Source organism: Mercurialis annua, linkage group LG4, assembly GCF_937616625.2.
Source record: "Mercurialis annua linkage group LG4, ddMerAnnu1.2, whole genome shotgun sequence".
Lineage (NCBI taxonomy): Eukaryota > Viridiplantae > Streptophyta > Magnoliopsida > Malpighiales > Euphorbiaceae > Mercurialis > Mercurialis annua.
Genome location: NC_065573.1, coordinates 32,456,499 through 32,595,603, shown reverse-complemented (window position 1 = coordinate 32,595,603; position 139,105 = coordinate 32,456,499). Strand labels below are relative to the sequence as shown.

At 32.4% G+C, this 139,105-nt stretch overlaps 17 protein-coding genes across 29 annotated transcripts; 12 read left to right on the top strand and 5 right to left on the bottom strand.

The window, feature by feature from the left end:
- Window positions 1–25,597: 25,597 nt before the first annotated feature.
- LOC126679274 (proline-rich receptor-like protein kinase PERK7) lies at window positions 25,598–27,129 on the bottom strand. Its single transcript, XM_050374268.2, has 3 exons — window positions 26,132–27,129; window positions 25,983–26,054; window positions 25,598–25,890 (listed from the first exon to the last, which is right to left on the bottom strand). The coding sequence occupies exons 1-3, from the start codon at window positions 26,921–26,923 to the stop codon at window positions 25,885–25,887; spliced, it is 870 nt and encodes a 289-aa protein (XP_050230225.1). The 5' UTR covers window positions 26,924–27,129; the 3' UTR covers window positions 25,598–25,884.
- A 1,977-nt stretch (window positions 27,130–29,106) lies between these two features.
- On the top strand, window positions 29,107–35,756 carry LOC126677539 (E3 ubiquitin-protein ligase HOS1). Of its 2 annotated transcripts, none has more exons than XM_050372213.2 (10): window positions 29,107–29,389; window positions 29,716–30,106; window positions 30,410–30,544; window positions 30,637–30,812; window positions 31,262–31,663; window positions 31,788–31,946; window positions 32,446–32,940; window positions 33,832–33,969; window positions 34,402–35,099; window positions 35,204–35,756. In XM_050372213.2, exons 1-10 carry the CDS (start codon window positions 29,273–29,275, stop codon window positions 35,367–35,369), a joined length of 2,877 nt encoding a protein of 958 aa, XP_050228170.1. In that variant the 5' UTR covers window positions 29,107–29,272; the 3' UTR covers window positions 35,370–35,756. The 2 variants fall into 2 exon arrangements, with proteins under 2 accessions (XP_050228170.1, XP_050228169.1); XM_050372212.2 differs by having other exon boundaries at window positions 29,108–29,389; window positions 35,198–35,756.
- A 261-nt stretch (window positions 35,757–36,017) lies between these two features.
- On the top strand, window positions 36,018–40,355 carry LOC126676766 (2-oxoglutarate-Fe(II) type oxidoreductase hxnY-like). Its single transcript, XM_050371046.2, has 11 exons — window positions 36,018–36,131; window positions 36,233–36,428; window positions 36,536–36,604; window positions 36,760–36,811; window positions 37,065–37,186; window positions 38,230–38,330; window positions 38,460–38,518; window positions 38,799–38,855; window positions 39,029–39,074; window positions 39,322–39,401; window positions 39,980–40,355. The coding sequence occupies exons 1-11, from the start codon at window positions 36,054–36,056 to the stop codon at window positions 40,041–40,043; spliced, it is 924 nt and encodes a 307-aa protein (XP_050227003.1). The 5' UTR covers window positions 36,018–36,053; the 3' UTR covers window positions 40,044–40,355.
- Window positions 40,356–44,298: 3,943 nt separating this feature from the next.
- LOC130014561 (2-oxoglutarate-Fe(II) type oxidoreductase hxnY-like) lies at window positions 44,299–48,504 on the top strand. The gene is made up of 11 exons (XM_050371051.2): window positions 44,299–44,694; window positions 44,784–44,976; window positions 45,084–45,152; window positions 45,243–45,294; window positions 45,817–45,938; window positions 46,495–46,595; window positions 46,729–46,787; window positions 47,227–47,283; window positions 47,441–47,486; window positions 48,018–48,097; window positions 48,250–48,504. Exons 1-11 carry the CDS (start codon window positions 44,617–44,619, stop codon window positions 48,311–48,313), a joined length of 921 nt encoding a protein of 306 aa, XP_050227008.1. The 5' UTR covers window positions 44,299–44,616; the 3' UTR covers window positions 48,314–48,504.
- A 3,024-nt stretch (window positions 48,505–51,528) lies between these two features.
- Window positions 51,529–54,173, top strand: LOC126676768 (2-oxoglutarate-Fe(II) type oxidoreductase hxnY-like). The gene is made up of 11 exons (XM_050371047.2): window positions 51,529–51,930; window positions 52,010–52,205; window positions 52,336–52,404; window positions 52,516–52,567; window positions 52,723–52,844; window positions 52,942–53,042; window positions 53,123–53,181; window positions 53,368–53,424; window positions 53,582–53,627; window positions 53,765–53,844; window positions 53,994–54,173. Exons 1-11 carry the CDS (start codon window positions 51,853–51,855, stop codon window positions 54,055–54,057), a joined length of 924 nt encoding a protein of 307 aa, XP_050227004.1. The 5' UTR covers window positions 51,529–51,852; the 3' UTR covers window positions 54,058–54,173.
- A 3,128-nt stretch (window positions 54,174–57,301) lies between these two features.
- On the top strand, window positions 57,302–60,540 carry LOC126676770 (2-oxoglutarate-Fe(II) type oxidoreductase hxnY-like). The gene is made up of 11 exons (XM_056105351.1): window positions 57,302–57,622; window positions 58,083–58,278; window positions 58,378–58,446; window positions 58,553–58,604; window positions 58,700–58,812; window positions 58,901–59,001; window positions 59,103–59,161; window positions 59,837–59,893; window positions 60,021–60,066; window positions 60,152–60,231; window positions 60,389–60,540. Exons 1-11 carry the CDS (start codon window positions 57,545–57,547, stop codon window positions 60,450–60,452), a joined length of 915 nt encoding a protein of 304 aa, XP_055961326.1. The 5' UTR covers window positions 57,302–57,544; the 3' UTR covers window positions 60,453–60,540.
- A 2,424-nt stretch (window positions 60,541–62,964) lies between these two features.
- On the top strand, window positions 62,965–66,682 carry LOC126676771 (2-oxoglutarate-Fe(II) type oxidoreductase hxnY-like). 2 transcript variants are annotated; one of them, XM_050371055.1, is made up of 11 exons: window positions 62,965–63,116; window positions 63,644–63,839; window positions 63,915–63,983; window positions 64,073–64,124; window positions 64,226–64,347; window positions 65,383–65,483; window positions 65,607–65,665; window positions 65,975–66,031; window positions 66,120–66,165; window positions 66,247–66,326; window positions 66,405–66,682. In XM_050371055.1, the coding sequence occupies exons 1-11, from the start codon at window positions 63,042–63,044 to the stop codon at window positions 66,466–66,468; spliced, it is 921 nt and encodes a 306-aa protein (XP_050227012.1). In that variant the 5' UTR covers window positions 62,965–63,041; the 3' UTR covers window positions 66,469–66,682. The 2 variants fall into 2 exon arrangements, 1 of the variants encoding a protein (XP_050227012.1); XR_008790517.1 differs by lacking the exon at window positions 66,120–66,165.
- Window positions 66,683–70,508: 3,826 nt separating this feature from the next.
- Window positions 70,509–73,829, top strand: LOC126676769 (2-oxoglutarate-Fe(II) type oxidoreductase hxnY-like). Of its 3 annotated transcripts, XM_050371048.2 has the most exons (11): window positions 70,510–70,687; window positions 70,772–70,964; window positions 71,057–71,125; window positions 71,202–71,253; window positions 71,740–71,861; window positions 71,933–72,033; window positions 72,367–72,425; window positions 72,503–72,559; window positions 72,973–73,015; window positions 73,558–73,637; window positions 73,716–73,829. In XM_050371048.2, exons 1-11 carry the CDS (start codon window positions 70,610–70,612, stop codon window positions 73,780–73,782), a joined length of 921 nt encoding a protein of 306 aa, XP_050227005.1. In that variant the 5' UTR covers window positions 70,510–70,609; the 3' UTR covers window positions 73,783–73,829. The 3 variants fall into 3 exon arrangements, 2 of the variants coding, with proteins under 2 accessions (XP_050227006.1, XP_050227005.1); XR_007640405.2 differs by lacking the exon at window positions 72,973–73,015 and having other exon boundaries at window positions 70,509–70,687; window positions 73,716–73,808; XM_050371049.2 differs by lacking the exon at window positions 72,503–72,559 and having other exon boundaries at window positions 70,509–70,687.
- Window positions 73,830–78,152: 4,323 nt separating this feature from the next.
- LOC126677059 (uncharacterized) lies at window positions 78,153–81,972 on the top strand. Its single transcript, XM_050371496.2, has 4 exons — window positions 78,153–79,873; window positions 80,444–80,590; window positions 80,851–80,967; window positions 81,070–81,972. Exons 1-4 carry the CDS (start codon window positions 78,299–78,301, stop codon window positions 81,745–81,747), a joined length of 2,517 nt encoding a protein of 838 aa, XP_050227453.1. The 5' UTR covers window positions 78,153–78,298; the 3' UTR covers window positions 81,748–81,972.
- A 131-nt stretch (window positions 81,973–82,103) lies between these two features.
- On the bottom strand, window positions 82,104–85,881 carry LOC126677060 (probable glycosyltransferase At3g07620). Its single transcript, XM_050371497.2, has 4 exons — window positions 85,067–85,881; window positions 84,834–84,964; window positions 83,528–83,876; window positions 82,104–83,366 (listed from the first exon to the last, which is right to left on the bottom strand). The coding sequence occupies exons 1-4, from the start codon at window positions 85,556–85,558 to the stop codon at window positions 82,674–82,676; spliced, it is 1,665 nt and encodes a 554-aa protein (XP_050227454.1). The 5' UTR covers window positions 85,559–85,881; the 3' UTR covers window positions 82,104–82,673.
- Window positions 85,882–88,354: 2,473 nt separating this feature from the next.
- Window positions 88,355–93,101, top strand: LOC126679467 (uncharacterized). The gene is made up of 10 exons (XM_050374505.2): window positions 88,355–88,606; window positions 90,722–90,781; window positions 90,876–90,915; window positions 91,042–91,220; window positions 91,362–91,400; window positions 91,589–91,675; window positions 91,867–91,927; window positions 92,250–92,374; window positions 92,680–92,771; window positions 92,862–93,101. The coding sequence occupies exons 1-10, from the start codon at window positions 88,559–88,561 to the stop codon at window positions 92,977–92,979; spliced, it is 849 nt and encodes a 282-aa protein (XP_050230462.1). The 5' UTR covers window positions 88,355–88,558; the 3' UTR covers window positions 92,980–93,101.
- A 1,291-nt stretch (window positions 93,102–94,392) lies between these two features.
- On the top strand, window positions 94,393–101,949 carry LOC126679456 (E3 ubiquitin ligase PQT3-like). Of its 5 annotated transcripts, none has more exons than XM_050374490.2 (15): window positions 94,393–95,296; window positions 95,817–95,913; window positions 96,200–96,281; window positions 96,402–96,568; window positions 96,663–96,739; window positions 96,983–97,039; window positions 97,137–97,293; window positions 97,392–97,540; window positions 97,732–97,896; window positions 97,972–98,280; window positions 98,436–98,477; window positions 98,679–98,922; window positions 99,017–99,136; window positions 99,564–99,636; window positions 100,879–101,949. In XM_050374490.2, exons 1-15 carry the CDS (start codon window positions 95,131–95,133, stop codon window positions 101,707–101,709), a joined length of 2,736 nt encoding a protein of 911 aa, XP_050230447.1. In that variant the 5' UTR covers window positions 94,393–95,130; the 3' UTR covers window positions 101,710–101,949. The 5 variants fall into 5 exon arrangements, with proteins under 5 accessions (XP_050230447.1, XP_055961542.1, XP_055961541.1 ...); XM_056105567.1 differs by having other exon boundaries at window positions 97,972–98,283; XM_056105566.1 differs by having other exon boundaries at window positions 97,972–98,283; window positions 99,561–99,636.
- Window positions 101,950–103,529: 1,580 nt separating this feature from the next.
- Window positions 103,530–105,435, bottom strand: LOC126679466 (3-isopropylmalate dehydratase small subunit 1-like). The gene is made up of 2 exons (XM_050374504.2): window positions 104,550–105,435; window positions 103,530–103,773 (listed from the first exon to the last, which is right to left on the bottom strand). The coding sequence occupies exon 1, from the start codon at window positions 105,418–105,420 to the stop codon at window positions 104,560–104,562; it is 861 nt and encodes a 286-aa protein (XP_050230461.2). The 5' UTR covers window positions 105,421–105,435; the 3' UTR covers window positions 103,530–103,773; window positions 104,550–104,559.
- Window positions 105,436–105,542: 107 nt separating this feature from the next.
- LOC126679468 (60S ribosomal protein L15-1) lies at window positions 105,543–107,614 on the top strand. The gene is made up of 4 exons (XM_050374506.2): window positions 105,543–105,657; window positions 105,879–106,045; window positions 106,949–107,146; window positions 107,234–107,614. Exons 1-4 carry the CDS (start codon window positions 105,654–105,656, stop codon window positions 107,477–107,479), a joined length of 615 nt encoding a protein of 204 aa, XP_050230463.1. The 5' UTR covers window positions 105,543–105,653; the 3' UTR covers window positions 107,480–107,614.
- A 491-nt stretch (window positions 107,615–108,105) lies between these two features.
- Window positions 108,106–118,680, bottom strand: LOC126679458 (DNA mismatch repair protein MSH4). Of its 5 annotated transcripts, none has more exons than XM_050374493.2 (24): window positions 118,452–118,669; window positions 117,906–118,109; window positions 117,791–117,826; window positions 117,605–117,717; window positions 117,001–117,046; window positions 116,544–116,590; window positions 116,245–116,352; window positions 116,013–116,166; window positions 115,301–115,373; window positions 115,022–115,167; window positions 114,852–114,937; window positions 114,326–114,465; window positions 114,077–114,216; window positions 113,942–113,992; window positions 113,126–113,189; window positions 112,072–112,215; window positions 111,919–111,986; window positions 111,728–111,786; window positions 110,633–110,789; window positions 110,032–110,084; window positions 109,851–109,949; window positions 108,871–108,985; window positions 108,670–108,792; window positions 108,106–108,523 (listed from the first exon to the last, which is right to left on the bottom strand). In XM_050374493.2, the coding sequence occupies exons 1-24, from the start codon at window positions 118,515–118,517 to the stop codon at window positions 108,359–108,361; spliced, it is 2,457 nt and encodes an 818-aa protein (XP_050230450.1). In that variant the 5' UTR covers window positions 118,518–118,669; the 3' UTR covers window positions 108,106–108,358. The 5 variants fall into 5 exon arrangements, 4 of the variants coding, with proteins under 4 accessions (XP_050230450.1, XP_050230451.1, XP_050230453.1 ...); XM_050374494.2 differs by having other exon boundaries at window positions 116,013–116,088; window positions 118,452–118,667; XR_008790615.1 differs by lacking the exon at window positions 108,106–108,523 and having other exon boundaries at window positions 108,703–108,792; window positions 109,876–109,949; window positions 118,452–118,679.
- Window positions 118,681–126,630: 7,950 nt separating this feature from the next.
- Window positions 126,631–133,130, top strand: LOC126679459 (cell division control protein 48 homolog B-like). Its single transcript, XM_050374497.2, has 12 exons — window positions 126,631–126,910; window positions 126,997–127,041; window positions 127,115–127,170; window positions 127,277–127,426; window positions 127,588–127,695; window positions 128,210–128,309; window positions 128,964–129,233; window positions 129,336–129,505; window positions 130,439–130,567; window positions 131,028–131,115; window positions 131,225–131,302; window positions 132,599–133,130. The coding sequence occupies exons 1-12, from the start codon at window positions 126,719–126,721 to the stop codon at window positions 133,064–133,066; spliced, it is 1,854 nt and encodes a 617-aa protein (XP_050230454.1). The 5' UTR covers window positions 126,631–126,718; the 3' UTR covers window positions 133,067–133,130.
- Window positions 133,131–134,451: 1,321 nt separating this feature from the next.
- Window positions 134,452–137,534, bottom strand: LOC126679464 (uncharacterized). Its single transcript, XM_050374501.1, has 7 exons — window positions 137,265–137,534; window positions 136,976–137,146; window positions 136,592–136,756; window positions 136,352–136,516; window positions 135,527–135,661; window positions 135,118–135,215; window positions 134,452–135,012 (listed from the first exon to the last, which is right to left on the bottom strand). Exons 1-7 carry the CDS (start codon window positions 137,439–137,441, stop codon window positions 134,814–134,816), a joined length of 1,110 nt encoding a protein of 369 aa, XP_050230458.1. The 5' UTR covers window positions 137,442–137,534; the 3' UTR covers window positions 134,452–134,813.
- Between the last annotated feature and the right edge of the window lie 1,571 nt (window positions 137,535–139,105).

Here is a 139,105-nt window from a genome sequence, read left to right as displayed (position 1 = left end):
GAGAGGGACTGTTGCAACTGACAGAGGACAGGTCACGTGGGTCGACAGGTGGCGAGGAAAACGCATGCAAACGATTAAATCGTTGGCGGCGCCGCGATTTTGTGTTTTTTTTTTTTCAGAAGGGCCATGAATGGCGCCGCCATAAAGGTCAGGGGGTTTAGTGTAGCTTTTGAAAGGTGAGGGGGTTTAGGGAAGCTTAGTGCAAAGGTCGAGGACCGTCCATGATTATTAGCCCTTTGTTTCAGAAGTTAACATATGCAATTAAGTAACTTTGTAATTATTTATACCTATATAATTAAAATTATCAGCAACATACATAAATATATCGCAAGCATGCAACAAGATTTTAGCTTCTTTACAAGTAGCATATTTTATAACCATCCAAAACCATCCTTGAAAAGGGGGAAATGTACAAGAAAACTCTTACAATTATAGTATAGATTTCATTTGAGAAGATTACAGCATTGTTTATTTTGAGCATGATTATAGTGCTATAGTTGGCTCAATCATACAATCAAAATGACACACAAATATGCAATTCCGGAATTCCTTGAAACCTAATTGACACACTTCTAAAACAAATCAGTTACAACAAAATAATACTCAATTTATACATTTTATTATAACTTAAAAAAATTCAAAATTAATTTTTGGTTTCATATTTATTAATTATTTTAAATTCTGTTTATGAATTACTTATTAGGCGAATTGAGTTAAATATTGAAATACAAAGATAATAAAAAAAAATTAACTAAAATATAAAAAATCAATAAGTTGGTGTTTGAACGAGACATTTTAAAAGTGATAACAAATATCTTTTAAATATAGCGTAGGGAATACATAACGCATCAGTAGAGGTATGATTCAGTCTAAATTTAACAAAACGTAATTGAAATTTTCATTTTATCAAAATCGAATTGAACTAATTTAAAAAAAATCAAATTAAATCAAACTAGTCAGTTTGATCAATTTTTAGTTTAATTTAATTATTTAATTTGATTTATATTGAAATTTAATTAAATTAATAATGTTCAAAGCCGAAGTGGAAATTAAATTTAAACCAAATCAATTTTTTTTATTCGGTTTATTTCAGTTTTGCATTTCTCTTAGGCTTAATACATCCGCGTATCCCTGCACTTTTCTGTTTTTGCATATAAGGTCCCTGCACTAAAGTATCCCATTGTTACATCCCTACACTTTAACTTCCATCATCTCAAGGTCCCTCTGTTAACGTTCTGTTAGCGCGTGCAGTACACGCGCCGTTAATGAGACTAGTATTCAGTTTTGTAGTTTAATATATACAAATAAGGTCCCTGCACTTTTAGTTTATACAAATAAGGTCCCTACACTTTAATTTTATATAAACAAAGTCCTTGTAATTATTTTCATATAAAAATTTATTTTAATATATATATTTTAAAAAATATATAATTTTAATTAATAATATAAGATGTTAATGCAATTTAGTTAACTTTTTATAATCTTTAAATTAACAATAAAGATATTTTTAAATTAATAAAAATATTATTATTTTCTTATTTTTTTTATTAGAAATGGAGCAGTCAGTTTTGTCTTCTAAGTTTATATAACATACTCAAATTCGAAATTGACATTTATAAGGATCGACATCTGTTTACTTTTTTTTTTTTCAAAATACGTCAGTTTACTTCTGTAAATGCGATGTTGTTATGTATTATTTTAAAAAAAATCATTGGTATAAAATATCATTTTAATAATTTAATAAAAAATATTAAAATTAGTTTTATTTATGTTAGTTAATATTTACTTTTAAAAATAAAAAATCTAATTCACTTTTATTTTTTAATATAATTAAAAATTAATTAATTTTATTTTTTATTTAAAGCTAAGTAATTTATAATTTAAAGATTATTAAAATTATATTAACGATCATTTTATCAAAATAAATATGATTTAAGTATTAGAGTACATTTCGTGAATGAGGCCCTTACTCAAGAAATATTCAAAGTTAGTTTAAAAAAAATTAAAAGTAACATAAAAAATTATTAAGAAATTAGAAATTCATTCAGACTTTCGCTTGATATATCTACTTTAAAAATGGAAGTAGACAGCTCGAACTTGTAAGCTTATATAACATACTCAATTATGAAATTGACATATATCAAGATCAACGTCCGTTTACACCTTTAAGTGCAATGTTATCATATTATTTAAAAAATAAAATTTATCGGTATAGAATATTATTTTAATTATTTAATAAAAAATATTAAAATTCGTTTTATTTCTCTAAGTTAATGTTTATTTGTTAAAATAAAAATTAAATTCACTTTTATTTTCAACGTAATAAAATAAATAAATAAATTATATTTTTTTTTATTTATAGATGAATAATAATACATTAAACATTCAGTAAGAATGAATAAAATTTTCAATAAAATAATAGCTAAAAGATATAATTTTTGACATTATTATTATTTAAATATGTTAAATTCATACCCTTTAAAAAATATTAGTTTTAATATTTTATACTTAAATTTAGTTTTATTAAACTAAAAATTAATGCATATTTATACATAATCTCAACATTTAAAAGTGCAGGGGCGTAACATTAAAAAATTAAAAGTGCAGGGATCTAAAATTAAGAAAACTGAAAATGCATTAACGGCGTTAACACTCGCGTTAACAGAGGGACCACGGGATGATGAAAGTTAAAGTGCAGGGATTTAATGATGGATATTTTAGTGCAGGGACCTTATATGCAAAAATAGAAAAATGCAGGGACACGTAGATGTATTAAGCCTTTCTCTTATGCATCGCTAACCATTGGTGTAAAACACGCGCAGCGATGAGCAAGTAGAGTTTGAAAGCAGGAATGATAATTGAAAATGATATGATATGATGATGACTATCATGATAAGAGACAAAATGTCGGGTGATGATTGTAGTGCCCCCACATATGAGTGATAGCTGTCCCACGTGTTTCCTTTCTTTTCTTCATCTGCTAGTAGATTTTATTTTAGCATAATTAATAAAATCGGAAAATCAAATCAAACTTTCATCAATAAAAATTTTAGTGTTTGATAAAAAAAAGAAAAATCTTTTCATGCCGTTTAAAAGGAATGTGCGCATCCATTCTATACAAATAAAAAAAATTACACTTTTTCAAATATTAAAAAATTTATTAACACCAACAGTCAATTTATTAAAATATTTTAAAATATCCTTTTAATATTTTAAAAATGAATCATTATAAAGTTATTAAATTTAATGCTCTTATAATAAAAAAAATGAGCGTAAATTAAATGTATCAACATTTTCTATATTTATAGGACAAAAAAAGTATTACTAATATCTTTTTGTTTTATTTTTATTTATGGTGATTGTTTAACCTGCACTTAGAGTAATAATTATTAATTCAAAAAATTATATAAAATAAAATTAAAAATATAACTTTTTAGCTGCAACATATAAAAATATTTTTTTTTCTTTTTAAATAAAATGATACAAATTGATTTTAAAATAAATTATTCAAAGCTCAAGGTAAGAGGTGGTGAATTACCCATTTTTATTTCTAATTAGTAAATAGTTTGTATTATTTTAAAATTAATTAATTAACTCTTATCTATTAACATGTTACCCACTTTATTTTATAATATAAATATATATTGTTATTGCTAGTTAAAGTAATTTTCAATTCTGCCAGTGGTTTTAAATTTGATTCTTTATTTTATTTTAATAAACAATTTTATTTTGACCACAAATAATATCTGTCAAAATGATCAATCGAAATTGAGTCTTATATTTAATAAAATTTGTAATACTATTATTTAATTTTCAATTGTCAAAATTACATAGATTTCAATTAATAAAATTGATTAATTAGTGATGTCACACATACTTCTTTTTGACAATAAGCAGAATTTTATTAAGCATCTAAAGCAGTTACACAAGTGAGAAACTCATAAAAGTAACAGAACCACTCCTAATAACCTGTAATGGAATAGGCTTTTTGTGCTAACACATATGTAGCCTGATTTACAGATCGCCTCACAAACAAAAACAAAACATTATCTAACTGCTTAGCTTGATTAATACAGTCCTCGACGATGAAATCCGCATTAACAAAGTTCGGGTTCCAAATCTCCAACACCACTTTTATCGCATCTGATTTAATAATAAGCTTACAGGTCCCCTTGATGTCACACATACTCAAATATTACCTATTTAGTAGAAAGAAAATTAAACGAGTTTAAATATTCGATGTCTTATTATAAAATAGAAAAGGACAATAATAATAAATGGAAAAGGGTAAAAACAAAAATGAGGTTGGCCGTACGAGGGTTAATCAGCATGTGAAATACACGTGAAGTTGGCCCCTTGACAAATGAAAACGGTTGTTTGTTAGGTTAGGGTTCTATTCCATTTAACTTCTTCTTCTTATCCCTTAATTGTCATCCATCTTTTCTTGTTTCTTTGTTTCTTCCTCTTTCTCTTCATATTCATTTTTATCAATCCCATTATTAATTTGTTATGGTTCAAATTCATCCTCTATTTTGAACCTGATATCTCGGATAATTTAACTTTAGGCATAATTTATGACTGAATTTTTAATTAATATGTGATAAATCAGATATTCACTAGGAGGATAATCCGAACTATAAAGATATGAGAATATGCCAGAAGAAACACCGGTAGAGTTCACCGGCTGCTCCTTTTGGCGCTCAAATAAGTTTTGGTGGAAAAAAAAGAGACTAGAAAATAATTAATGATGAAATACATAAATATCTTTATGGTTATATTTAAAGTGGTTTATATATATATATGCCCATGTAACTATTTTATATTTTTTTTTGTCACAATTTTCTGTTAGCCTAGTTGACACATTCAGTCGTGTCTTGAGTTGTGTATCATGTGCATGCCACGCTGTAGATATTCTTGTGTGTTACAAATTCTTTTGCGGTCCCAATAGTTGTTAGGCACGCGTGCTATCATAGATATGATGATCTCTTGGTAGAAAGTCCGAGTTGCATCTTCCGTATCTCAGATAAACAGATCTGTGTATACTGAGATACTATAATGTGCTATATTGTTTGAGTTAGTGACATTACATGTCAGCGAGGTTGCTCCGCTTTTATAATTTGTTATCACTACATTATTAATATGTAAAACTTAAATGTTTCTTAATTATATATATATATTCATTTTGCCTACTAAATAAAATGTTATTTTTAATTTCAAAATAATTATAAATCAGTTAATTGTTTCTAATTATACATTTAGGGACTAGATTGACCTTAAAAAATAGATAAAAGATCATTTTATCCCTTCAACTTGACACGAAATACTCCTTCCGTCCCATTTAAGAATGGACATATCCCATTTTTATTTGTCCCACTTAAGAAGGCCATATCGTGTTTTTTGTGCCAATTTATATGAATTTTCCTTTTTTACCCCCTTTTCTCTTTCCATAATTAATGACTATAAGCTTAAACACAAACTACAACACTATCATAAAATAGGGATAAAATAAGAAAACACTATAGTAATTAATGCTTTCTTACTATATGTGAAAAAGTCATTTGTCTCTTCTTAAACGGGACGGAGTGAGTATCAAAAGAGTTCAAAATTAAAAACTCGTATCACTTATATCTGAACTTATCCAAACTGATTTAAAAATTCTCCTTTGCTAATGTGACATTTTAATTGAAGAGTGAAATTTTAATCAATCATAATTTATGCTCCTCATGTTTGTTCTTCTCCTTCGGTTTGTTCTTCACGAATAAACCTCAGTTTGTTCTTCTTGTGAGGCTCATATTTGCTCCTCACCGAAGCAGGAACTTCTCTTCTCATGCAAGAAGCAGCTCTGGTCTCTTGAGATCGAAAAAAATTAAAAAAAATATTTCTTTTGCAAAAAATATAAATTATGAGGGTTAATTTGATGTATAAAGCTTTAAATTAAAGGATTAAATTGTTTTTTTAATTATTATATATTAATTTAAAATGTTAAAAAATATTAGGATCATTTTAAATTTTTATTATCAAAATTGGATAGTGCGTCTGACTTTTTTGAGTGAGAGTAGGAAGCGAGATTTTGAATTTCTTTTATAAATTTAGAATATAAGTGATTCAGATTTTTTACTTTAAATTTTTGTGAAATTTTATGATAAGTTGAGGGGGTAAACTGATCCTTTGTTCAATAAATAATGTTGGAAAAGGAAATGAAATGATTGGAAAAGAAGTGATAATCCGACAATCCCATCAAGGGACCGATGTCCTTAATTTCACTCAAAAGAAACTCCAAATTATGATAACTATTCTTCATGTGATTCTCACGTGAATCCGGACCCTCCTTTTCCCATGCCTGTTCCCATCACACAATGACCATTTTGTCCCTTTCTTCAATATAATTATGTACTTCAATCATTTGTGTTTTATGTGGTCTTTTATTTATATTTACATTTTCTTACATCATATTATTAGCATCATTATTATAAGAGTTTGGTTCACTCATTTGTAGGTCCATCTTTTTGTTTGAAAGATTTAATTTAATTTGATTTAGACTAGTCACTGCGTTGGTCATGTCCATTGATGATTATAAGAAAAAAAAGAAGTGAGAATCTTTTATTTATTTTCTCTTGATCTTCTTTTGCAACTTGCTTGTTGCTACCCACCAGCCATATCGTGATTCAATGGCCCTTTATGTCTTATACATTTATTTTATGGTACCTTTTTATGAGCACATTAACGATTTTTTTTATTAGGGCTCAACCTAATTTTTAATGAGCGATTTGATATTCAACTCGATAAGAGTTCGAATCGAACACGTTCATATAAGTTGAATCCAAACTCTATTAAATTCATTTAAACCATATGAACCTGAATAGCTTACGAGTGACGAATATATAAATTTGTTTATAAATTTTACAAGTTGCATTGTATATAAACTTGATTAATAATTTATGAACTTATTTGTTAATTAGGACGAGTATATAAATAAACTCATTATTTTTTTGGTATATGGATCCCATTCAATTCTGTTGGATCTTTCATTCACATTTTTTTCCCATCAAGAACGTCTTATAAAATTCTTGACTCCCGAATTTGGGAGCTCCTCTCAGTGTTTCAGTCGGCAGAAACAAAAATAAGGAGTCATATAATTTAATTTTCAAACAGGAAGGATTAAAATATAAATTATATAAAATATGAAAAGCTTTATAGTAATTTGCTCAAAAAATAACATTCTTTTTTTTTGGTAAGCCCATCTGGTTTCCAAGGCTTCGCCCTGACTAATCCGGATCCGACCTGTGTCGCGCACCTGGCATGGTGGGTGAGTTTTCCAGTGGGAATTTTCTGCATTCACAAGGACTCGAACCCGAGACCTTATTTAAGCGATACCAAACCGCTTACCATTTGGACCAACTCCCATTGATCAAAAAAAAAAAAACTATTCTCAATTAGTTTAGATTAGATTTAACGCAACTAAGACACTAGGCTAGAAAAATTGAAAAATAATATCGATCTGATGACACCAATAATATTGATCTGATGGGAGAGAGGATCTTTGATCACACATTACACAAAAGACAACAAAAACAACAAAACAACTTTTATCCATTACAAATTTACAACATTACTTTGATGTGGGATGTGACTGTATTTTATGTATGATTGATGCCCATAATCACCACATTTAACAAAATCATTATAATAATTGAAATTTTTTTTCTTGTCCCCTGGTTAACAATGGCCAAACTCTTCAATTTCTATCGTTCATTCATTTATTTATGAGTTGACAATTATCCACCCGCGTCTATGAAATTCTAAGTGCAACGAAGAGACGATGGTGAATTGATGAAGAAAGTCAATTGATAATGAAGAAATTGTTTTTTTTTTTTCAAAATAAAAACTTCATTAATCGAAAACTGATTAATCAACAAATATATAAATTTTGATATTTACAGAGACATACTCCATTATCCATTTAGATAAATAAAAAGATACTAAAAATATATGTTGTATTAGAGCATGAGTTATTATACAAGTTTGCCTATTTTTATAAAGAATATTTTATACACATGTTGCTCGATCTAAAACCGTTTTAAGCTATGAAACCGATATTATTACAAGACAAATAAATATTGTTTAAGGTATCTAATGCAAACTTTAAACTAAAGAGAATTAGAGTATCTTCAATTATAATGATAATATCATTTCTGATAACACAATTATTACAATTAGCAGCTCTACGTTCATTATATCAGTCTCTAACCACCGTTCTTGTGTTATGTATATTCTCTTTAACATTAAACTATCGATATTAATACAAACACACCAATATTTGGTTGAATTTATTGTAAAATGATGATTTTAATTGTTGCAACGATCCAACTTGTTTGAAAAGCAAAATTCAACATTTCTATCTTGAAAATTGAAAAATAAACTATTCTCAATTAGATTAGATTAGATTTAACGCAACTAAGACACTAGGCTAGAAAAACTTCTAGATCTAGATCAAAATTGGTCAAGAGAAATACTTTATTCAAATTAGAGCAAAAAAAATATATTTTGATAAATTTAAATTTGAGGAGACGGGAAGGTAATTTTTAGTCAATAATGGCTAAAAATCACCTTTCAAATAAACAATGATGAAAAGTTTGTTAGGATTTTAAAAGAATTTATCTCAAAAGAGCAGTTCAGATTTTTTCCTTTCAAATTTCTTGATACGAAATAGAAATTTAAAAGTTAAAAACATGAATACAAGACTTTTATAATGGTTGAGCTCAAATTTAAACTTTGGTTTACTTTTCAACAATGATTGAGCATTTTAATCAACAATTGAAATTGCAATAACATTTTCAAACTTACATCTAATTTAGGGCATGTTTGGACAGATGTATATTATAGCAAATGATTGTTAACTATTATTAACCGGGATATTCTTATCTAGATCCGATTTATAAAAAACTCATAAACCTATTTAATTAGGTGTTTGAAAAATGAGAAGAAAGAGAAAATAATGTGAAAAATGAATTTTTTTTTAAAATTTCTAACATCTTACTGGATAAGTGCATAAAAAATTTATAAACAAGTTTAGGTTAGAACTTCTCTTGGTAATTGTTAGATTTTGCTGAAAATTGATCAATATATACATGTAAAGTATTTTTTTTTTTTACAGAAATAGATTTATTTTACTTGTTAGTGAAAATTAATAAAAGTTATTTATATTTTTTTTAATTCAGCCTAGTGGTTGTAGAGGTTTGAGTCAAACCCAGGACCTCTGAAGGATGCCATAAAAATTTTGCTAACCAGACTAAAGCCTCTAACTATATAAAGTTATTTTGTCAATTATATAAAATTTTAATAATTTTTTTAATATGTAATGTTAAATGAACAATTAAAATAGAATAGAGAGTTCTATTTCTATTCTATTAATTAAATTAAAAAATTATAATGAAATTTTTTTAATGCGCCACTAAATTTTTTTAATGAATAAATATTTTAGAACAGTTTTTATTTGAAAATTGACATTTAAGAGATAAAAAGTAAAAATATGTTATCATAGAACTTATTAAAAATTCAGTAATTCCTACTTTTCAATCACATTTGTAAAATAAGTTAAATAAAAATAACAAGACTAAATTTATTTAGAAACTCTTGTACTATACTATTTTTATTCAAAAAACTCTTATGCTATTTTTTTTATTTTTTCGGTCCTTCTATTTACATAATTTTTTATTTTCTGGTTTTTTTTAGTTTTTTTCAGTCCCTTTATTTACAAATTTTTATTCCTCCAATCCTTAAAAGGACTCTAAAATCAGAATTTTGTCAAGTATAGGGATCCAAACAATTTTGAGATAGGAGTCTCTTGGACGAAACTGATAAAATAGAGAGGCCTCCGTATGAATTTTGCCAAATAATAAAGACAAATCAATGTGGGTCCTCGGAGCAACTTGAGCCTCCATTATTACTACTCATGTGGATCCGACGTGGCTCACCATTTCCTATACACCACAAAGACAGCAAAGCGCACGTGCACCCTTGAAACCCGCACGTGCACTTTCGGTCAAATTTAGCTTGTCTTTGCTGGATTAGGTCAACGGTCAAACCTCCTAATCATTTCCCTAATGTTTTTAAATCCCAATTACACCCTCCTGAAGACCTTCCCTCTCACCTTCTTAACCGGAACATTCGGTGATCTGGCATGTACGGACTCTTCCTACAGCACCGTCGGATGATCAATGAAACAACACTGGCCGTTGATCGTGAGATTTGCCACACGTGCATGTGCAACCGTTACCAAGAAAAGCCAGCTTTGCTTTGATTGGGAATTGGGAAATGGGTCCCACATTTACACCGCATCATGTGACCGGCTGAGCTGGTGACCATGTGATTTAACGGTTAATCAATGTTTGTTAAGCACTAATACTTGGATTCCACGTGCATTTACATTGTATCAATGTTAAATAAGCATCTCAAGGAGTACTAATTTATTTGACAATTGACATTCATACCCATGCTTAATTAAATCTCAAATAATGTATTCACGTGCGGTTGAGAAGGCTAATGCCGGAATCATTGTTTTTTACCGGTTTAACCTACGAATCAGACTCAGCTGGGAAGGGTTCCTCTTAATATAAAAATTGAAAAAAATAATCTAATCATTTTGAATAAAGATAATAATACAAGTCGCTAAATATTGAAACTGTTGAATTGAAAAGCTGATTTATTTTTTTAATCTTTTTATAAACCCATCCAAAATCCCGAAATATTTATAAAAAAAGGGACTAATTTGATTTGATTTTCTCTAACAATATGAACTTGACTAATTTTTGTTGTAAAAATACCATACTAAGTACAAAATGTTGCGCAAAAAATGATTTTTGCGCTTTTGTGATGTAAAAAATTCTATCAAATAGTTGTTTTTCATGCTTCACTACGAAGTGGCACATGCCATACCAAAGCAATGGCACACACCACAATCGGAATGCAAAATTATAATGGAAATGGAATTACTTTATAATTTACTTTCAGTTGATTTAATTTTAATGCATTTTTAGTATTATGAGTTCGATTGTAATATATTGTTAGTTTATTCTATTTTTACTTTAACTGCAATAAACACGTTGCTTTAATTTTATTATACATATAAGTAAATTAAATTTAGGATTGATGTAGATATTAAAGAACAAGAGCAACAATGATAAAAGTTATAGAGACGACAATAATTTTTTTAGTTGTCTGATGCGGGAAGGTGAGTGAAAAAAAAATCAAAAAAATTATCAAAAATGAGACGCACAATTTTATAATATTTAATGCCAATAAGGCACCAATGAGATGGTACATATAGCACCACACCTTGAACATTACTTTTGTAAAATTTAAACCTTTTCTTTGCAAAAAATTAAAATCTATTTTTCCAAAAAAACTACATCTAAATTTATAAGAAAAATAATTATAAATGATGTTATTTCCTCATAGTTCATTTAGTTTTTTTTTTCAATTACAAAAGTTGATTGTATATAAAGTTTAACTAAATATTTTGTTGTTCTAAAATTGTCTCCAAAACCGGTTGAACCATTAACCAACGGCCAATACCAATTCGGTTAGTTTTGGCCGGAATAGGGAATGGGTATTGTATGTGTTTGAAGATTTTGTTGGGAGAGCATGTTTGGTTGGTAGACTTTTTTGTTATATAAAAGATATAAGGAATTAAACATAACATGATGGCATATCATAATTTAATCATTTAGAATGATAACCTTATAATAATATAATTAACCTTAATCATGGCGTTGCTTCAAAATGATGAAAAGTTGCAACCATATAAACTAATGATACTATGATTGCATTTTTTATTACATAGGAAGCCACTTGAAGATGTTTTTAAAATGTTAATCTAAGGGAATCCACACCCTAAAATTTAATGACATTACATTAAATTCTCAGATTTTATGACAAGTATTTCCTTTCATTTAAAATTTGTTAATTTGTGCACAAAAATCACTTTTACTTAATGAAACTGAATTATAGTTCAAAACGTGAAATGATGAAAACCTTAATATATTTTTATATATAACATGTTACATTGAGATGTTTATAGAATTATAATATCCAAATTTTAATATTTTAGTGAAAAGCTATTTATTATATCATAATCTAATTGAGAAATGGTCTACATACTTTATTTAAATTTTGTAATGTTATATTCTCATACTATTTTGAATATGTTTTTTTTTTAAATAATTATTGCATCATACAATAATGGAAAAGAATAAAAGAAATTATAAAATAGGATGCATAAATAATGGCACCACTAATGATAGTTGATATGGGTATATGACAAATTATTTGCTTGGCTGGAAGCATGAGGGTGACCATGTTGATTAAAATATATATACTATACTTTTGTAGCTTCCTAGTAAGTGTATGTATGTTCCCTATAGCTTAGGAATAAATTAATTATTAATTTATTTAAAATTGAGTATTAAAAATGAGTTTAGGTATGAAAGTGGTCAACTTGAATTAGAAAATTAGGAGACAATCTTAAGCTGGCATGAAGCCTTTTTGTTCATTTTTCTATTAAAACTTTAAAAGACAATATCATAAATATACTTGAAATATATTTAATTTAAAGTAAAGAAAACAAATAAAAATTGAATTATATTTGATTGAATGAGTAATTTTTTTACTTTTATTTTCATATAATCTATTTAATTGAATATAAGTAAATTCTTATTTTTATTTAAAAAATAATAATAAATAAGATATAGACAAAATAATTCACACTTTCGTCTCTCTTCTGTTTGAAAACAAACTATATGATCTCTCACTTTCATTTTTGTTAACAAATTAATCATTCCATATAATTTTAATGTTAGTCTACCGAGTTAACGGATTAAAAAGTCTAAAGAACGATGTAGTCCTCCATTTTAGTTTCTGTCAACGAGTTCGTCTCTCGTATTTGAAATTTAATTTACCTCTAAGTCTGTTAACTCAATTGACTAACACTAAAAATGAACGGAGGGACTATTTGTTAATGAAAGTTAAAATAAGAGATCAAAAAATTAAAATGTGAATTATATATATGTAAGAGTCAGAGTAATTTACTTTTTAATATAATATGAGAATATAAAAATATAGTAATAACTTTTCATAAAAATGTGCAATGAAATTGTTTTCCATTAGAATGTGGTAGAGGAAATATGTTATTACTTTATTTTCAAATTTTTATTTATGTATAATTAAATTAACAATGTTTAGTTAATCTCTATTAGTCCAAGTTGTCGAAAAAATCTAACATGCACATGTATTGTAAAGCGTGTGCATATCTCTAATCATGATATTTTTTAGGTAAAACCCATGTTATAACATTGTCTTACAAATCTTTTGGTTTTCCCAAGCGATATTCTCAATCAAAAGCAATAATTTCTTATGATCCGATTTTCTGTTAGTATCATACTAAGTTAGGGTTTGTCTAATCTCCTTATGGAAAAATTCTTAGGTAGACTCAGTCCACCACGTCATTCGTGGACCAAGCCAATCATATCATAACACCTCATTAAAATGAGGGTATTCTTGTAATATCATTATTCAAAAGTGTATGTAAATAACAAACGAAATTACAAGAATACCCTCATTTTAATGAGGTGTTATGATATGATTGCCTTGGTCCACGGATGACGTGGTAGACTGAGTCTACGTAAGAATTTCTCCATCTTATGATTAAGTTACATATAGCAATAATCATATAGTATTTTATTGTTATTATGAAGAATCAAATCTTGAAAATCTCACGTTGTCGAATTATAATATCCATGTCACTAGATTACTTATATATTGAGAATTACATAAATAATGAAAGTTATAATTTGTATACTCCCTCTATTTTTATTTAGTGGTCTATTTAATTAAAATTGTACATATTAAGATAGTGGATGTTTTGTCTTAAATTATATAAATAAATACAAGTATAACTTTATTAGTTAATAAATTTATTGTAACTTGACTCATAAGTCATTTATTAAGAAAGATAAATTTGGAAGATAATAGCTAAATTTATATTGAAATTCTAAATGGACAACTAATTAGAAATAAATATATTTTACTAAATAAACAGCTAAAAAACGGAGGGAGTATCTGTAATTGATTCGACTTACAACCATATTTTGTTAATTGGACAAATTAAAGCTATTATAATATCCATGTCACTAGATTAACATTGTCTTACAACCATATTTTTGTTAATGGGACAAATTAAATTTATTTCTTATATGCTTCGCCGGTCCACTTGCAACACTAAGCATGAATTTAAGATTTGATTTTTATTGATGATAAAAAAAGATCTGATTTTTATTCACTTACTCAAATGATATAGCAGTATAGTTTATGATTAATTCTTGTTATTTATATTTTCATTATTAATTGGCTCCTTTACAATTATAATTCTAGTAATTAATTTGGACTGGTGCACTTATAAAATCATTCTGATATGTAGTAATTGTATATTTCAGCTCAATAAAGCAAAATCTCAAGTTTACGTCCCTCATCAGTACATTTATAAAGAAAATTTGTGAAATAAACAAGTTATCGATATCTTAATTATCTAAAGGTGTGCACTGAACCGATTGTAAAACTGAATCGAATAAATTAAACCAACAATAGTCGGTCTACTTTAATTGTTTTTCCTCTCGTCCATTATTTTGGCTACTATTGTGTGTATAGTAAATATAAATATAAATAATCAAAAGATAGTAAAAGAAGAAAGAAATAAATGTAAAATTAATATAATAAATTGCACATGAGGAAGCATGTTTTCTTGCTTTTTATGGACTTAAAAAGTATCTTTTAATTCTTTAAAATCTTTTAATTCAAAGATGATGCTCATGTTTTAGAGCTTCAAAAGGCTACTTTTTTTTATAAATTATTTATATGGAATTACACCCAAAAAGAAACTGTTAATCATGCTCTTTTTTTATTATTAATACACAAAGCTGCATCCATTAAAAAAGGTGCAAAGTATAAAAAGAGCAAACAAATGGAAATGAAAAAGGAAAAGTAAACTAAATTATTGTTTGAAATACTTGTTGCCTGCTCTGATATCATCAAGAATAAAATTTATTTGAAATCTTTTAGTTTATAGAATAATGCTTGATGTTGCTCAAATTATTCTTTTAAGGATCATGAACCATGCACAAAATAATACTCAACAATAACCACTAGATCGTGAACCATGCACGAAATACTTGATTGAAATTTAACTATTATTTAATTGAGATTTGTATACTCAAATGTTATTTAATTAAAATTTACTCAAATGTTATTTAATTGAAATTTACTCAAATTTAATTATCAGTTGATTAGGGTTTACTGAATATTGATGGACACTGAATTGAAATTTAACTACCTTTTGATTGAAATTTACGAAGACTTAATTGAAATTTAACTGATAAACTTAACTCATACCATACTTATATTTGATTGAAACTTATTGAAATTTAACTAGTACTTGACTGAAACTTACTGAAAGATAACTAATATTCGATTAAAACATACACAAATCGTATTTAAACCATATAAAAAAATGCAAAACTTTTAAGGCATTTTAAGATCTACATAAACTTTATTAATACCCCGTTGAAACCTACTTAATTTAATTTATGATATACGCTATACTATACCTCGTCAAACTCACTGATACCTTATCTAGACCGATAAATTTTTAGGTAGACTCAGTCCATCACGTCATCCGTGAACTAAATCTATCACATTATGACACGTCATTAAAATAATGACACTATCGTAATATTACTATTCAAAAGTGTAAAACGGTAATAAACAAAATTACGATAGTGCCACTATTTTAATAACGTGTCATAATGTGATATGCTAGTTCACGGATGACGTGTTAGACTGATTCTACCTAAGAATCTCCCTATCTACATCTTATGAAACTATATAAAAATTATGTACAAATCAATTAGCCATATCATCAAACATGTAGTGTGCACATTTTTAGATTAAAAAAATAGAGTAAAATTATATAATAACCTATTACTTCAAAATTATTAACAAAAAACCCTTCAGTATAATCATTTTCATCATTAGTTAATGATTTTTATTATTAAAAATAAAAAATATCAATATCAGTTTCCATCATTAGTTTATAGTTCTATTTACATATCGTCACCATTAATATAGGAGAAAACTTATTACGGTTAGCATGTTAAAAAATTAAAACAAATTGTTATGGGCTACAAATTTGTTCTGCAACGCATAGCCCAAATCATTTTGACTTCTGGAAACATAACGAGAAAATTAGGTAAAACACTCTATTTTTTAAAATAATAGTAAATTATACCTCAATAAGGAAAACATATAAAAAATACCTCACCTTTTTAGCACTTTTATTTTTTTACTCTATAGTTTTTTTTTATTATAATAATACTTATTTCTTATTGTTTTTTACTCTAAATATTTTATTTGTACTCTAATATATATCTTCTTCTTTTTTTCTCAGATTTACTCTCTCTCTCTCTCTCTCTCTTTCTCTTCATCTTCTTCTTCTCCATCTTTTTCTTCTTCATTGTTTTCTTCTTCTTCATTTTTTTTTCTTTATCACGCCGTCATCGTTCCTTCAACGATCCGCCATCACTCCGTCGTCACTCCGCCGTTGCTCCGCCTTCGCTTCGCCGTTGATTCATCGTTCTTTCATATTTTAGCGATTTTTTCTTAACTCGTGGTGATTATTACGATTTATTTTAACTCTCAGATCTAAAAAAATTGTTCTTGAATTTTTTCCAGTTTGAGATCTGAAAATCTACATTAAAAACGATTTTCTGTTGAAAAAAACGATTTTCTGCAGAAAAACGATTTTTTTTGCAGAAAACAGCGCTTGATTATCATATCGTTATCACTATGACGTTATCATATCATTATCATAACACCGTAGAGAAAAACGGTTTTCTGTCAAGAAAAGTATTTGATTATCATATCGGTATCATTAACGTTAGCATGTCTGTATCATAACACTATCATATCAGTATCATAATATTATACGATTATGATAATAGTATGATAAGTTTATGATATAGTTATGATAAAGTACGTTATGATAATGTTATGATAATATTTTATGATATTCTTATGATAAAGTTTATTATGATAATGCTATGATAATAGTATGATAAGGTTAGTGATAAAAGGTTACGATACAACAATGATAAAGTACGTCATGATAATATATTTATGATACTGTTATGATAAAGTATATTATGATAATGTTATGATAATTTTTATAAAAGCAGATGATAATAGTATGACAAAGTTAACGACAATAGTATGATAACATACGAAAAATAATTTTTTTTACAGAAAAATTATGATACCGAGATGATAATGTCACTGCTGCTTTTATGATAATATTATGAAAAAATTTGTGATACCTATATGATAATATCACTGCTGCTTTTTTAGATATAGATCTGAAAGATCAAATTGCGAGATAAAATATAATGATACGTAAATAATTAAAAATTTTGAAATAAAATTACAAGATTGAAGATGACGGAAAATTAAAAAAAAAGTGAAAGTGAAAAATGCAGGGAAAAAAAGGAAGAAAGAAAAAGAAGAAAAGTGGAAGAAGAGAGAGAAAAAGAAAAGAAGTGAAAAGAGAAAGAAAGATAGAAAAAAAGGAAAGTGTCAGGTCATGCATTTTTTATGTTGGAGTAAAATCATTAATCTTTTATCATGTAGAGTAAAAATATGATATCTAAAAAATTGCGATGTATTTTTTCTAACTTTTCTGTGTTGATGTATATTATTCTATTATTTTTGTTTTTGAGGTAAATTTGTAAGGAGCCCAAACATAACTACCCCTCGGATTATAAATTGAGAGATTTAGGAATTTACCTCAAATATAAAAATAATAGGACTTTATTCCTCAATAAGGAAAAGTTAATGCAAATACATCACTGTTTAAATATATTTATAATTTTACTCTCCTTATTTAAATGTTTGTGATTTTACTCTGACACATTTCCCACATGATGCACATGCTCTCTCTCTCTCTCTCACTCTCTCTCTCCCTCTCTCTCGTGACATGACGCATCTTATTTGTTGTGCCCACTATAAATTATTTCCAGATTTAAACTTCCTTTTGTTTGTTCTTTTTTTGTTCTTCAGCTTTTTTTATTCCTTCTTTTTTCTTTATTAATTAAAATATTACACATTACTAAATAAATTAAACGTTTTCTTTTCATTTATTTCAGTATTATCAAATATTTTCTAATTTAAAAATATATACTACTATTTAAATTTTTATTATATTAATAGCATATTCAAAAAAAAAAAATTTGATGAATAGCATATTCAAAAATTATATGAACTAAATAAAAAATCACAGTATCACATTATCATATGATTATCACAGCTTCACCTTAGCATTTAATCATTAGTGTATGATATTGCATTGTCATCTTATTATCATGTCATTACTAATATCATATATTGCTGATTATTATATGATAATGTGATGATACTGCTGGATAATATAAGACAAAATCACATTAGCACCTTATCATATGATTATCACGGTATCACCTTATCATATGATTATTACAACTTCATCTTAGCATGTAATTATCTTGTATTATATTGCATTAGCATCTTATTATCATATCATATCAGTACAATATGTAGCAAATTATTATATGATAATGTGATGATACTGCTGGATAATATTAGACAAAATCACAGTATCATATTATCATATGATTATCATAGTATTACATTATCATATAATTATCATAGTTTCAACTTATCATATAATTATTGTCATGCCATTATTAGTATCGTATGTAGCAGATTATAATCATCTCGTTATAAAAAAATTTCCATAATTTTTTTTCATGCAGGTATCATATATATTATCATAGTATTATCATTTTATTATCAATAAGAACCTTATCATATTATTATCTTCACATTATCTCTCGTTATCATAATTTTTATGTATTTTTTTCATATAGCTATCATATTATCATACTATTATCATAATTGTATTATTTAATTATCATCTGGTTATCACTGATATCATTAATTTTTTTATAATTATATTTTCACGTACGTTATCATCCAATTATCACAACCTTATCATATTTCAATATCATTTAGTATCATATTATCATATGATTATCACAGTGTTATATTATCATATGATTATCAAAGTTTCAACTTATCATATAATTATCAATATATCATATTACATTGTCATTTTATTATCATGCCATTATTAGTATCGTATGTGGCAGATTATTATCATCTCATTATCATAATTTTTTTATAATTTTTTTCCATGCATGTATCATATTATCATACTATTATCATTTTATTATTAATAAGAACCTTATCATACTATTATCTTCACATTATCATCTCGTTATCATAATTTTTATATATTTTTTTCCATATAAGTATCATATTATCATACTATTATCATAACTACACTATTTAATTATCATTTGGTTATCACTGGTATCATGAATTTTTTTTGTAATTTTATTTTCACGTACGTTATCATCCATGATAATGTAGTGATAGTCATATGATAATCAGACGTTTTTTTTATAAAAAAAATAATTTTCTCTTCAGTTTTATGATAATGATATGATAATGCCGTGATAATTATATGATAATCAGATGCTGTTTTTTTTGCAGAAAATCGTTTTTTTTTTTGCAGAAAATCATTTTTTTCATCATAACATCGTTTCTTATGCAGATTTTTAGATTTAAAGTTGAAAAAAATTAAAGAGTAATTTATTTACATCTGAAAGTTAAAATAAATCGTATTTATCACCACAAATTAAGGAAAAATTGCTAAAATCAAACATGAAAGGACGGCGGAGCGATGGCGGAGCGACAGAGGAGCGATGAAGAAAAAAAAATAGAGAAGAAAAAAAGAAATAAAATTGAAGAAGAAGAAAAAAATGACGAAAAAAAAGAACCAGTAAAGAAGAAGAAGAAGAAAGGGAGAAGAAAGAGAGGAAGAGAAAGAAAGAGAGAGGAAAAAAATGACAGATGTCACTTAGAGTAGAATAAGTATAATTAGAGTAAAATAATAATAATAAATAGGTATAATTATAATATAAACATGTCTTAGAGTAAAAAAATAAATATATTAAAAAGGTGAGGTATTTTCTCTATCTTTTTCTTATTGAGGTAGAAAATCATATTATTTTCAAAAAGAGAGTATTTTTCCTAATTTTCTCTTATAAATTAGCCCACAAGATCTCAAGACCTCTAAGAAAATGAAGACTTAAAAGCAGTGTGTCAAGAATTGAAATGTTGTGTGAATTGAAAACTGGGCTTACCACAAAACTACCCTAAAACACAAATGTTTTTATAAAAATACCAATTACGCCCATTTATTATTGCTACTAAAAATTAAAAAAAATCCATTCACTTTAAAACAACTCAAACCAACCACCGATCACTTTCGGCCAGCCACCACCTCCGGCCACCGCCCTATCGACGGTTACCGGCGGAAACTGCCGCTGGCCGGTGGCGGCAAGTTAAACCCTAAAAACTAGAACCTAAATAGCAATTTAGAAATCTTAAATGTGATTTTATACCCTAAAAGCCAACTTATAAATATTTTCATAAGATGCCAATTTTTAAAAAATCTTTTCATAAATTACACACATCTCAAAAAACGGATAGATAGTGAAAAGTTTTTAAAAGTTGGTATTTGAAAAAAGCTAAATCTATTTTGAGGTCCCTAAACTATATATTTTTGGTTCATTAGGTCTCTTAACTTCTATTTGATTTTTTCGGGTCTTTAAATTTTCATTTTTTGGTTCATCAGGTCCTTCAACATTTATTTGCCTTTCTCAAGTCCCTAATTGTTTATTTTTTGGTTCATTGGGTCCTTAAATGGATTTTCGTCTAAGGACCTAATGAACCAAAAAACAAAATTTTAAGGACCTGAGAAAGTCAAATAGAAGTTGAGGGACCTGATGAACCAAAAAAATGACAGTTTAAATTTGAAAAAGTCAAATAAAAATTGAAGAACTTAATGAAAGTTTAAGAAACTTAAAATAGATTTAACCTTAAAAAAAGATGTGGAGTGTTTGTAATAATTGTGTAATTTTATCTTGAAAATTTGAAACAACACTACCCATTTCGGGTTATTGGAGCCAAATTTCAAATCACATCCACTCATCGTTTATGTTTCACTGAACCCACCAACTTGATGTCTATAAACATCATGGTCTGAATCTTATAAGAGTGAGCGTGTATATTTAGGAGTCAGTATGGTTGGATTTTATTTCTGTTTGATTTAGTAAAATTTAGTATTAAATTATTCCATAAAGAATAAAAATAAATTTATTCTAAATATTAATTTAAAATTTTAGCTCGATCAACTAAAATTTATCAGTACTTCGACTTGGTTTGATTGATATATATATTTAGATAAAATCATACATGATAGGCAAATTAATATAATTAACTTCTACTATATATAGTTATATAATTAAATATTTATACAGACACATATTAAATGAAATTGATATTTTAAGATGTTTTTTTTCCAAATGGTTTGGTTAACTGACAATAAAAACCAAACCAAAACTAAAAGTCATACATCTTTTTCTCATTTGCATTGAAACTAATTCTTTTTTACCATATTATTTAAATCATAATAAATTTTAATTTTTTGATTCATATTAACAATGCAATTCCTTATTTACTCAGCCTTATTAATTTAGTTTTTACCTAATTTTATATATACCTGCTTAGATGACTTTACTTTATGCGAGCAAAAATGAGATGGGAACTTTTCAATCACAAGATAAAAAAGTTTATAAAACTATCCATAAAATATCTATAATTTTAAAAAGCGCTCCCAAAATTCAATTTGGTCTACCTCTTTGCTAGTTTTGCTTGAAGATACGTTGTTGTTTTTTTTGCGAGAAAACAAAACTCCCGGAGCTGGCAAATAAGCCATTACAAAATTTGAAATGTCCGAAGGGACATTGCCCTCTCCGGACTTGATAATTGCTAGAGATTAGAAGAGAAGATGAGGCAGGAAACCTTCATAAAAACTATCCCTCATTTGCTCCCTGCAGTCTTGGACAATTAAGCTAATTTCATTGCAAGGTAATTTGGTTATGTTGGAATTATTACTACGACATTTATGTATAGCTTTTTGTGAGAATCTTATAGATGGAACAATCACAATTAAAACTGAAAAATCCCAATTAGCCAGTGACATTAGATAGCTTCTTTGGTTGTTAATCTTCTCGTAAAAACACGTATATGACTAATATAAAATAAGAATAAATAATTTTTATTTTTGCCTACAAAAGATATACTCCCTCCATTCCAAAAATAATGATGTTTTAAAAACTTTTAGGTATAAAATAAAATTCTTAAAAATACAAAGTGAGAAGTTTTTTGAAAGGCGTATTTGAAATTTTCTTTTGACTAATTTTAAACTATTTTCTATCATTTTCCCTATAATGTGTAATTATAAAATAAAATAATATTCTACAGCCATTCAAAATCATGTCATCTACCTTCCAGAAGATATTATTTCTCTTTCTAAAATTAGTTTTCTTGTTCTTGCATTTTATAAGGATAATTTTCTTAGATAAACTTCCACCCTCCCAAAAATAATAATATCGTCGTATTGACCGGTCACAAATAGACTTTTAAGAATCACAGAAGATGCAAAGAAGCCAGGGTCAATTATTGACTACGAATTTATAATGTCAAGAGGACAAAACAAAAGAGGAATGTAATAATAGATAGCTCGAATGATTCCTATCTTATTACCTGAGGTGGCGTTTGATAAACTTAATGACTACAATTAAAATTTTAATTAAGTACCGTTAATACAATTTAATTTTAACTTAACTTAATCAACTAAGTTAAAAACCATTAAAAAAATCGTAATTAATAAATTCAGCATTTACTTTTCAATTTTATCAAACTCCATAACATAAAATGAAAAGCACAAACTCACTTGCTTAGTCTCAAATCATGCACAAATTCAGGCTCATGAAGAGCTAAATAAAGATGCAGAACATCACTAAACCAAATCAGAAGACAGTAGAAAGTAATATATGTACCATATTTTGAAACCCAAAATTATGTTGAATAATTAATCTGAGTGGATACCAAGGAAGTAAAACCAAATCAATTTATCAGATAAGCATGTAATATAAAAATTGTGGCAAACGTACTTTTAAGAGAATTCTGAAGACCTTCATATAATCTTTGAAGAAAACCCGGATGACAAGCCCCGACAATCAGTATACAAGGGCACCTCAAGAATTGCTGCAGCCACATTGATCAGTAACTTGATACCTCGGAATTATTTAAAGGCGAAGGCAACATTTTATACGAAGAATTCAGAGGTCTTCCAAACCAAACGGTATAAATTGTCCGATTTGAGCTAGGAAAAAATATTAGCAACCTCTAACTCAATTGCAGTAAACTAATTCCACATAATGAGGCACAGATATTCTGGTGCTCCGATAGGTTCTGGGCGCATAATAAAGGAGAACTCTTAAGCAGATCTTCTTTAGGACATGGGAGGGCCATGGTCCCCCCATTTTTTTTAAATTACTAAATACTAGTTTGATCTCCTAAAATATTTAAAAAATACTATTAATAATTAATTTGATCTCCCCAAAAAGTGTTTGTATTTGTATTATATTTTTGAATTTTTTATTGTTTAATTTAAACTTTTTTTTTAAATAACTTATGTATTTTTATTTTGGCCTCCCTTTTTTCGGTCAAGATCGGCCACTAGTCTTAACACTACATCTTCTAACAGACTAAGACACATTCTGTGATAGGGATAACTTTAGGCCAAACCCATATAGAGGTCCCTGTACTTTACACTTTTTTTTCGGTAGGTCCTTATACTTCATTTTTGTATTATTTGGTCCCTCTATTTACCTATTTTTGATTTTCAGGTCCTTTGTGAGGTTTTTCCAGTCCCTTTACTTACAATTTTTGTTTCCTCCAGTCCCTTTACTTACAATTTTTGTTTCCTCCAGTCCCTTTACTTACAATTTTTGTTTCCTCCAGCCACACAAAAGGACCGAAAAAAACTCATAAAGGACCTGAAAATCAAAAATAGGTAAGTAGAGGGACCAAATAATACAAAAATGGAGTATAAGGACCTACGGAAAAAAATGTATAAAGCAGGGACCTCTATATGGGTTAAGCCATAACTTTATAAGGGTAATTAGAACAGCAAGGCACCTAAATCCTAAGCAAAATCATGTGCAGTTGAATCAATACGAGGAGCACTCTGATGTTCTCATGAAATAATAACAATAAGAATGCACTAAATAATTATCTTTCCAAGGTAAACACGACTACAAAAATAAAAATCACTTCTGCACTTCTTGTAGTGAAATCACAAAATGACCTATTCCATTAAATATAGCAGGGGTAGTAACTAAACTGCATATATTCATTCAGAAAACATTTGAAAGAAACAAGATTCGGCTAGTGATTCAAACTGCAAGCTCATTTACCATCTCATCAAAACTACAAAAGACATAAGTCAACTAGATGCAATATTGAGAAAAAGAGCACTAATTCAACTACTAACAGTGACGAAATTGACTCAATTAGATGAGGATGAAGAGGGCATAAAAATTCATTAGGAGAACTACAAGATACTCTTCTATTTATATATATTCCAACAAAATAAGACCATTTATATACTTTCAAAATTTTAAACTAATGCCAGCTTGTCCAAGTTTGTAACCATGTTCGCAATACCAAAAATGCCGAGAATATATACCACCAAACAATTTCCATAAAAATGCAACTTGAAGATGGTCCCGACTCCCGACTTCCGACTATGGCCTAGCTTCCATAGTACTGAAAAGCAAACTTCCAGAACAACAAAGGAATTGGTTTTTTAAAAGTAAATTGCCAATATTGGAATTCATCTTTAGCTAACCACTTTTGCACATTTTGAGCCCTCATTCGAAGTGCAAATGATTTTAACAACAGATAGAATAAGGCTCTGATACGTAAAAACATATATTCCCTAAGAAATTGAAACTGTGACAGTAGGAGGAATCAGTTGAACATTGCAACCCCACTCTAAAGCCTTAGAAAATCCTTAATGTGCTTGAATTCTTTGTTATATAGACCACATGCATCAGGAGTACACGCTTGTGATCCTTGGAAAGCAATGCTACTCAATTCTTCTAAATAGCACTAGAAGTGCTTAAATCAATAGATTTAACTACAACCTTGAAAAAAGTCCACATAAGAATATCAATAACTAGATTTAAGCACTATAAATTATACTTATGATGGTGTCCCTAATATTGCTCTATACTTACTATTATAGCTATGATTTAATGATAGTGTAGCAGAAAACTCATCAGAAAGTAAACATGCAACCGCATCAACAATTTGACTTGACAAAGCTCAATTGCATGGAGAGGTCTTCCAAAACGAAGATCCTCCATTAAGGGATAAAAAAGAAGAAGACTACTGCTACTCTGCCTCCCATATGATGTAGGGAGGGAAGCCTGTCAAATATATCCAGTAATCATCATCTAGCTATAGTTATAGCAGCAAATAAATCACAAAACTTCTCCACCCAAATTTTAAACTCCGCTCATGATGTAATCGCCTATTAAATTTGTCTTTCTGATGATGTTTACACATTAAAAACTACTACTGAAAATGAAAAATAAAACATACTAACTTACGCCTCCTGCATAAAACCACAAGAAGCAGTAACATGTAAATTTCAATATCAATTTTTGTCACTTTTTACTTTTTTGTTTACCTCTTCCATTTCTCCATCTTTACAAATTTCAGTGATTATAACCCAAGAGTATATAGCAATCGCCCCCCTTTTTTTCACCTCTGCATAAAATTTATCAAAAACACAGTTAAACCAATTCAATTCCAGTTTTCGAATAATTCATAACTCGAACAAACCACGAAAATTTAGTTACCTTAACCGGAGGATCAATTAGTCTGTAAGAATCAGCAGTAGTACCCACCAACCACATTCCAGGAAACGTATTCTGCAGCATCACATGAAGATTATTAAAAACCTAATTCAAAACGAGGTTAAGAGTTCAAGAACACGAAACCAACTCACATCAAGAGCTTTCTGTACGTTCTTAGGACGTTTCTTAGGTCTTCTAGAAGGTCTAGAGCCTGTCATAATGAAAATATCTTCTTCAATCTCTTCACGCGATAAAGATATCCAGAATTTCAATTTCTCCTTCTTCTCAACAGTAACACCGCCGCTTCCTAACCCTAATCCTACTCCTAATACTCCTGATGCTGTTGATGATGACTCTACTAATCCTCTTAATCTCGCGGATTTTGGCGGCTGAAAGTGAGTTGAGTTTTCCTTCTGTTGTTGATGATCATTCACTTGAAACGTCGTCGTTTCTTTGAATCCGCTCAGTATTCCTTTCCTTGGCCTTAATTTCCATGGCCTTGAATTCTCTCCTTCCTCCTCTTCTTCTACAACTTCCTTCTTCTTGTTGTTGTTTCCTTCGTCCAAAACGGTGGCGTTTCCACCTTCCGATTTCTGCGGGCTTGCAGTTGGAGAGTTTTTCACTTGATTAGGTAGGAGTGTAGCGCATGGGCTGAATGAAAACCGCTGTACACGGGCTGAACGGGATCCGACCCGAGGAGGAGGAGGAGGATGTTGTTGTCGTTGATATCGGATGTCTGATTGCGATGGTTCAGGGTCGGATTCGGTTTCGGAGTCGGGTGCAAGTGTTGATGTTGTTGTTGGTGGTGGTGGTGGCGGTGGTGTTAGACACTGACTGTTGCGGTGATTGTTAGTGGAGGCGGTGGCGAGAGTGGTGGTTTGGCCCCATTTGAGCGAGAGAGGGAAGTTATGAAGCTGTTGAGGTTTAACAGGTGCTGTAGCCATTGAAAAAAAGGGAACAAAACAGTTATATAATATATTTCATGTATATATATATAATGCGTAAGATGAAGAAAAGGATGGAGAAAAACCCTAAAATGGGGTGAATGAGAAGGAGAGAAATGGAAGGAGGAGGTGGCGGTGGTGGTGCTGCTGTAAAAAAAAATCTGGGGGCTAAATGGAAGAGAAAGAAGAGAATGCGTCTTGTACTGTGTGCGTGCGTGTGTATATTTGCGTGTAACAGTTATATATGGGCTTTGTTTTGGACAATTATATATGGGCCTTTTTGGTTTAGAGACTGGGCCTCTTACAGTTACTGACTAGATTTAGAGAGCTGATGAATCCATTAATCTCTAAAAAAATAATTTTTAGAAAATCTACAAAACTATCCAAAATGTTAGTATAGTTTAAAAAAAATGCTAATTAGAGTCATTTATTACGCTAATATCTGAAATTTTAAAAAAATTACATTTTGTACATTTCCATTAAAAACGCAGCACATCAGCCCGTGTCAGTCAACGCGCGCAGACGCGTTTGTCAATGCACAGATGTGTCAGCACGACAATTAACTAGTATTAATGTCTCAAATGCATTACAAATACATCTCCAGTACATATCCGATACCTCTGAAATGCATCTTAAATATACCCATAAGAAGCATTAAAGAAAAATTATTGGTATCTTTTATGTATATGGAAGGTATTTCTAACATATACTTCTCCCATATATCCATCAAAATATATGACGTGTTTTTAAATATATCTATAACATATATCATATCAAAAAGATATGTGTTAAATGTTATAAAAATATATAAATTTTGTATTAAGGAAATATATATTTTGTATTATATATTAAAGAATATATACATTATATATCAAGATGAATCTGTCAAATACAGCTTGAACATATCTCCCACACATCTCATAAAATGAAATTATATTTGAACGAGAATGTGTTTGAGCTATTTCGAATATGTATAAAAGATGGTACATGTATAAAATATATATGTGCGAATGTTATATGTATAACTTACGGATAGTTGAAATATATTTATAACATATATTCAGATAATATAGTGGTCACATGTTTTGAAAATTATATAAAATTATATATCAATAATACGTATTAAAGATATAGATATATATATATATATATATATATATATATATATATATATATATATATATATATATCATGCATAAATTAGATATCAAAAATGTATATCAAAAGCATTGAGGTACCACCATTTAAACAATGGCGCATATTATATATAAATTATATATTAAAGATTTATCTAATAAGTACAACTAAAAAACATGTCAAACACATCTAATATATTAATATATATTTTAAAATAAATATATTTGAGCTATTTTTAATATGTATCGGAGATGTATCTCGAAGGCATTGAGATATTACAGTTGACGAGATGGTGTACTGACGGGTTTATGCGTTATCTGACGCGTTTGACCCTTTTTCTGGCGCACTTGACACGCGTGACACATTTTCTAACGCGAACGTACTAACACATGTGACACGTGTCAGTTTTTGAGTGGAAAGGTATAAAATGTAAAAAAAAGTAAAAAAGTACAACATGTAAAATAAAAAAGGCAGCCAATAAGACACTTAGCATTTTTGTAAAAAAATATCTGGTTTTAGCCTTTTTTTTGTAACAAAGGGTCAACGCGTTTCCTGAACTTGTGACACGGGATCATCTAACCTAATTTATACTTTTTGAGCAACGAACCCCAAAATTCTTAATTTTTGGGTCAAACTACCCCATAATTTATATTTTTATTTCAAAAAATAGATTTACGATAATTATATCGCAACAATTAGGGAAGCATTTAAGTACTTTTTTATATTTCTCACCTCCGATTTGTATTTTACGCGTTTTAAAAATATAATTATGGGGTTATTTGACCAAAAAATGAAAAGTTTTGAGGTTAATTGCTTAAAAAATTATAAATTAGGTTAGATGACACTGTGTCACAAGTTCAGGGGGCGCGTTGACCCTTTGTTTTTTTTTATTTTTTTTATAATATTCTCCTTAATAGGAGCATAAGCCCGTTGATACAAGTTCCTGAACTGTAGCCCAGAGCCCATGTCAGAAACCCAAATCCATAACCCGACCCCGACCCATAAACATTCGAACCCGGGAATTGTAACCGCAAAATCGATCTCCAGAAATGCTAATTTGAATTCTCTTTATTCTGGCTCCCCTGCGCCTATGGCACCGTCACCGTTTTCTTTAACTTCTCTTTAAAATGCCATATTTCTTCCATTTTTTGTTCTTAATCTAATATATTATTTTGAAAGAATTCGTTTTCAAGTTTAAAAAGTCGAAAACCAATGGAGCAAAACCTTATGAACGGTCGGATTTCACCTCCCACCTCCGTAAATCGCGGCAGAACCGCTAGACCAACGAGTACGCCTCTCCAGCCTAACTACAGTAGCCGAGCTGTTCAAGTACGTATATCACGACTCTATACCCTTGATTAAACAAAACGAACTTATTTGTTAAACCCTAATAGTTCTGCTATTCTTTTAGGGTTTTAGGCTCAGTATTGTATCTTGTTCAGCTGCTGATTCTATGTTATGTTTCTTTGAGTATGAGTAAATTTGGAACTGTGGAGTCTTGATTTTTGGGATTATTCAAGTTTTAGTGAGTGGTTTTGAAAGCTCTCATGAATGCCTTGGGTTTTAGCCAATGATTATTGTCCCTTAAAGTGGCAGTTTAGTTCGACAGTCACTCGTGTTATGAAAATAATATGTGTGTCTGATATCTCTTTCAGGAAGCATTGGAACACTTAGCATGTGTTAATTTAATCGAGTTATGCAGCGAAGCGAAAGTCGAGCATTGTCGTGCAACTAGAGATTTACGAAGTTGTGGACGCTATGTACATTCTGCATTGATCTCATGTGGGCATGCCTCGTTATGTTCAGAATGCAGTCAACGGTGTGATCTTTGTCCAATATGTAGAATCCCTCTTCCAAAGAATGGCAATAGGCTCCGACTTCGCCTATACTACGAGTGTATAGAGGCTGGCCTTCTTTCTAAAACGTGTGATGAAAGGTTTCAGGAGAAAGAAGACGGAGAGGATCAATTGGCTGCTGATGTTCAACGGCTTTACTCTTTATTTGATGTTGCTCTGGATAGTAACTTGGTTTCTATGATCTGTCACTGTATCCTTTTTATTGCATCTATTTTTCTCTAGTATTCTTCTTGCAAAGGTGGTTCCCTCGAATTTAGTATGACCTTTTCTTTGCAGTGATATTCTGTACATGAATATTTGAATAAACTAAAGTAACAACACCAAAGATATGCTTAAGAAGAATGCAGTCCGGTACCTTTGTTCATGTTTTACGTGTTCATACTTTCATGTTTCCAGAAAAATGGAGAAAAAGGGAAATTTGTTGGAGTATTTACTTCATAAAGCTATATTTTCATTTATCACAGAATAATATTTCTTAACAGAAATCTAACAGATGTAACAGATGTTTGTATGGATGAAAGTGCCGTGTCCAGCGACCCTGTTGTTGCTTTCTTGTTGGACGAAGTTGTTGTGAAGGATTGGTGCAAGCGAACATTCAGAAGCATTTTATTGGAACTCCAAGAGCTATGTATCCTTTTACCATAATCTGATATTAGCATGAAACTACTATTTTTTGCTTCAGTAATTAGGAAATTGCATTCTTCTTAACGCTCTTATAAGATAACCTTGAAGGAGAAGAAATAAAGTCTCAGTCGAATGTTCTTGTTAAGTTTTCAGGACATCTGGCTGGATTGTCTAATGTTCTAGAAGTTTTGGAGTCATCATTTAAGGGTAATCTTTCAGCACAGCTTCATGACTTGCAGATCCTTCAAGAGAGCATTTTGAAGACAAAGCAGGTTTGGTTGCTTGAATCATCAAATTCTTATTACTTGTAGAATGTGGTGTTTTTGTTTATATGTTCAAATTTCTCTTTTAAATTCTTGACTTTTTCCTTTTAGATATATTTCTTGTTCTTTCTTAGGTTATTTATTACATGAGGTCATTTACTACCACTATTTTGTTTTCCTACTGAATAAGTGTGTAATATCTCCTTTATTGTCTTGGAATCCTCAAAAGATTATGGTTTTATCAGGTAAACATATCCATAACGGTCAATTGTAGAACGTAACTTATAGTAATTGCAATGGATGAGTATAATAAAGATTTTAGCTGATCTTGAATTTTGATTGAACTTATATACATTGTTGAGTTCTGCGAGTCTGAATGAACCATCCATCAGTTTGTAATGTAATTTTCTTCGACTTGTAATTAATGGCTGCTTTGTGTGATTGATTCTTTATTTCAGCATATGGAGATTATGAAATGGTGTATAAGGCACCAATTTTTGGAGAATGTCGAGTCTCGTCATGATAACTTTACGTCATGGCGTTCTATTGTTCGTCAGAGAAAATCAGCTGCAACTTCACGTTCTTGGCCAGATGTAGTAAATCAATCTGCGGACTCTAGTATGCAATCTGGTTCCTTGTTCATTGAAGATGCTTTGTCAAATTTTGAGATAGAACAGGGATATATACAAAATATAGGAGAGGAAATGGAACTTGCATCTTTGCAGAAGGATCGGGGGTCATTTTTTAGGTCCAAGATAGAGGGGGTGGCAGGATGCTATCCATTTGAAAGTCTTCGAGCTGCAGTTGATGTGCTCTTTCTGCATGGGAGTTCTGATATGGTGGTTGCAAAGCAAGCAATTGTATCCTTTCTGCGTTGAATCACCTTATATCTTTATTTGTCATGTTTAGGCACACATATTCTTGATGATTGCATCCATTTTCAATCAAAACCGTTTTACTCATTTTTCCTTAACGCAGGATTAGTTACTTTATTACTTTTTTGATCGTCATTGGACAATGCCTGATGAAACTTTGAGGGACATCATAGAAGACTTTGCAGCTACATTTGGTATAACCAGGCATGCATTATTTGAATCGCTGGTCTTTTATCTTCTAGATGACCACAAAGATGAAGCTCTTAAGGTAACTAAACTAAACAAAATTGTGCGTATAACTAATAGCTAGTTTGATTCAATTTTGATTTTTCTCAAGGCAAAACAAATTATACGAGTTCTGTGCGAGGCTATTATTTCAGAGTTGTTAAGCCTAATAAGAAATGTCATTGTCAGTGACATGGTGGACTTTCTATGCTCAGAATTTGACATTGTATGATTTCCATTGCTTTCCCTTTTCCAATTTTTTTGGATTTGTATTTATCTACCTGGTAAAACTCCTTAGAAAGAAAGTAATAGTTTCTGTTTTTGAAAACATAAGGAAAAGAATCTAAAGAGACCAACTGATTAGATTAACACATATGCTTAAGAAAAGAAAGTAATTTCATTCAATGTGGTGGACTACTTTAACCTTTATGCTGAGAATCCCAGTATATTTGTCTACATTGTAAGCATGATTTCTTAAACTGTTTTGATGATTATGTCTCAATTCTAGTATGCTGATTATTCTACAAATTTATATTGTTTAGAAAGCATGTGAACTTCTTCCTGAGATCTCAAGCCCATCAACTCATCCTAAGATCGTTCAAGTGTTGTTAGAGAGGGAAGCACCTGAAGCAGCTTTAATGGTCTTACGGTGCTCTGGACGTGATGGCTCTCAAATGGTTACACTTAGGGAGGCTGTTACAGCAATTCGGGTGAGGGTTGAGTGTGGACTTCTGACTGAAGCATACATGCATCAGAGAATGCTTTGTGCCAAAGTCAAGGAAAAAAAGCGGAAGGATGGACTGCCTGAAGACTCTACCACTAAGTTAAAAGGTGATTACAAGACTTGGGAGGACTGGGTGGAGGTGTTAGTAAGTGAGATTTGTTGTCTTTGCATCAAGATCAAATTGGTTGACCGCATGATAGAGTTGCCCTGGAGCTTAGATGAGGAAAAACATATTCATAAATGTCTTCTAGAATGTGCAATCGATGATCCTTCGTCAACCACCGGAAATCTTCTTGTTGTATTTTATCTTCAGGTAATTTCTTACTACAGTTTTAGCTAATATTTTGGTGTTTGCTTTAATTAACGAGTCTTAATTTCTGAGAAAAGCAACGGTGGTTGCCATGGATCCCCATCCCATGCATATTGACTGATCTGGAAGAATTTAATTATAAGTTGCAAGTAGCATATGCTATATCTACTTAACAAAAGGTGTTCAAATTAATCCACGATGTCTCAAAAGTATGATATAAGACAGGCTGTTATTTTGTAATCTACTTGTGCTCTTGAATTTGAAGTTCAAATGTTCACAAGCTTCATTTGCAACTCAAAATAAGGCATCACTTTTGGAATTTTAAGCCCTTTTTATAGGGCTTATAGTGGCAATAGCAAGTGTGTTTGTTTGTTATTTTGTTTTTCCTAATTGGATTTATGTGATTGTTTTGAAGACCTAAACAGCTTCTAAGAATCTGACAAATGCCTGCCTATACTCCCCAACCATGTAAAATTCTTAATCAAAGGGCTTCACATCAATCAGACTATAGCAAAATGGGAACACGAGATAGATAATTATCAAATCATTGGTCATTTTGACATGGATAAATGGTGTTTTAGATTTCTGTGCTGAAATGAACTCGAGACCTAATAATTGAAGGCTAGATGAACATGGATGGAGGTTGTTATGCTACATTTTATCTATTTTTTTCTTACATCTCTATGAAGCTAGATATGCTAGTGTGATGCATGCCTCTAGCTAGCAGGATAAAATATAAAGAATGAGATTCCATGATGTTTTAATTTTTTGAGCGATGATATTGCTTGTGCATAGTGGCATCCAGCTAGTTAGAGCCGTTCTCCATATTGCTGTTCTTTTCAAGCTATGCCACTTGGATTACCTGATTTACTGTTTGTTATATTACTATTCTAGCGTTACAGATATGGTGAAGCATACCAAGTTGACCTGGAACTTCAGAATGTAGAGCGAGATTTTATTTCAAAGCATTCTGTCGATAAAGAAATTCTTTCAAGAATGAGATCCGCTAGTAACTGGAGAGCAGGACTTGTTGTAAGTGCTTACCTTGTTAAAACCTTTGGTTTTAAATTTTTTAGCTGATTAAATTTTTTTACACGTCAAACTTTAAACATAAAAAGATCCATCGGCTTAAGTTTGATTTGCATGAGTTCTTACCCTGGTCACATTCAATTACAACGATAAACAAGTCAGGGTATATAAACAGGACCAACTCTTCTACAAGCACACACTACATGCAACTTTAGAATCTCATGTTGGCCTGCAGTTCTGTTGGTATACTTTTAACTCTTGCTAAGAAGACAGCTAACCAATGAACTTCTGTCTTTAATTTGGTATTTTTATCTTTACTACTTTGTGTGTGACACATGTTAGTTGTTTATTTTTAGGCATGCCACATGCGTACAATTTGTGACTATTATTTAGGACCAAAATAATTTATATATGAAATTTACGTTCTGTAACCAGGCTAAATCCATTGAGTTGCTACCACAATCCCAACAGCAACTAGCAAAAGCTGGAAAACTATCACCCGACTCCTATAATATATCTGGCGAACAAGTTGAAATGCCAACAAAGTCTGATCTTCCCACAGTACAACTGCCAAATTCAAGCAGCATACTGATTCCCCCATACGATGGTTCCTCTCCTCTTCTGCAGACAAATAATACAACACCATTTATATCATCAGTTCTGGAAACACCAATACCCAGCAAGTCTGTTAACAAGCCTCATTTTGAAGTTGGTAATATTGAACTTTCATCGCGTCCGCATGAAAGGTCGTCTACACAAGTTAGGTTTCACAGGAGTGCGAGATATGATGGAACCCCAACTCATGGTTTCCCTCGTGGTAGTCCAATGAGCTCCACACCATTAAAGGATATTAACCGAACTTCTTCCAAAGTGCTACCAGACAATCGCCTGTTTCATGGTCAAATGGATAAATTGTCTCCAGCAATGGAACAAAATGGGTTCAGTTACATGTCACCGCAAGCACCCAGATCTTCTCACAGGATCACGACCAATCCAATTGCTATGTCTCATGGTAGCCGTGGCTTCCCTAAGGATTCTGCACGCTCTTCTAGTAAAGAGATTCATTCTCTTAGACCAGATGACGGGTCTTGGAACATAATATCTGGAGATGATTTAATGGACACCGGTGCAAGGTAAATGTACAAACTCTTGCAGTTCTATTTTCATGCCAATTTACTGGCAGTATGTATCTTATTTATTTATTTTATTCTCTGTTTTCCTGACATTTAAGTGGCAGAGAGAGGAGTTTCACCAATGAAGGAAATGTAAATGGTGGGCCACGATGGAGGTCTGATGAATCCAGCGACGAGGAAGGGGAGTATAATTTAGAGAAGGCTGTCGGAGGAGCTTCTATTACAACAGCTAGAAGAGGAATCAGAAGAAGTAGATTTGCTAAAAGATGAAAATCAATGTCGGCCATTCTGAATACAAATGATCCCCGTGTTTATGTGTGATTGTTCTTCAAATTAATCCATGATTTTTGTGGGGTTAAGAGGGCTGCACTGCTGAAGCAACATGAATGAACGGTGAAGCAAAGCCATAATTTTGTTTGGTTAAAGACGGTGGCACTGCTAAAAAGCAAGTTTCCCTGTGAGGTATACAAGCATATAGTTAGTATTTATAGGTTGGTGGGTTGAAAGATCCAAGCCCGTGAGATTCAGGGTCAACCTATTTTTTTTTTGTTCTCAATTGTGGGTGGATACTTGATATTTTTGTATCATGGCCAGTAATTAAAATCCTGTATCAAATTTCCCGTTTTCCTATTTTGCAGTTCCCAGAAGTTTTTGCAACTTTTATTCTGTTAACTGTATTTTTTAAGTATGCTGTTGTATTATATTCCAGTTCTTTTTATTTAATTGTGTTCACGTTTATATGCCATTCTCAAATTAAGAACTTGCTCTAGAGACAGAATTTTAGAAGAAAACCAGATAAATAAAATTTTAAAAATACAGGGACCTAATAATAGGTTTGGCCATAAAAACATAATAAACTACAATGACTAAAGTACCCCTACAAGCCAACCTCCGAGTCACTACTTCGTCACCAGAAATCATCAGATTCTAATTCACAAAATCAGTAGCAGAGAGATGAAAGAAGCTGCAAAGCTCCCAGTCATCGACCTCTCTTCCCCTGATCACAACTCTACCGCCAATTCAATCCGTCAGGTTCTAATTACCAAAATTGCAAACTATAAAAAATAATTTTTCATGAGCTTTTGAATTCTGAATTATTGATTTAGACTATCTCTCTTATATAAATTTCTCAGGCATGCGTAGAGTATGGCTTCTTTTACCTTATCAATCATGGAGTAGAGACAGACTTGATCGCTAAAGCTTTTGATGAGAGCTACAAATTTTTCTCGCTCCCATTGAATGAGAAAATGAAACTGTTGCGCAAAGAACACAGAGGCTACACGCCTCTGTTCGCTGAGAATCTTGACGTGTCTTCTCTTAATTCCAAAGGTTCATTCAATTCAATTCAACTGTACTGTTATATCTTTATTTATCAATTATTATCAATATATTGTTTTGCTAGCTTTAGTTGTATGATTGGGATATAATGTAAGCAGGTGATTCTAAAGAAAGCTTCTACATTGGTCGTTTGGTTAATGATGACGTTAACCAGTGGCCTTCGAAAGGTATTGTGCATGACGAGTGATTTGGTTTTTTTTTTTTAAATAAAAAAATGATGATATTTTTTGTTGGAGATGTTAGTTATTGTGAATGTTTTTCGGTATAAACATGGCGATGATGATTACTTAGGTTATTTTGCTTTTGGCTAGGAAATTTTCAGAAATTCTCCCTTCTTGGAGACTTATAATGGAGGCTTATTATAACAGCGTTATGTAAGTTTTTCTGTGTCTCATCTAATACAATTCATTGATTTTTTTTTAGTTAGGAGTTTAAAATTAATTGTTCATTAAACAAGAGGGAATTTTTTATTGGTTGAGTTCTGGGAAGGATAACACTGTGCAGCATAACCAGCTTTTATTGGATACTTGGATGATTATTTTGTGACATAGCCAAGTATGCTCAAAGCCTGATATTAATGTACGGATATAAATAGTGCATTTTATTTGTTGTTTGATGATGCCCTAGATCTTCTGGGAAAAGACTAATCTCGTTGATTGCTCTGGCTCTGAACTTGGATGAAGATTACTTTGACAAAGTAGGAGCTTTATATGAACCAGAAGGCTATCTTCGTCTGTTACATTATCCAGGTGAGGCCCCTTTTGCATTATTGTCTATGAAGCACCGATACAGGTACGGGTACGGGTACGGGGAACGGCATTTTAGAAAAAAATAGGATACGGGTACGGCGGGGACACGGCAATTTTTTTATTTTTTTTAAAATATATATTTAGTCATATATAAGCTTTCAAGATGCAAAAACAATGAATCTTATGTTATAAGATGCATAATTAATATGTAAATTAGTTGAATAATTAAAAGGAGGTTACCGCTGTGTTTTTTTTTTAAATTAAAAATAGGGTTTAGTTTCACTTACTATCTAATTGTATTTGGGTTTGGGCCCATTTAGTTAAATTTCTTATTAAAAACTCATACTAAAAAAAGACTTAAAATCAACTAAATACCACTAGAAGTGTCCCCCCGAAGTGTCCCCGAAGTGTCCCCGGCGTGTCCCCGGCGTGTCCCCCTCTTTGACCAGTCAAAGGTACGGGGACATGCCACGTGGCGTGTCGGGTACGTATCCCCGGCGTGTCCCCCTAAATACGGCACTCCGGAGGAGTGTCGGTGCTTCATAGATTATTGTTTCTTTTTCTCTTTCTTGATGTAATAACTGAACAGCACTGCTGGGATCAGATGCTGTAGCAGGCGTTTAAGGCTGTAAATTATTGTTAGATGGTGATCTAGTTTTCTCTGCGGTATTTTCGATTTTATGAAAATGCACTTATTTGTAGAAGAATACTAGTCAATTATATGCCCATCTTTTCATGCCAGTTTTCTAATAAAATTATCCTTGTAGTTTTTCATTTAAGATGGTCACTTTTAGCAAAAGAAATCTGGAATCATAGGAAGCCATCTGTCTCATTCCGGTATCCCTATCATTTTCTAAGGTAGTTTCACGACCTAGTAGATTTCAAGGTTTTGATCCGAACAAGCCTTTTTTTTTTGTCGGAATCTGAACAAGGCTTAATTGTTGTGGTTTGAGGAAATTAGGATCTTAAATTAGCCCCAATTGATCTAGCAGTTAACGTTGTAGGCTATGAACTTGTTAAATCAGTACTCTCTCTAACTTCAGGTGAACTTGGGTATTCTGAGGAAGAAATATTTGGTGCTTCAGCACATTCAGACTATGGAATGATCACTCTTCTGGTGACTGATGGTGTGCCAGGACTTCAGGCATGTGTACTTTTAGTTTATTCTCTCTTTTTCCCTTTTTAATTTCCTGATACTTACTGCTATAGTTGCTCTTCATAACTGCAAGCTCTAACTTTATGGCCATCTGATTTGGTTTCTCAATGACGATAGGTTTGTCGAGAAAAATTCAGCGAAACACAAACCTGGGAAGATGTGCTACATATGGATGGGTAAGTCCATGATTGCACTATTTTTAATATTTTGGGAAGTATAATAAACCTGAAAAAAGATTAAATCATTAAGCCAGCTCCACTGGTTTTTTCCTGTCAAATAAGTGAGGTCGGTGCCATAGATGAATCTTATAAAGTGGAATGCTTCATACATGTTGAGTGTGTTAGTAAAATTTTCTGTCATAATTAGTTGTACTAATTCATTTCTCTCCTTGCATATTCACTAAATAGTTGGATTGCTTCATCATTTGCATAAATGTCTCTGAATTTGAACTTGCAGGGCCTTCATAGTTAACATTGGGGACATGATGGAGAGGTGGACTAATTGTCTTTTCCGGTAATAACTAATAAAAATTCCATTCTTTTCACATTGAAAGGATTTCTGGAGGCTAAGAAAGCTAATATTTTATGTATTTAATTTATTTCTCAACCTATTTATAAGTGTTCCTCTCCTCTTTTATTCTTCAGATTTTTATATCCTAATTTGTGTGCTCTATAAATCATTTATAGGTCCACACTGCACAGAGTGATGCCAACTGGACAAGAACGCTACTCTGTAATCTTCTATTGGTTTTTATCTTTACTTTCTTCGCATGCCTAGTAATCTTTAACTCAGCTCAGCTAGACCTGCCAATTCATCAGTCGGTCTATCAGAGATTGTGAACTATAATAACCTTTACTATGTGCCCGTACTTTCTTAATTTAGATGATATATTGAAGAAGAAATTGACTGTGTAATTACTTTGGTGGATTGGATGTCGAAGTATTGATAATTTGACATATGTTCAATTAAAATACTGCAGATGGCATTCTTCTTGGATCCAAACCGAAATTGCATTGTGCAGTGTTTGGAAAGTTGTTGCAGTGAATCATGTCCGCAAAGGTAATCTCGTGATCAGTTTAGCTTTTTATGAATTTCTTTTCCCAGGATTGGTATAGTCAATCTAGCAATCATAAGTTTGAGCCTTTTCATCCATTCAATGGTGATCTTTGTTACTTTAACAAAGTTCATGATGGTGTTTTCTGTTAAATTTGGCTATAATACCATTTTATCTTGAAATCTTGGTGATTTAACCTGTAAATGTGCAATCTATGCCGGTCTACCCTTACCAAACACATTTATGAATTTTGATATATATCCTATGTTGCACGGAAACGATACCTGATAAAACAGGAAACACCAAAACGAAAAGAGGAAAACCTATATTTTTTATAAGAAAATGTTATAAATATAAAGTTTGGAGTTCCAAAATCTTTTTTAAAATAGAAACAGAACGCCTTTACTCGACTTTCCGAGCAATATCCATTATATCATTTGAAATCAAGGTCGTGATACATAGTGATACATAATTCATATGATGCATTCTTTTTATTTTATAAAATTTGTATTTATGATACTGGTGTTTTGGACATCCACTTTGGATTAAAGAATGGAGACAACATTAATGGGTTCATTTGCAGATTTCCTCCTATCCGCAGCGGCGACTACCTGAAAGAACGGCTTAGGCTCACATACGGCTCATAGGGTAAATAACTAAATCCTGAGGCCCTGAGGTGTGAAACTGCTACATGATGATATGAACTGAAATGAATATTAGTAGTTATCTTGGCATTCATGATTTGGGCACAGATATGGTGCATGATGCATTTGTTTGCTGAAAGACCGAATTAGGGTTCCATTGAAGTGATAGCACTTGCAGGTTCTTGATGTTACAACGAAAGCTGCGTTAACATTTATTATCATCATATACTATTTTTTTTATTATTCAGCATTAACATCTGTAATTTATTTGGTTATGGAGGATAAGCAAGTTAGTATATAATTTAGGTTTCAATAGTTACCTTTTTTGAAGGTAAAACAGATCAGCTTTATTTATAATCTGCCTCTATAATAATATATATAAACTGAGGTGGGCTACCAGACTATAAACATATACATAGAATTTACAGCTTTTACAATTGCCAAATAACGGGTAATCGAATTTGCTTAGCGTTTTACAAAAGCAAAGGATATAAAATCCATTATGCTTAACAAGATGTCGCAACCAACAATAACACCAGAAAAGTAGGACCGACCCCTACTTGGCTGTTTCAATGCAAGGATCATTTCGTGACAGTCAGTCTCCATTCGAACATGAGTACGCCCCTTGGATTTTAGCCAACTCAAAGTCTACGGCCTCCATCACTCCCTTTTCATTTTTTTAGCAGGTATCACTTCCGACTTCATCTGACCTAACATGTCAATATGCCCAGCAGTTGAATAACGACCATTCTGATTACGGTTGCCTTTGCAATCACCACATCAACATTACAATTTACAAGTGAGGTTTAGGTTCTCCTACGTAGATGTACCGATTGAGCACACATCATTACTAGGCCTAGCTTTAATTAAAGGGCTTTTTATGCTAAATACGACATTTGGCAGAGTCTTTACTTTTATACAGCCCATTTTATTTTTTTACTTTTCCCACCATCTTATTTTATAATTATAACCTAACATCTTAAAATTATATCTTTTATACGATTTTCCCTTTCTGCTTTCAAATTAAGTTATTTTCTCCATATTCTACCATCCTCTGCTCTCTATTCTTTTCATGGTCGCCGCCCTTCATTACGTCACAGTGCCGCTCCGCTGCCGCCTTCATCCTTGTTGCGCCGCCGTCGTCGTTCTTCTGTTTTCGTGTTCTTTTTTTTTAGATCTGAATCAGAGTTTATTGTCGGAAGGAATAAAAGATATTTAATGATTTTAAAAAGTTTCTTAAAAGCATATGATCGGATTTCGAGACAAAAAGATTCATTGTTCTTCTTCTTCTTCTTCTTCTTCTTCTTTATTTTCAGATCAAGAAATTTTATTGTTAACTGTATTTAAGTAATATTAATTTTTTACTATTTAACATATGTAAATATTATCTTTAAGGAATGCAGTATTAAATATAAATAATTTTATGATTTTATGGATGAAAATCTGTTATTTCTGCAGTATTACTGTATTGTTTGTATTTTTGTGTTTCTTTATTCTGCAGCACGATTTGTTGATGATGGTTGATTGATTTATTGTAATGTTTCAGTGTTGTTGATTTTATGTTGATTCTATGTTGATATTTTATTGATTTTAACATTGACAAATAAGATAACGATGTCCGTAAAATAAACTAAAAAAAATAAAAATTTAACTGAGAATACATAATGATATGTTAGTGTTGGACCTTTGTCTTTTCAAACTCCTTTTGTTTTGACTTTGACAATCAACTATGAGTGATCTAATCATGTTTATTAGTGTATAGGAACTCATAGGAACAATCGGAAGTCAATTCGGAGCTCTCTAGCAAAAATCGTGTTTTTGAGTAGAAAGCTGTCCAGTAGCATATCTCGCCCGTGATGGATTTCCATCTCGGGGGCGATATATATCACGGGGGCGACGCAAATATCACGGGGGCGATATTCGAGCTGACAAAACCCTAGTCGACCGTTGGAACGAATCACGGGCGCGACGAACACATCTCGGGCGCGATAAATGAGACCGTTGAAGATCCAACGGATACATTTTTGAAGACCCAATGAAGCATTGACACGTGGCTCTAGCCGTTGAAGGTTTTTGTCTCATTCAAATATCTCGCCCGTGATCCATGCATCACGGGGGCGATATGTGTGCAGAGATCATTTTTTTGTTTTGTTTGTTAGTGCTTTGTTTGGGGATTGATTTGGGTATAAATATAAACCCATTTGCAATGTTTCAAGGTTAGTGATTTACACACCTTGAAACAACAAACATACATTTTTAAATCACTTAGTTTTGTTGTAGTTTTGGAGTAATCTTGGAAACTCCTAATCATTGTGAGTTAGAGTTTAGCTTTGGAAAAACTCAACCCTTGTAGGTTCTTGATTATCCTTGAAAAATCAATTGTGAGTTTGAGATTATCTCTAAGAAATCTCTTTGTAAAGTTGGTGCTTATCTATAAAGCACAATCCCATTTAGTGGATTCTAAAATCTCAATCTTAGATTGAGTAGTGGAGTAGGATCGTGAGTTGATCCGAACCACTCTAAATCTCTTGTGTCTTTAAATTCTCTTTTCCGCTTTAAAGAATTTAAATTTCCGATTCACAAATCAAAAACCGGTTTGCCTTATAACCCAAAGGGTCTTTCAGTTAGCATTGGAAAATAATACAAATAAAGATGTTGAATTATTGTAATGTTACAGTGTTGATATTGTGTTGATTTTCGATTGATATTTCGTTGATTTTAACATTGGTGTAAAAGACAAGAATGATGTTGAATTAGTATAACGTTACAATGTTGATCTTGTGTTGATATTGTGTTGATATTATGTTGATATTTAGTTGATTTTACTATTAACAAAAAATGTCAACATTACAATAATTTAGCAATCGATCAATAATTAAGGTATCATTCTTTCTGTTCAATTTAATTTTCATTTTTTTAGTTTATTTCATGTACAGTATCTTCTTCTTTTTTCGCCAATGTTAAAATCAACCAGATATCAACACAAAATCGACATAATACCAACATAAAAATCAACACTATAATATTATAATAATTCAACATCATTATTTATATTTTTCATCAATGATAAAATCAACAATGTAATATTATGATAACTATTTATATTTTTCAATTTCATTTTTATTTATTTTTTTTATTTCACGGATGACATTATCTTATTCGTCAATATTAAAATCAAGAAAAAAGTCAATTGATTATCAACACAATATCAACATATTATCAACATAAAATCAACAATATCGTAACATTAAATAATTCAGCAATCACACCATCATTAAAAAATCGTACTGCAGAATACAAAAAACGTAAAACTACAACCAAACACAGAAAAAAATACAAAAATAACCGAATTTTAATCCATAAAATCATAAAAATATTTTATATAACATGAAATGATAATCTTTATACATGTTTAATGATGGAGAATTACTGTTATATAAAAACAGTAAATAAAAAAGGAAATATAGATCTGAAAAAGAAGAATAAGAAGAACAATTAATTTTAGATCTGAAATCAAAATAGAACACGCTAACGAGAAACAATGCAAGAACAACAACAAAAAGCTATTTTACAATATCAAAAACAATGTTTTTCCTCGCTGGAATCCTATGCAGATCTTCAGCTCCAACAATGGCGAAAGTTATAATTTGCTGCGTATATATATGAGAGTTGCTTTGAGAGGAAGTTATAATTTGAGAGTTGCTTTGAGAGGAAGAGTATATATATGCCCGTATAAAAGTTATAATTTGCTGCGTATATGGTAGTTTTGATAATGAAAACATGTGTCCGTATAAAAATAATAATATCATAAATGTTGGTTGTTTATGAAAAAAGCCCTTAATTAAAGCTCGATTAGGCTTGCAAGCTCGTCAAGTCCGACTCGAGTTAGTTATCCAATATGTTTTAAGTTGATCTCGAATAGCTCGCAAATATACTCGGCTCGCTCACACCTCTAATTAGTGATAAAGATTGAGACATTGCAAACGTAGATAAATTTTCATTAAACTTGTTAATCGATTGTAAACTCAAAAAGCTTTAGATAGATTTATAAAAAATCAAAAATATTTTTTTTTTTGAACTTTTAGCCTTGCAATTTTTTAAATATAGAATAAAATTTCAATAAATAGTAATATTGAAATAAAATTACTTTTTATATCAGATTAAAATTGATAAATTTAAAACATTCAGGATAGAATTTGCTCAAAAAAAAAAATCATTCAGGATAGAACCAATAAAAACTGAAAAAATTCCTAAATTTTTCTCTAGGGGAAAAAGTTGCTAGTTTTTAAGCCCAAATTAAAACACTACTCCAATAGATATGAATTTTGTGGGATGGAAATTCAATTTGGTGTGGTCTTTCATCAACATCAGATACTGATTGATAGGTACTGTACCCAAAATTATCTACGCCATGTCTGTATTTGGCCATGGAAGTTTGTACAGTGTGTCACTACTCCCCCTCACCAGCTAGCCAACCACGTCATATCCGTTCTTTGTCTCTTCTCCAACCTCCATGAAACGTCGCTTATAAAAAGTTTATCATCTTCTTCCACACAATCATTAGCAGCAGATCACCATGACAGAAGCTGCAAAACTCCCCACCGTAGACCTCTCTTCACCAGACCACTCCTCCATCGCAAATTCAATTCGTCAGGTTTGCATTTGCTATTTCAATATGAGTTCTATTTAATTTCTGGCAGTGATTGAATTGGAATGTTCATTAAATTTGCGTACATTTATCAGGCATGTGCAGAATATGGATTTTTCTACGTTATCAATCATGAAGTAGAGAAAGATTTTGTGGATAAAGTTTTTGAAGGAAGCAAGGAATTTTTCTCGCTTCCTTTGAGTGAGAAAATGAAATTGATTCGCAAAAATCACAGAGGCTACTCGCCATTACTCGCTCAGAATCTCAGTTTTTCTTCTAATTCCAAAGGTTTATAACTGCCTTTTCTTTGTTATAACTCCGTATTAAAGATCATACTCGGATTTATTAGTTCTTTTATGTAATTGAGTTCATGATAAAATTGGGAATGGAAACAGGTGATGCAAATGAAAGTTTCTATATTGGTCCTTTCGAGAAAAGTGTTCTTGAACAGTGGCCATCACAAGGTAATTTTTTTTTTTCAAATTTAGATACTACAGTTATACAATTTGTTTTTATAAGCATATGAGATTATTATTTTGGCTATGAAATTTCAGAAGTTCTTCCGTCATGGAGGCCAATTATGGAAGCTTATCACAGAAAAGTTCTGTAAGTTTGTGATTCTTTATTTTTCTTTGGTTTTTATTTGTGTGTTTATTTATGTGTTTGACATTTAAAACCTGACGACCACTGCATTGACTTTGATTGTCATTCTGTTTGTTTGTGTTTCGCCTGTTCTTCAATTTTTCATCTTTGTCTATTCAACCAAAAAGTGCATTGTTGAATAGGTAGCTTACATTTGGTAATTGCTGCCTTTCTATGAGTTACCGGAGAAATATTTTCTTGGAATTTCTGCGGCTTAGTTAGCTTAGGAGAGTTAGTGAAAGTTGAGCCCTCGGGTGTCAAGGTAGAGTGATTAGAGCCTCTTAAAGGTGTCATTTCACTGATTACTCTTCTTTTTTCACATGAAAGTAGAGCTTAAATCTCTTCGGGTTGAACAAGAGCAGAAGGACATTTAGTGGATTACTGTAGTTTCTTATCATGCATGCCAATAATTTGCATGTTGGAAAACTATTGAGACAGCAAATGCATGGATGGTAAAATTTTACTTGGTGCTACATGCTACTTCAGGTCTCTGGGAAAAAGAATACTCTCATTTATTGCTTTGGCTCTGAACTTGGATAAAGATTACTTTGAGAAAATAGGAGCCTTGAATCAACCACAAGCCATTCTTCGCCTCTTATATTATCCAGGTGGGCTCATGTTAGCTCCTCTAATAGTGTCTTCTTTCCTCTTTCCTGATAAAATGAAATAGTAATTCTGGTTTTGATGGGATGCTAAAGCTGGAGAGTCAACAACAGTAACACTAGTCTAGTTTACTATATAGGCTATGTTTGGCTCATGGAATGGAATAGCCATTCCAAAAGAAATGGAATAGCCGTTTTTTTACTTTTTGGGATGAGTACTTATTCCACAATATCATGGAATAGTCATTCCATGGAATAACTATTCCATGAGCCAAAGCAAAAAATAATCATTCTATACGGAATCGCTATTCCATACTGCATCTGTTCCATAAACCAAACATAGCCATAGTGTTTTAGGTTTTAAAAAAATCAGTATCTACAACTGAGTTGATTCTAGATGATAAATCAGTATCAGTTCACAAATTATAATCTTTCAAGGTCCTGGTCTTTACAGGGCCTGATCTATTTGGTGCAAGACAAGTAGATCTCGCGCTGAACATATCTTCGGCTAAAAGACTTGTGAATTAGTTATTAAATTGAGAAATAAAATTGTTAATCTTAGGTGAACTGGTGCATTCTGAGGAAGAGATATTTGGTGCTTCGGCACATTCAGACTTTGGAATGATCACTCTTCTGGTGACTGATGGAGTGCCAGGACTTCAGGCATGCGTATACTTGTTTATTTCTCTATTTTCCTTCCCTTTTTCTAGTTTCTTGATACTTGATGCTCCATTGGTTTTGTTAACTTCACTTGCTAATTTTATATCCACTTAATCTGATTTTTAAATGATAACAGGTATGTAGAGAAAAATGCAAAGAAACACAAACCTGGGAGAATGTGTTACATATGGATGGGTAAGTATATTTTGGAGAGTTGTCTTTTTACTTCTTTTTCTGCGTGTAGTGTGCTTGTGTCGAATAATTGTTTTGATAAGGTGGTGGTTTCCCTTTTACATATTCAGAAATAACATCAACCTGAAATACAATTAAAACAATATGGTCAATTACTCTTGCTGTAGCAGTCAAATTGAGTGACATAAATGAATATACGAAATTGGATATGGGCTATCTAATCAATTTGAAGCTTAATCATTTTATCTTTTTCTTGAAAATTTAAGTATGATTTGTGGACAATATCTTTGACATGTGGTGTGTGTCATTTAGTGGCTATGCCATAATTGTTTCATTCTATTTTGTTCTTTGGCCTTTCAATTCTTATGGCTTATTCGTTAATGAATTGAATTGTTTGTTGCTTTATCATTCCAACCTCAGGTCTGTAAATTTGAGCTTGCAGGGCCTTTATAGTTAACACTGGAGACATGATGGAGAGATGGACTAATTGTTCCTTTCGGTAATTACATTCCATTTATTTTCTTTTTGGATACTCATGAAAGTTATTTCTCTAATATATGCTTTTACATTCATCAAGGTTTTGTTTTTTGGGGTGTTTTTCTTCTTTGACATGTTCATCTTTTAGTTTCTGAAATTGGGCTGTTATTTATTTGTAGGTCCATATTGCATAGAGTGATCCCAGCAGGACAAGAACGCTACTCTGTAAATATCTATTTGTTTCTACATTAACTTCTCCTTATGTCTTATTCTGTTTCTACAAGTTAGCTTAACATGCTTGTGAGTTCAACCTATCAGGATATCAAACATTTGTGATCTAGTTTGGTGGATTCGATGATTAACAAATTTGCTGGTTAAGAAAATTGTTTGATTCGCATGTTTTGGCTCATTGGTTTTGAAGATCCTTGTGCAAAAATATTTATCTAGATACTTTTGCATGTAGATGTAGAGATTCAAGCAGCACTCTATTAAATGGGTTATACTATCGTGCATATATCAGACCCAGATTATTTCACTTAGAAAATTTTCAAATAATTTAACAGAATATGCTGACGCACAAAAAACATTTAAATTCAAATGTTCTGGAATATTATTAATCATATAAGTGTCAGTGGCATTTGCATATTGGTATCATTTCTATCTCTCAGAATGTTTAAACATGCTGTTCGTTTTATAATTTGTTTTCTTTATATTGAGGGTTCTGCTATAATGGTTATTTGTGTTATTATATTGCAGATGGCATTCTTTTTAAATCCAAACCCAAACTGCATTGTGCAATGTTTGGAAAGCTGTTGCAGTGAATCATGTCCTCAAAGGTATCTCTCTTAATCTGGTTGAATTATTAAGTTGTATGTTCATGCGATAAAAACGTTCTATATGTCGTGTTTTTGTTATCAGCATTCTTCAAATATGCTTGGAAATCCTCTGATAATTTTTTTGGAGATAACATCTATGAGATTGTTGGCAGGTTTCCTCCAATTCGCAGTGGAGACTATATAAAGGAGCGGTTGAGGCTAATGTATGGCTCATAGAGTGGAGCCTGAGGGGCGAAATTGGTAGATGATCTACGGTTGAAAATGTGATGATCTTGGCATTCATAATTTAAGCACTTCATAAATTAATTTTTGTTATTCAGTGTGTGAAACATCTGATATTTATTTGGTTCTATGGATAAGCATGTTTATAATTTAGATTAAGTGGTTATTTAAGAAAAAGTTTGTTACTTATGCTCATATATACCAATTTAATCCCGGACTATTGGACTGCAACTAAGACGGTTTTGAGACACCTTTAAGGAATTGGAGATTACATGTTAGATATATGGAAGGCTGAACTTGAACTGATAGGGTTAATAAGTTTAGATTTTGCTGATTGTTTTTGGATGGCCTAATCCCTTAAAAAATTCCGATCTTATTGCCCATTTTTGATCCTACCCTGACATTAAAAACTTGTCAATTTTACTCTATTTTCGTATTTTATTGTTTTAATTGTACCCCAATTTTTAATTTTTTGTCAATTTTTTTTACTTAAATGATGAAATCATTAAATTAACCATGTTTAATGTTTAAAGATTAAATTTATTTTCATTCAAAAAAATACAAATAAGTCCTTTATTTTTAAAAACTAACTAAAATCATAATCAAATTAAAACTAATTTAAATTCTTAATTAATTTAACTAAATCTAGATAAATTTTAAACATGTACAATTAATATATGCTATACATGAAGAATGTTTTTGAATTTTTTCCGAATGAAAAAGACGTCAATTTAATATTTCAGGTTACAATTGAAACGATAAAATGCGAAACATGGTAAAATTGACAAGTTTTCAAATTCAGGTTAGGATCGAAAAGGAGTTACAAAGTCGAGGTTCTTTTTAACGTATTAGGCCTTTTTGGATGATAGGAAATTTATATTAAGTTATATTTATAATTAAACTAGCAGGTAAAGATGTCTCTTGAAAAAGTATCAATTGACATTGATATTTTTAGGCAAAATGTCTCAAAAATTAGATTTTAAACCTTTTCAATTGTACAACAATCTTGTAAAATCACCAATTTTATTCTATTTTGTATTTTTGACTTTTAAATCTATCTCAAATCATTAAATTGATATCTTTTTTACTTGAAAAAAAATTCGAATAAATTCTTCATGTTTAATATCCTTTAATCTATACTATATATAAAAGCACGGATGGGGGGGGGGGGCAGGCAAATTTATTGAATAATCCTTTTCAGTTTACTACTAAATAAAAGTTTTATAGTCATTAACTAATTAGTTATTTAATTAACCATTATTATAATTAAAGTTCTAATTAGAATAGGTAGCTAAATTATCTCCAATTTAATTTTTAGTATGTATATTGTCTCCAAATTAGTAGAATACCTATCTTTTAGTTTGATTGAACTACAAAATTAAAATACTGTATTTGGTCAATACATTATTATTTAAATTTCTATCTTATTATTTTTGAAGATATTATTAATAAAATTAAGTTAATTATTTAATTATAATTATTATAAAACTAAAATAAGAATAAATTCAGTATGGAAAAAATTTAATAACCGAATATATTATATTTACTTTTACAAAAATTCTTAACTAATTTAATATTAATTATAAATAAAAAAGTGATATAATTATATTAAATTTACTAATATATTCATTGACGGGTTACATTACGAGCCACGTGTATAGCACGTAATGCGAAACTAGTATAATAAATATAACAAAAACCATTATTTCCTGCAAATTCAAAAGATAATAATAAATAATAATAACTTTTTTATTTAATATAAATTAATAATATTAATTTTTTTTTATATTTAACCCAACATTTGAATGCCTCCAACTCCGCCACCGCCCTATTCCGACCTCACCGCCGGCCTCCTACCAATCGTTCGTCGTCCTCAAGACGGATTCGATCTAGGTTCGTCTTGAGGAAGAGATACGGATGAATCAGATTTGATTCGTCATTTATGGAGGAAAATGAATTAGTCCTAGTCTTCCACGGAACTTTTTCCTCCATGGAGGACCACCAGAGAAAGACAAACCAAGTCAGGGAGGGCCGCGAGCTTGGAGGATGAATCTAGCTGGAATGAATTTGAAGGTTTTTTTTATTAAAATTAAAAATATTTTTAATAAATTTATTTAGGTTTATTTAGGTTTAATTATTTTTTTACATTAGTTTAAAATTAATTATGATTTTAAGTTAGATTTCAAAGATTTAGTACTTATTTGAATTTTTTTTGAGTGAATATAATTTTATCCTCAAATCTAGTTCTCTTGAATGATTTAATCCCTTAAATAAGAAAAACGTCCAAAATTGAAAATTCAGGATACAATTGAAAGTCAAAAATACAAATTAGAGTAAAAACGGAGATTCTACAAGACCGGAGTGCAATTGAGAAAACCAAACCGTTAAAAACCGAATTTATTTATTTATTTTTTATATTAAAGTTAATTCAAATATTAAATAATTAGTATGCAAACAATAACTAAGAAATAAAGACCGAACAATACAAAAATAAATATAGATATATTAATTTTTTAAAAGTCATATTTGTTCGATTTTTTTGGTTTTCAAAATGCTCAAATCGAACTGAAAATCAGACATCAAACTTTATCTAAATAGGAATCCAACCAAATCATTTTCACCTAATAATCTAACCAAATAACAAATTTTGGTTAGGTTTGGTGTCTCAGTTTGATTCGGTTGTTGGATAGCCTTAGCTATAGTAGTTTTATTTATTTTTGAATATTGTATTTTTTTTGTTTGTCTTTTTTCGAAAGTTTACTTTTGTCTTTTTTTTTTAAATTTTTTGTTATTGTTCCTTTTTAATAAAAAATTAATGTGTTAGGTAGTGTTGAATCAGATGTGATTGTGATAGTTTATGATATTAGAAATTAGTTTGCGGACGATGAAAATGCTTAATAGCAAACTGCATTTTATTAGCAAAATAATTGATAATTTAATTTTTGTTTTTGTAAATAAATTGTTCCATGTCGGATTATCGAAAATAAATATAAGCAGTTTCATATTCAATTGAACGAAAGTTAATGAATTTAGAAAAATTTAAACACATATATGTAAAATGATTGGATTATTTAGATTATAAACATAAGCAGAATTTAGATGTGAAGATAAAAATTTAGTGAAATGTGAATTTGGAGGTGGTAAGGAGAATCACTGAATCAGAGATAAAATGGTTTTGTCATTTGTGAGCCACACGGCAAGGCCAAGAAATGGCATAATGAGAGATTTATCGAAACTTGGCCTTTCCAAATAAGGTATGAGTTTGGGGAGAATGGAAATTCAATTTCATCTACGTCACTGCCATGTCTGTATCTTGCCATGGAAGTTAGTGCACTCACCAGCTAGCCACCCTCGTTATAATTATCATCTTCCTTCACATGATCATACTAGAAAACAGAGAATTACCGACGGAAATTTTTTGATTTAACGACGGATTTTAGTTTTTTACCAACGAAAAATTTAATTTACCGACAGATTTCAGCCTTTAGCGACGGAAAAATCCGTTGCTAAAATACAGTTTTCTAGCTGATCGCATGGCAGAAACTGCAAAACTCCCGATCGTAGACCTCTCTTCACCAGACCACTTCTCTATCGCAAATTCCATTCGCCAGGTTTGCATTTAATATTGAATGTTTTTTGTGTGTTTCATTCAATTCTTTCTGTGATCGTTACTTTGCATGCATTTCTCAGGGTTGTGCAGAATATGGATTTTTCTACCTCATCAATCATGGAATAGAGAAAGGTTTAATTGCTAAAGTTTTTGAGGAAAGCAAGAAATTTTTCTCGCTTCCTTTGAGTGATAAAATGAGATTGATTCGCCAAAATCACAGAGGCTACGCTCCATTATTCGCTCAGAATCTCGATGTCTCTTCTCCTAATTCCAAAGGTTCTTTTTGTTCATAATTGTTTTTTCATTTTTAGTTACCTCCTGTAAAGAATTCAAGATCGTACTCTTCGATATAACAGAGTTGATTTATTAGTTCATTTCGGATATGTAATTGAGTTCATGAAAACAGGTGGTGCAAATGAAAGTTTCTATATTGGTCCTTTACAAAATAGTGAACTTAATCAGTGGCCATCACAAGGTAATTTCTGTTTTTTTTTATCATTTTTTTATTTGGATAATCTGTTTGTATAAGCACCTGGATGATTATTAATTTATTACTGATGTTATTCTTTCGGCTATGAAATTTCAGAAGTTCTCCCGTCATGGAAACCAACGATGGAAGCTTATCACAAAAAACTTCTGTAAGTTTGTGATTCTCTGTGGTTTTGTTTTAAATGGTGTTTTTATTTATGAGCTTGAAATTTGAAAACTGACCGTCTCTGCATTCTTTTCGATTACCATTCTGTTTCTATTTCGCTTGGTCTTATATTTAACTTGGTGTTACATGTTACTTCAGGTCTACTGGAACAAGAGTACTCTCATTGATGGCTTTGGCTCTGAAGTTGGATAAAGATTACTTTGAGAAAATAGGAGCCTTGGATCAACCAGACGCCTTTCTTCGCCTCTTACATTATCCAGGTGAGATCATCCAAGTAGATCTTACACTGAACATATCTTTGGCGAGAAGTCTTGTGAATTAGTTATTTAACTTGAGAAAGAACTTTGTTAATCGCAGGTGAACTGATGCATTCTGAGGAAGAGATATTTGGTGCTTCGGCGCATTCAGACTTTGGAATGATCACTCTTCTGATGACTGATGGTGTGCCAGGACTTCAGGCATGTTTATTTTTTATCTCTTTAATTTCCTTCACTTGCTAATTTTATTCTCACCTAATCTGATATTTCAACGACAACAGGTTTGTAGAGACAAATTCAAAGAAACACGGACCTGGGAGAATGTGTTGCATATGGATGGGTAAGTCTTTTTCCCCGTATTGTATGCTTGTGTAGAAGAATTGTTTCGATAAGGCGGTGGCTTCCCTTTGACGTATTCATAACTAATATCAAACTGAAGAGTAAATATTGCAACTTGAAATACAATTAAAGCATTATGGTCCCTTACTCTTGTCGTAGCAGTCAAATTGACTAATTCAGCTTGCAGGGCCTTCATAGTTAACACTGGAGACTTGATGGAGAGATGGACTAATTGTTCTTTTCGGTAATTAGTACTCCGTTTATTTTGTTTTTTGAATATTCATGAAAGCTATTAATCTGGCATATGCTTTTATATCTATAAAAGTTTTGTGTTTGTGTATTTTTCTTCTCTTACATGTTTATCTTTTAGTTTCTGAAATTGAGGTGTCAAAAATTTGTAGGTCCGTATTGCACAGAGTGATTCCAACAGGACAAGAACGCTACTCAGTAATTATTTATTTAACTTTTTCTTATGTCTAATTTTGCTTCCACAGCTTAGCTTATCATGCTGTTCATTTTCTAATTTGCTTTCTTTATATGAGGATTCTGATGTGATGGTTGATTATAGAATTAAAAAATTGCAGATGGCATTCTTTTTAAATCCCAACCCAATTTGCGTTGTGGAATGTTTGAAAAGTTGTAGCAGTGAATCATGTCCCCAAAAGTACCTCTCTTACTCTGGTTGACTTATTATTCTGTTTGTTCATGTGATAAAAACTCGATTTGTCGGGGTTTTCCTCATCAGCTTTATTCAGATATGCTTGGAAACTGTCAGCTTATAAATGGAGAAAACATCTATGGGATTGTTTGCAGGTTTCCTCCAATTCGCAGCGGAGACTACATAAAAGAGCGGTTGAGGCTTACATATGGCTCATAGAGTGAAGCCTGAGGAGCAAAACTGGTAGATGATCTACCGTTGAAAAATGTAATTTACCAGCCGGAACTCATATAATCTTGGCGTTTATGATTTAAGTTTGAGTTACTTATAAATATACCTGTAATTTAGTCCATTACTTTGCATTTATATGCTTCAAATAAAACTGTATCATTTTTACATTTTTTAAAAGGGTTAATTGCAAATTAATACACAAACTTTACCCCAATTTGCAATTACAACACGAACTTTAAAACTTGGCAAATTGGTACACCGATTTTCATCTTTTGGCGAATTGATACACCGAACTGGAAAAACACTAATGTGGACATTGTCATATACAACCACGTGTTGTTGTATGATTGGTCGGTGTACTAATTTACCAAAAAAATGAAAGTCGGTGTATTAAATTGCCAAGTTTCGAAGTTCGTGTTGTAATTGCAAATTAGAGTAAAGTTCGTGTATTAATTTGCAATTAACCCTTTTTAAAATTTTTAATTTTGCAATTATTTGTTGTTGCTATGTTACACTATCAACATGTTGGTCTACCTCATACTATGTGTCTCTAATTTTAGTCCAAATGAGAGCATATTAGATTAGTTAATTTATCTTATATAAATGTTTGACTTTTTTTTATTATTTTAAAACATATTTTGTATCATATAGCTTATGTTTTTAAATTCTTAATTTAATTAAAACATCATTCTGCTAATATATTGTGGATTCAACTCTTTCAAAAAATGTTTTTTCTTCGCAATTATTAAAAACAACTAAAAATACTTTTTTAATGTATATTATTAATTTTTTCAAGTATACAATTTTAAAAAAATTATGCATGTTAAATTGAATTCATTTACAAACTTTTATTTTAATAAAATTTAAAATTAATTATATAACAAATTTTACTTAATATTAAAATAAAATATATTAGAGCATGTTCCAAATATAAATGACATATTTGATCTTCTTCACTCCAATTTGAAAATAATGAAAACAATTGATACTGAAAATTGAAAAATAAAAAATTGGCGTTTTAAAATATAAATTATATATATAAAAAAAGTCAAAATTGTAAAATATTTTTGAATAATTAAGCCTTCAGAATTAATGTTGTAATAGCAAATGTCTGTTAGAATATAGTACTTTTGATATTGCAGCATTGGACTTATTTTCAGAAACAAAGATTGTGATCCTCCTGTGCTTCGCCAATGCAGCAGTTTTAAAAGAGGAATTTTTCAAAGCCAACCCAACAGCTCTAAATACCAACCATTCAGGTTCAATAATTCATGATAACGTAGTAGTATATATATAGCTGCTACAAATCACTGGTTGTCTCCCCCATCCGGTTCGCATAAGATTAATTTAGATAAAGTCTCTGAAACATGATCGCAGGAGCTTTTGTAGTTAGGAACCACTTGGGCAGGGTGGTCTATTCCTTTGCTCGCAGGTTCTTTTGTATTTCTTCTCCTGCCCTTATTAAAGCCTGGGCAATTACGGAATCTATTTTACTGGCATATAGACTCAGACTTTCGGATGTCCATTTCGAAGGAAATGCTAAAAAGATTATAGACGCCATGTTAGAAGGAGCAGTAGTGGATGCGGATTGTTATGTTATTATATATTCAGGACCGTAGAAAACTTAGTGATTCTCTTTCTACTCTTTTTTTTGGTTATGTTAACAGATTATGTAATTGGGTGGCACACTTCATGGCCAGAAAAGCCCTTAGAGAGTATGATTTTTGTTAGTCGGTCTTTTCATGATGAATGATATGCTATCTTTATTGACAAAAATGGTACTTACACTGTAAAAACTAGTTAATAAAGGCCGAGGTTGTAGAAAATACATATGACAATAACAGTTGATTCTTTAAAGATTTTCAGCGAGTGTCAACCTTTACCTTTTTACTCAGCAATTTTAAAAAAATTCAAACAATTTTAGGTTGAGTAACAGCTATATTTATTATAAATGAAATTTTAATTTATTTTATTATACACATTATAGAAATGATATATGTAATAGAAAATTAAAATTTGTATATCTTAATCAAAAGGTTGTGGTATAACTATGTAGCTTCTATCGTATGTTTTGTGATACATGATGACCTCGAGACAAAAAGAATTAGAGGGATACAAATTTATGTGTGCTATGTTGCATAAAAGTAAAAAATTATGATGACCAATAAAATATAAAATAATTATGCAATGTAACGGTTGCGCCATGTCATCGTGCAACAAACCAATGAAGCGTTAGCCATGTGTAAATATTTCATAATAAAAAAAATAAGCAATAAATAAAAATTTCCTATCGCAAATGCTTATTGGCTTGTTGTAAAAATGACGTGGCACATCCATTGTGTGAAATAAACACTCATAAAATAAACAGTACATTCATAATTATAAAGCGGGCATTCCATAAGAACTGATTAAACACTATTAGAAATATTGGTGGGAGTAATTAATTATAAATTGGTGAGAATGTAATAATCCACCCACATGCTTATGAGAGTGTTTAGGTTCAACCATGACTTAATAACTAGAACTAGTTAATAGGTGGTTGAACCTTTACACTTATAAACTCATTTATATTTGTTCTCCTAAGCAATGTGGGATTATCTTTAACACTCCCCCTCAAGTGCAACCGGGACTGAACATCCGGTTGTCACTTGAAATTGACTCCCCCTGAAACTGAAACTTTTTGATTTAACAAGCAGCGGCAACACCGGACCGGGCCGCTGGGAATGAACATCCAGACGGACAACCGGCAAATTAAGAATCCGGGCCAGACCCACTGAAATTTTTGATTTATACGCAGCGGCAATACCGGACCGGGCCGCTGGGACTGGACATCCAGACGGACAACCGGCAAATTAAGAACCCGAGCCAGACCCGCTCTGATACCATATTAGAAATATTGGTGGGAGTAATTAATTATAAATTGGTGAGAATGTAATAATCCACACACATGCTTATGAGGGTGTTTAGGTTCAACCATGACTTAATAACTAGAACTAGTTAATAGGTGGTTGAACCTTTACACTTATAAACTCATTTATATTTGTTCTCCTAAGCAATGTGGGATTATCTTTAACAAACACTATGCTCATTTTTTCAATAGTATTTTATTAGTAAAATTATTTTTATATATATTACTGTTTTCATACCATTAATTGCATAAGTATTTTTAGTTACATCATCTTGGATTTGAATAAGGATTTAGATTTTTAGCACAAATATTGAGCCACACGGCAAGGCCAAGAAATGGCTAATGAGAGATTTGAAGAAACTTGGTGTTTCCGAATAAGGTATGAGTTTTGCGAGATGGAAATTCAATTTCGTGTGCTCTTTCATCTACGTCAATTCCATGCATGCATGTATGGAAGTTTGTGCATTATCACCAGCAGCAAGCCACCCACCCACCTTATATTTGCTCCCTGTCTCTTCTTCAACCTCCATGAATCATCGCTGATAAAAAAATTATCAGCAGATTGCAATGGCAGAAACTACAGAACTCCCGATCGTAGACCTCTCTTTACCGGACCACTTCTCTATTGCCAATTCCATCCGTCAGGTTTGCATTTAAAATCGAATGTTTTTATGAGTTTTATTAATGATGAGTTAAATATTTTTTTAGGTCACCACAATTATCAAATTTTAAAAAGTTACAAAACAGATATCAAATTATAAACAGTTACAAAATGGTTATTGGAGTATTACTTTTTATAAATGGGTTACCATCGTGATGATATGCATGGACAAGAAAAATATATATAGTAAGATAATTTTTTTATAAAAAATAACAGTTCGGTAACCGTTTTATAAAAGATAATTATAGCTCGGTGACCATTTTATAACTTTTTATAGTTCGGTAACCTTTTTATAATAATACTATAGTTCGGTAACCTTTTTATAATAATACTATAGTTCGGGTTTATAATTTGACAACTGTTGCGTAAAATCATTGTAGTGACCTAAAAAGTATTTAACCCCTATGGATTGGATTGGAGTGTTAATCTGTATACGGTTCTCAGGCTTGTGCAGAATATGGATTTTTTTACCTTATCAATCATGGAATAGAGAAAGATTTCATCGCTAAAGTTTTTGAAGAAAGCAACAAATTTTTCTCGCTTCCTTTGAGTGATAAAATGAAATTGTTACGCCAAAATCACAGAGGCTACGCTCCATTATTCTCTCAGAATCTCGATTTTTCTTCTCGTAATCCCAAAGGTTTTTTTTTTTGTTCCTATAAAGTACATACTCTTCTTTACAATAGAGTTGATTAATTAGTTATAATTTCAGTTATGTAATTGAGTTCATGAAATTCAGGTGGTGCAAATGAAAGTTTCTCTATTGGTCCTTTAGAAAAGAGTGAACCTAATCAGTGGCCATCAGAAGGTAGTTTTTGGTTTTTATTTTGGATACTTTAGTTATGAAATTTGTTTGTATTAGCATCTGTATGCTGGTTATTACTGAGATTATTCTTTTGACTATGAAATTTCAGAAGTTCTTCCATCATGGAAACCAACGATGGAAACTTATCACAGAAAACTTCTGTAAGTTTGTGATTCTCTGATCACCACTGCATTAATTCTGATTATTATTATGTTTTTCAATTCTCAATCTTACTTGGTGTTATATGCAACTTCAGGTCCACAGGAAAAAGAGTACTGTCATTGATGGCTTTGGCTCTGAAGTTGGATAAAGATTATTTTGAGGAAATTGGAGCACCGGAAGGCACTCTTCGCCTCTTACATTATCCAGGTGGGCTCATCCTTGCAGTGAACATATGTTCGGTTGAAAGACTTGTGAATTAGTTATTTAGTTTGAGAACTAACTTTGTTAATCTCAGGTGAACTGGTGCATTCTGAGGAAGAGATTATTGGTGCTTCGGCACATTCAGATTTCGGAATGATCACTCTTCTGATGACCGATGGTGTGCCAGGACTTCAGGCATGTGTTTACTTCTAATCTTTTTTGCTTCCCATTTTCTAGTTTCATCAGACTCTATGCTCCCATTTTCTAATTTTAATCTAATTTTTAAATGATTACAGGTTTGTAGAGACAAATTCAAAGAAACACGTACATGGGAGAATGTATTACATATGGATGGGTAAGTATTTTGGAGAACTGGTATTCATAAATAAATAACATCAAACTGAAGAGTTACTATTCCTAGAGCAATATATGATCACTTTCTCTAGCTTGTCGTAGCAGTCAAATTAAGTGATACAAAGATATCGTCCATAAATCATAATTAATTTTTTTAACTAATGTGATATTTATTAATTGGTTATTACATTTGTTTATGCCACGTGTCACACGATAAATAGATAGTTCATAATTCTATATGGCGAACTCGGTTTACACAAAAATTTCTTGTTACTAGTGGTAGTAGCCATAAGTAGTTTTTTTGCCTAAACTCATTTTGAAGTCTTTGCAATGTTTTTTATTTCACTTGGTCCTTAATAAATTTTTACATTTAAATGATCTTTTAACTATTTATTTTGTACACGTAAAACGACGACGTTTTTTTTTAGTTTCATCCACCAAAATACCATAAGTGTACAAATTAAATAATTAAGGGACCACTAAAATGTAAAATATTTGTCACGGATCAAGTAAAATAAAAGCTAATAGTATAGAGATTTTATGATGAGTTTAGCCTAATTTTTCACTTCAATTTGTTCTCTGGCATTCTGATTTTCTTGGGTTATTCGTCAATGAATTGAATTGTTTTGCTGCTTCTTCATTCCAACCTCGCGGGTCTATAAATTTGAGCTTGCAGGGCCTTCATAGTTAACACTGGAGACATGATGGAGAGATGGAGTAATTGTTCTTTTCGGTAATTTACATTCCGTTTATTTTCTTTTTGAACACTCATCAAAAACTATTCCTCTAATATATGATTTATCTTGGTAAATGCTTTGTCATCGTTTAGTTTCTTAAATTATAATGTCAATTACTTGTAGGTCTACATTGCACAGAGTAATTCCAGCAGGACAAGAACGATACTCTGTAATTATTTATTACTTAACATGCTAGTGAATTTAAACATGTTGTTCTTACGGAACAGTTTATTATTTGAGTTATAAAATTGCAGATGGCATACTTTTTAAATCCAAAACCAAACTGCATTGTGAAATGTTTGGAAAGCTGTTGCAGTGAATCATGTCCCCAAAGGTATCTCTCTTATATATTCTGGTTCACTTATTATGTTTTATGTTCATATGATAAAAACGTTTGACCTGTTCAGTTTTTGTAATAGCTCTTTAATTTCGCTTCGATATCCTCGGTCCGATAATAAATATGGAGATACCATCTATGAGATTGTTGGCAGGTTTCCTCCAATTCGAAGTGGGGACTATATAAAAGAGCGGTTGAGGCTTGCATATGGCTCATAGAGTGAAGCTTGAGGAGCGAAACTGGTTGCTAAAAGATCGAGTCAGGGTCCCATTGAAATAGCAATTCCGATTTTTTATATTTTTGAAATGTGGGAAGTATTGCAGCAATAATGTTGTAGGTTTTAAATTTTAATTTATGAGTAATGTTTAAATACACATGTTTCAGGTCAATGAAGTCACGAATCATTTTATCAAAAACAAATAAGTCATGCATCACGATAGTTGCATACTCCATGCCGGTGCTTATTTTTTCGCAACCGATATTTAACGGTGACTATCTTATATAAAATTGATCTATTTTAATCAATAAATAAATCTTTTAATTTTATAATTAATTGATTAATTTAAAGCATTTTGGTTTTAATTTAAATTAAATTTATTTTCATTCTCGTTCTAAATTAATAGATACCGTTTTAATTTCTGTCATATATATGATATTTCCTATACTACTTAAATGCTAGCAATGAGTTTTGGTATACTATGTGCGCCTGATAGAATTTTGTTAAGGTCGTGAGATCAATTTTTTCTAGTGCTAAAAATCTTCTCCCCCTAATATTTAAAAAATATTATGTAAATAATTAAATGATATATATTGTTATCAATTATTTCCTCTTCATTTTATTTATAGAATCTCAATTTTTATTTTCAAATGTCCTATTTTAAAAAATTTATTTTTGAAATAATTTCATATTTTTTTTGCCCTTATATTTTAGTTTTTAAAATAGATGATGTGGAAAACTTGACTTTTATAAATGTTTTAAAACTTAAATAATGTGCAATTTAAAATAAAATTGTAATTAATACATTTAATGTTATGACTAGTTTTTTTATTATTGGTCCATTATATATTCATAAATTTTGATACTTAGCGATAATTTTATTTTTTTCATTTAGATTATCAAAATAATCATTAATAAAGGTAAAATAAAAAAAATAGATATGGTATAACATAAAATGAGAGATTTCAAAGAATAACTTAAATAAAAATACAAAATCAATACAACATTAAAAAAGAGAGAACATGATATATTTCTGTAAAATTACTCATTTTACATAAATAAATGAAATTTTTCAATATTTTATTTTTTCTAAATTTCCTATCAATTTGGGATGAAGATAGTATTTTTTATTTAAACTAAATTATAATTGTACTTTATTTATCAACCATAATATATTTAGTTAAGTGATCAATTAAAAAGAGCTACTTGCTAAATTATTTTATTTTCCCATTTTGACTTTTATATATGTAATAAATTAGATAATTAGATTAAATTGCTTAACTTCATAGTTTTTTATCAAATTAATTTTTTGACACTTTTACTTAAAATTCAGAAGTATTTATAAATTACTCATTATTTATAAAATATTAAATAATTCAATTAATAAAATTTATTATTATGATTTTACATGTTTTCTCTTAATTCTCACATCTATATTATGTTGTAGGTTATAAAAAGATATAATATATCGGTTATATACACATATGTATTTTATATTTGATTGACATAATGCATTATATATTTCAAATTAGGTTTAAACTGCACTAAGTTAAAGTTGGTGTTAGTATTGTCAAAGTAACTTCATTTTTATTTTAATAATTGATCAATATATATGTGGAAGGCAAAATCGGAAAACGGGTTACAAATATCCAAGGAAAAAACTCACACTGGTAACTACCGAAGAAATCTAAAAAAATTTCGAGACATATCATTTCCATTATAAAAGAAGCTAGAACTATTCCATTTGTAGCGAGTGATTAACGCCCCTCGTGATATAAAGAAAAATCAAATCCGTAATATAAAGAAAAATCAAATCCGTAATATAAAGAAAAATCAAATCCGTATAGTCTGTTGTTTTATTATATATTGTAGTAACTTTACTTTTAATTTTAAATTTTATCAAAGACTATATTGGCTTAACAACAATATAAAATTTTGGCAGAAGGTACAAAAAAATCTCAATTTTTTTTTAAAAGTACAGATTAGCTCTTTTATGTTTTTGGGGCACAATTAAACCCTCGTATTTTTAAAACTGAACAATTAAATCCTCGTTTTTTTAAAATTGAACAAAGAAACTCTTTTTATTTTAGGGACACTTACCCCCTTAAATTTTTTGGTAAATATTTTAAATATTAAAATTATTTTTAAACTTTATTCCTATATGATTATGAGAGACATGTCAGCCATTAACGAGTGTTTCTAATGGCGTTGGACGAAAAGAGTTTTTTGTTCTATTTGAAAACAAAAAGGCTTAATTATATCGAAAAAATAAATAACAGCGCTAACCTGTATTTTTATGAAAACTACAAGAGCTTTTCGTATCTTTTACCTAAAATTTTCATATTCTTTTTGATAATTTATGTATTTGTTTTGCAAGTTAGTAGAAAATTAACTTATTAGTTTAACTGTCATGCGACTCATGCCATGCCTGTCAGGCCTTTGGAAGTTTCTAAACTACACTATAAGTTGTTGCCTCCCCAGCTAGCAAACCCGTCATATTTTGTTCTCTATTTCTCTTCTTCAAGCTCTACGAATCGTCACTGATAAAAGAATATCATATTCTTTCCACAATTATTAGCGACAAATCACAATGCCAGCAGCTGCACAACTTCCGATCGTTGACCTCTCTTCACCAGACCACTCTATCGCCGATTCAATTCGCCAGGTTTGTTTGTTATAACTGAGATTAAATAAGAGATGAAAGCATCTAATTAACGTTTAATGTTTTAATGAGTTCTATTAAAATGGAACAAAAGGTCAATGCGCGGCTTTTAAACCGGTCTCTCACGTAAGTCTATTTTATTTTTCTGAGTCAATTAGTCATAAAATTTGTATTTTCATAATCAAATAAGTATATTTAAATTTTTTGCGACAATTAAACCTAAAACTTTTTTAATTTAAATTAACCCTAAAATTGCACACCTCACAAATTTATTTGACTCCGAAATACAATTTGAGGGCCTAGTTGGTCCAAAAAAAATAAAATGTACTTATGTAATTCTGAAAGCATAAATATTTGGTCTAATTGGTCGAAAAAATAAAATGCACTTATTTGATCCAGTATAAAAATTTGAAGGCCGTATTGTTCCTTTTTTTCATTAAAATTTGTATCGGTATTTTTTTTTTTTTTTTTTGCCAAAGATAAAAAATTTGTATCGGTGATTGGACTTTTAATTTGGATACTTTTCTCAGGCATGTGAAGAGTATGGATTTTTCTACCTTATCAATCATGGAGTAGAGAAAGATTTAATCGCTCAAGTTTTTGAAGAAAGCAAGAATTTTTTCTCGCTTCCTTTGAGTGATAAAATGAAATTGATTCGCCAAAATCACAGAGGCTACACGCCATTACTTGCTCAGAATCTCGATGTTTCTTCTCCTAATTCCAAAGGTTTTTTTTTGGTTCATAATAGAGTTAATTAATTATTTGTCTTCCGTAATTATGTAATTGAGTTCATGAAAACAGGTGGTGCAAATGAAAGTTTCTATATCGGTCCTTTAGAAAATAGTGAACTTAATCAGTGGCCATCACAAGGTGAATTTTAGTTTTTTTCGTTCTCTATTTATAAACATCTCTGCGTGATGGTTATTACTGAATTTTTTCTTTTGACTATGAATTGTCAGAGGTTCTACCGTCATGGAGACCAAGGATGGAAGCTTATCAAAGAAAACTTCTGTAAGTTTGTGATTAATTTCGATTATAATTCTTCAATTTTGAAACTGTTGAGACAATAAGTATATATAATTATTTTTTAATTGTGTTAAATGCCACTTCAGGTCTACTGGAAAAATAATACTCTCTTTCATGGCTTTGGCTTTGAACTTGGATAAAGATTATTTTGAGAAAATTGGAGCCTTGGATCAACCACATGCCTTTCTTCGTCTCTTACACTATCCAGGTGTCTTATTTTTTTTTTTATTATTATTATTTAAAACATATTTATTAAGATAAGAAGTTGAATTTTTTTAAAAAAAATAAGATACGAACATTTTTTTTGTAGAAGTGCCAAAAAAAATGTCTAATATGAGTATTCTAGATAAGATATACATTTTTACCTGTCAATATATATATTTTATTTCGACCCAAATAAAAGATTAATAACAAAATTATTATCGACCTATTATTCTTTATTTGTCAATGTATATTCTATTTCGTACCTTAAAAATGTACTAAATAAAATTAATTCATTTTTTTAAAAGTCAACTCCTTATTTTAAAAGTTAATATTGTATTTTTTTTAAAAAGTCAACTCCTAATTTCAAAAGTTAATATTGTATTTTTAAGAAAAGTCAACTCCTACTTTTAAAAGTTAATATTGTATTTTTAAGAAGGTCAACTCCTAATATTTTTAATTTTTTAACTAATAATAAATTATTATTATTATTATTAAAGAATATGGTAGTTTAAAACTAAGATAAATTAAATGATATTATTGAATTATAATTTTTTCTTAAATATTTAATTTGTTATTTCGATATTTAATAAATGTTATTATATGCTGATAAAAAAACTAAAATAAAATAGTTATTAGTAAGTTATTATTTTATAGTATATTTTAAAATATGTTTGATTTTTAAAGTTCTATGAAAGAAAAATAAGTTCAGGGACCAAAATGAACTTTATTTTAACTGTCAAAGGAGAAATTAGTGAATTTGACTAAACGTTAGGGGAGAATTTTATATTTTTAAAATATGAAGATGGACTTAGTAAATTAGGCCATATTTTAGAGAAATTTTAGCGTTTGAATTTATATTTTTCTAAAAAAAATAACTTTATAAAATAGTTATTAGTTTATTTTATAAAAAATTATAATAGTGGTGTATCTAAACTTTTTTAAATTTGCTATTTTAGCCTTTGAACTTATATTTATTTAAAAATTCTATTTTATTATAAGTGAAGTTAATTATTTTACTCGAGATTTTTGTTAATCTCAGATGTGGTGAAGCATTCTGAGGAAGAAATATTTGGTGCTTCGGCACATTCAGACTTTGGAATGATCACTCTTCTGGTGACTGATGGTGTACCAGGACTTCAGGCATGTTTATACCATTTATTTACTTCAAATCTTTTTTCCTTCTCATTTTCTAGTTTCCAATTTCTTTTCTTAACTTCACTTGCTAATTTTATATTCACCTAAAATGAATTTCAATGATAACAGGTTTGTAGAGAAAAATACGAAGAACCACGGACCTGGGAGAATGTGTTACATATGGAAGGGTAAGTCTATTCCGGAGCATTGGCGTTTTCCTTCTCCCTTTCGTGTTTTGTGCTGAGGGGTGTGCGAAAATAGAAAATATATTTTGGTTCAATTGTTGTTTTTATAAATATTTGATTTATTTATTTTTGGTTCGGTTTGGATAATTTTAAAACAAACCAAAACATCTGATAAATAAAAAAAATTAGGCATAAATAGTTGTTTCAATTCACTCCATTATAATTCTCATGGCTTATTCATTGATAAATTGCTTGATCCGTTTTGTTACTTCATCATTCCAACCTCGCTGGTATGCAAATTTGGGCTTGCAGGGCCTTCATAGTTAACACCGGAGACTTGATGGAGAGATGGACTAATTGTTCTTTCCGGTAATAGCACGCATCCAATTTATTTTCTTTTTGGATACTCATGATTCATTTTTTTAATTGCTGAGATTGAGGTGTCGATTATTTATAGGTCCGTATTACACAGAGTGATCCCAGTAGGACAAGAACGCTACTCTGTAATTATCTACATTCACTTAGCTTAACATGCTCTTTATATTGAGGATTATGGTTGATATATTTTAGCTATAATATTGCAGATGGCATTCTTTTTAAATCCTAACCCAAATTGCCTTGTGCAATGTTTAGAAAGTTGTTGCAGCGAATCATATCCCCAGAGGTATCTCTCTTAATCTAGTCTACTTATTATGTGTTATGTCCATGCGATGAAACCTTTGATCTGTGGGATTGTTTGCAGGTTTCCTCCAATTCGCAGCGGAGACTATATAAAAGAGCGGGTGAGACTTTCATTTGGCTCATAGAGTGAAGCCTGAGCAGGAGCAAAATTTATAGATGATCTATGGTCTGAACTCTGATGCGTCTATTGAAGTGATGATAGTAGAAAACTCATTTTTCATGCTTTGTTTACTAATAATACTGTGTAATGCTTCTTTCCGGGCATTAGACCTCATGGGTCACCGAACTCTCTCCGTTTATTATAAAATGAATGCTATAACTAATTTTGTTTCTTTTTTATTATTGAATTTGTCATTTCATTATATCATGAGCCGGAAAGCGATACTAATTTGCTGACCAGAATTAGGATATGCTCCACAACTTACCACATTTGAGCATCATATATATCAACAATTCAATTGAAATAAAGTATATAGTTTGAGAAAGTTTTAGAACTTTTACAAGAAATTATCATTATATGAAATAAAAAAAATCGAATTATTTTATGATTTTGTAGTTGTTTTTAAAAGAAAAAAATTGACAACAATATTGAGTTTTATTTATATTCATTATATAATTTTAAGTATGAGAAACGATCATTTATACACCTTTTCAAAATGTTATAAGTTTAACCATTTAAAAATAGGCTTAATTCCTTAAAAAAAAACCCACCTTATATTTTTTTTCGTTTATACCTTGACCTTGTAAAAACACCATTTATACCCAATTTTGAGTTTTTATGTTTCATCTCTACCCAAAAGTATTAAATTGTACTCTTTTCATTTGAAAAAGAGTTTAAAACAATCCTTTATTTTTAACTTATATACTATTTAGATATTAATGTTATTAATAGTACAAAAATACCATTTTCTTCAAAAAATTAAAAATAATTTTAATTTTTTTATAAAAAAAAATATTTCCGAATTTTTTTTAAATTTTTAATTTTTTTTTTAAAAAAAAAATGTTTCCGACAAAAAAATTTAAAATAATAATAATTTTTTTATTATTTTATAATATTAAAAATATTAGTTAATTATTTGGATGTATTTGATTATTTTTTAAGTTTAAGGATTTATTTGTATTTTTAAAAATAAAAAAAAGTATGTTTTAAACTCTTTTCCAAATGAAAAGAGTACAATTTAATGCTTTTGGGTAGGGATGAAACATAAAAACTCAAAATTGGGTACAAATGGTGTTTTTACAAGGTCAGGGTATAAACGAAGAAAAAGTGCAAGGTGGGGGATTTTTAAGAAATTAAGCCTTAAAAATACACCACCTTTTCAATTTTTTTCGTTTATGGCTCAAACTTTCAAAATCTTAAAATTTTAGCCAATTTTTTATTTTTCAGTTTCAATTTTGTATAAATGAAACAAAAAAAACTTAAATATGGCGGCGGTGGGTCCGAGGTAGGCGGCGGTGGGTCCGAGGTAGGCGGCGGAAGGTCCGAGGGAGACGATGAGAGAGTCGGAGATATTTTATTTAATTAATTTATATTAAATTATTTTTTTAATACATTGTTTTCGAGTTATGGAAGAAAATGATTTATATTTTATAATTCATAACATCAAATAATATTTAAAACTTATAATAAATATGACGGATCTTTTTGAATGTTATTCAAATAGAAAGAGTTAAATTTAATGCTTCAGAGTGCTATTGAAAACAATTAAACAACGTCGTAGTGAAATTGACCGTTTGCGGTGCTATTGAAAACAATATCGGTAGTTTTTCAGAAAAAGTGGTAGTTCGTGTATGAAATGAAAAAAATTTAAACTACGTAATTAAAATAAAAAAACATGTAAAGTTCGTAATTTTTTAAGACATTTAACCCTAAAAAATATAATCAAATATGCCCTGTACATTACTCCATATTGTTTCAATTTGCCTTTTTACCATCAAAAATTCTAGATATTAAGTAATATGAAGTGTATATTTAAATTTTCTTACACTCTAATTTAAACAAATAGCTACAAATTAAGGTAAAATTTATAAAATTGTATAAAAATGAAAATTTTAGAAGTTTGAGACTATAAATAAAAAAAATTAAAAATTAAAAAAAATATATAAAAATAGAAATGCTTTTATAAACCACCAATTTGTATCACTTATTTCCTTCTTACGTGCTAAACTTTTATTTGTTCAATTGATTTTCATAGATACATAGAGTAGTTCAAAAATAATCTTGATTCCTCCCCGCCAATAAAATGGATTAAATTGCATTAAATAAAATGATTTTAAGAAGATATGTTGTCCGAAGGAGTTTGTCTTCAACCTTATTAATAAAATGATTTATACTCCAGTCGATGCATCTGTCCATTTCTTCTTTCATTTAAAAATAAAAATAGAACTGATCTCACCAAGATCTCCAAATCTTTCACCTGAATATTTAATACTGAAATGTAAAACATGATTATTAAAATAATATAGTCATTTTATTAATATGACTACATATTATCAAAATAATTTAGTCATTTTATTAATTAGTGGTGATTTACTTTTTTCTTAATTATTTTTATTCGATAAATATAAATTGGAGATCTGTTACTTTTCTTTGTAAACAATTAGGGGTAATCTAATTTTTTGTTATTTATTTTGATTTAATAAATATACATTTCAGATCTGCTAATTTTTCTTTGTAAATTTATCCCTCTGTTCATGAATGTTTGCATTAAATTTATGTGTTTTTTTTATAAATTTATTGGTCGAGCAGAAATTTAAGATATTATTAATAAATACTTTATTTTTAAAGTTATCTCGCTCAGATTCATTCAAAAATTAAGTAATCACTTGGTAGTTTAAAACAACTATTTTTAATGTTGTGTGTTTTATTTTGTTATTTGGCAATGAGGTTCTCCTTCTGTACTTCTTAAGTAATTCTTTAACTTAATCTTTGATCATGTTTATATTTTTTCATTAATTAATTTTCAGATGATAATAAATTTTTAGAGTCACTAAATTATTGGTTATTTCATTTAAGAAATTTTTTAGCTTGTTGCAATTTAGGCGGTGAACTTCAAAATCATAAAAAGTTTCAAACTATTTCATATCAAATTTAGTCTGTGTGACTATCAGACCATGACATGCCATATTTTCTCTTATATAAATAAGAAGTATTAATTTTTTAGGTCATTCAATTTTCATTTTTGTATAAAAATAATTATTGCTCCATGACTTGATAAAGTCCGGTTGGCACATAGATAAATTTGGTGTGAAATTATTAGAAAGATTATTAGATTATTAAAATATGAGAAAAAAATTGATGATTTAAAAAGTTTGGAATATAAACAAAAAAATTTAAAAAGATAGATATTTTTTTTTTGAAATAAAAAGATAGATATTTTTAAATGGTTAAACTTTCACCAAATGACTAAAAAGGACCAAATCCTTTATAAAAGTTTTATAAAAATGCAAATCTTTTAATTTTATCCAATTTGTTCTGAAACGCATGATTTTATTTTAATTATGTTCAACTATACACAATTTTACTTATGTGGTACTGATGTGTGGCATTCCACATCATCAAAACCGCGTATAGTTGGATATTATTAAAACAAAAATGCATTTCAAGACGATACATATCAAATTGAAAGGTTTGAAATTTTATGAAATTTCCATAAAAGGTTTGACCTGTTTTTAGTCAATTGGCCTTAACTTTAGAGTAAAAGACTAAAAAAGACCAAACCTCTTATAAAAATTTCACAAAAGTTCAAACCTTTCAATTTTATCCAATTTATCCTGAAATGCATGATATCGTTTTAATTATGTACAACTACGCAATTACTCATGTGGGGCTGATGTGTGGCATGCCACATCAGCGCCACATAGGTGCCACATGTGTAAAACTATATAGTTGGACATTATCGAAATGAAATCATGCGTTTCAGGACAAATTGGATAAAATTAAAAAAATAGATTTTTGTGAAACTTTCATAAAAGGTTTGACCTTTTTTATCATTTGCCTTAAACTTTAAACATGTTTTACAAAAATATATGTATACTCTAACAAAGGAACTTTCAGGGAGTATATAAGTCCTTTTTTTACAAATAAATTTATATGATAAAATATAAAATCTATAATATTTTTAAAAATTATTAATTAAGTCGATTATTTGGTCAGTTGTCCTCAGAATGACAAATAAATTAATAGCAATCTTCCCCGGATAATAGTCATCTTCTTCAGAGGCCATCGAGTCCATCAACATTGTAGCTTTCGTACAACAAGAATTAATGGCAGAAGTTGCAAAACTCCCAATCATAGACCTTTCCTCACTTGATCGCATTTCAACTGCCAATTCTATCCGTCAGGTTTTCAATTTTCCTCACAATATTCATTCAAGAAGTTGCATTAATGAGTTATAAAGTTTGAAACAGTAGATTATGAATCTGCAGGCATGTATAGAGTGTGGCTTTTTTTATGTGGTTAATCATGGAGTTGAAGAAGAGTTACAAGAACAAGTTTTTGAAGAAAGCAAGCAATTTTTCTCTCTGAAATTAGACGATAAAATGAAATTGCTTCGCAAAGAACATCGAGGTTACTCACCGTTGTATGCAGAGAATCTTGATCCGTCTACATGTCGGAAAGGTTGTCATCTTGATTCTTCTTCTGGATCTCTCGTAAAATATGCGAAAAAATGGAATATTATAATAAGAATTAATTTCTGTGTGATTGTTCAGGTGATTCAAAAGAAAGCTTTTATGTTGGTCCTCTACATAGAAATGACCTCAATCAATGGCCACCGCAGGGTATATTTTCTTTTCTTGTTCCTATTTGCTTGATTTTGACTCAGAAAAATTGCTAATGTGGATACAAATTTTTTAGAGCTTCTCCCTTCTTGGAGACCAACAATGGAATCTTACCATCACAAACTTCTGTGAGTTTCTTTTTAATTCTGTTTCTTGTGCATCATAATTAAATTCGATTCGCGTAAAAGTCGTTTTTAGACCAGTAAGACCTCTGTTTGAGATGATAATAACAAAATTATAGTCGCAGCCTCAACTAGCAGTTTGACGGTTATTTGACAATCTCTTGTGTTTTTTGATTCAATAAATAAGAAAAGAGTCATTATGATTTATCGATTTCTATTGCGGAATTAAATAGATTTAATTTAATTAATTGAGTTGAAATACATCTATATCTTTTTAAAATCACATAAAAAAAATCCAAATAATTCAAGATGTAATAATTAGAAAATTTGGATTCATTTGACCTGAAATTATAAATTTCTGGATCTATTTGCTCCTAATGAATGAAATTGTACCTAATTGATCCTTACATACAAGTTTGTGGATCAAACTGGCCTTTATCTCTTCAAAAAATAGTCAATTGTGATTCCTATAGCTGCTCATGCACCTTTCAGGTCTGTTGGCAAGAGAATAATCTCATTGATTGCTCTGTCTTTGAAATTGGAAGAAGATTACTTTGAGAAAATAGGAGTTTTTGACGAACCAGAAGGATATATTCGTCTCCTGCGTTATCCAGGTGAGTTCAAATTAGCATTTTATAGACCTAATTTTATTTGAAATTACTAAAAGTTTTATGCATAATCTCAGGTGAAAAAAGTGATTCTGATGAAGAACTCTACGGTGCTTATTCACATTCGGACTACGGAATGATCACTATTCTAGCCACAGATGGAGTCCCAGGACTTCAGGTATGTATTCGTTTCTGATTTATTTATGATGCCAAGAAATAATTTTTTGAGAGCTAAAACTCTTAATTCAATTAAAATTATGAGGCTTATTTTCAAAATCATCTTAAACTTCAACTACGAAGAATAGATATAAATATTAATTTTTTTGAAAGATTTGTGCACAAAAAATTTCCATGAGTCGATATAAATGCAAATGAAATGAAAATTTAAAATATTTGTGTAAACAATCCTCTCAAAAATTTATACTATCATTTTACAATATGCTTATTTATTTATTTTGAATTTAATTTGCTATTTCGTTGATTAAATAATTATTGTTGATTATGATAACAGGTTTGTAGAGAAAAGTTGAAGAAACCACTAATATGGGAAGATGTGTTGCACCTGAAAGGGTTAGTCTATAATTGATGAACTTGTAATTAAATCAAGAACTGAAATTGTTATAAGCAGATCTGAACTGAACTTGCAGGGCATTTATAGTAAACATTGGCGATATGATTGAGAGGTGGACTAATTGCTTGTTCAGGTATTATCTCACTTCTCTTCATTTCTGCCAAAGATAGAAAAAACCTTTCAAGTTATTCAAAAGGAATACATGAGCATTTTTAGTTATATTTTTGCCACTTGGGCTCTTAATTTTTTTAAACAGTATAAAAAACCTTTTAAATTTTCCAGAAAGAACACATAAGTTTTTTTAGTTTATTTTTTCACTTAACCTCTCACATTTTTAATTATTTTTGTGGTTTTTTTCTAGGTGGATGTTTATTTGCACTTATTTAAAAATGTTGCGATTTCGAATGGCCAAAAATAACTAAAAATATTTATGTGCCTTTTCTGAAAAAATTTAAAGGTTTCTTTTACCTCTTTCCTTCCATTTTATATCTTTCTACAGTTTCTAGAAAAATTATGATATTTTTTTGTTCTTAATTCCTTTTTTAGGTCGACTCAGCATAGAGTGATGCCAACTCTGCCACGCTACTCTGTAATCATTAGTCTCCTTTATTAACCCTAATTTTTTTTATTTCGCAGAAGAAAAAATCTAAAATTTTCATTCTTTTCCATCTTCAAAAACAATCAAATTTCTATGACTTTTTCAATTTTAATTAAAAATTTAATTTTAGTGTAATTTAAAGTATTTTATTTCAACTATACATCAACTATAGAAATTAAAATTAGACATATTTTATTTGATCTAGATTATTGCTGCGTCATGTGTTTTTTTTCTTACGCAACAATTATTTCAGAACTAATGGGAAAATTGTAAATAAAAGAATAATAAATTGTAGTTTTTTTTTAAATGCTCTTTAAAAATATTTTTTAAACTTTTTACTCTTTAAATATATTACATATAGAACAAAAATCTAAATGAAAGACATATCATCACAAAAATGGCTCCAACATTAAGACATACAATTTGTAAATTAAAATGAAAAATTTCAAATTATATTAAAATTAACATAATTAAAAAAATGATCATAATTAATAAATATCATTAAATAACATATCTGAGGTACATTATTGCAGATTGCATTCTTCTTAGATCCTAATCCAGATTGCATTGTCAAGTGTCTAGAAAGTTGTTGCAGTGAAGTAAACCCACCCAAGTATGTTCTTTTCTTTACCTCATCTCTTATGTTTCTATTATCTCTACTTTGTTTCATCTTTTCCGTCTACATTTTCAGATATCCCCCAATTTGCTCCGGCGACTATTTCCGTGAGCGGTTCAGGATCTCATACGGCTCGGAGTGACGGCGGCCGAGGCAGAAAAATAGCTACTACATATTCTGGCATTGTGTGTGTAAATGTAATCCAGTAAATAAAATGGCCAAGAACAATGGCCTAATTCTTCAATTGACTCTTATTGTTCGAATAAAAGACTGAATAAAACATTTTTTATAATCTTATGTTCAATTTAGTACCAAAACACTGATTTATTTCAAAATAGTATAAGAACTAAATTTTTTATTCAAAATACTCCTATTTAAATGATTAACATAAATTAAAATGACATGCTATACTATTATATATGTAAAGCGTCATTTCAAATGACGACTAATAGAATAACATTCTAAAAAATTATTTCATTAAATCGTCATATTGAATTAGAAGTGATATTATGTTATTCATATTTGGGGACTCTTTAACAAACATTTACACATGATGGAAATAATTTGTTTTCCACAGCCAAAGGTCAAGCCTGAGCAGTGCTAGTAGTGACAAATGACAAGCTGGTGCCAACCATATATAGTTTAATTAATGTCATTTTTAATTTAATTACATGTTAAGGCCAGCCTTCACTATTGGATCTGTTCTATTAGAAAATTATTTTTTTATTTTCAAATAAAATATTATTGTATCTATTTTTTATTATAATTAAAGAAATGAGATTTTGAAATAATCATAATATATATTTTCACCATTATATTATTCACATATTTTATATTTATTTTGTCTCATTTTAAACTACTACATCGACCTCTAACCTTAATTAATTTGCTTTTAAAAAGGTACATAATTAGCCTTCATTAGATCTAGATCGTTGATCTCTCAGGTAAAGTTTCAGAATATTTTTGTTAATTAATATGGAATCTTGTTTGTTTGGTCGGAAAATTAAAGTGTACATTAAAATTGGAGGAAACACCTTCTTAGATAAATAAAAAAATCTACTTATTCATAAGCTATCGACTTTTAAACTTTTTTTTTTAATTATACCCCGACTTTGTAAAACGGACTATTATATCCTGTTTTGTATTTTCGACTTTCAATTGTACCCTAAATCAATAAATTTACCTCTTTTTACTTAAAAAGGTTTATTCCTTCATATTTAGCATATATTTTAAATAGACGTTAATGTATATATAAACAGTACAATCAAACCTTCTTTCTCGTAAACTTCATCAAATAATAATAATTTTTTTTATTTAATGTAAATCAATTATCAAGTGTTACATCTAAATCGAAAGCATACAACTTATAGAGGAGTAAGAATGCGTCAAATGGGGAAAATGGGTATCAGAAATTGGAGAGCCAAGAAAGAAATTTAGAATGTGTAGCAATTTGATATTGGGTATCAGAAATAAGACATGATGAAAATGACACATGTTTGGTTGATTTTGGACACATTATTTAATTACCCCATAATTAAACAAGGTGTAGTTTTGAATTTATACTCATTAATCTTTGGACAAGTGTTTCCTAAATAGCAGCCAAGTATTGAAGTATGAATTCACTTTGCCACATAAAATGAATCCTTTATATACTAATGATATTATTTGATATTATAATTAGTAAATAAATTTAGTTATATTTTTATAACATATAGTATTTTTAAAATTTTAAGTTTTAATTCAACTCAAATGTATTTGCATGTTCAGCTTATATTATAAATATTATGAAAGAATAATATTTCAAATAGAAAAAACATTTGTTAGGTTAGGTTGATGTATTTTCCAGAATCGATTTTCAGCTAACTTGATACGGTTACACTAGCTGGGTTAACAGCCTGCTTTGAGTAGATGTGTTGGGCTATATCCACTGGAGAAATTGTTTGTTTGATTAATTTTAGCCCAGCTAGTGTAACCGTAGGAAGGCTGCATTTCAATTTTTTCCAGAACAAGAAATGGGCTTCGGCTTTGAAGGGCTGGTGGAAAGGGTCATATCATCTTGATGCCTATGCGGAAACCTGACCGACAAACTTGACTTTTTAGTTTTTACGATGAGCTATTATGTGAAAAAACAATGATTAAATTTTTATATATAAAAAATTTCAGTTAAATTTGATATCAAACAAAATAATATAGTTTCTTAATTTAATTTAAAATTTAGTTTCATTTAAAAATTATTTTTTAAAAAAAATTAATTTGATAAAATTCTAAATTTTAGCTTAATTTGAGTCTAATTTATATTGTCCACTTGTATGCTTAAGATAAAGAGTGAACAGGAAATTTGTTATTTTTTCTATAGTAAGAATGACCTACACAAAAAGGTAAATAAAAATGACATACACAAACATTAAAATGAAGTATATTATATAATGAGAATCTAGATGTTAGTAAAACAAAATTTATATTAATAACATATTGACAATCATGAATGAGCTATAACTCAAATGGTGTAAAAGCGTTAACCAGTTCAAATGGAGAGGGAAACCTTTAAAAAAATGCCAAACCTATACGTTTTGTGTCAATTATAGCTAAATCTTTAAAAATCACCAAATTTAGCCAAACCTTATATGTTCTGTTTCTTTTTTAGCCATTTTTGAATCGAACCGGGTTTTTTGACACCGTGTCGTCCACGTCACCGCCAACTAAGCAATTGGCTGGCATGTCAGCTGAAATATTTAAATAAGGTTTGGCTATAACTGACACAAAATGCATAGGTTTTGTATTTTTTGATGAATAAAACCAATTTTAAAATTAAATAATTAAATAATTAATTATATTATAATAAAATTCATATATATTTTAAAAATAATATTTTTATTTAACGCTAATTAAAAATAATTTATTTTTACTAAATTTAAATAATTATAATATTTTTTTTACATATTTGAGGGATATATAATTAATTTAAATTCTAATAAAAACAAAAAATGTCATATTCATCTTAAAATTTATTTTTTTAAATTCCAGTCGTCGATTCTTTGACACCGCCGCCGTTTGAGACCCAATTGTTCGTCTTCCGACGAACAATCTAAGAGTAATACACAACAAACATACGACAGTGTTCATAAGTCAACTATACACATATAAATATAGAAATAATTACCGAATAGACTGTTTATTTAAAGGACGAGTTTAATTATTCTCTCATTTTTTTCTTTAAAAAGTGAAGCTCATTGTGGTGTAATCAATGTATATCATGATGTTTATAAGCATAAACGCATATGTCATTTTACTCGTCATAGCCAAAAAATTACCTTAATTTATACATAACTATTTTATTTATTACCTAAATCCAGTCATAACAAGATCTCAACAACATTAAAAATACTAAATCAAGTTCAAAATCATCATAAACATTAAATCCTTTCACCAAATTTAATTCAATATTAATTCCTAAGTAATACGTTAATTCATTTTTTTAATTACACATTCATTAAAATTTATTATAATATAAATTTATTAGATTTAATTAGGTTTAATAAAAAAATTAAAATTAATTTTAATTAATATTAAATAGGAAATATTAATTATTTTTAAATATATATAAATTTCATAAATGATATAATTAATTTACTAATTATTAAATTTAAAAATTGGCTTGAATTTAAAATTAAGTTTATTCACCCAAAAAATACCAAACCTATATTTTTTGTGTCAGTTATAGCCAAACCTTATTTAAATATTTCAGCTGCCATGTCAGCCAATTGCTTAGTTGGCGGTGACGTGGACGACATGGTGTCAAAAAAACCGGTTCGATTCAAAAATGGCTAAAAAGGAAACAGAACATATAAGGTTTTGCTAAATCTGGTGATTTTTAAAGTTTTGGCTATAATTGACACAAAACGTATAGGTTTGACATTTTTTGGTGATTAAGCCTAAAATGAAGTATATTATATAATGAGAATCGAGATGTTAGTAAAACAAAATTTATATTAATAACATATTGACAATCATGAATGAGCTATAACTCAAATGGTGTAAAAGCGTTAACCAGTTTAAATGGTGTAAGCATTGAGAAGCAAATTACTTGGTTATGAGTTTAATTTCTACCACTAGCGCTTCTTCTTTTTAATTATAAAAAAGAAAACATATTAACAATCAAACAATAGGTTAACTGATTATATCATACTTTATTTAATAAGAACTTTAATATTATGGTTGATAATTGTCATTTAAATATATTTTTACAATACTGTTATTTTTATCGTATAATCTTTTTCTATAAAATATGAGGATTTAATTATTTATTGAGCTTGTTATTTATTTAATGTATGAAGACAAATTTGTCAAATATATAAGACACAGAGGCATAGGTTTTTCTTCATAAGGAAACTCCCGCCTTATCATAATCAAACAACAAAACGTCAAATTTAAGTTCACCGCCTTGCCGTATCAAGCTCAATACCCAATAAAAATTATTTTACGGACCCACTACTATCGCCACATAATCTTTATCACCTCTCTAAAAACCTGCCATTTGCCCTCCTAATTTAAATTTCTTTCGAAAATCCCCACAAAACCCTTCTTCATTTCTCTGCAACAACAAACTAAAAACCCTAGAAATCAATTCAATCGCCTCCGTCGTCACCGTAACGCTTACAATGCACCCTCACTCCTACACGCTCGATTCCCTCTCCAAATCTCAAGAACTCGCGTCGGCGATCCTCTCATCGTCGACCGCTTCGCAGATCTCTTCAGTATGCGGCTCCATCGAGTCATTTCTACACTCGCACACACCTGATCCTCAATCTCGCCACTTCTTCTCTCTAACTTTCCCGACCTTAATCTGCAAACTCTACGGCTTCTGCGACACACCACCGCCATTAACTCCAAACGGACCTCATTTCACCACGTCATCCCCGTCTTCTAACGGATGGATTGATGTCGTTTATCAATCAAACGACACTGATCTTGCCTCTAAAGTTTTCAACCTGCTATCTCCGAACGGTGTCCTTTTCCAATCAATTTCAGCCGTTGATCGTCAATCGCTTGTTAAATACGTATTCCCGGTGGAGCGGTTGCCGGAGTGGACTAGGTTATTGCTGTCGAGTGAAAAGGATTGTGACGTGTTAAACAATCTTTGCCCTTCTCTTAGAGGTAAAATTAAAGAGGATTCAGTTAAAGGTGCTTCTTTATATTACCAGGTTCAGCTGAATGTTTTCGAGTATTTCATGTTTTGGTTTGCTTATTACCCGATTATGAAAGGAAATTGTGAAAATTTTAATAGTAATAATAATTTTACACTAAAAAGCAGGGTTAAGAAGTCAAACTTGGAGAATTGGACTAAATCGATTACCGGACTTTCGATTTCGAAGCGTGGAAATGAACAGAAATTGGAATGCAATTTATATTTGAGGCTTTTATATGCATATTTGCGTGCTTTTGTTCCTGTTTCTGATTTAGGTTCGCATAATCTGCCTTATCATAGTTCACTCTTGCACTATGGGTGTGTGACAAATGATGGGTTAAATGATGGGTATGAGGCAGTATCGTTGAGAGCTGCGTTTATAGTTGATACATTGGTGAACTATTGGTTGGTTGATACTGATTTCTCGCCGTTGAATGTTAATGTTAGTAAAATATTTGGGTTGTCATTTCCGCTGAGGTCAGTTTTAGGTGAGACTCCTCCTACACCTAATCTTGGCGAGGTGGTGAAATTGTTGGTTAGGTACTTGAATTTGAGTGCAAATGTGGTTAAAGAGGGTACTGACCGCGTGGGTAGTGCTAATTGGAACAGGGTATCGTTGAGTTCATTTGATGTGAAATCAACTGATTTTGCTGCCTCTGTGAATGATTCTCTTTTATATATGGACGGCTCGTGGAATTTGAGGATTCAAAGACCATTGTATAGGTTTATCTTGAGGACCTTTTTATTCTGTCCGGTGGAAACTACTATAAAGAATGCTTCACAGGTGTTTGGGATTTGGATTAGTTACTTGGAACCATGGAAGAATGGATTCGATGATTTTGCGGAGCTTGATTCTATTGTTGGTGAATTAGGGAAAGATGTGAAGAAAGAAAACTACAGGAGGAATGAGAATGGATATTCATCTTTGTGGCAGCACTATATATTGTCTAATTACTTGTACTATAGCTCCTTGGTTATGCATTTCATTGGGTTTGCACACAAGTTTCTTCATGCTGATCCAGAAGTGATAGTCCAGATGGTGTTGCAGGTATGCAACTGAAATAAATAATTAATACACGTCCTTGTTCTTTTTCCGGTTATATTACTTTTTTTGGGTAGTACATTACGGATTTCAATTGTCTGTTCAATTATGTTTCACTCTCTTTGTTGATAAGGTTGGATAAATTATGAGACTAGTTAGGTTGCTTAGATTCTATAATTTTGAAATTGATTTCTAGGCCCCTAGTTGTCTTCTATCCTTGAGCGAGAACAGTTCCCAGTCTCTGGGTGCATTTCTTCAGTAATACTGTATTTTAGGTAAACTATGTCACTACTGATAAGGCTAGCTAAATCAAGAGTCCGTGTATAACTATTGATCATGATTGAATTTATAGACTATTGGAAGAAATGGTATTTTTTTGTGGTTATATCGGTCCTTTTTACCATAACTTACTTAAATGTGGATAGGAAGACTATGCCTTCCTTGGAAAAGTTCAGTATTTATCAAATCAAGATTCATATGAGCAGTCATATAAGAATGTAAATTTAGCTTTGGACATTCAGTTTATGTTATTTAGATTTTGCTTATACAAATTTTTGTATTCTGCATTTATGGCAGGTTATGAAAATACTGACATCATCCCAGGAGTTGACTGATCTAATAAAGAATGTGGATGCTGTTTTTCATTCCAAACAATCCGGAGTAGGGAAGTCAATACGTAACGGCTTACATAAATACATTACTTTAATTCGTGAACAATTGCAGGTAGAATCTTCTCTCCCTCTCTCTCTCTGTGGATGTGTGTGTGTCTGCTTTCTTGCCTTGTTTTCCTATTAAATGGTAATGAAGGTTTTTCAGGTTGAAAAGTTAATTGGATGTATATTGAAAGCCATCAATAATTGGAATGCCCTTGTAGTTTTGAACCACATATGTTTTGTATCAATTTGCTTCCTGCATATTGCTAGAGATTTGAGTGTTATAGTCGCTTAGATATTTTTGTTTCATTTATTTACTTCTGGTGCTAGGATTGGGAGGATGGTTTATGCGAAAGTGATGCTGATGGATCTTTCTTGCATGAGAACTGGAATAAGGATCTAAGACTCTTTAGCAATGGAGAAGATGGTGGGCAACAGCTCCTTCAGGTTTTTACACTTGCTTTGTGTTACTCTCATCTCCATATTATTAGGTATATTATCCTTGTACTTCATTATATCTAGGATCTCATTCTAATTTTATCATTGCAGCTGTTCATATTGCGCGCTGAAGCTGAGTTGCAAGCAAACTATGGTGATAACCTTGCCCACAACCTTCAGCTTATTGATTCACTGAAGGCACAATTAAGCTACTTATTTGGTGATTCAACCGTCAGACGGCTTTCATTTACTCCAGAAACGAAACAATGCGATCAATCAAGGGATGAATTGTTCAAGCCCAGAAGATCCGGCAACCAGGCATGGGCTGATGTAAAATACAAGGGTGACTGGATGAAGCGGCCCATATCTGATGATGAGGTTTCATGGCTTGCAAAATTGCTAGTGTGGTTGTCTGATAAGCTGAATGATAGTCTTGGATTGAATCAAGCACAATGCAGTGACATAGTCCCCGAATGGTCAGAGAAGCTGAATGATAGTCTTGGGCTGAATCAAGCACAAAGCAGTGACATAGTCCCCAAATGGTCATACGTGGAGGTGTCGAGTGACATGGAAAATGTGTGTGGGCCCACTGATACGATAAAGCTGATGTTGTGTGCTATTGGTTCTTGGTTTCTGGCACTGTGTGCTGCAGCAACAAGATTTATGAGACAACATGGTCTGCGGGTAAATCTCAGGATGCTGGCTTCAAAGAAGATCGTGATGGTGTTGCTCATCTCTGTTATATTCAGTGTACTGAAAAGAGCTTTTGGAATGTTTTATAGAGTGTAGATAAGAGTGAATAAACTAGAATACTATGGAAAATGTGAAAAATCCGAGATTGCACAGTTTTTGTAACACAAAATGGAAAGAAAAAAACCTAAAGAAAGAAAGAAAAGTAGGAGTATGATTTATTTTCAGGTTTTGCTTCATACAGTTTTTTTCTTTGGAATTTTTTTGTATTCTCCTTGTAAATGATCATGACATGCAATATGAAAAATTGGCAGTTTTCTTGAATTTCTATTTGCACCCAATATGTTGCAAGTGAAATTGGATTAATCTGATGTTTCTGATTGGTATGCTCAGTATAGTATATATAGATTGGATAGCCAGGTTCAGCTTTGAGGTCTCTAAAGAAGAAAAGTAAATAAACAAAATATTCAAATAATATCATTCAATTAGAATGCAATCGACCATATTTACCTAGCATATTTCTATGCCTGAATAGCTTCATGAGTTAAATGTATCTGTGTTGAATTCCTGTGTGTTCACATCATTAGTATATACAAATAAAATCTCCATACTCAATACTTGCTGGTCAATGGATGCAGCAGTACTTGCTACGTTGGAAGAAAATTGAAGCAAGAAACAGACCCCGGTGCGATCATTGTGACAACTCGCGGCCAAGGCTGCTGTCGTCAGCAATCACAAGTATTTTGTTCGCTATTCAGAAAAAAAACAGTAATCATGTGTGCTTGCAGCAGCCTCAGTTTTGAACTTATTCAAATTGAGGCAAAGAAGTTGAAACCAACCGTCGTTTGAAACTGAAGATGATGCGAAATATATCTCGTCTGTAAATCGAACCAACCCCAGCGCATCAAACAAATGATATTCATATAGTGGTCATAGTCTCACCTGCCCCGACATAATCTTCATTCTATTCAGTTCACGGAGAAGACAACTATTCTTTGCTAGTGATGTACTGTAATGAATATTGATTACTTGGACTCTGAAATTTGAACCTGGTTAATCCTGCTAAACCAGATGGAATGCAGAATCATGTGGAATAAATCGTATCTGAGCGGCCTTGGATTCCAAAGAAAATGTCTCTGCAGCATCTTTAAATTAGTCAGCATTGTCAGGTACCTTTTTAACGGAACAGCCACTAGAATCTCCTTCAGTTTCGGAATATCCTTCTCAGCCACAACGATAGAAAAGGCGTTCCAGTCTAATACATCACTGAAAGGAAGAGCAAAATTATCTGCAATGATAACTGGAACACATTCGTAATAAATTGCCTCAACAATTCGAGGGCTATTCACTTCATGCCCCATCGGACATATACAGTATCGACTAGATTTCATATGTTGAACATAACTCATCTTTCGTGATATTCTACCTGGTAAAGGACCATATATTTTCATGTCTTCATCTTTGTTTAGCCAGTGTTTAAGAAGAATTGGACGGACCCTACCGTGCATGTTTCCAGCAAAGAAAGCAAGGATTGGACGCTGTGATACTCTTATTCCTCCACCAACATTTTTAAGAGGTCTCCTAGGAGTCCTTATTGTTGTTTCAGGAAGGGAAACGTCCTTGCTAGGATCGAAAATACCTTCAGATGCATCAGCATTGCATAGAGCTTTTATTGTATTTTTTGTTAGTTCCTTGTGCATGGTCAAAGTGTATGGACCCTGCAATTTACACCACATGATTACATGATTCCAAGGTAAGTCATCAAGTGTTTCAACAAAGAAATAATAAATGTGATCTTGACAGTAACCAGTAGCAGTAATAATGAATTGACATAGACTCGTCCAAGGTAATGCAGAAAAAGGAAAAGGAATTACCGTACCCAGTCATGGCAGGCGACAAGAAAATGATCCCTCCCGCGTGTGCGGTTCCAGAAAGGATACTTTTCAGCAAGCATATTTGCATAATCTCTCATGAAGATTGACAGTGGCCTAAGGTTATGAGAGTTGGGCACATAAAGTGCCGTCTGCAATTGGCGTGCACTATACGGTAGATAAAACAAGTGAGCCTTCTCTGGATCTTTTGTAACAAACTGTCTGTTTTCCTCCATGAATTTCATAAACCATCCTTCGGAAGCATAAATTCCACTCAGATGGGGTACATGGAATATTGGCCTCTTCCCGCCAGGATAGATATAAACTTTAAGTATCAGTTCCATCAACTCATAGCTCCTAAAAATCAGATAAAGTACATAACCAATATTTATTTTATTAAAATTATTGGCAAAAACAAAAAATTATACAGTTTCCGAGTGCGACACATATAGATCAAAACCTTGTGAGAGAAAAATAACGATAAATTTGCATTCAGTTGGCAATGGATGAAGTTTGTTAATTATTTTATGCTGCAGCTGCATTTAGGAATGTGTAATATATACGCAAAAACCTGGACAACAAACGATGGAATCACTATCAAAAGGTCCTCCGGAATGGACTCAATACAAGTAATTAACATTCCAGCTCTGAAATATAAGATGAAGGTTGAGGTGTGAAAACATCATTATTGTTTTCTAGAAAGACTCTTGCCTTAGCTTGAAGTATGTTATGATGCTGGACACCTATATAAATTGAAGTTTCGACCTTCCAAATGATGCTAGCTCAATTTCGTAAGCAAAAAAAATGTCATTAGTAAGGCTTGGAAACAAAGCAGAGTCATCGGTATGTCAAACTCTTTGATGATTAGTACTCCAGGTTTTTCAATTGCCCGTGATTTCAAGTTTATTAATAAGTATCATTTAGAAGTATGGTATTCGAGGGCAGTTATAGTTTGTTTACATTCAGGAATTCTTTTAGCCGGGCTTAACTTCTAATTCACCTCTAATTTAGTATAAACCCAACCCCTATTTTCAAAAAATAAAAATAAAAAATCAACCCCAGCCCAGGCTGGAGCATACCCTAGCCAGCCTAAGGGAGTTCCGCCCCTATCTGTGCAACAGCTAATTTATCGAGAAAACGAAGTTGCAGGGGAAGGATCGAGAAGAACAATAAACTAGCTACAATAACTCAGTTTATCATGCAGTGTACACCAAAAAGCACACTATCTAAATCCTTCCATAATGCACATATAATAAATAGTAGACAATTGTAAGCCATCAGAAAGCAAATACAAGAGCAGTTTAAGAAATATACCTCTTGAAAACTGAAATGTTCCGAAATATAGGAGCATACAGATAAGGATCGTCACTAACCAGTGGGGCATTCTCAATTTCTTTTCTAGCATACAACACCGCATCCTTTGGTGACAAGGACCAAACGTATCTCTGAAATCACAATCACAAACAACAGAAAGATCTTCACCAACAGCTCCCTTAATCTAATCAACAACAAAACAAATTGCAAGCTTGAATTCTATACAAATCTACCTGCAACTGACGAGATACAGAAGTCCGAGGCGGCACAGGAGGTACAACTTTCGCATCATCGTTAAACTTATTATTATTCCTCTTTCTTCTCCTTCTAGGTACAGGATTTTTCTTTCGAGAAACCCTAAATTTAGTTTCATTAGAAGCAAATTTTCCAGAATCCACTGAAAGAACAGTATCAGTTGTGGAATTAACTGACAGAATAGGCGCAATCGGAAGAATAGGAGGCTCTTCATCGAGTCTCGCATTAGTCACAGTCTCTTTCAATTGCATGCCGCCGTTCACGGTTATGTGAGAAGACGGAATTGTTACTTGTAAAGGAGTAAACCACGTGTTCAGAGGAGGTAATACAAACGCCGGAATCAAAATGCCTAAAATTGTCATGATTGTACTGGCTATAGCCAGTTTTCTCCAATCAATTTTGTACCATATGCAGAATTTTAGTACTTCTTTCGTCATTACAGAGACAATGCACCAAAATATTTTCTTCATTTGATCGTGCTAAATGAAATATTTGACGACTCCCATTTTTGGCTCGGAACGCAAATGATTTTTAATGTTCAAAAACAAGAAATTGATGGATTTAACGAATGAAAAAAGATTGGAGAGGGATCGTTTAAGATTGGATTTGAAGGAAGGTGATGATTTGGTAGTGATTAGGATGTGTTGAAAATAAAAGATTGTTTAGTTTAGTTTGAATGGAGGGAAAGCCATGGGGTTGGCGAGACAGGCGGTAACAAACCGTTGATTTGTTAGCTATACTTTTTCTTTCTTCACTTAATTTCAGTATCCTTTTCGCGCGCTTCTTTGTCTCTATCTATGTCTATGACATTGATTTGACGTGGTTATACCTATATTTATGGGTTCTATTAAAGGTGATGCTCGGAATGTTAAAATTTGATGGATCAAATGGATCGTTGGTAATATCGGATGAGTAATCAAGTTCGAGACCTTGCTCCAACAAAAATTTATTCATCGTTGTGTTAAGTTTTGACGAGATTTACGTCTTAGAGTTATCTTTTTAATTTTCGATTATTTTTAGTTTGTATTTTTAGTTGTTTTTTTAAATTTTTTTTAGTCTAATTTGAAAGCTCATATGGTTAACCTTGTTATACGACTTTCATCACCTTATAATTTTTTAGTATCTATCTAATTTCTAACTTTAAATAAAATAAATATATTTAAGGGATAAAGTATAAAAATAACCCTAATATTTTTTCAGAATTTCACATAATTATTTTATATTTTTTTGATTTCAGATTGGACTTCCTTGTTTTTTCCTTTGACAAAAAAGAACATGCGAGTTAACTGAACATCCATTTCCGTTAAGTTGTCCCGCATGACATTCTTTTTCCCGCCGTAAGACTCCAGCATGGCAAAAAAAGATACAAAAATGATCATATTTACTCTGAATCTCACTTAGTCACTTAACATTTTTTAAATATCAATCTTGATCTTAATATTTTTAAAATTTGATCCATTGACAAATATGGTGTGCATCAACTTAAAGATTTTATAAACATGTAAAATTTTGATTTAGTAAGAGAATGATAATATAAAAAAATTACATGACAAATTTTTTGTACTATTTATTTCTGCAAGGTCATGATTTTATTTTATGTACTCAAACAAACAATTAAAAATCAACTCGGCCAATTAGTTTAGAAAATAAAATTATAATTTACTCATTAAAATAAAGATTCAAATTGGACGACCCTTTAATCAAATTAACATAAACTTATAAATGGATTTAATTTTTCAAATTTCAAAGATTCATAAAAATCATTAGTTAAAAGATTTATTTAAAAAATGGCTCTTTTTCCTTTTCATAATAGCAAGGTAAGCTCCAGAACCGCATGTTAACCTATCAACTTTTATCTTTTATCAATATGACCTCAATTTCTTCAGCGTGGTGAAGTGTATGTAATCAAACGTTTTGAAGTTCGTAAAGAATAACTAAAAATGCACAATTTAACCTATAAAAAATAATATTTAACCTATAGCACCCAATTTTTTTCAATTGTATATTTAAATGTTTTTTGGCCCATTAACCTCTCGAAACGACAATTCTTTACTTTTCAACCATATCATGTTTAGCGTGAAACCTTAGAAGCATGTAAAATAAGTTTATGCATTATGACAAAAAAATTGTATTATAAACTTTAATAATATTTTTGTAATTTGTTGAAAACAATAAAAATTAAAAAAATAGTAAAAATAAATAATAAGTAATAAATATCTAAAGTTAATCAAGTAATTATATGATAATTATTAATTATTTATATTTAAACATATATTTTTTTATTTCAATAATGATAAAAGAAGTTTGTCTCTTTTTTAATGATGTTGTATAATATATAAAAATTTATTATATTTTGATGATATTGAATGAATTTTTAAATAGTATATACTATTTAGTTTAAATATGAGATATATATTTATACCCTTTTAAAAAAAATTAAATGTGTAATAGAAAAATATATATTTAAAAGAGTGTTATTGGTCAAAATAATATAATTTAAGCATCAAATTTTGATATATATTTTATGTCAGCGTATCCAGTGACGAAGGGAGGGGGATGCATGATATGGCCCTGGCCCCCTCAAATTTCTCAAAAATGTCAAAACTAGTACCAAAGCTTCTAATCTTTTACAATTTGGCTCCTTTTTATTTAAAATTGCCTCCTTCATATAATGCATATTGCGATTTGGTCCTTCTAATGTTGAAATCCTGCCTCTATTACTACGTGTATCTTCACGAATGGTTTGAGGGGTTAAATAGAATAAAATTAGAAGTTAAGATGTGAAATAGAAAACATTAAAAGTTAAGGGCTGTGATGAGGTAAAGTGGCATAGTTTAGGGTTAAATAATATAGAAGGCCTTCCTAATTCCTGACAAAAATTAATTACGCCAAACGACGGCGTTTCTATCCTTTTCACTATGTCACGTGAGAGGCACACACGGTACAATTGACCGGAAGAAAGCAGAGCGTTGCTTGAAAACACGTGTAGATTTTAGGTACAGCCAATCAATACATGCCACATGAGCAATCGATCCACGTGGAGTACTTCTAACAAATTTCACAACAAGACGATCCTGAGGTAAATATAAAGAAAAAATAGCCCATACTCTACTTCAATTTCACAAACAAGCCACTGAATCAAACTGCATCAGTCAGCTTTTTTCAAAAAGAAGTCACCACTAATCAAGGGCAAATTAGTAACGTAATTATTGTTTTCTCCGATTAATTTAGTTCACAACACATAAAAAAAAAAAACTATATGCACCCGTAAAAAAATTTATATTTTTTTTAAATAAAAACAAAATCGTGATCAATAACAAAGTGTGATTTTCTAATATGAATTGCAATTCTCGATCTGATCAACAAAAATGAAGCAATCAAACGCCTGAAACGTGCTCAAGAATTTTTTGTTTTCTTTCAATTTTCTAAGTTTTTCATCGATCTGCGTTCCTTCACTGTGTTTTATTCCTATGGCTGCACCGTTTTTCTCAACTCCGTTTCAGCCTTATGTTTACCAGGTACTCTTCGATGCTCTTCATTTTGTCTGCTCCACTGAAAATATTTATGTATGTTTGTTGTTATAGCTTCCTTATGTTGCGTTGCTGAGAGAATTGAGATAGAAAAATTAAATTGAAATTTGTGTTTATTTAATTGTAGATAGGAATTTTCAGTTATATTTGTGTTTAGGTGATTTTTTTAGTGTTTCGGCGTGGTTTCAATGCTTGATCTAATTTGGTTCGCCGGCATTGCTGGAGACAGTGTTGCCAATTTACTTGATCAGGTTAGGGTTACGTTTGGTGGAGATGAATTTGGTCTTAGTTTAGGAGCTGATTTCCTAATTGTAGGGTAACTTCATTAGTTTAGCATAATGTTTTGTGAAATTACTGCATTTAAGAACTGAAATGTGGAGTAAAATTGATGAAAAAGTAAGTGACAGTTAGGCAATAGGTATATATATATATTCTTGATTTCGAGGGGGTGGAAGTCTTGGGATCAGGAGTAAGTGCAAAGGAAGAATCAAAACCTTTGGCTGGTTAATTTAGAATATATGCACCTGTGAATGTTTACCATTATGCAATTCAAATAGATTAAATTGAATAGGTTGTTAGAAATCTGCATTAAGATAACAATAAATGCCTTTTGGAGTATCCATATTTTCGAGACGTACATCTACATCTCTTACAGGTGGTAGATGAGGCAATTGCGTCTATAGAAGATCCATGGTTTTTTCTGCTAAGCAATATCTTTTCGAATTACTGAGACTTTCTGTAGCATGTGACAAAAATCTTAAGCTGTTTATGTGAATATGTCTTGCTTTGGACTGAGGCAGGCATTGAGTTAGTAATAAATAACCCCATAAGATAGACTTTTGTATGTAAATATCAGCCATAGCTTCTAGTTTCGAATACATAATATTTAATTGATTTGGCATATTCTTTAATGCTGCCATGTCCATTCTAAGAGGGTATATTTTTTTGCATGAAACACCTGATCTTCAGAAGGGTCTAAGCTTCCAGATTTTTCTGTACTTTCCAGTTGTGACAGCTTTTAGATTAGTCAGTAAGGATCGAATCACCCCATCATGAACCTGGAGAATTCTTTAAGCATTTGCATTCACTTTGGCTTCCAAGGGCCAATGGAATTAATGCTTGCCTCTTTTCCTCCAAAAATAAAGCTGAGGAACTCCTTGCACCTTCTGTACTAATAATAAATTTGAGTTAACCCTAACCTTACTTTCCATTTAATCTTTTACTTGCAACCTGGATTATAGTATGCATTTTTCGTTAATTTACATGGCTCTGCTATTTATTAATAGGGACCTCTAGGTACTTTTTTAGTTATTAATTTACAGTCACTTGTAAATATATCCAGGATATACTAGTGACTCCGTCAAAAAAATTCTCTTGTATATCCTGGATATATAAAAGATGGTAAGAGCTGCATCCAAAAAGTTTTCAGAACTGAAGTTCTGGCGAAGTTGATTCTTGAATGTGCTGTCCAGTAGGGTACGGCTTATGAGTCCGGGCCTCGGTCGGTCGTATGATAAACTTGTCCATTTTTTCTTTGTTATCATACATTGGATCACCATCTTTTAACTCATAAGCTTTTGATCTAATTTATCTCAATATTTTGTTTGGAATGTGTACTATACAATCTCGGGTAATAACCTTATGCTATGAATATATATCTGCATAGGCAAAGCCTCAGTTCTTATGTGTATACGGGCCTCATTTTGGAGCTCATAACTTTACTAGATATCCATTAGGCATTTTGATGAAAACTTATGTAAGTAACTTCATAGGAAAAATTACCTGTAAATACTATAGCAGGATAGTGGATTCCATGTGTATCATTGACTTAAACAAAGACTATCAATCTATCATCAGATAGTTTAGTCCGCTACATTAGCTACTTATATAATTGATTGTTTTCTACATCCATCCATTTTTGTTAGGAGTTCAAAATTTATCAATGAGATTTGCTGCTACAATGCTCATGCTGTGGATGTTGTCGGTTCTGCTATGTTTATTAAGTCTGGTTGATCTAAGCGTTGCCCGTTTCTGTTTCTTGCTGTATTATTTAAATGCTTGAAAGTCTCTGTTGATCTTATGATATCGAATAATGCTTTGTAGAGTCAGCAAGATGCGGTGATTCCTTTCCAAATTTTAGGTGGTGAAGCACAGGTGGTTCAGGTATGTGAAATAATCATCCCTAGGTATAAAGCATCTGTTATTTATTTTCTATGCTCCAAATCTTATTTTTTGCTATCTATTATTGCATGGTCAGATAATGTTGAAACCGCAAGAAAAGGTTGTTGCTAAACCAGGTAAACCAACCAAACTAAGATATTTTAATTGATAATTATGCTAGTGACTGCTTTCTTTTGGGTTAAATTATAAAACAAATCTTCTATTGTAAAACTTTGGTTATCTGATATGTGATCAAATTGCAGGTTCTATGTGCTTCATGTCTGGTTCCGTTGAAATGGAGAACACTTTCCTCCCTGAAAATGAAGTAGGTGTATGGCAGTGGCTTTTTGGAAAGACAGTCACGAGTATTGTACTTCGCAATGCTGGTCCTAGTGATGGATTTATTGGAATAGCTGCACCTTCTCTTGCAAGAATACTTCCGGTTTGTGCTTCAAATGCTTTCATTTTATCAAATAATCATGCATACATTAGATGGTTGTGTTGCAGTCTATTTCATTGTGCTACTTCGATTGTTAATTATCCCTAAACTACTAGTTTGAAATGGCTCTTATATATTTTGTAGATTGATTTAGCAATGTTTGGTGGAGAAATTTTATGCCAGGTACATATACTACCATTCCTTATTCATGTCCTTGTTTTTTTAATTATTATTTTGTGTGGAACTTGGGATAATTGTTTGGTTTTCCTCTTTTCTTCTATCATTTATTTGGGGTTGAATGAATTACCTTTTGCTGTTTATTATTTTTTTCTAGTTTCAATTTTTTGTGACTTTGTCAAATTGCTGTGTAGCCAGATGCATTCCTTTGCTCTGTAAATGATGTAAAGGTCAGCAGTACTGTTGATCAGAGGGCGCGTAATGTCATGGCCAGTGCAGAGGTTAGACTTTGCTGCTTGTTTGATAATCTCTGCCCTCCTCCAAATTTTGCCTTATTGTTTACCTGACATTTGTATTCCAATAGCTGTTACTGTTCTGTTCTGAACTTACCCGTCATTTTCTTCCTCTCTTTTTTTCTAATTATTTTTCTTATGATCATAGCCATCTTATAAGCATGTCAATGCCGTTGCAGGGTTTTTTGAGACAGAAGCTGTCTGGACAGGGACTTGCATTTATTATTGCTGGAGGATCTGGTATGCAACTTCGCACATCATTATATAACTGATTTTAATCCATCTAAAGAGTTTGTCTCTACCTGTAATACGATTGTAAGAGAAAGGAGTGTTATTTTTTGGATCTGTCTAGTTTAGCGATGTATTTTGCTTATTGGGCTACTTCCTTTGTGTTATTATGTTTCCATAGTACATGTTTCTGTATGTTATCGGCACTGATTTCCGCTATTTCCTTCTTTACCTTTCCTGTCATGATGCTTTACTGTTTCAGCTTTCAGATATTTCTAACCGAATCCTAGTTTTCAGATTCTCTAAATGAGGTTTGTTATTTCTCCTTTGCTAGTTATACAGAAAAACCTTGAGGTGGGCGAGGTATTATGTGTTGATGTATCTTGCATTGTTGCCGTTAATACCACAGTCAATGTCCAAATTAAATACAACGGTCCCATGAGAAGGGCAGTCTTCGGTGTAAGTTGTTATTTTTTCATTTTATTCTTCTGTTACCATCTCATTCTGATGTACGAGCATGCAAGTTTCTAATTTTACCTTGATGCTTTGGCTGTCTAAGCTAACCGAATGGACAAACTGGACCAAACAAAAAAATTCAAATGAATCGTTTAGTTTGGTTTTGAAAAAAATTTAAATGTTGCTTCGCTTCGATTTGATTCCGTTCAAACCAAAGTCACACTCCAAGTGGCTGAATCTTATTTGAATATATTTTCTCATATCATTGCAAATGGTAACTGTTCTTAACTACTACTGTGAACTTTCAGGGTGACAATTTAGTAACAGCAACTCTAACCGGACCGGGCATTGTTTTTATTCAGAGTTTACCTTTTCAACGATTTTCTCAGCGCATAGCGAGGTAAAATCTTGTTGCAGCGGTCTACTTTCCAACTGTTATTACCGAGTTTTATACCTTCCCTGACAGAGTGAATGGTTTGTGGGTTTGCAGGGCAGTGACATCCCCAAACATGAGAGAAAATCCAAAGTTCTTCGTGCAGATAGCCATTTTCTTTTTTCTGGCATATGTTGTGATTGTATCTTCATTAATTTTGACCGATGTGAATTAGGGTCTTTCCATTTTAATGTCTTCTTCTTTATGAGGAAACTTATGATTAATCATTGTAGCAGTATCCCGTTCTACTTAATTTGAATATAGTCATATCAATAGAAACAAAGCAATTTCCATTTACATTGTTGTCATTGTCATCCACATTCTTGATCCAAGTTAAGCACTTCTTGCTTCTTTGACTTTCCAAGAAAATTAGAAAGGTTTTGCCCGACTTCTTGGTATTGACTTGGTGATTGGGTTCTTTTGTAAGAGGTGCTGGGCTCTAACTGTAATAATATGGGATAAAGTCACTTTCACTTTTAGCGCGTGTATGTAGTACTTCAGAGTATTATTCATGTTAAATTATCCTCTAAATTTGAAAAACCAAAAAGTCATAAGACTTTATGTTATACCTTTAGAAAACATTATAATAACAATCATTTTGCATACATCCACCTAAAATATATATATTATGTAACCATCACTTTAATGACGTGTCATTATGTGATAGGCTTAGTTCACAGATGACGTGATGGACTGAGTCAACCTAAAAATTTCTCGTAAAGAGAGAATATGATCTTATATAATATTAAAACAAAACACACTAAAAATCCACCAAAATCTTTTGGCGGCTAACTTTGTGGTGTTTTTTTGATGGTTTTTCAAATTCAAAAAATTTATAATAATTTTTAGGTATTTTGCAAATTAGTTTTTTGTGCCGGTATTTTGTAACTTTTTTCCGAATAGTTGTGTAAAATTACTATATTTTAGCTTTATATTTTATATATCTTTTGTGTGTAATAAAAAAAATGAATACAACCTTATAGAAAAATGCTTAATGTATTCTTTTGATCTTTGAATTTGTATTCGTTAACTCATCCGACCTCTCATTTTTTACTTTAACCAGTCCGACGTCTCAATTTTTAAATTTTACTTGTTTAACTTCTAGAAAAGAGAGTGAGACACTCTGATGTGACAAAAAATCCTACTTGGACTGCCACTAGCTCAACACATCTCCAAAAATGAAGGATGAAATGAGTTAAACTGAAAGATAGAAGACTTAGATGAGTGAAGGAGTACAAATTCTGATGATAGATAGGTAAAAAAGTATAAATTTAGGAGTTGCAAAAATACCTTAAGACCCTTAACCATATGACACATAAGCTAAAAATATACATTCATGCGTTTTTCTTAATTTGTAATCAAATTCTTACTCCATCTTGACAAGAAGGGGTCAAACAATTAGAAAAAATTATAATTTTATAGGTTAGTAATAGGTTAAACCAGTAGATAAAAGTTCCGATATGTTAAAATGTACAAATTGAGGGGTCAAAAGATACATTAAGCCCAAAAAAGTGTCACAGGTGGCGCGTGTTGATTGGTTCTAGATTCTGTACCATCCATAGATCACAATCTTACCATGAAATTTCCCTTATGATAACATAATTCGCGAAGCTTTGGTAATAACCACCTGAAAGCCCTCTTTTTCTGTCCCCCTCTCTCGGTTACACAAACCCTAACCCTGATTCGAGCTCTTCTCCTCCGCGCACAACCATGATCGCCCCTCAAAGTTCTCGATCAGCCGCTTAGCTGCTGCAAAATTCATCCAAGAGATCCCTCTCAATTACTCCATTTTTAAAGTTTCTCTCAGACGGAGCAGGTTTCAATTCTTCGAGTTTTGCGATTCCATCGGCAATTTAGAAACTTTGATCGATCTCTCTCTATTTCATATATTTCTCGACGGAGATTTCAAATTGACAATCTATTGCTCGCGGAAATTGCTTTAAAAGTTTTCAATTTCTCTCCGTACAAAGTTTCAGTTGCTATTGATTAGCATCAACGGTGACGAGGATTATTGCTGCTTATTGAAGATTTTGGATCGGATAAAAGATTACGGCTTCTGTCGCTTATCTAATTTTTGCCTGCCGACATTAGGCAAATTTAGGGTTCCTGAATTAATTTATCGAAGCTTTGGACTTTGAAGAAAGAAGCATCAAATAGTTTGGTTTGTTCTTGAAGAAGATACATAAGAAAAAAATATTGCTTAATTGCTGTATCGTTTTGTTTTCGTTTCAAGTTGAATATAAGTCCGCTGTTTATTTTTTTTGCTTTTCTGTTTTTGATTATAATTCTATTATAAATTATAGTTTGACAAAATAATCGAAATCAAATGGCTGTATATTACAAATTTAAGAGTGCAAGAGATTATGATTCTATTGCATTGGACGGTCCATTTATATCAGTTGGTGTCTTGAAAGAAAAAGTATTTGAATCAAAGCATTTGGGCAGGGGTACCGACTTCGACCTTGTAGTCACCAATGCCCAAACCAATGAAGGTTGGCTTCCTTCTCTTTAAGTCCAATCAAACACTTATTCTGTAGTTTCAGCACTGATAGATTATAATTTTGTGTTTATCTAAGTTGGAGGGGATTAATTGCTATTTAACATATTTCTACTCCTTTGGCTTTATTTTTAGTTAAAAAGAATTAGTTATTGGGAGCTTTGGGGAGGGATATGGGAACATTTTGGATTCAGAGCTTTGCCAGTAGTTGATAGTTAAGACTGGTAGACTCTTTGACCAACCCTGATAAAGAAGAAAACAGAAAAATATGCATGGCATCTAGGTTGGTGGCTGTGGATAGTGGAACTTGCATTGCATATAGAGTGAAATAATCAATCAAATTAGGTGCCAAATTCTTGTGGTTACTCTGATTGATTAGTTCAGGCTGACTTAGACTTATTAGGAATGAGTGGCAGCGCAATGGGGGTTATGTTTCGATAAATTAAAAGTTTGGTTACGTTTGATCATCCTTTCAATAATTTATAGGTTTATTGTTGTCTGTTTCTTAATTTCAGAATATCTTGATGAAGGCATGTTAATTCCAAAAAATACATCTGTGTTAATTCGTCGCGTTCCTGGAAGGCCTCGCATGCCCATTGTTACTGAGCAAGAGTATTATCTCAAACCTTTCTTGTTCAGTGAACTTCTTTTCTTAATGGAGATGGAGTGTTTAGTTTGCACGCCTTTTTTTCATTGCAAATAAGAAAAGAGAATTAGTATTTTGTCCTTTTATCTAGAAGTTCGCCCCCTAAAAGATTCCTGTCATTAATTTAATCTTGTAAAGCGTACTCTGCTGGTGGCTGGTGCCACATGCATGAGGGCTTGTTTTTCCTTCTGATGGCATTTGTGACATGGTATATGTGGGCTATCCATAAATATGGTCATGTTTTATTTTCAGGCCAAAGGTTGAAAATAAGGTGGAGGAGACACCACTAGAGAAGAGTAGTTTTTCGGCTCCTGACTATTCTGCCATGAAATATGTAAGCTTAAGTGGCAATGACCAACAACTCATTAAATTTTATTTAATCTAGCTATGTTGCTGCAAGGATAGTTTCATTATTGGATGTCTATCGGTGCTGTCTAATGATATAACTTTATAGGCTGACGATAATGAATGGGATGAGTTTGGGAGTGACTTGTATGCAATTCCTGAAGTAACACATGTTCAATCCAGCAATACAATTCCTGATGCCCCCCCTACCAATAAGGCGGATGAGGACAGCAAGATTAAAGCGTTGATTGATACACCAGCTTTAGATTGGCAACGGTTAGATGCCGTTCTGTTTTATCCTTTCAAGTGCTGTTTTGATACTGTTTATGGAATTTACTAATATTTTGAAAATTTTCATTGGGATTTGTAGTCAAGGAGCAGATGGATTTGGTCCCGGAAGAGGTTTTGGAAGGGGTATGGGTGGAAGAATGGGTGGACGTGGCTTTGGTGATTCTCTCATACCTCATCTGATGCTAATTTTGTGTTTTTGCTTGTTAAAATGTGTTTAATGCTACTATCATCGACCTGTTGCTGCATTTGTTCGTGTGTGAGCGTGCATGCGCATGCTCACATTACAGTCTTCAGTAATTGTAGTATTCATCAGTGGGTACTCTTTTGGCTAATTTATGCACATTAGATTTATTTATAATTTTATTGTAAAGTGAAATAGTTTTTTTTGAGTTCAATTAGGAATGGAGCGGAAAACACCTCCGCAAGGTTATACGTGTCACAGGTGTAAGGTTCCAGGTATGCATTATTCGAGCTGCACTTTTTCTGAAAATTGCTTCTTCTTGGTGTATACTTGTGCAAATCTGTGTTTATATTGTGTACTTCCTTCACTCAGGACATTTTATCCAGCATTGTCCAACAAATGGCGATCCGAACTTTGATATTAAAAGAGTAAAACCTCCAACCGGAATTCCTAAATCAATGCTAATGGCAACCCCTGATGGCTCATATGCGTTACCTAGTGGTGCTGTTGCTGTTTTGAAGCCTAATGAGTAAGCTGACCTCTTTTATTTTTACTTTATACTCGTGCAAGTCTTTTCTACTAGTCAAAATAAAGTTAAAACTTTATTATAAACAATTCAATTTGAAGGGCTGCTTTCGAAAAAGAAATTGAAGGGTTTCCTTCTACACGACATGTTGGTGATCTTCCACCAGAACTTCACTGTCCACTGTGCAAAGAAGTAATGAAAGATGCTGTGTTAACTAGCAAATGCTGCTTTAAGAGTTTCTGTTATAAATGTAAGATTATTTGATTTTTTTTTCTTATTCGTGTTGTTCGATCCAAAAGAATTAATTAATAATCATAATTTAATTATTTTTGTACTGCAAAATAATACTCTTTATTCGGAGAAAAAGGAGCAGCAATTTGACATACTTTCTTACCAGTAGAACACATTTTTCCATGTGGCTATGTATTCAATGTACTGCAGGTATAAGAGATTATATCATTTCAATGGCGAAGTGTGTATGTGGAGCAACAAATATTCTTGCAGATGATCTTCTTCCTAATAAGACTCTGAGGGATACAATCAACCGTATATTGGAATCTGGTAACAGTAGTGCTGAAAATGCAGGAAGCACGTTTCAAGTTCAAGGTTTGTGCTCTGTTAATTAGATGGATTAAGTCCCATGCACACTATTTTGATACTAATATCAGTCTTTCTTTTCAGATATGGAGTCAGCTCGCAATCCACAGCCTAAGATTCCATCACCTACTCAGTCTGCTGCATCAAAGGAAGAACAGAAGCCCTCCCCTACAAATGAAGAAACTCTAAACCAAGGTTTGAATATAAAATTAGATGAAGAGAAGCCTGCTGTCTACCTACAGCAAGTCCTCGATAAACCGAAGTCTTCTAAGGCACCTGACTTGTCTGAGGCTACCTTCGAGTCAATGAGCATGAAGGAGCCAGCATCACAAAGTAGTGCTCCACTTGCTGAGGAGGAAGTGCAGCAGAAACTGGCGGCTCCTGGCGAGCTTGGTAGTTGTTTCCTTTTCCTTATTTTTTTGTTTATATAATAGTGATTTTCAAAGGAGATGTGATGGGAATGTGCTATTTTTGTCTCATGTAATAATCAGGCGATGCTATCCTTCCATAATGAGATAATAATCATCTTTGTTTTTTTGCTTTGTCAGGGAAGAAGAAGAAAAAGAAAAAGGTTCGCATGCCTCCAAATGGTAGGTTGAATGCCTTAAAAAAGAATTTTTAGCTCTATCTTTGAATATGCTCCAAACTTCAGGATTATACATGTATGCTATGATAAATATTTGCCTAGGATATGTATTGATTGTATGTAGCTTGCTCATTTCTTAGTTGTTTAAGCATTAAACCAGACAATGATGTTGAGATTTATTAATTTCTGCTGGTATTTTTCGCAGACTTGTGGAAATCCTCTCAAGATCTTGCAAATGAGAGTTATATGATGCCTTTTGGTCCCTCTAACTTTAATCCTTACTGGAATGGTATGCAACCTGCTATGGAGAGCTTTATAAACCCATTTGCTGCTCCCATGCCTTTCATGGGTTATGGAATGGGTCCCATGGATATGCCATTTGGGGGCATGATGCCTCCAGACCCATTTGGTGGACAGGGTTATATGATGCCTGTTGTTCCTCCACAGAGGTAAGAGTAATGTGTTTATTTTTTGGATATTTTCTGTTTGTTCTTCATCTCAGCTCAGGAACCTAATCAGATTCCTCTCTGCTGTTTTTCATAGGGATCTAGCGGAATATGGAAGGGGTATGAATGCTGGACCTCCGGCAATGAGCAGGGAGGAATTTGAGGCTCGTAAAGCTGATTTGAGGAGGCGGCGTGAAAATGAGAGGCGGGCTGAAAGGTATTCCTTACTTTTGTTGCTATTAATTTTTGAGGTTTGAAGTCTTACTTTGTTTTAATTCCTTATTTTGAAATATGAGATGTTGCCTAAATTAGTAATGGTTGGTGGGGAGACTTACTTGAGCAACACTTCTGGGGCAAAATGTAAATATTTCTGAGTCATACTAATAATATTGTTTGAAAGCGAATGCTAATATAATAATATTAATTGAAAGCAAATGCTTTAGAGCTCTTTAAAGAGAGTCATAATTGATACTGGATTTTAAATTTTATTCAAAGAATTGCTGGCTTAAATTTACATGCTCTCTTGTGATTCCATCTATCTGACCTTTGTGAAGTAATTTCCTATTACTTCATTATTGCTTCCACTTCAAGGTTATATGATTGATTGTCTGATTGAAGATTTTAATATGTCCTTATTGCAGCAGGGAATTCCCTAGAGACCGGGAATTTGGTAGGGAAGTGAGCAGCGGTGGTGGTGATGTGTCTTCAATGAAATCTGTATGTCCCTTTTATTGTCTGCATCTCCATTTCCTTATTTTTGCTTACTGTGGGAGGTATATTAAGACTTGCGGGTCCTTCAGTTTATCCATCCTCCGACAGGAGAAATGGGAATGTAAAATTGGCTTGTTTCGGTTAGAGTTAGATGAGGTTTGGATGCTTCTTTTAACTTTGTTTATTTTAGAAAAGATTAATTTTTTTCATTTGCCATTTTCCAAAGTATATATAAAATGCAGGGACATGGTAGAGAAGTACTATCCCGACCGAAATTGGTGCATTTTGTTATAGTATAAAAATTGTTTTGCTGGTATGTCGTAGTTGGGGCAGCATGGTCACGGTGTCCCTGCAGCCCAACCTGTCGAGAAGACATGGGCATTGAGGGGGGGAGAAATGTATGGAAGCAATTGCATTGCAGCTGTTTGGGAAGTGCAGTCTGCTAGAGATGGTTGCCTCTGCTTGACTTTGCTCGTGCTGCTTCTTTTCTCCTTCTCTCCCCCTTTTTCGCCATCCCATATCGGGTTTAATTATTTATTTTGTTGGGGCACCACAATGAGCTTATTGATTCTCTTAAAAAGAAGTCAGAAATGGAACATAGTGTGCGTTTGCTAATGCATTTCACAAAAGTTTATGGAATTCATTTTTGTTACTTTTGTAGAATTAGTTATGTTTATATATCTAATGAATTATTAAATGAATTTTAAAGCAGAATTGAACCTCAAAGTTGTTGGAGAAAGCTATTGCATTCTTATGGAATGAAAAATATTTCATTATTTTTTGTTTTAGTTCTCATATATTTTGTTTTGTTATGTTTTAAAATGTAAATCTCATATTATCTTAAACGGTTTTTGAAGTTTGGACGATAAATTTTGTATTGGATTTTTCAGGCTTCCTTAGGATTAATCTTACACCCAAAATGAATTCAATAGACGTCCTGCTGCTTGTTGACATTGTGTGTTTTTGTATTATTATGTTTTGATATAATTATAGTAAAGTAAACCCGTCCTTTTTGCTTTCTTGAACTAAATCCTTTACTAACTGATTAAATGCTATGCAGTGCAACTGAACCGTTTTTTGGGCTTTCTACTGGGCTTTTGTTTTTATGCTTGACTAGCTGAATGTGTGGCCCATATTGAGCGAGATGGATTTAGTATTACGAGGCTTTCTGAGTGTACGGGGGTTTAATTGTAAAACCTCTGTCTAATCGTTTTAATTTGATTTGAACGCCTTTGTTTATCGGCGCAGAAATCTGTCCATCAACCGTCGAGGAGCAGCGGCGGCGTGGATCATCACCGCCATCGATCTGAAACGTCCTCTTCCCGCGACCTTCATCCACCACCATCAGCACCGGCACCACCTCGTCCCTCCAAAAGAAAATCTGAGCACCACGACCGTGACAGAGATAGAGACTATGATCACTACGACGACAGGGAGCATGACCGGGAAAGAGAGCATGACCGAGACAGAGAGCATGACCGTGAGCGGGAAAGAGAGCACCACCGCCACCACCATCATCACCACCACCGTTCAGAATCCACTTTAAAAGCGGCTTCCTCTGAGATAGCCCCTACTGCTAAAGCTAGTAACACTTCAACAGCTAAAGCTAACAGTTCCACAGCCCCGGCCGCTAAAATAAAAAGTTCCTCTGCAGCGGCAATGGCAGCAGACAAGAAGCCCAAGAGTGTTTTCGCTCGTATTAGCTTTCCAGAAGGAGAGTCAAAGAAACGCAAGGTATCTTCCTCAGGCGAAGCTGCTGCCGCAGAATCAACTGCTGGAGGAGGAGGTCCATCTGTATCTTCTTCTCATCAGCATAAGAAGTCATCTTCCTCGGCTAATGGTTTTTATGATGCTGCTGCTTCCGTAAAAACTTGTGTGAAAGCCTCTTCTGGTGGCGGAGGCAGGAAGAGTAGTAATTCCGCCGCTGCGGAATACGAGTCGAGCGACGATGAAAGGCATTTTAAAAGGAAGCCGTCGAGGTATGAACCGTCTCCTCCGCCGGTAGTTGAGTGGGAAGAGAGTGATGTTAAGCATTCAAGAGGGTCGAGGGATAGAGATAGGGATCGCAAATACAGATAGAAGCCTCGGCTTACTCAGTCAGTAGTACTCACTGGTAGTTCAGCTAAGCTGCTGTTGCCGAAGCTGAGAGGCTGATTTATGGCTGTACTTGTACATGAAATTGAGCCTCATATTTTGGAAGGCGATGATTTCTATGCCTTCTCATAAAATTAAATTTCTTATGTTTCCAGTTTTATTTCACTTTTTGGATACTTATGTTTCATTTTCCTAAGAATGAATGAATAATTATATTTTCCCTCATCATACTTATTTGATTTTCTTTGTGATTTTCCCTATGTAATTTATTTACTTTTTTTAATTAATCAAATTTTATAAAATTGAATTTGAAATAATTATATTTATAAAAAAATTGAAAAAACTAAATTCGATCATCTGACATGAAATGGGTACATGTTCTTACACTTGTGCGAAAAACAAATTATCAAATTATTTTCCCTATAAGTGCAACTTTTGATCAAAGTCACTTTATCCCTTCTAAGCTGAGTTTCGATATAAAAAATTACAGCGATCCTCCTTTTCAGCTTCTGTTATCATTACGCCCCTTGGGCTAGTTTTCTTTGAAAGAAGCTGCCATTTGGCGGCCTTTTATCTCATCCATTTTTTCTCATATCTTCTGTCAATAGAATCCTTTTTCAAATGAATTTTTTTTCCACACCGCTATTTTGTCCTGGCGTATTCTTGATCCCTGCAGATTTTCTCGCGTGACGGTTAAAAGGCTTTTTGGAAAAGGAAACCGAAAATTGCATTTCATTCATTTCAATTATTATTTCACGAGGCAATCTGCATCGATGTAATGAGAGTGAGGTGCCTACAACAATGACATAACTCTATGAATAATCAACCCATTTTCTAAGCGTAGTTTCACGCAATTTTTCCTTTTTGCCTTCAATTACATCTGAAAAGGAGTTGCAAATTTTATTATAACCGTCAATCATTGATTGTCCGCAAATTCCATTATATCAAAAAATGTATCCATGACTTCTTGTGCCAATTTTTCCTGACACATTACTTGTTGTTAATAGATCAATAAAAATATTGTTTCGATAGATAACTCGTCTATATAGTTTATTAATATTTGAACTCATTCATTCCCCATAGGCCCCGGCAATACGCTACAAAAGTCAGAGCGTCTGATTCGATTGCCACTTGATAAATTTTTTATTAAATTTTTTTTTTTATAAAAAAATTTAAGTAAAACACATTAAACTATTAAGACCTTAAAAATCCGATGCATGCAATGCTTGTCCGTTTCTCTTTTTGATTTTAAATTATTAAATAAAAATTTAATATAAAATAAATCACAATATTTATCATAATTATACAAATAAAATTTTAAATTTTTAACAAATTGACTACATTTTTTTTGACAATTAACAAATTGGCTACATAAGTCATCAACTTCTATATTTCAGCAAACCAAACTATTTTGCATTAAGAAGCGCCGGTGCGGACACTTAAAAATTTAAAATATACATTGTTCATTCAGACAACTTTCAGTTTTTCTGAGAAGAGAAAATTTCAAATTGTCAACATGAAAATTAATGACCGATTTTACCAAATTTTAAAGTTTATATTATAATTACAACATACACTAAAGTTCATAATATTCCCACAATTAACCATTAATTCAATTTAGGCCTTTCTATCATATAAGAAACCACATGTCTCATCACCTAAAAGAAACGAGACCGTATAATCGGGAAAGTGAGATATCAAAGAAGGCAGAGGGTACACATAGCCCTAATAGCACCACCTTCGTCCTTTACTTTTCTTTAAAGCCATATTAAAATGAACAATTAACATTCACAATAGAGCACAGATTAAAATACACAAGTTCCTTAGATTAAATTTCAAAACATTTATTTTACATTGTTACTTGTACACTAGTAGTCAAAACATGAGAAGCTTAACATCAAACTTGAGCAATATCTAACTCTAACCAACTTCATAACAACAAAAGAGCACGATGCACTGCTACCCATTATACCTTCATCACCTATTCAAATCATAAAAATGTGCTCACAAGTCTATCAACTCTGCAAGTGACGTCAATACTACAAATGCCTGCAAGCGGAAATACAATGAAGTAATGAGAAAAATCTAAACAATTTGACAGGAGTCAACACTCGAAACTAAAGAATAGCTAGCAGAAATAGCTCAACAAACAAGAAGAAGCATATTTAGGTTGTGAAAATGTTAAATGAAACACAATAAAGTTGCTTTATCTACCAAACCCAGTTGAAATTTTTGAAATACAGCTTCTTAAGGATCATTTGCTAGCTCTACAGTCAGCTATAAGATACAGTCCAAAGTTCCAAACATAAATATTGATCAAAACGTGAGATAGCTAGACGTCTATTTCAAGGGCAAGCCCAAATCTTTACATCTTTGAACCTCAAACCAAAGTTCATGACATTGTTGTTCTTTTAGTACCTATCCATGATCCATCACCTAAATCATGTTCTTATTCCATCTACAAACCAGAACTTCAACTACCATTTCTGATGCAAGTCAGTTAAAGCAACACTTACTCCCATAGCCAACTTGCAAAAGAGCTAACATGCCAAATCACATATTACTTTTGCATAATTGCATCCACCAAGTTGTAGCACCAAAGGTAATTGTTGAGAAAAATATGCATAAAGCTTTAACAAACTATAGCTTGAGCAAACCGATATTCAGCTGCATCACTCCTCAGTTTAGCCATAATAACTCACATGCATCTACTAACTCATAGCATAAAGTTGCCGGAACCAATACTTCCTATTTTAAACTAAATTAATGAACTAATATTAACACAAATACTAACTAAATTAAATAAAAGCAACAACATTTTATACCTCAAAACGTTTAAGCAGAATGTGAAGGAATCATTCCAGTCTTTCTAGCATAAGCAAAAATACCACCAGCTTCAATGACAGGACCCGCATCACCGATAGGCTTCAACTTATAATCTTTCCCAGTCGTATGATTAATCAAACGGTTCTCAGCCAATTCAATAGTAACCACATCACCAGTCCTGCATTCCTCACATATTCTCACCTCCGATTCTAACGGATAAATCTCTCCTGTTGCTACCGAATTCCTGAAAAATATCCTCGCATACGACTCCGCAATCACCGCCGTAGCTCCTGCCGCACCTAGCGCCACCGGCGCATGCTCACGTGACGATCCGCATCCGAAATTATCGCCCCCGATTAGGATTGAGTATTTCGTTTTTGTTTCATTTGGTTCGATGAATCTTGTCTCGTACGAGGCTGGGAGTCCGATTAGGGCATAAGAGCCGAGTTTTTCGTATTCAGCTGGATTTGACGGGACTAGAGTTAGGTATTCAGCCGGGATGATCTGGTCTGTGTCGATGTTGTCTCCGACGACGTAGCAGAGTCCATGAAAGGATGTCGCGGCGGACGAGGGAGCCGCGGATGCGTCTGCGGCGGCGCGTGTGACAGTCAGCGGTGACGCCTGGGAAGTTATGGATTTGGCAGTGAGTGAGATGGAACGATGCTTGATAGAGCAGCGTGAAAAAAGAGAGTGAGGGAGCGGCAGTTCGGAGGCGGTGGCGGAAGCGACGGCGGAGATGGAGAGTTTAGGGTTTTGTATAAAAGTGATTGTTGAAGAGAAAGCCGCCATTTTCGGAATATTGGAGAAAATGGAAAGGGTGTGTTCGCGAAGGCTGAATAGGTTTGTTCTGTTACACTCCCAACTGTACATAACTAGCCTATACCACCCTGCCACGTAATGGTCGTCGCCCTTGACGATATTACCGCAATACTAACCAAAACGCAGCGTTTTAAAATCGAGTGCTTAAAACGCAGTCGTCTAAGTGAGCTGAAATTTTTATAAAGCAGAAACTAGGGTTTCCTCCTCAAACCCTTAGCCATACTCTTTCTTTTTTGTAAGTAGCAAATCATAGTCAGAAAGCTGCGCAGCTCAGCTCCGATTCAATGGGTACGCCATTTTTTCCCCCTACCTGAACTGATAATGTATCTTTTCAGCCATTAATACTTCTGTGTTAAATTAGTTTTTACTTTCATTTCTTATATTCACTTTCTAATTTCATTTTTCATATTCTATCAGTGGCTTGGTAAATTATGAAGTGTTTGGCTTCTTTTAGACATAGTTTTTTTGTGAGTTTTTAGCTAATCTTGTAGATTTTTGATGGAAAACAGGGGCTTACAAGTATGTCTCTGAGCTATGGAGGAGGAAGCAATCTGATGTCATGAGGTTTTTGCAGAGGGTCAGGTGTTGGGAGTACCGCCAGCATCCTTCTATTGTGCGTCTCACCCGTCCAACTCGCCCTGATAAGGCTCGTCGTATGGGCTACAAAGCCAAGCAGGTATAATTGATAGACTGTTTTTTTATTTATTGTTGAGCTTTAGTTCACTTCATATCATGCGCTAATTATTGTGTACTCGAAACTCCATGTGAGTACTCGTCTAACTAATTTAGTATCACACATTCATTGCTGGTCTTGCAAATGGTTTAGCGTTGCTGCATTTTTGAAGTGAATAGGTAGGGGAATATATCGAATATATGTATAGCTATCATTGCATTAGATCTCAACAACTCTGTCTGCTATTTATGGTATTACACTAGTCTGTTGAAGCTATTTAGTTGTTTTTTTTATATTACAACATTATGATCTGCTCAAATTGCCGGGGCTTTGCTAGGTAATGGGACTTAGCTTTTGATATTTAGGTACTGCTGATTTAGTTGTGTCTTGAAGCATATTCATCAACCCTTAGAGAGATTGTACGTATGACAATAAATTGCTTCCTAGGACCAGCTATGAGCAAATGTGTTCTCTGTTACTAATTTCGATGAAGCTACTTTTGGTTATGTACTTTACGCCTTTTTGCTAGTTCCAAATGCTTCTGAATGAAGGGAAAGATTTCGTCCTAAATACCCATTGTTAGAGGTTAAGTTGTAAGAGGTTAAAACTTAAAATGAGTGACATTGTTAATTCTTTAACGGGTCTTGGAAGCTCATTAAATTAATTCTTATGTGTTTCGATCTGATAAAAATTAGCTCCTATTTGGTTTCTTGATATGTTCATGTTAGGTTGATGTTATAGTTTTGCAGTAGTCTTGTTTGGGCTGTGTAACCAAATATAATGTGGCCTGGTCTTTTTTTGCCATGTTTTCCTTGTTTCTTGTCATGACGATGTATGTGCCCCCATGCAGAAACGCACAGCCAGTCTCCTGTTGTTTTCCCTGCTAATGACTTTTCATTCTTTTAGGGTTACGTGGTTTATCGTGTCCGAGTTAGACGAGGTGGTAGGAAACGGCCAGTTCCCAAGGGTATTGTGTATGGTAAGCCCACCAACCAGGGTGTGACACAATTGAAATTCCAAAGAAGCAAGAGGTCTGTTGCTGAGGAGCGTGCTGGTAGGAAATTGGGAGGCCTCAGGGTCCTCAATTCATACTGGGTCAATGAGGTTTGTTTTTAAACTGTAAAAGTAGCATTTTGCCCTGCTTCACATGTTTCTGTATCAGTAGTCTCATATGTCATATTCCTTATACAGGACTCTACTTATAAGTATTTTGAGGTGGTGTTGGTTGATGTTGCACATAATGCCATAAAGAATGACCCAAGGATCAACTGGCTCTGCAATCCTGTCCATAAGCACAGGGAACTGCGTGGTCTCACCTCAGCTGGAAAGAAATACAGGGGTCTGCGTGGAAAGGGTCCTCGACACCAGAAGAATCGCCCTTCCCGCCGAGCAACCTGGAAGAGAAACAATTCTCTCTCACTTCGCCGTTATCGTTGAGTCCATTAAAATGCTTAAAATTCTCTTTTGCTGGATATGGTTCAGAGGACAAGTTAGATGTCATCTTGAGTTTGAAGTTCTGAATACTAAAATACTTGATAATTGCTATTTTGAAATCCTACATTTTAATTTTAAGAGTGGGCTTGTTGAATTTACATAATGTTTGTGCTTTGTGTGGTTCCTCGAGTGATTATTTTGGAGAAATTTACACATGTTTTCCATTGTTTTTTGGCCATTTTTTTATTATTAAATAAAGACACTGCTTTTTTCAATTTTTAATTGCAAAAGTAACTTTTTGGAAAATTTATCAATAATATACTTAAATTTTGAAAATTATATGCTAAAACTAAAAGTCTGCCGATGCCGTATTTTTTTACCAAAAGAAAATTGAAAAACATATTTTGAAAAACATATTTCTTACAATTAGTTTTTATGTTTTGATAAATTGAGCCATGCTATTGAAATTTGATTGCACGCACCTATTATCTTTAAATTTTACTAGTCTTCCTTTTCTAAATCCTGACATCGTCGATTTGTTTTTAAGTTTAGTCTCAACTTAAATATCCGTAGCAGATATTAGGTTGATTGCATGATTCGTATAGACTCCAGTTGCTCAAATTAGCAGATGTAAGAACATGTCAAGACCTTCAAGTCATGAGCTACATCTGTATGAACGCAATACATCGAGTTTGGCTTAACACAAATGTTTACCAATCACGTTGCTATAACTTTGTACAAACTAGTAACTATATTGTAAATGCTTTATCAATCAAGCTTTTTTAGCGATGTCAAACTGAACTGAACTGAATGTCTTATGTTGGGTAATTTAATTTGATTCGGATTCTGCATACCTCCTGGTAGAATGCCATGTTCCAAGCTTTACAGTGTTCCATTCTCGTAGTTCTCTTTAAGATTGTGCAGTGCTTGCCGAATGGAATCCTCATCTTGGCTGGAGTACTTTAAGCATATTAGTCGTTGAGCAGCATGATACAGCATCCGCAATTGCTGATACTGCTGGCAGTTAACTTCCATTTGCTCTATTTCCTGTTTGAATTCAAAATGCAAAATTATCACTTTTCAAATTACATGTCATTATTCACACATGAAGGCAAGGAAACAAATGATGTCTTAAGTTATGATACAGTAATTGGCATTAAACTACAATCTATAAACTATTGAAAAAGAATCACCTTTTCCTTGATCTTTGACGTGATGCTTCTAGCCGTTTCGATCACTGAGCTTGGTAGACCGGCCACTTCAGCTAATAGAAGTCCGTAATGTGGTACATGTCTCGGTCCATCCATGAGTTGAAACTAAGTGATCAAAGATTCAATATACACCCCAGCTCTTCATAAACAAAAATTAAGGTAAAATGCCCTTCGGAATACTACCTTGAAGTCTAAGCGATTGTTTTTTACGTCGACATCTAAGTGAAGAAGTTTGGCATTTGGATAGATAGTAGCTAGTTCTGATAGGTTCTCCATATGAGTAGCAAATATGGTATATCTGAGGAATATCATGCAACAAGTAAGCAAACTGCGGCAATGATGATCTTACAATTTATCCGTGTCCGTGTAGCTCTTTGTGAAGAGAGCTCTGCAATTCAAGTATATAAAGAGAGTAACTACAATCCAAGAGTCATGAAGAGAGATGAAAATGAAACAAAGAGAGAAGCAATAATTTTCATCTAAGGATCTGAAAGCTAAAATAATAAAGATGTCAAGAACAAGTAACCAATTAACCTTGTATTTGGCTTATGGTCATCTTTGTTACACAAAACAAAAATAATTGTAAAGATAGAGCGAAACAATACTTTTTACAAGAATATGTTACAGATAAAGTTTTGGAGTTTATAAAGTATTTCCAGAAATAAAAATAGAACTCCAAAATGTAGGACTCGATAAGTTTCCGTGTAGCATAGGTGTTCATCCTCCAATCTGAATAAATATATAATGAAAAAGAAAATTGTATCATGTCATAGTCCATGCCAATTAGATCACGTCAGCTACAGTTCTTATATGATTATTTAACCAATATGCAGTAAGACAAGGTTTTCATCATATGCTATAGATCAGATCATGGGCTTCAATATTTGGCAGGCTCTAACAACTGTTGATAGCAACATAAACTATACATGTTTTGAATGAACTCCAGCAGCATAGCTGCATAAACAAAGATGCATGCTTCTTCATGTTAATTGCTGGTTCTTCTTGTTAGCAAATATTTTAATTTAATATCCAACTCGTGTATCATATCTTTAAATCTAGAACTGGGAAGTAGAACGTATTGACTGATGTAATTACTTGTTAAATGATTATTCAACCAAAAAGCGTTCATAAACAGGCAAGATATGAGCAAGTAGAATAGTTACGCTTTGAGTGATAGCAAATGCTCACAGCAGCTCCAGGCAATGGCAAATCCATCAGAAGAAGAAGTAGCTCTCCCCAGCTCATCCATGATAATCAGGCTTCTGTTAGCAAAAAAAGTAATGTATTCATTATTTAATATAGATTTCACATTTCTTGGTAGTAAGAACTAATGATATATATCACCTTTGGGAAACATTCTGCATTATGAAAGCCGTCTCTTTCATCTCTGTCATAAACTGCAGCCCAATGCAAAACATCAATGTGATGGGACAGTTCACCATCAAAACCACAATTCATTTGTAGTATGCATTTGCCAAAAGAGTGATCAATGCGGTCTTGCATATGAATCTTCACCCTTAATACACGTTTTGTAAATACAAACCAAGAAATTATCAAATTGAAGGTATTGCTTAGGTTCCTGAATAATTGGGAGTAGGAACCAACCGATCATTAATTTGCAAGTTCAACAAACATAAAATTTGTATCTGATCAACGTAGTTTTTTGTTTTCATAGAATGATAACTGTAGCTACCAAACTTGCAAAAAAATTGATATTAATTTATGAATACCAAATTGTCTCTGCATAAATCATTTAGATTTATGTAATTTCATTTAACTTTTGTCGGTAAATGTTCAACTTCTATATTTTCTACCTTGATATAGCTTACTTAGTACGGAGTGGTTTTAACTTCTAAGAATAACATTTTTTTGTATTATATTGAGTAGAAAATATATGATAAGACAAGAGATTAGTATATTCAAGATTTAAGACTAGAAATTAGACCGTGCTGGAATTTGACTCGAGATTGTCGCCTGATCCCATCCTTGTAAATATTCGATCAACTATCCTTATAGTAGAAAAGCGGGCAGGAATATAACAACCAATCTGAGCCAAAATGACAATAAGACAAACTTGCTGAAGATACGTGCTTTTCCCACTCCTGTCGGAAATCACAAAGAGCTAACTACAATCAGAATAGACATCTTAAGTGTAACGTTTTAACTTGTTTAAGTCAGAGTGTACTACAATTTATAGAATAAAACCTCAGCGAGCACATGCAAAAAGTTAAATGAAAACACCAAAAAAACTTTGAAGTATAACCAAACAACAAATCATAGGGCAATAATTTTAAGTTGATGTGCATAACAGTTAAATTTGAGTTCATCCCTTTTACAACAACTGGATTCTTAGACAAAATCCTGCTGTTGATGTTAAAAGCACAGACCTGAAGCCTATAGCAATTGAAAAATGAAATTCCAGCTCATGTAATTCTGGTTCAAATTTGGTGGTTTCTTTTTAGATTGGAGGAGTTACTTTTGCGGAAATTATTCAATGCAACATATATGCCACATACAGCACATCTTTCACAGTTAAAAAAAATTATGGGTCCTGTTTTAGATATTTGCTGATTGTTTAAATAAAAAAAGTGAAACTTATCAAAACAGGAGACCTGTGTTGCATATTGACATGATACATGTATTACATGAGATAGTTACTTTCGAAGTGCAATGCACCACCTAATGGATCCAAAGATAAAGCTATGCTTACGGTTTACCTGCCGCTTCGTGAGATTATCAAAAGAACAGATATTTCAGCACCATCCATGTTATTTTGCTTTTTCAGAATAATAATCCAAGGGCCACTCAAATAATAAAATGAACACATCACCTGAAGTACTAAAAATCCGAGGCATTTCTATTAGGGTCTTCTTTTGAATTTTAATGTTCAAAATGAAACGAGTGGTCATTGGGTGGTTGACGTGAAGGAATTTAATGCTGGGTCATATTCAAGTCCATGTGGTCTAAAAAGACATTATCTACAAGTTGATAAGAAATCATACTTCAGTCTTGGAGGAACTATAATGAGAGTATTGCTTACATGTTTGGACCCATGATAATAACCATGTTTGATGCTTCTGAAATAAAGAGATTGTTGGGCTGCAAAAAGAGCTTTCAATCAATTAACCTCTTATGACAGTTCATAATTGACCAGATCTCGAGACTCTTGTTTGCTTTAATCAGAGTAGTCTACTATTTTAAAGCAGTGAAACAATGTAAAAATAAACTTACAACAAAATCATTGTGTATGCTTTCCAAGATTGGGTGTCTTCCTGCATCAATTGCCAATGGACCACTACCTGCCAGTATTGCAAATTAATATTTATGGCCAATCACGTCAGAAAATTCACAAGATATAACTAACAGAACATGGAACTTGCTTACTTGTGAATTCTGGCCTAGTATATCGGTCAACGAGCTTAGTTGAAATTGTGTGAGCAAATGAATTAACAATCATATCTAGAAGGCACAACACCTCTGCAAGCAATGTGAGTACTGAGACATCTTGTCTTATAGCATCTAATAGAGCTGAAAATCAAGTGAAATTACTGTTAGTTATACAGGAAAAGATAGGACATGTATATTGAGCATGAATATGCCTGGCAAGAAAATCTGTCCCATTTATACCTGGTTCTGCTAGCTCACTAAGAAGTCCAGTGAAACGTAAGACTTACAATTGTTATAGCTGGTATATGGCACTTGAAATACATGCATGAGATGCTTAAAGAATTCCTGTGACTATATGAGATTGATAGTACGAGTAAAACTTTGCAATTAAAGGGCATATCAGTCGCCTTTAGACCAGTAAAATGAAAACGTCAGATGTACTATAATAGTTATTGTTCATGTTTACATGAATATGAAATTTATAACCTTATATGTAGTTTGAATTTCTTCATCACATGATAGCGTTTTCCTTGATCATCAAAGGATGTTAAAATTACTATTTACTTTGTTTCTGACAAAATAGTTGTATCATCTCCTTTTTGAAGTTGTAAGGTTTTGCTAGAAACTCGAATAATGATGAACTTAAAAATATTTATAAGAAATTAAAATCAAGTCAACCAAGAGTCATTGCTGTCATGAAGAATTAATGAATCCCAGTATGACAAAGTCAAGGAACAAAGTGGATATATCCTCTTATTAAAGAAACATGACCAAAGGACCAGACAAGTGTTTTTTTTTAATCACCAGACAAGTGTAATGCATTTAAACTTTTACTGATCAGTTTATTTCAGTTACCCATTAGTTACTTTCAAATTCTAGACATATCAAATTGCATATTTCATGATGTCAATTATGGTAAAGAAAGTAAGAACTTCATTAAAACAATGATGCAATGGAGTACTCCACGATAAAAGGAAAATCGAATTTGAAGAGTATACAGATTAATACTACAAAATTCAACTTTGAAGAGTATATAGAATATTACTACAACCTTCAAGGCAAACTTCTGTTCTTATATAGCACTCTTCAGCTGCAGACTTATTTCTGAAATTCAGCTGCATCATTTATTGCAATAGAGCAGCAATGAATGATTAATGCTTAAGACACAGCCAGTTTAATTGAGCATACAACTATAGCATAAAAGCAATTATATGAAGTACAAATAATGAAATAGGACCCTAATGCAGAAGTATGTTTATCCTTCCCATAGCTTAAGACAAGCATGTGAATTACCATCGGCATTACATTTAAAGTTGAATTCATGTCTGATGTTCTGTTTTGTAATTCAGTAAAAAGGGCAAACAACCAACTATAAACTGGATCCCCGGAGGACACATGTCCACGACAAGAATTATCATTTGAATTGGTCTGTCATGAGTGAAAACCTGGCATACTTAGTCTCTTTTACCAGATCCATCTCCCTCAAAAATGCCATAGTTGTATCCTAAACTAAACTTAACAAAATTCAAGCTCTACATGTCTATCTAAGATTGAATAGTGGGCAATGAATTTCAGGCTCTTAGACTTGGTAATATATTTTCCATCAACTGTGTACGATTATTTGTAACAGAACCTTAATAAGATGACCAATGAGCCTAATAAAATAAACATGAGCCGGTCATCAATAAAGAGCAGACTGCTGTCTAAGTTCATTCTAATAACCGGATGTGGCGGTAAAGATGCACCCGCAGTTTGATATGCAGGTGTTAAGATCACATTAACTGGAACATAAAATTGCAATATCATCACTTCTTACAATCACAGAGTAAGTATATTTCATGTCTTTTAAAATGAAGATAATACTCACAGAAGCAAGTTCCAAAGTGGAGCAATGTACATTGTTTCCATGTTTCAAGACCTGATTTATATTACACTAGTATATGAATAGATGGTAAGGAGCTTTAAATTGTAAATTCAAATAGAGAGGATGTTGTTCAACAACCTGAATGAACTTGGTTGGAAGCTTTCCGTGAATGTCCTTCTGTGGAATGCTAAAGTAAAAACCTTGTCTGTTATTAAATGGAAGTTTCAAATTTGGCATCTTGAATTCTTCGCGATACTTGTTTGCAAGATTATGTATAGCTGTCATATTTGATACAAGAACAACAAAAACAAGAAGAAAGAATATAAATGGATAATCATTTGTATTAACAACACAAAAAAAAGGCTTAGGAGCCTAGATGATAGAAACCTTCACTGGTGTCGCAGAATGTTCTCCGTGCGATATCCAGAAGCCCGTCGATTCCAGCCTTGACAGCAAAACACTGTTGCGTCCGGGCAACAAAAGGGACTCGTGCATGAAGCACATCTTCATCTATCACCTCCCCAATTCTTTAGGATCAAAACAAAAAGAGAGAAGCTATTTCAGGAGGAATATGGAATTGCTAATAGTTAGTGTTAATAAGATTGGATGTGAATGGAACAGCATGGTTGTCCTGAACCTCCAACTGTCACAATGCAGAAACACCTATGGACAACTTAAACAGGATGGAAAATCAATTGTTCTTATTGCATGCAGAAAAACTACAGCAAGAATAATAAACTGTTCACAAAGCTTCAATTAATTGTATAGGCTGCATATAATAAAACCTATTTTATACTATATTTTTGAGACTTCTTTTAGTAACAAGCAGCTCATAGTCTTGGTCAGCTAAGATCAGGAAACTCAAAAACAATGGTAATGTTTCTACAACTCAGCAACGAGAATTGAAATGTACCTCTTTCTGATGGAGGCAAATTTGTCATTTGCACATACATTCTTGTAAACATTTTCAAGAAGGAAACTTTTTGCAGATTTAAGCACCTGAAATTTTAATAAAAAACATCATGTATTTGCGTTCAAAGAAATCCTTATAGTGTATGAGAAAGAAAGCAAACTTAATTTCACCTTTGAGAGTAAAGGCAAGGCATCTAAAGCAGTTTTAAGTAGAATAATACTTGATATCAAGACCTGACTCTTTCTAGCATTATCAGCACCCACAACCTCATTCGTCACTTTCTTTGGCTTAAAGCAGAAATGACAGAGAACTCTATCTGAATAAAGAGCAGAACAAGAGCAGTCACTTTAACTTCCACAAAAAGCAAAAACTACCATCACATCAAATATGTTTACAGTGGAGGCAATATATCAATTATGTTGTTACTTCTTGCTTAGACTTTTGCATACCAGTCTCTTTTGGAAACTTCCGCAGAACCTGCGAGAGGCCAAAGAACAGTTGTTCATCGCTCATGAGTTCATCCTGAAATTAGAAAATATTAGGAGATTAACCTGTGCACGCTGTTCATAAAATTCAATGATCTAAAGCTAAAAAACAAATTTTAAAAAATGTCATTAGCAAATAAAATCTAACAGTATGTGTCCAGCGTCTTGGTTGGCAATGTTGAGTACTATCTTGTACAACCAACTTAAGGGATTCAACCTAGATCATTAAATGATTTCACCAAGTAGGTTTATCATTTATAATATAACTATGCAACAACTGTCCAGTGTCCAATACAGATGCACAAGGTCTGAGCAATATTTGTGAACTGACTACGTGAATGAACCAAAACTATTATGAAGTCCATCATGTCTTTTTCGTCTCCCTCTCTCTCTCATTTCCTCTCCTTCTATTCCTTTTACATGGTTCCGAGTGTGGTCACTAAATCTGGTTTCATGCACATAACAATCATGAAAATTCCATATCAATGTTAAACTCAGCATGACCCTTTCTCTGTAGTTTTCTTATTTTCTGAATCATGGTCTAATGTGAATCGCAGATTATGCTTTTAGCTACTTGCGAATAAAGTCAAAATGCTCGTCAAGGCGCAACAGAATAAAGAAATTCTTAGCTCCATTTCCATTCTAGAAATTTGAGATGGCAGAAGCCCACACTAACCAGGCAATCAAGACGAGTATTGATAGTTTCTATATCTTTTAAAGGCTGCAGTAGATTGGCCCGTAGAAGTCTAGTCCTGGAGAAGAAATCCAACTCAACATTTACAGGACAATAGAGAACCAGCCAATACTCCAAGAAGATACATGAAAAGCTTCTGAAAATTAGGAAGGATCGAAGTTTTGCTTGAGCTATAATATTGCCAGATCCAGTATATTAAATGAGTGTTACATACCCTCCTATGGTTTTTGTCGTCTTGAGCATATGGAATAGACTTCTTTTTTTGTTTGTTGTGCCCCAAAGTGAAGAATGAAGTGGCTCGATAATTTCCAAATTCTGAACACTGCCAAAAGAAACAATTATATGAAATGTTTTTGAGAAAAAAAAATCTTTGGATAGAATATCAAACATGGGTTCTTCTTCCAAATAATTATCAATATGAAAATTCTATTTTAAAAGGGATCAAAATTACTGACATCCTAACATGATCTGTTCATACACTGAAACTGAGACAGAGAAATAAGAAAATTTTACCTTGTTGCATCGATATTCATGTGGTCAAATGAACCATTAAAAGTAACCTGGATACCAATATTTCAACAACAAATGGTCAGAATCCTTGATTACATAGATTGTAAGTACACATGCAGATGAAGTTGTTTTACATAGGAGAACAGATTGAGTTTTTCTCATTTGAGGTATAAGTTTTATATAGCTGATATTACATGGTCCCCACTGCATCATGAAGCATTAACAAAATTATACATCTAAAAGAAAGATCCCAATTTGGATCGCTTGCATAAATAAGTTAAGAGCTCCAAGAGAAATTTGAGAGAAATATCTGAACTCTATCATAGATAGACTGGTTAAATTTATAATTCTTGGTAACATAAATAACTAAAAACTTTGCTATATGCAATATCCATTGGATATGACTTTTGTGAATAATTTTCAGTTAGTTAAAGCAGAGAGAGATGAGAAAAGTACATACCGACAATGAATGGTTGGTAACAATGACCCCTTTCTCAGCTTCTATCCTGCGTATAATACAGTTGAAGCTTGCATTTCAGAATCATTTAGCAGGTAGATAATGTTAAAATATTGCAACAAATGTACTCAAATTAACTCACAAATTTAAGGAGACAATATATTAATATATAAGGAGACATCAAAAGGTGACAAAGGTTAAAAGAATCATCACATGAACAAGTTTAGGGCAACAACAGAAATATGGCATCAATATTTTAAGGACACCGTATGGGCAATCAAGGATATTTTGATCTTTAGTTTATGAGGCACAGAAATAAGTGTCCAACATGCTGTTGTTTTTTGGGTTTTCAACATAACAATATTTCTGAGATGCAAAACATTTTTCTCATATATCAACTCTGAAAACAATTAACCAAGTATTCATAATACTTCAATTCTTCCTGGTTGAATAGTTCAGGACTGCTTAACCAACGCCTCTAGAATCTAATATAAATTGTTTCAAAATGTAATCCCAGGGCTAATGATGGCCAAACTAAATGAGCTACATTTAAATTAACATAATCTGAATATATCAAATATGCAAAAAGTTAAAAATCTGAGAGTACCACTTTATTGTAGCTGCAGCAGCAGCCAGACAAAGATAATATTGTTTGTAGTAAGTATCGAGACCAAGTGCTGAAGGTTCCTTGGCAGCTAGACTTTTAATTAGTACAGCACCCTGGAATAAGTAAGGGAAAAAGGCATTACTAAAACTGAAACAGCAGTCAACAGTAAGAAATTTATTGTGCAACCTTGGTGTCATCAAAGCAACCACGCGCCATCGCAACCTACAGAAATATATAGATAATCAAATATTCAATTTATACAATCTACACAGATAAAATGAGGAATGCAAAAGGAAATCACCTTCTTGACTGAAGAATAGGATCGATCTAAAAGTTCCGAAACTCCAACCATTCCATCAGGTGCAAATTTATTAGGAGGAACAATAACCATCATAGGATCAAAGAATTGCAAAAGAGTTTTTGTATTCTGGTAAGAGCTGCTAGTTTCTATATACTGAGATAGATGCAACGATGCTGACCTCAAGTCAAAAGCAGCCATTCCAACCTAATAATTAGTTAAAAATCAGTTAATTTAGGTTACATAAAAACTTGTCTAAAGTATAACACAGTCTACATGAATACTCGAATCACACGAAATTTCACGTTACTTCATTCAAATTAACTATAATCGCTTAATCTTTTCACTAAATTTAGAGCTAAAAATATAACTGTAACCTGAAAACAAGCATCTCCTGCATAAATCGAATCGATAGCGGTTCACGGATTCAAATAGTATACGATAGAAATATATAATCGAAGAAATAAAGCAGATAAGTTTAGATTTTAACATTTTGAGCTAAAAAATGTGAATTCAATTCAAGGAGTAAAGCACATCGCACAGTTTTACCTCTTTGGCTCGGTTTTCGATTAGGCCGATGACGATGTTCGATCTCTCTCCTCCGTCTTCTTCCATTTTGATTCGATTCAAAATAAGTGAAACAGAACTTGCTAATGCGCGCCAAGTTGTGATACATTTAAACGATTAGGAGCTGTTTCTACTTTGAGCACGAGCGTAGCCTGCTTAAACTGCGCACTTGAATTTACTAATGGGCTTAAGGCCCGAAAAGAAAGCTATGAAGAGACTGGTCTCCAAACAAGTTGGGCTACTCACGAGTTACTCGAGATCGATTCGAAAAATTCGAGCCGAGCTCAAGCTCGAACTACTCGAACTTCATCTCGAGCCGAACTCGAGTATCAAATAAGAGGGATCGTGAAGCTCGCGAACCTAAACGGGCCTGATACATATAAAATATTAAAAAATATTTTTAATTATGTTGATTTTCGTATCTTTAAATTTAAATTTATATCCTCTTAGTAATTGATTAAATATTATGTTTCATACTAAAAAAAATAAAATACATCAAATATTATAATTATAATTATTAAATGTATTTTTTATTGAATTTGAGTCGAGATCGAATAGCTCGGTAATTGGTTGAGCTTGACCTTTAAATTTAGGTCCATTCGAGCTTGTATAACAAACTCGAGCTCGAGCTTGGCCTAAGTCGGGCTCAGCCCGTTTATACCCCTAGTCTCCACCTGCAAACATGAAAATACAGCCTCAGAATAATTAGTCTCCACCAGCAAACATGAAAATACAGCCTCAGAATAATTAGGAATATGAGAAGTAACCTAAAAATGAGTCTTGATTTATGGATGTTGTGTATTATTTTTAAATCTGGACAAGAAAAATGCATCATACACATTGCTATAGTACGAGTAATAGAATTACAAATTGTATTATCTTAAATATAGTGATACATTCAACAAGATGGTCGAAGTCAGACAGCAGAGTTCACAAAAATCAGAGACACGTAGTGAAGCGTTAGAAGGACAAGAAGCGGGAAATTTGAACGCGCCCCACGCGCGACCCTTTCTCTTCATCTTCTCAGATGAAGCACTTGAAGTACTTCCGGCTTAGGGAAGAGGAAAAAGGCCACATGGCACACCAGTCAGGGCAAATGATATCTTTTGCTTGGATATTTGCACAACACTCAACCGGCTGTTCACTTACCTGCACTTTAAACTGGATTTGTTTTAAATCCTACCACCCTCATTTTATTTCTTTCTCCAACCCAATGGCCTCATCTTCTTCTTATCGCTCAAAAAAACAGTACTACCCCTCCATCTCTGAGCTCACTGAACGCACCAAAAAAATGACTGTTTCAGACCTAACCATCAACCTACAAGATGATAATGAAGCGGTACCTACAAAATATCAATGGACTCTCCTGGGAAGAATCCTCACCAAAAAAACTTTTGAAGCTCAGGAAGTCCAAGAATGGGTGCAACAAGAATGGAACCCTACTGGAGCTATCTTGGTAGAGAGGGTTTCGTTCAGTCTCTTTAGCTTTGCATTTGAAAACAAACAAGACTATGATTTTGTGCTAGCTCACAGACCATGGAACATCCTTCATCAGCATATGGTTATTAAGGAATGGCCTCCACACAAGAATATGAGGCATATCCAGTTTCGCACAACTATCTTTTGGGTGCAAGTCCATGGTCTCCCACGCAACCAAATCACAGAAAAAAATGCAACCAAGATAGGTACTCTCTTTCACCGTCTACTGGAAATTGATTTTGATGTCTCTAACCCTATATGGAGACAGCAATTCTTAAGGATCAAGGTGGAAATGCTGGCAAATAAACCATTCAGTAAAGGTGTCACAAACAATCCTGATACACCAGCTGCAGTATGGGTTGATTTTAAGTACGAGGGGTTTCCTGATACCTGCTTCTATTGTGGGCGTATGGGCCATATGATTCGTGCTTGCAGGTACCGTATTGATAATGAAGCTCGGCGAATCTACATGCAACCAGGGAAGCCCTTACCATATGGTCCATCTTTAGGAACTGCACCTCTGGTGCACAGCTCTTTGGTTCAGAACAAACAAGACTATGAATCCCACTTCCAGACAGATAATCGACGTCCACAACATTGTCGTCATGTTACCGGTACTGTCCATCCAGTCGCAACACAGGTAGCTATACCGGTGGTTTCCTCTCCTCAGAGTTGCATGCTACAGTATCCATGCACAACCACTAATGCAGGTATCGAGATAATGGAAAACACTAGGATGCCTCAGCAGCCAAAAATCCCACTGTCAGACAAATATCCCACTACAGAGGCCACACGTGACCCGACCAAAGGTAAAGAGCCTCTAATTCAACAAACTCCTTTTCAATTTCATGCTCAGACCAAGCCACCTGTCACCTCCCGCACAAGTCATAATACTAGTTTGCTTACGACGGCACTACTAGACTTTTCCCAGGGAATCATCATTAATCCTACATACACTACTGTTCCCAGTACCCACCCCATTTTGCAGCTCAACACCCCAAAAAACATTGGGCCCCCAAAATACCCAAAACCGGTCTACTTACCTCAACACCTGATCCATCTCCTCAGCCCACATCTAAAAGCCAAATTCATTAATGGCGGCCCACAGATCATGCTTGCTGAGATTGAACAGGTGGAGATCTGCTTGGATCTTCTTTACCGCAACAACCCACACCATCCAAATGTTGCATCAGGGTCCAATGAAGCATATCAGGAAGAGATTCTCACTCTGTTTCAAGAAGCTTGTGTTGATGACTACAATTTGCATCCCATTCTGGGACAGGCTTTACAAACTAAGTATCAACCAGACATAGCAAGCTCCACTGTCAAAACCACAAGTAGCTGGACTCGACTGTTCCGTAAACAATCTGCTATCCTGTATGAAAATGAAACCACGGGTCTACATGCCCTGGAAGGGAAAAGGAAGCTGGAATGGATCACTCAATATGAAAGTGAGCAATTCAAGATCTGCAAAACCACTCACAGTACTGATGCTTTTCCACATGAGCTGCCACCGTTCTTTCTCTCTACCACCCAACTGCCAATCATTGAGGAAGAGCTGGAGGAACCGTTTGATCCAGACTCACTATTCAGGGATGAGGAGACCTCCCTAGAAGGGTCTCCAAACGATCCATGAAGCTTCTCTTCTGGAATTGTCAGGGGTTGGGGAATCCCCTGACAATTCAACAACTGCAGACCATGTGCAAAGCCAATATTCCAGACATGGTCATGATAGTTGAAACTAAAAATAAGGTACAAAAAATCCTCGCACTGACAAAGAATTTAAAATTCAAGTATCACTTTGTGATTGAACCTCAAGGAATATCAGGAGGCATGCTTGTTTTGTGGAACATGGATATCCAAGTTCATGTTCATAAGTATGATAGTTTTTTTGTAGCAATGTCTCTGATAGATCAATATGATGTCTGTTTTGATGTAGTTAGTTGCCATCTTAATACTAAACAATCTATTAGAGATGGCCAGTTTCAGAGTCTTGCTAGTTTGAAATCTAGCCTTTGTCGGTCTTTTGTTTTTTTGGGGGACTTCAATGATGTACTAGAGAACTCTGATAAACTAGGAGGGCTTCCTTTTGACCCACTACAACATGTAATATTCCACAATTTCCTTTTTAATATGAACTTACATAGTTTAGGCTACACTGGATGTGATTATACTTGGAGTAACAGAAGAGCACACCCAAACCTCATTCAAGAAAGAATTGATCGTGTACTTGCCAATTCTGAATGGCTTCAGCAGCACGTCCACGCCCAAGTCCAACATCTGGATGTAATAGGATCAGACCATTGTGCTCTACTTCTCACAACAGATACCACCATTGCAAGGCCAAAGAGCTCATTCCATTTTGACAAGCAATGGATTAACCATCCAGAAGTCCCCACTATTATTGAGCAAGCATGGGCCACCCCTTACACTGGATCATCAATGTTCCAGGTTCACCAAAAATTAAAAGCTACTCGACATGCTCTGGTTAACTGGAACAAATCATCCAAAATCAATGCAAAAGCAAAAATAGGAAAAATCATGGCTCAACTCCAGAATGCCAAATCTCAGCCGCCAATGTATATACATTGGCCTTTCATCAGGCAATTAGAGCAGCAACTATTTGAAGCCAGGAAGCAAGAGAATGAATTTTGGCAACAAAAATCCCGTCAAATATGGCTCCAATTAGGAGACCACAACACCAAATACTTCCATGCCTCAACCATGCAACGACGAAGACATAATACCATTTTAGGCCTCTATGATGCAATGGGGAATTGGCAAACAAGTCCACAGCTTATTCAAAACATAATACTGGAGCACTTCATAGACCAGTTTACATCTAACTCTCATTTGGCGCATTCAGAGGTAATTCATCCCTTTCCAAATAGAGTCACTTTGGATATGAATACTGCTCTATGTAAACCAGTCTCAAACCAGGAAATCAATAATGCGGTCCATTCAATAAACCCATCCAAAGCCCCAGGGAGTGATGGTTTCACGTCCCTCTTTTACCATCAATACTGGAATACTATTCAGGAGGATATTACCAAAGCTATTAAACATTTCTTCCAAGGAGGTCAAATGCTCAAAAGTTTAAACCATACTACAATTGCTTTAATTCCAAAACACAAAAAACCAACACAGGTATCTGACTTCCGACCCATCAGCCTTTGTTCTGTATATTACAAAATCATCTCTAAAATCCTAACCTCAAGACTGCAAACAATCATTCCCAAAATCACTTCTCACAACCAAAATGCCTTCACTAAGGGAAGATCAATTTCAGACAATATTCTACTAGCTCATGAAATCATCCATTATTTGAAAACAAAAACAACAGGTAATCTTCATTTCATGGCTCTGAAACTTGATATTAGTAAAGCATACGATCGTCTAGAGTGGCATTATATTAAGGAGATCCTTAATGCTTGGGGCTTTCATCCAATATTTGTTGCATGGATCATGAAATGCATACAATCAGTGACCTATTCCATTCGCATCAACGGATCAACGCATGGCTATTTCACACCATCTCGTGGAATCAGACAGGGTGACCCCTTATCACCATTACTATATGTACTCTGCTCGGAAGGATTAACACAGATTATTAGCGCAGCTGTCATTGCCAAAACTCTTCAAGGCATCAAAATAAACTATAGATGCCCCATGATTACACACTTACTGTTTGCAGATGACACAATCATCTTCTCCAGAGCCACATTGTCTGATATTCTAAATATTCAAGCCATCTTAAACTCATATGGTAATCAAAGTGGACAATTCATAAATTATGGCAAATCTTCAGTCTTCTTTAGTGCCAATGTGGACAATTATCAATGCAGCCTGTATTCCACAATGCTGGGGATACCGCAAAATGCAGTTCAAGAAAAATACCTTGGTCTACCATATCAGATATTGAGATCCAAAAATCAAACCTTCTCTGCTATTCTATCAGCTGTCAACGCTAAATTGAATGGATGGAAAGAAAAATTTCTCTCATCGGCAGGAAAGGAAATTTTGATCAAAGCAGTTGCCTCAGCCATTCCAATCTTTGCTATGATGTGTTTCAGACTGCCTGCTTCCCTATGTCAGCGTATTCAGCAGCTGGTAAGACAATTCTGGTGGGGGCAGAAACATTCAGAGAGAAAACTAAGTTGGATAGCTTGGAGTACAATGAGCCACAAAAAATGGGAAGGAGGATTAGGATTTAAAGATTTATCAAGTTTCAACCAGGCTCTTCTAGCAAAACAATTATGGAGAATCATGCACAATCCACAATCACTAATTTATCAAGTATACCAAAGTAAGTACTTCCCTACAACCACAATATTGGAAGGGAAATTATCTGGAAGACCCTCGTGGGGTTGGAGAAGCTTACTGTGGGGTAGAGAGCTGCTTATCCAAGGTCTTCGATGGCAAATTAATGATGGAAGTACACTGAATTATTTTAAGGAGCCATGGATTCCAGGAAATTATCCATTCCTTCCAAAGGCCAGAACGACACAGCAACAAACTACAGGAGTAATATCTGACCTCATCAATCAAACTACAAGGAATTGGAAAACAAGTATGATTCTGGAGATCTTTGCTCAGGAGGATGCAAGAACCATTCTTGCCCTACCACTTCCTTACTGGCCACATTCAGATAAACTAATTTGGCACCACACCAGAGATGGGAACTACACGGTGAAGTCAGGGTATCATATTGCACATAATAAAGGACTCAGGGAATATCAATCAACCATTCCCCATCTCTCCAAACCAGATTGGAAATTTTTATGGGGTCTACAAATCCCAAACAAAATAAAAGTATTCATTTGGCGATGTCTTCATGAGGGACTCCCAACGGGCATGGCTCTACACCAACGACTACTGTTACCACCAAACTGCAAGTTTTGTGAAGAAACAGAAAGTCTTACACATCTCCTATTATTCTGCCCTTTTGCAAGACAAGTATGGTTCCAAGGTCCTCTGAATTTCAGATCCGACTGGGATACATTCCCAAGCTTTTCACTCCATTGGAAGCATACGACATCACAACTGCAAAACCTGGATTCCGAAACACAAGCTTTAACATTATATTGCTTTACATTGTGGCACATTTGGAAGGCAAGAAATAGTCGCATTTTCAAAGACAACCTTCCAACAATTGAGGGGACAATCCGAAGTATCATACAGGACGCAGAAGAATTTGAGCAGTCCTTGATACCAATGCCCAATGCTGCTCCTCCCAACAATCCATACCAATCAAATATCCAAGATATTCCAACAGGGTTCACAAAGCTAAACTATGATGCTGCGGTCCACAAACAAAGGAAACAGGGATTTGCTGGAATTGTTGCAATGGATGAACACAGGCGCCTTCAAGGGAAATTTTCAACGACATTCTGCTTTATATGGGATCCGGGAATTTTGGAAATGATGGCCCTAAGGGAGGCCATGAACTGGGCACTTTCCAGAGGTTGGACAAAGGCCATTTTTGAAGGTGATGCCCTACAAGTATCCACAATCATAAATTCAAAAAAATGCTCAATAGCATCGCTACAGGGTATTTGTGCAGACATCTGGCGTCTTCTAAATTCCTTCACATCGGCTGTAATCCAATCGGTTCCAAGAAACCAAAACCAGGAAGCTCACATTTGGGTACAAGAAGTCAAACGTCGTATCCTTTAGTACTGCAATTAGTTAAATTTAGTTATTACATTTTGGTTCATGTTTGGTAACATTAATTTGTAACTGCTTTTCATCTAATATATCTCAGTTAAAAAAAAAAAAAAAAAAAAAAAAAAAAAAAAAGATGGTCGAAACAGTTAAAACCAAACTGTTTTTTTGTCAAAATCAACCGAACTAAATTTACAAGAATATACAATTAGTGAATATTCAAACCAAAGCCAGTTGGTTTGGTCGATTTTTTCAGTTCCTTTTTGGTTCAATATGTACTAAAACCGAACTGAATTTTATACTCCCAAAACCAAATCCAACAAAATTTGTTTTAGCTATTCTGTTCTGTAATTCAGTTATCTTTGGTTTTTGCACACTCCTACTTAAAAATGTCCGTCCATGACTTCACTAAGTGTAACAAATCGACCCTTCTCAATAGAAAGTTGAGCTGCAACTCCAATAGCTACCAGTATAAAACCGTCCTGCAAATCAACTGCAGGAAGTTTTTCACCTCGTGCTCGAATTGCAGAGAGGAAGTCAAGGTGTTCTAGATAGCTAGACCCATGATGTAGTTCATCATATCTGAAAAATCAAGTTAGATTATATTCAGAATCATATTCAAAAGGCTATTGAATGGAACAATGACCATGACTAATTAAACATTACAAGTAAGAAAAGCAACCCACCTTATTCGTTCATCGACAGCTTTCGATGTTTGGACTCCATCTCTTCCTGCAACTCGAGGACCAGAGCGCACAATCCCCTCAGCAACAAAGGCCTCCCCTGTTTATAATAGTGAGCTAAAAACATGCATAGCATTCTCAGGAACCAAGCATTTTGTGTATAAATTACAATTCAACAAATGATATAAAAGTAAGGACAAGGTTGGACATGTTTGGTTTCAAAAAAATTGATTTCTTGAAATATTTATCTCTCATAAAAAAATACTATCAATAATTATTAAATATATATTCATCAAAAAGAAATTATTATATATATTATTCATATGCCGGTTCATTTAACCGGGTCAGATTTGACAGCACTATAAAACAGCAACCGTGCAAAACCTCTAGGGCTTTTGCTGGTGAAGGGTTTTTCTGATTCAAATGGAAAACCAACGCAGTAACAGCAGCAGCAGCTATGGCGACAACTACAGTGATATTGATGTAAACGCGAACAATAAGCAATGGAGAGCTGAAGAAACAATTGCTGGAAACAAAGCGGCACTGGAAGCCTTACGTGAACTGATACTTTGCCCCCTCCTTTATTCTCAAGAAGCTAAAAATCTTGGTCTTACAGTAATTCAACTACCATCCCTTTAATTTCTTTCGTTTTCTTTCACTTTCTTATGTTCTACATTTCAATCACCTCGTCTTTTCTTTAGTGGCCCAGAGGTTTGCTTATGTATGGTCCTCCTGGAACCGGGAAGGTATTATTTTTACCATCAATTTTTAACTTTATGTTGTTTCTACAAATTCTCAAGTTTATGGTGTTTTATGCAGACAAGTTTGGTGCGTGCAGTTGTTAAGGAATGTGGTGCCCATTTAATTGTCATCAGGTAGTGTCCTGTTTCAATTTTCTTCACTCATTGCTGTTCTGCAGCTGGTTATGCTTACCCTATTGCCAACTTGTGTTTGTTTGGATATGTGGATATGCCCTTTCAGTCCGCATTCTGTTCATAAAGCATATGCTGGAGAAGGTGAGAAACTTCTCCGTGAGGCATTTTCAGATGCAGCATCTCATGCACTCACAGGCAAATCGTCCGTAATTTTCATAGATGAAATAGATGTGTTGTGTCCACGCCGTGATTCTAGGTATGGGAGAAAGAATGATGCCTATATGATTTTCTTTTTTTAATATTGTGCATTCTATGAGATGGCGTTAGTGCTTTCATTCTAGGTCTTGCATGATTTAATAAGGATAGGTGGAGAGTAAATATTCCTTTTATAAACTTAACTCGGACTTTTGAATGCAGTCGGGCGCAGGATGTTCGCATAGCCTCTCAACTTTCTTCTTTAATGGATGCAAACACGCGCCCATCTAATTCCTTAGCTCACGTTGCTGTGGTTGCATCAACTAACAGGTTGTTTTCTCATTCTTTTGATTAGGCTCTTATATATTACATAGAAAAGAATTCAATTAGAACAAATATATCTTCCTGAATTTCATTTAACTTGATGAAATTAAAATATGCTACATGATAAGATGGTGCTTACACCGCGCTTTTTGAATTTATCATATTGCATACAAGTATTCTAGATTACAGATGTTATATTGTTCTGGTTGGAAGGTTGACTTTTGTAATTACTTGTGCTTATGCGTGTCAAATTGATTTTGTGTATTCAATTTTTTTGATAGCATATAGGCAATGTGTGATTACTTAATCAGGATTGGTAGTTTTTTTTAATCCGAGTTGTGTTATTTCATACTTTAATTATGCAGAACACTATGTATTCAGCAGTGTGCGTCTGATGATGTCTCTTGCAAAATAATTGTCTGGGATTCTTATATCGGATCAGTTGTTAGGGTAATGACTGTATTCATCAGAATTTTAATTGATTGTCTGTCTGAAACTTACGTGTGATTACTCTGCGTAGAGTTGATGCGATTGACCCTGCACTAAGAAGGACAGGGCGTTTTGATGCTGAAATAGAAGTTACGCCACCTACTGAAGAAGAGAGATTTCATATATTAAAGGTAAAGTTTCTTATTTTGATATTCACGCTCATTTTTATAAACATATATTAGTTGCGACATAATAAGGGTTCAAGTTTAATATTTTTGTTCATTATAAAGCAGATTCTTGTCGCAGCAACATCATTTTGTTAAGATTCTTTTCAGTATCTTTACAACCTAGTGCTTGGAATTGGGACATTTTGTGAATTAAATTCATTTTATGAATATTATAAAAATTTATGGAATGCATGACACTTGTTATGTTTGTAACTGTGTAAAAATTGAATTTTAATTGTGAAGTTTTCTGTAGTCCTAAAAGTACTTAAAATAATTATTTGGAGAAGTAATGAAATTTGCAATTGAATGGTTCACAGTTAATTACATCTCTGTTTGATGAAGTTTGTTTTGCTCTCTCTCATTCCAGTTACGAATTATTAAAAATCTAGTTCTGATATATATGTAGTTTTAGTTACAGTTGATTTTCCTATCAACTTTATATTTTACCCCGGATTAATTTGTTCTAAAAGTTTCAAAGTAAATATTTCAAACCAAAAAAGTTAACTAATAGTTTAATTACAAACATATTGAACAAGCCCAACGTTTGATTATTGTGTTTCTTCTGATAAGAAAAAATGTGTTATATGTAATTTTCTTCTCTCTATTGATGGTTTTCAGCTCTACACTAAGAATCTTCCTTTGGAACCCAATGTTGACTTGCAAGCCATTGCTGCATCTTGTAATGGGTTTGTTGGTGCTGATCTAGAAGCTTTATGTCGTGAGGCCGCGATGTCTGCAGAGGGAAATGAAAACGCCGGTGTGTTGTGCTTAACCATGGAAGATTGGAGACATGCTAAATCTGTAGTTGGCCCTAGCATAACAAGAGGCGTGACAGTGGAAATCCCCAAGGTGTTTTGGGAAGATATCGGTGGACTAAAGGATTTGAAGGTTTGTAATCATATACATATTTTGTACGTCTTTACTGTAGCTGAACTCTGATGATTATCATCGAAGAATTTGAAAGTTTCTATCGTGTTTCTCCATTCTCAGGAAAAGCTCCAACAAGCTGTTGAGTGGCCTATCAAACATGCTGCAGCATTTTCAAGGATGGGAATATCACCTGTCCGTGGTGTGCTTCTGCATGGGCCTCCAGGATGCTCGAAAACAACTCTTGCTAAGGCTGCAGCTAATGCTGCCCAAGCTTCGTTTTTTTCTTTGAGGTTTGATAATTTATCAATGTCGAAACTATTATAGCAAATTGTCCTGCTTGTGATCCAATTAAAAAAATCCGACTTCTATCGATGTGGATGTCTTTAATGAGGATAAATTAGTATATTACACAGTTTAAGTTTGAGTTTGGAGAACTGTTGGACACTGTTAAGAAACTGATGGCTATTATATGTGGTGGTGGTTTATTTATAACTTGCGAATAAATTTTTTTGAGTATATACAATGGCTGTATATCTGTCACTTGGGCATAAAGATCTTTAGGGCTTAAGAGAATGAATTGTGTGAGTTTATATAAGGATGTGTTTGCCTTTCACTTGAACTATTAACCTGGACTTTAGATATCATCTTCTTGATTCTGCAGCGTGATTTATAATTCCAAGAAGCAATTCTATGAATGCAATGGGTAATTGTGTACAGAAGGGTAACAAAATCTAAATGTGCCTAAGAATGTTATTCTCCGAAGAATTAAATAAATGATTTTTTTTTACCCTAATCAGTGCATTAAATCACAGAGTAGTTAATCAGCTAAATGCAAATTGCTGTTATATTTATTTTCTTCTTTTACAACTCTGCGTTAGGGATTCTTTTTGTTCATAGTGCTTTGTAGACCAAGAAAAATCTATTATGGTGTAGTTGATTCCTTTTGAAGTACAATGTGGTAACAAAGAATCAAAATGCTGGTTAATTTTATTATTTCATATTTGTCTATTACCTCCATCTATGGTTTCTTGCTTTACTAAAATAAAGTTGCTTCCTGGTATTCCATTCCTTTTGTCATAGATAGAGTTGAATTTTGTTTTTTCTTCCAAAGCTTGGGATTTGTGGTTTTTTAACTTTTTGAAACTTTAATCTTATGTTAATGCTGTAAAATACTTAGTTTAGTTTCATTTTTACTTTCTGAGTACTTAGAAACTGCAATTCAGTGGTGCAGAGTTATATTCAATGTATGTTGGAGAGGGTGAAGCATTGCTGCGTAACACATTCCAAAGAGCTCGCCTTGCAGCTCCAAGCATAATATTTTTTGATGAGGTTGATGGTGTTGCTGCTAAACGGTTAGTTATTTTCAATTTGTCAACATCTGCTATGCATGAGCACTCATATAGTGTATCTTTATGAAAGAGGGAGAAACATTGCACCCAGTGCATTTGCTTACTAAAATCACCTGACTTGAGAATGCAACATTCATGTGTTTGGTTTGTATCGGAATGTCAAGTTCTCTGGAAAGAGACATTTGTGAACCAGATATTCTGTGCGCTTGTGGTTGCCAATTTAAGATTGGAATATCATATTTCCCTTGTGAATAGGAGAAAAGAAAAATTAATGGCAAATTCCTTATATTTAGGCAATTTTTTAGACCCCGAATCTCGGCAAATCTGCTGTTGTCTATTTTCATGATGACATTTGATGTGTGCCTTTGGCATCCGCTGAACTGAACAAAATGGTATTCTTGCCCCCGCAGCTTGATGTTTGGTTTTATATTTCTAAAAAATAATCATTTTCTTTTCATGGCAGAGGTGGGAATTCAAGTAATAGCACTACAGTTGGAGAGAGGCTTCTATCTACTTTGTTGACTGAAATGGATGGTCTGGAACAAGCTAAGGTAAGTGCTAATGTCATGATTAAACTTTCCTTTCGTCTTGAAACTATGCATGTAGAAAGTTGGAGACTTAAATCTAACTTTGGTGTGATTTAAATGTTCTCTGAATAAGGGAATTCTTATTTTAGCTGCCACAAATCGTCCTCATGCAATAGATGCTGCTCTTATGCGTCCAGGGCGCTTTGATATGGTAAGAAATCCATCCTATTGTATGAATTATATTCTTCTCAAATCCTCAGTTATTGTGGAACATTTAACCTTGTTTTATCCTTTGTTTTCGTCTATGATGCTTTCAAATGTAAAATACTTAATTTCTATAACACGTAAAGTTGCTTTCTCCTAAGGTACTGCATATTTAAAATAGAACTAAATTAGTTATGTTGATCTTGTATTATGGCATCTCTGCAATAGTTTAGGGGTGAAAAAACTTTGAAGGTGAATATGGAGGGTAGTATGATCCCAACTCATAAAAATCCTGATTCGGGCTGAATTTACGAGTTATGAATTCAAGAGATGAAATGACCATTGAAGAGCTTGGGTATCTACAGTCTGAATGTAGAAACTCTTTAGCGAATAGGAAATGACAAAATTAGACATAACATTGGAACATGATGTGAATATATACAAATGTGACATTAACATGAAGGTTGGAGGTTTCAGTATCTAATTGGTCTTGCTTATATCATAAGGTGTTGAATTTCTTATGCGATGATAAAATTTTAAAGTATGGTATTCCAACTTAATCCGTTAGTCCAAATTGACCACCTTTAACATCTTAAAAATGTAAATTGAATGCCCTCGGTATTTAGTATATTCATTGTGAAAGTAGAAGTATTTGGAAAATTTATCATTCTTAAAAACAAAAGATAAAACATTTCAAAAAAGAAAAAAAGACTAAGATAATGCCAGTAAATGTATTATTTTGTGTTATTTTATGCTTGAAATGCCATTTAATTGCGAATATCAAAAAGCTATTTCTTTATTGTTTTGATATTCATTTGTTAGATTGGTTTTCTTAGTTTGTCCTTTCCTTTGAAAGATCTGTTAAGAATCACCTCCAACAACTCAAAGAAGCCATGAGAGCTTAGCACTGAAGCATAATCTTACTATCTAAAAGGCCCTTGCTTATTAGTTTCAAGGTTAATCAAATATCCTATTAGATTATTGCATGTTAGTTCAAATTGGATAGGACGTTCAAATATGACCTTGGATCTTAATTACTGACATATATAAGCCAAGCCTGAAATATAAAATTTGTTTTGTGCATAAATCTTGTATTCTTGATTTTACCAAATCAAATGTCTCAAGACACAATAGCATATGTAGATATCCTAAAAATGCAGAATTTGATTACAAAAATGCAAAGCTGCTAAAAGTACCCTATGCCATCTTGTATTAATTTGTTTCTTGGCATTACAAATTACTTTGCTGTTTTCTAGTGTCCACAAAACGAAGTTTATATTTACATAGTCGTACGAATTGACAGGTGTTGTATGTACCTCCACCTGATTTTGAGGCTCGATATGAGATACTTCTTGTTCATACCCGTAAAATGAAGATAGGCGATGATGTCAATCTAAGAAGAATAGCAGAAGATACAGAGTTGTTTACTGGTGCAGAACTAGAAGGTCTTTGTTCGGAAGCTGGAATTGTTGCTTTGAGGGAAGACATATCGGCCACTGTTGTGTGCAACCGTCATTTCCAGACTGTAAAGGATTCGCTGAAACCAGCATTAACTGCTGCGGATATAGAAAAATATTCATCATTTATGAAGACCCGCAAGACCTCTTCTAGCGGAATTGGATCTTATAATAGTGATAGCAGCGGACACAGTCACAAGTTGTTTCATACGACTATTGCTCTCAAAATTGGTGTATTAAGCTTTGTATTGCTTGCTGCTGCCAAATATCTTACGTATAGGAACAGGACCAGACAAGGTGTATCACCAACCTGAAAACTGTTAATGTAGCTTCAGATTCATTTTTATGTTTATTATCTTTCAATATTCATTTTATCTAGTTATGGGGTTTAGGTTGAGGCTTTAAATGCAATTGGCGGCATTGCTGTCCGAAAATGTTGCACAGAGATAGTAATAGAATTTTTTTTTATAAGAATAGGTTATGAATATGAAAGTTTTGAAAATAAAAGTGGACTGCAGAAATGTAGTACGCAATAGCTGATCTGAAACAAGTTGTCTGTAGTCTAACAACAATAATGGGAAGTTTAGGAGAATACCTTAAAAAACTAAAATATTTGTAAATTTACTTCAAAAACTAAAAAGTTTATAAGCGTGCCTAAAAAAAATAAATATTTATTTTTTCACTCCGTAATTTATTTTTTTACTCTGCAGTTTCAAATACAGTTTCTAATAAAGTTTCAAACGGTTTATAACGGTTTCATAAAAATAGAGTTTCAAACGGTTTCAAATACAGTTTCAAAAAAACACAATTTGAAAATGTTTTATACAAACGTTTCAAATACAGTTTATAATAGAGTTTCAAACGGTTTCAAATAGAGTTTCTAATAGAGTTTCAAACGGTTTATAATGGTTTCATAAAAAAAAGTTTCAACAGTTTCAAACGGTTTCAAATACAGTTTCTAATAGAGTTTCAAATGGTTTATAACGGAGTATTTTTAAAAAACTGTTTTAAAAATTTGACATCTTTAAAACCGTTTATAATACAGTTTAAAACAGTTTAAAAAAAACGGAGTATGTTTACAAATTTTTTCAGAGTAAAAAAAAGACCGGAGTAAAAAAATAATTTTTTTCAAAAGAAAGGTAAACAAATAATTTTTCAAAAAACGGAGTATTTTTGCAAATATTTTAAAAAACGGAGTATTTCTTTCAATTTCTCAACAATAATTTGCCGAAATGCTGTGTGCGGGTTTCTACTAGTTAGCATTTTCATGGGCTCCATCCTTAGGCATATGGAGACACCAATCTGCGTGTTCAACACTTCAAATTGGAATGTGCTGTTAGCAAAATTAGCTTTAACCCATTCGTTGCACGGTGTTTTGTTATTTTTTATTTTTTATTAACTTTTTAAAAAATTAGTTAGTAGAAACTTTGTGTTTTTCATTTTTATAAAAAATGCGTGATAGTTTATCATATAAATCAGAATTATGTTATTTTTGTTTATATAAAAGCATATAGTTAGTTATCAAAAAGGCACGTGATAGTTTACTATTTACACGTAAAAAATGAGTCTGGTTTTATGCATGTTTTGTCTATTATTTGTAATTCGTACAAGAAAAATGCATCGTATACATTGTTTTAATACACTTACTGGAATTTAAGAATTGTAATATCAAACTACAGTGATACATTCAACAAGAAGATTGAAACATTAAAGACTGAATTATATATATATAAAGAAAAACAGTTGAAATCTGTAATTAATAGCAAGTTTTATAATGGAACACTTGAAAATAGGGGTGTGCATTCAGTAAACCAAACCGAACTGCTTTTTGTCAAAGTCAAACCGGAGCAAATTTACAAGGATATACACTTTTTCAAACCAAACCAAAGCCAGTAGGTTTGGTTAAATTTTTCAGTTCGGTTCGGGCTTTTTGGTTCAGTATGTACTAAAACTGAACTGGAATTTTTTTACCTCCAAAACCGAATCTAACAAAATTTGTTGGTTTGGTTCAGTTATTATGTTCTACAATTCAGTTTGCTTCCGTTTTTGCACACCACCTACTTAAAAATGCTCGTCCATGACTTCACTGATTGTAACAAATCGACCCTTCTCAATAGAAAGTTGAGCTGCAACCCCAATAGCTACCGATATCAAACCGTCCTGCAAATCAACTGAAGGAGTTTTTTCCCCTTGTGCTCGAATTGCAGATAGGAAGTTAAGGTGTTCTAGATAGCTAGACCCATGATGCAGTCCATCATATCTGAGAAATCAAGTTAGATTCAATTCAGAATAACATTTAAAAGGCTATTGATTTGAACAATGACCAAGAAGATTTAAATATAACAAGAAAGACAAAGCAACCCACTTAATTCGTTCATCGACAGCTTTCGATGTTTGGACACCATCTCTTCCTGCCACTCGCGTACCAAAGCGCACGATGCTCTCAGGAACAAAGGCCTCCCCCTGTTTTCAACATGTTTGATAAAAGTGAGCCAGAAACATGCATAGCATTCCCAGGAACAAAGCATTTTGTGTATGAATTACATTTCAACAAATGATGTACAAAAGTAAGGACACGGTTGGACATGTTTGGTTTGGAAAAAAAAAAAAAGAATTCTTGAAATTCTGGTTCAGTTTGGTTTTGAAAAGAAGAAGAATTTTGATTTGATTCTGTTTGAACAGAATGCACATCCTCAAATACAGCACGCTGATAAGCTATTGGTGCTCATACTGCCATACTGGTAATACAATTAAAGGTCTACACTCTACATTACCTTTCCAATGTCACCAACAACAGATATTTCTTGTTCATTTTTACTCCCTTCAGCAAACATGCAAAGATCAAGCATCCCTCTTGAGCCATTATCAAATTCGATAATCACATATGCATTGTCTATGATGTCTGGAACCTGAATCCAAATCAAATTTGCAAACAAAGGAAATTAGTCAGATAGAAATTTCTATTTACTGCTTACAAAGTTTACAGTCTTAACTTGAGAAATGGAAAAGTTAAAAACCGCAAAGCTCTAAATTTTCCATCTAATTATTAAAGTACAAGCACGCTACCTAATTTAAGCTTTTACTGAACTGGAAAGTGATAAGAAAATGCAAATTTTCCTAATATGATATCTACACAAAAACATCAAGAAGTTTTAAACAGCTTTGGTTCAGTCATAACTTGAGTAACTGCAAAAACATAATACTACAAAGAGATTTGTAGAGATAGAAGCTCATTACATGCATAAGCACAGGGTAACATTCATTAAATTAACTTGTAATTTTCCATCATAAAACTATCAGGTAATTTAATAATCTAGCTATAATTCAACCTTTTTCTGCCAGCCACTAAATTCCTTATATAAGATTGAGCTTAAGAAAAATTGGACCAAAACTCTCGGAACAAGCACCAAGCACATTAGGACTTGCTATCAAAATAAGCTAAAGAAGCATTGAGATTCAAGTGATTACGTATGGATTACTGCAAGCAGTAATGCAATTGAATTTACATTTCTTTTCTAGATTCAGGAGCATTGTGCCAACTTTTACTTAGGACAATCATGTGTAGCACTAAAATCAAATTCCTAAGAATATGAACTTACTTTTCCATCATAGACTTCATCTTTATGATTAACATCTACAGCTCCAGAGGCCATCACTCGAACAGGATTTGCACCTGCAAACAGCCTCATAAGATCAAAGAAATGGCAACATTTTTCTACCAAAGTTCCTCCCGTGTTAGCATTAAACCGATTCCAATTGTCAACCTGAATACAAGCGTTAGTAAAGAACACCAAAAGATAATATTACCAATACCTTCAAAGCTAAATCAGCACATTTACCTTAACCAGAAATGGAAATCTATGTTCCCTAATTGCCACCATTTTGACTTGTCCAAGAGACCCGGCTTTGACAATGTCAATTAGCTTAGCAACTGGTGGCATGTATCTGTACTCTAGTCCAACTTGTACAAGCATATCTGACCTCTTTTTAGCAGCATCTACAACCTAATTAATATATTTACTATTTAGCATTCAATCAATATGAAAGATCAAACAGCTCCTCAAAAAGCATTAGTATCAGAAATACACATTATTTATTCGTGGCAAGATTTTTAAAGAGCAAAAAGATAATTGAAATGAGACCATTCACAAATTGATAAGAGTCGCAAACATTTGAATTTTCTATTACTAAGCTCTAAAACAAATACATGGAAAGAAACAGACCTTCCTGCAATCCGCAACGGTAGTACAGAGGGGCTTCTCTACCAGAACATGGTGAGGTTTTGGGTGGTTAATGATGTCCATGAGGATTTGATAATGAGTCATGTTCGGAGACGAAACAAGGATAACGTCGCAAAGCCCACTGTCCAGTAGCTCTCTGTGCCCTGAGAACACCTACTCAAATCATCATCAAGTAGCCAATCAAGCATACAAAAATTTGATTAAAAACATAATCAGAAAGGCATTTTGAAAAGAAACCAATAAAATAAGATGCAATGCTGCCATAGAATACCTGAAGAGGCCAATCATAGGATTGGGCGAGTTGAAGGGCGAGTTGCTGGGAAGGAAGATGAGGATCAGCTATGCAGACAACAGCTACGTGCTGGTGACGAAGATGGTGGAGATTGATGAGGTGCTCTCTGCCCATCATTCCTACTCCAATGATTCCGTACTTCACTGTGTTCATCATGGCTGGACTCAGAGAGCTACTGTAGATTGTAATTGCCTTTTCTCTTTTCTTTTATCCTTTGAATATCCATGTCTAGGCCAATCATAGGATTGGGCGACCTTTGTTTTAGTTTTTATTTGAACAAAGGGTCAACGCGCCCCCTAAACTTGTAACACAGGGTCATCTAACCCAATTTATACTTGTTTGAGCAACTAACCCCGAAACTCTTCATTTTTGGGTCAAATAACCCCATAATTTTTATTTTTATTTTAAAAAATAAATTTAGAATAATTATATCGCAACAATTAAGGAAGTATCTAATTATTTTTTGCATCCCTTACCTTCGATTTGTATTTTACGCGTTTTAAAAATATAATTATGGATTATTTGACCCAAAAATGAAGAGTTTTGGGGTTAGTTGCTCAAACAAGTATAAATTGGGTTAGATGACCCCGTGTTACAAGTTTAGGGGGCGCGTTGACCCTTTGTTCGTTTTTATTTCCACCCTCACCTAGCAATTTTTTCAGTTATATCCTATTTTGTATTTTTAGTTTTCAATTGCAACCTAATATTAAATTGCACTCTTTTCATTTGATTAATTTTCAAAATAGGTCCTTTATTTTTATTAAAAATCTAAAAATCCTTTAATGTTATAAATTATACCAAAAAACCATCTTCTCTATAAATCAAAAAACAAAATTAAATTTAAATTAATTAAAAAAAATAAAAAAATATTTTTTAAATTTCTGGAGGAGGAGCAGCTGCTCCTCCGTTGAGGAACTTTTGCTCCTCAACGAGGAGCAGCAGCTCCTCAACGAGGAGCAGCAGCTCCTCGCCTAAGGAGCAGCTCCTCAGGCGACGAGCATCTGCTCCTCAACGGAGGAGCAGATGCTCCTGGCCTGAGGAGCAGCTGCTCCTCCTCCGGAAACTAAAAAAATAAAAAAATTTAATTTATTTTTATTTTTAGGATTTATTTGAATTTTATTTAAGTATAAGGATTTGTTTGAATTTAGCCAAATGGAAAAAAGTATGAACTAATCCTTAAATGTATTTGTTTTATATATTTTAGTCCTTATAATAATAAATTCATTTTATGTTTTTAATTCAGGGTGCAATTGAAAACTAAAAACGCAAAATAGGGTATAATTGAAAAAATTGCTAGGTCGGGGTGGAATTGAAAACTAAAACAAAAGTCGGGGTTTTTTCAGTCTATTAGCCTTCTATATTAGATACTCTCACGGTTTAAAAAATATATTATCATTTTTACATCTATAGTTTTTAAGAAATACTTATTATATTTTATAAAGATAAAAATATACTACTTTAGACATTTTGTTTTTTTCCTATTATTGCATCATATATATTTATACATATTGTTATAAGGCTTATAGTATAAATTAAAATGAAAAGATAACTATATATTTTTAGATTTTATAAAATTGAATACATATATTACAGCATTCAAAACTCAAAGTATTTTTAATACATAGAGCAAAAATTTAAAAGAAATCCAACACAATGCCAAATAAGTATAAGCATATAAAAAAAATTGAATGATACTATTCAATTTAAATATTTTTAATATTTTATTATATTATTTTGTATTTCTACTATTTTTAATAAAACCATTTATTTTTAAAAATATCAAATTGTAAATTTGACGTTCTACATTATTAGGAATATAT

What these genes read in the sequence shown, in the direction of transcription:
- LOC126679274 (XM_050374268.2), bottom strand. Translation starts at nt 26,923, where the DNA reads ATGGCTACAGCACCTGTTAAACCTCAACAGCTTCATAACTTCCCTCTC. An exon ending in ACGTACAGAAAGCTCTTGAT is followed by an intron (nt 26,055 to 26,131) that starts GTGAGTTGGTTT and finishes GTGATGCTGCAG; the next exon opens with AATACGTTTCCTGGAATGTG.
- LOC126677539 (XM_050372212.2), top strand. Translation starts at nt 29,273, where the DNA reads ATGGAGCAAAACCTTATGAACGGTCGGATTTCACCTCCCACCTCCGTA. An exon ending in ACTGGAGAGCAGGACTTGTT is followed by an intron (nt 33,970 to 34,401) that starts GTAAGTGCTTAC and finishes TTCTGTAACCAG; the next exon opens with GCTAAATCCATTGAGTTGCT. An exon ending in TTAATGGACACCGGTGCAAG is followed by an intron (nt 35,100 to 35,197) that starts GTAAATGTACAA and finishes CTGACATTTAAG; the next exon opens with TGGCAGAGAGAGGAGTTTCA.
- LOC126676766 (XM_050371046.2), top strand. Translation starts at nt 36,054, where the DNA reads ATGAAAGAAGCTGCAAAGCTCCCAGTCATCGACCTCTCTTCCCCTGAT. An exon ending in CCGCCAATTCAATCCGTCAG is followed by an intron (nt 36,132 to 36,232) that starts GTTCTAATTACC and finishes TAAATTTCTCAG; the next exon opens with GCATGCGTAGAGTATGGCTT. An exon ending in TCGTCTGTTACATTATCCAG is followed by an intron (nt 37,187 to 38,229) that starts GTGAGGCCCCTT and finishes CTCTAACTTCAG; the next exon opens with GTGAACTTGGGTATTCTGAG.
- LOC130014561 (XM_050371051.2), top strand. Translation starts at nt 44,617, where the DNA reads ATGACAGAAGCTGCAAAACTCCCCACCGTAGACCTCTCTTCACCAGAC. An exon ending in TGGACTAATTGTTCCTTTCG is followed by an intron (nt 47,284 to 47,440) that starts GTAATTACATTC and finishes ATTTATTTGTAG; the next exon opens with GTCCATATTGCATAGAGTGA. An exon ending in CAGGACAAGAACGCTACTCT is followed by an intron (nt 47,487 to 48,017) that starts GTAAATATCTAT and finishes ATTATATTGCAG; the next exon opens with ATGGCATTCTTTTTAAATCC.
- LOC126676768 (XM_050371047.2), top strand. Translation starts at nt 51,853, where the DNA reads ATGGCAGAAACTGCAAAACTCCCGATCGTAGACCTCTCTTCACCAGAC. An exon ending in CTCTTCTCCTAATTCCAAAG is followed by an intron (nt 52,206 to 52,335) that starts GTTCTTTTTGTT and finishes TCATGAAAACAG; the next exon opens with GTGGTGCAAATGAAAGTTTC. An exon ending in GCTTATCACAAAAAACTTCT is followed by an intron (nt 52,568 to 52,722) that starts GTAAGTTTGTGA and finishes ATGTTACTTCAG; the next exon opens with GTCTACTGGAACAAGAGTAC.
- LOC126676770 (XM_056105351.1), top strand. Translation starts at nt 57,545, where the DNA reads ATGGCAGAAACTACAGAACTCCCGATCGTAGACCTCTCTTTACCGGAC. An exon ending in TGGAGTAATTGTTCTTTTCG is followed by an intron (nt 59,894 to 60,020) that starts GTAATTTACATT and finishes AATTACTTGTAG; the next exon opens with GTCTACATTGCACAGAGTAA. An exon ending in CAGGACAAGAACGATACTCT is followed by an intron (nt 60,067 to 60,151) that starts GTAATTATTTAT and finishes ATAAAATTGCAG; the next exon opens with ATGGCATACTTTTTAAATCC.
- LOC126676771 (XM_050371055.1), top strand. Translation starts at nt 63,042, where the DNA reads ATGCCAGCAGCTGCACAACTTCCGATCGTTGACCTCTCTTCACCAGAC. An exon ending in TTCTTCTCCTAATTCCAAAG is followed by an intron (nt 63,840 to 63,914) that starts GTTTTTTTTTGG and finishes TCATGAAAACAG; the next exon opens with GTGGTGCAAATGAAAGTTTC. An exon ending in TCGTCTCTTACACTATCCAG is followed by an intron (nt 64,348 to 65,382) that starts GTGTCTTATTTT and finishes TGTTAATCTCAG; the next exon opens with ATGTGGTGAAGCATTCTGAG.
- LOC126676769 (XM_050371048.2), top strand. Translation starts at nt 70,610, where the DNA reads ATGGCAGAAGTTGCAAAACTCCCAATCATAGACCTTTCCTCACTTGAT. An exon ending in TCTTACCATCACAAACTTCT is followed by an intron (nt 71,254 to 71,739) that starts GTGAGTTTCTTT and finishes TGCACCTTTCAG; the next exon opens with GTCTGTTGGCAAGAGAATAA. An exon ending in TCGTCTCCTGCGTTATCCAG is followed by an intron (nt 71,862 to 71,932) that starts GTGAGTTCAAAT and finishes GCATAATCTCAG; the next exon opens with GTGAAAAAAGTGATTCTGAT.
- LOC126677059 (XM_050371496.2), top strand. Translation starts at nt 78,299, where the DNA reads ATGCACCCTCACTCCTACACGCTCGATTCCCTCTCCAAATCTCAAGAA. An exon ending in TAGTCCAGATGGTGTTGCAG is followed by an intron (nt 79,874 to 80,443) that starts GTATGCAACTGA and finishes CATTTATGGCAG; the next exon opens with GTTATGAAAATACTGACATC. An exon ending in TAATTCGTGAACAATTGCAG is followed by an intron (nt 80,591 to 80,850) that starts GTAGAATCTTCT and finishes TTCTGGTGCTAG; the next exon opens with GATTGGGAGGATGGTTTATG.
- LOC126677060 (XM_050371497.2), bottom strand. Translation starts at nt 85,558, where the DNA reads ATGAAGAAAATATTTTGGTGCATTGTCTCTGTAATGACGAAAGAAGTA. An exon ending in CTGTATCTCGTCAGTTGCAG is followed by an intron (nt 84,965 to 85,066) that starts GTAGATTTGTAT and finishes TTGTGATTTCAG; the next exon opens with AGATACGTTTGGTCCTTGTC. An exon ending in TTGTCGCCTGCCATGACTGG is followed by an intron (nt 83,367 to 83,527) that starts GTACGGTAATTC and finishes TGTAAATTGCAG; the next exon opens with GGTCCATACACTTTGACCAT.
- LOC126679467 (XM_050374505.2), top strand. Translation starts at nt 88,559, where the DNA reads ATGGCTGCACCGTTTTTCTCAACTCCGTTTCAGCCTTATGTTTACCAG. An exon ending in AAAGGTTGTTGCTAAACCAG is followed by an intron (nt 90,916 to 91,041) that starts GTAAACCAACCA and finishes ATCAAATTGCAG; the next exon opens with GTTCTATGTGCTTCATGTCT. An exon ending in ATGTCATGGCCAGTGCAGAG is followed by an intron (nt 91,676 to 91,866) that starts GTTAGACTTTGC and finishes ATGCCGTTGCAG; the next exon opens with GGTTTTTTGAGACAGAAGCT.
- LOC126679456 (XM_056105566.1), top strand. Translation starts at nt 95,131, where the DNA reads ATGGCTGTATATTACAAATTTAAGAGTGCAAGAGATTATGATTCTATT. An exon ending in CCCATTGTTACTGAGCAAGA is followed by an intron (nt 95,914 to 96,199) that starts GTATTATCTCAA and finishes TTTTATTTTCAG; the next exon opens with GCCAAAGGTTGAAAATAAGG. An exon ending in TAAGAGTTTCTGTTATAAAT is followed by an intron (nt 97,541 to 97,731) that starts GTAAGATTATTT and finishes AATGTACTGCAG; the next exon opens with GTATAAGAGATTATATCATT.
- LOC126679466 (XM_050374504.2), bottom strand. Translation starts at nt 105,420, where the DNA reads ATGTACAGTTGGGAGTGTAACAGAACAAACCTATTCAGCCTTCGCGAA.
- LOC126679468 (XM_050374506.2), top strand. An exon ending in TGGGCTACAAAGCCAAGCAG is followed by an intron (nt 106,046 to 106,948) that starts GTATAATTGATA and finishes TCATTCTTTTAG; the next exon opens with GGTTACGTGGTTTATCGTGT. An exon ending in ATTCATACTGGGTCAATGAG is followed by an intron (nt 107,147 to 107,233) that starts GTTTGTTTTTAA and finishes TTCCTTATACAG; the next exon opens with GACTCTACTTATAAGTATTT.
- LOC126679458 (XM_050374493.2), bottom strand. Translation starts at nt 118,517, where the DNA reads ATGGAAGAAGACGGAGGAGAGAGATCGAACATCGTCATCGGCCTAATC. An exon ending in TTACCAACCATTCATTGTCG is followed by an intron (nt 116,591 to 117,000) that starts GTATGTACTTTT and finishes ATTGGTATCCAG; the next exon opens with GTTACTTTTAATGGTTCATT. An exon ending in ACGACAAAAACCATAGGAGG is followed by an intron (nt 116,167 to 116,244) that starts GTATGTAACACT and finishes CCTAATTTTCAG; the next exon opens with AAGCTTTTCATGTATCTTCT.
- LOC126679459 (XM_050374497.2), top strand. Translation starts at nt 126,719, where the DNA reads ATGGAAAACCAACGCAGTAACAGCAGCAGCAGCTATGGCGACAACTAC. An exon ending in GTCCTCCTGGAACCGGGAAG is followed by an intron (nt 127,042 to 127,114) that starts GTATTATTTTTA and finishes TGTTTTATGCAG; the next exon opens with ACAAGTTTGGTGCGTGCAGT. An exon ending in AGAGATTTCATATATTAAAG is followed by an intron (nt 128,310 to 128,963) that starts GTAAAGTTTCTT and finishes GATGGTTTTCAG; the next exon opens with CTCTACACTAAGAATCTTCC.
- LOC126679464 (XM_050374501.1), bottom strand. Translation starts at nt 137,441, where the DNA reads ATGATGAACACAGTGAAGTACGGAATCATTGGAGTAGGAATGATGGGC. An exon ending in CCGTTGCGGATTGCAGGAAG is followed by an intron (nt 136,757 to 136,975) that starts GTCTGTTTCTTT and finishes TATATTAATTAG; the next exon opens with GTTGTAGATGCTGCTAAAAA. An exon ending in GCTGTCGATGAACGAATTAA is followed by an intron (nt 135,013 to 135,117) that starts GTGGGTTGCTTT and finishes TTGATTTCTCAG; the next exon opens with ATATGATGGACTGCATCATG.